We start from the raw sequence: 121,896 nt of genomic DNA on the forward strand, positions 1-121,896 counted from the left end.
CTCTCTCCCTCTGAAATCAATACAATATATTTTAAATAAATAAATCATATATACAAGTTTCTAAGTCTGTGGCCTGCATTTTGTTTTGTTTTTTGTTTGTTTTTTAAATATATTTTATTGATTTTTCACAGAGAGGAAGAGAGAGGGAGAGTTAGAAACATCGATGAGAGAGAATCATCAATCAGCTGCCTCTTGCACACCCCCTACTGGGGATGTGCCTGCAACCAAGGTACATGCCCTTGACCGGAATCCAACCCGGGACCTTTCAGTCCGCATTTTGAAAGAGGCATGCATTTGCCATAAGGCCTGGCAAATGTCATAAAAACCTTCTAACCATTAATTCCTGATATATCAAAAAAGAAAAGAGAAATTCTAAAGTAGAAAATATCTGTACATCCTATATATGTTTTAAGGGCAGAAGGTAGAGAGTGAATTGTTCTTAATAGAAATTAATCAGTTAAACACAGATGCCTGGATAGTTACTAGAACCAAACAATCTAAAACCACTTACGAGAAAAAGAGCCAACTTTTTTCAAATCTTTTTTTAAAGATATATTTTTAATATATATTTTTATTGATTTCAGAAAGGAAGGGAGAGGGAGAGAGAAATAGAAACATCAATGATGATAGAGAATCATCAACTGGCTGCCTCCTGCAAGCTCCCCACGGGGGACCGAATCCATTATCTGGGCATGTACTCTAACCAGGAATTAAACCATGACCTCCTGGTTCATAGGCTGACGCTAAACCACTGAGCCACGCTGTCCAGGCTAAGATACAATTTTATTAGGTCAAATTTAACTTTATAGTAAAACACAGCGAACTAATCAAGTAAAAGCAAAGAACTGAAATACCTGGGAGTCATATATTGAATTCAGCTAGTAATATGTTGTTGCTTTACAATACACACAACCCTATAAGCATGATGCTAGGGTGTACACAAAAAAATACAATATGCAAGGACCAGGAAATGGTATACAAAATATCCAGTTTTGATAATTGTCTTAATTTTCAAAAACAAAACAAAACAAAACAAACAAACAAAAAACAGGTAGAAAAACCGATAGCAATAACCCTAGAAGGTAAGTTAGGAGGTCTGAATTCTCCAGTGATAGCTCTGACATTTAAGCAAGTCTCTTTAACGACTCTGGGCCTCAATTTCCTCACCTTTAAAATGAAGATGTACAGGGTCTAAAATACCTTCCAAGTCTAAATGTAAATGAGAGTGGGTTAAAACATTTTTCTCAAATAAAAAGAATACTGGCCAGATGTTATTTCTTTCTAAGAACCCCACTCCCACGTCCATTCCAAATGAACTTAGAATAGGAAAGGAAGCATTTACATTTAAAAGCATCTTGACTGTTAAGGTCATGGATGATAGAATGATGATAACATCGACAGGGACCTGTCATAGATAAGTGAACCTAAAGGCAATGAAGTAGACCATATTATATTTTAAGGTGCCTTTCAGCAACATTATTTAAATTATATGTATTCTTCTTAAGAGAAATACTTAAAATGCCTCCCATGTATTTCGTAAGAAGCGTCTATACAGTTTACTTGTGATAACTAGACATTTCAACATATGTACACAGAAACTTTTGGTTCATAAGGTTATTTGAATGTAAGAAATTACAATTTTTATTTTATAAAGAGAATGGTAAAAGAAAAGAAAAAAAAGAAAAAAAAGAACTGCAGCTGATTCCAATGAACAACCCAAATCAAAGTCTGGGAGGTAAAACTAATAGCAAACTCATTTATCCTCTTTACATACCAAATTTGCCACTGAGTGCCACATTTAACAGAATGTCAATTTCTTCTGGAGCTAAACCATTCTTCCAAGCCATACTTTCCACAGTTTTCAAGTGTTTTTCCAAGGTGTTATCTTTACTCCGTGAAGTTTTAAAGGGACCTGGAAAAAGGAACCATATTAAATAGTGGGGCCTTTAAAATTCAGTCTCTAGCCTCAACAATTACAATCTGGGATACTTTACAGGAATAGCTTTATGCATAAATTATCTTCCTAAAAGCCCTTCAAAGCTTTTCAAACTCTAGAATATTTTTTTTTCAAGGCAAATATCTTTACTCTTGCAGAAGGGTGTGCACACACATAGTATGGGAGCACACACACATTGAGCAGGCATCTGCTAGGGCTTTTGTTCCTGTCCCTTACTCTTGATTGGAAGAGTTTAGGCACCCAGTATTGCATGATCAGCTAATTTAAAGGAAGCGGTTGACCTTTGCCATTTCAAAATGGCAGCCTCCAGAGGAGCTGCAAGCCATGGAGCCCAAATGGTGGCTGCCTAAACTCCCTTCTTTGACAGAAAAGATTACTTGGTTATTCTCACAATTCCTCCTTTTCTTATTTAACTCTTTTCTTCAAACAGGGCTAACATTCATTGACTTTCATGCTCTGCAGTGTCTAGGAGAAGATTATTTTTCTGTTTGGTCAATGAGGTTTCGATTAACCTTTAGATAAGACCACTCATACATGAGAGATGATATAATATCCCACCACTGTCATTCCCTTCTAGTCTGTGAACCATTGCTAAATTGGAGAAAGAATCCTCAATTTAAGAATTCTCAGCTAACTCATTAGCTAAAGCTGTCAATCCCTGTGGGGCCTCAATGATGGTTCCGATTGGCTGTGCTGTCAGATGAATGTATACCACTGACCCCCAACATTATACATATTAAGGCCAACCCATTCTCCCAGGTCATCCTGCTGGTGGCATCTAGTTGTTCAGCTATCCCTTTAACTGCATCTCGAGTATAGTTAACAAGCTTTTGCTGGTTATAGTAAATATAATTTATCCAATCCACATTCTTGTTTACAGTGAACCACCAGAACAGGTCAGATTCTAACCCTGCAGCAATCTGATTAGCCTTCAACTCATTTGGCATTCCTCATGGGATCTGTGTATAAATGGAGAGCCCCTTGAACTCTCTCTTTTTCCTAATCTGTCAGTCCATTGAGAAAGGTTTACAATATGCCAAAGTGAAAGGGATAGCCAATTTTATCAGAGTGCAAGGTCCACTCCAGTTGCTGGGCAAGGCCACAAGTCAGGGTCCCCCATACCACCACCAAACATCATCATGATTGGCTTCTGAGGATACTCAGCCATTTATGCATCCAGATTAATTTCCCATAAACTCCAAGTACTGTTCCCCCCACACCTTAAGAGGCAGAGGTATAGTTTACATTGGAGAATGGGGGCCAGATGGTTTTGAGGGACCCTTGCTCTTTACCTCAACAAGGAGAGAGGAGAGAGTCTTACAGGAAGCGTTTCCCCAGGCGGTTTCCTCCTGACACAGGGCAAGCACACATTCCATCCAGTTACTGTCTAAGGTCCATCTGAATGAAAATGGGACCACTTGGCCTCTAGCCTTCCTGCCATGCAAGTATAACAGAATATTTAATCCATTCCCCCCAGGCATTCGCTCCCTTATATCCTACTTCTATTTGCATCGTGGTGGTAGTGGTCTAGGGGATCGAACTCTAAGATATTTAACAGCAATAGCACCTTCAGTGAGGAAAACTAAATCATGCCTTGGCATCTCTGCTCTAAACTAAGTAAAAGCACTGATTTTAGACTATAAGTTGTTCCAGTACTAGGGTATGATTTCCAAACTTTGAAATCACCTTAGGAGCCTTTACAAAATTCCAATTCCCAGGTTGCATCTCATACCAATAAAATCAATTGTCTTAAGAGTTGATGCCAAGTATCAGTGTGTTTTAAAATTTTTCGGGTGATTCCAATGTGCAGCAGTTTGGAAACCGCTCTGCCAGGAACGTGCTTTGCTGTTGTATACCTAGTACCTAGCATACCGGTATGTAGTAAGAGCTCAATAAATATCTATTAAGCAGCGAAAAGCATTAATGAGCAAAAATATGCTCTCCTTTAAAATTTCACAGCAAAGAAGTCTAGAATATTTGATAGAAATAGGACTTTCATAAGGAAAACCATCTGTCTTACCTTTCTCAAAGTATCTTACTGCTATTTGCAGAGCATCTTCTGCTTGCTCATCACCTTGTTCAGAATCTTCCACTGGACTGTTTTGTCCATGTTTTGAGATGCTCTTTGGGTTGCTTAGGTCCTCGTTCAGTTTCCAAGCCAAGAGATTAGTCTGATAACTATTATTATGTTGTGAAGTTCTTGATGTCTGAGAATTCTTAATTCTCTTTTGAGTTGACATTACTGCACATGTTCTATACAGAAACAAGTGTCATTACCATTAACCAACCAACGCGTCCCATTCTACTCCACAAAGACAAGGACCACATCTGAATGTATTCTAAACATTTAGTATATAGTACCTAACATACAACAAGTACACCATAAAAAAAACTGACAAAAATCTGGACAACAAAATTTATAGGTTAGCTTTCTCAGAAAGCCTTTGACCTAAGAAGGAATAGAGAAAGACAACTCTCCAAGTTAGCACTGACCAGCTGAACTGGCCTTCCTGAAGAAAAATAAAACAGTAAGAGTACAGGCAACAGCCAAAACCTGTTTGGCTCAGTGGATATAGCATCAGCCTGCGGACTGAAAGGTCCCAAGTTTGATTCTGGTCAAGGGCATGTACCTTGGTTGCGGGCACATCCCCAGTGGTGTGCAGTAGGCAGCTGATCGATGTTTCTCTCTCATCGATGTTTCTAACTCTCTATCTCTCTTCCTTCCTCTCTGTAAAAATCAATAAATATATTTTTTTAAATTATTTTAAAAAAAGGGTATGGGCAACATAGCAATTCTCTTAAAATGGCTTTATCAAATAAGTGTGTCCAAAATTAAGCCATCTCATGAACTCAATATTACTTTCTCCAATCACTCCTATTTTTCTCCACCTCTCCTTAATGTTATTTTCATCTTTTATGTTCCCTACTTTATCAGTGCTATGTTAAAATTGCAGTTCAAAATTCAAACTGGTGTGCAAACTAAGAATTGTCAGAATAGAAAAATTCCCCATTAATTAACTCACTTATTCAACATCATCTATATTCCAAGCACAGTTCTAGCTACCAGGGATAAGATAAGGTAATAGTCAAGGTCTCTGTTCTCATGAAACTCATGGGGGTGGGGAGAAGTGTGAGAGTCGATAAGTATATAGCTAATAGTGAACATAATACACAGTGATGTGATAGAAATGAGGTAGCAATGAGAAACTACTTTGGAATAAGTGTTCACAGAAAGCCTCCCTGATTGACCTTTAAACTGACTTTTGTATGCCAAAAAGGATCCAGCTATGAGAAGATGTGCCAGAAGAGTATTTCATGGAAAAGCAAGACTAAGACTTGCTAAGACCTTGAAGCAAAAACGTTATCTGTTAGGAAAACAGTAGCAACTCCAGTGAGGGGGAGGGTGTTAGTGAGATCAAAGAGGCAGAGGGTTGTGGGAGGTGAGGTCAGAAAGGCAGCCAGGAACTACCATACTGGGACTTGTATGCTAGAGTAAGGAGTTTGGATTTTAAGTGGCAGCTATCTGGGTAGGGAGGAGTGTTAGAGAGGGAAGTAATATCATATGATTTATGTTTTAAGGCCACATTAGCTGCAGTATGAAGAACAGAATGCTAGAGGTCAAGGAGTGGAAACAGAGCAATTAAAAGGGTTTTGCAGCACAGTATCCCATTGTGTAGATATACCAGTTTTTTAATCCACTCATCTGATGATGGGCACTTAGGCTGTTTCCAAATCTTAGCTCTGGTGAATTGTGCTGCTATGAACACAGGGGTGCATATATCCTTTCTGATTGGTGTTTCTGGTTTCTTGGGATACAGTCCTAGAAGAGGGTACTGGGTCAAATGGGAGTTCCATTTTTAACTTTTGAGGAAACTCCATACTGTTCTCCACAGTGGCTGCACCAGTCTGCTTTCCCACCAGCAGTGCAGCTATAAAAAAGAAGGAACTTTTACCATTTGCAACAACATGGATGGAAGTGGAGAGCATTATGCTAAGCAAAATAAGCCAGTGGGAGAAAGAAAAATATCATACGCTCTCACTCCTATGTGGGATATAATGATCAACATAATTTGATGAACAAGAACAGATCCAGAGACAAATGGTGGGGGAGAGGGGGGAGAGAGCAACCAAAGGACTTGTATACATACATATTAGCATAACCAATGGACACAGACAATGAGGCGGTGGTGGCTTGCCCAGGGTGGGAATGGCTTGGGGGGGTCAACTGGGGAAAAAGGAGACATATGTAAAACTTTAGACAATAAAAAAGGGTCTTGCAGAGGTCCTGAAGAGATATAACTGTAGCCTGAACTAGGTCTAATGTACAGCGGCGAAAAAGGTAGAAAATGATTGTTTGTGATTTATGTTGGAGGCAGGCTGGGCAAGGCCATGATGTAGGGAGAAGGAAAGAGAGGAACCCAGAAGACTTCTAAATTTTTGGCTTCAAATGACTAAAACTAAAGGAATGGTCAGAATGACACTCAATCCCACCTCCCTAAAACAGATGAGGCCGGAGCGGGAGAGCAGTATGTGTGTCTAATCCTGTGGGAGATTCCATATTGCGAGTTGTTTCCTATATTCCTACCACAGAAAGGCAAGCGAACAGCTTTTCAGACCCACCCGGTTGAGGTAGCTTCCCCAGGCGCCCCCCAGCTCCTCCGCTTCCCGGGCTCCGGGAAAGCCCGCCCCCAGCCACACCTTGCAGGGTCGTCCTGCTCCGAAGTCAAGGAGCTTCTCTTCGATCTCGGAGTTGCCCCTTCACGCGGCATTAAAAACACCTTACCTAACACATTTCTCGGTCCCAGAACCTCCGGAGTTCAAACATCCCCCTCAGGATTCAAACTAGCGGGCCCCGCCCGGCGCGCACTCTTCCGCGCAGGCGCAGGAGGCGATCGGGCAACGGGCCGTGTGGTGCTGAAATCTGATTGGTTGGTTTCAGCACAGCGCGCGCGCGCGCGCCGACGCGGCTGTGACGCAGACGCAGACGCGACCCGATCCGGGGATGTCGCTGGCCCCGCCCGCCAGGCCCAGGGAACTTGTGGTGAGTGGGCCGTTGAGGCTGGAGCAAACTGACTGGCTGGCGTTTCAGCTGTCCTAACAACGTTCACATTCTTTATTTTGCGTAAAACCGATCAGCGTCTGAATTCTTGAACTTAACAAGATTAATTCTAGCGATGGTTTTGCCCAGATTGACTCCAAACGTCGGGATTTGGCGGGAAAATATGAAACTGCAAACTGCAGTAAGGACTGACTCTCCTATGCTGGGCAAGAGACAGGTTAAAGGGTCTGTGACCTCTAAAGCTGTCACTTTCTCTGTGAAACTAGGAGGTGGAAAGGGGGGTAAAAAAAAAAAAAAAAGGCTGAATCTACCCTCCTTGTACCGAGGATAGGTACCCATACCTTCCAGGGTTTGTTAAAAACGTGTCCTGGGCTAGATGTGGCACCTTGCACATAACCAGCCAGGTCTACGCATAAAAATTCCTAACTTTGAGGAGTGATGGACCTTAAAGAAATTGGCTAAAATAGCAACAAGGGCTTAGTGTGAGACCTGAGCTTAGTCCCTAGTTTAATCTCTTACTAGAGTAGGAATCAGAGAGGAAAGATACCAATTTAACAGCTCTCGCTGATTTTTTTGAAGTCAAAACGTATCTATAAACTGTAGGTAAAACTGTAGGAGGAAACTTGGCTATTTTAGGGAGAAATGGAGAATCAAAAGTTAAGTTGATGTATTAGGGAGATTACAGCAGAAATGACTGTTGACCACATTTTATATTTGTATGGCTTTTCAGAGCACTTTAACTCATTAATAATGCATGAGAAATGAGAGTTCATTATTTTCATGGTAGCTGTTCTTCCTTTTCTACTAAAACTGAACATTCCTCAAGAGTCATTTTAATCATTTCATAGACTCAGTTGTAAATTGGAAGGGATTTTAAGCTTTCAATCCCCTTTCTTTTTTATAGGTGATGAAACTGGGGCCTTGAGTGAGGAAATAACTTGGCTAATGTGACAAGTTGTGGCACTGGAACTTGTGCCACATTGTGGACACATATAGTGAGAGAAACTAGTTCACCTTTATTTAATATACCTGCAATTTTCTCTGAAACCATTCTTCCACCTTCCCCTGGCATCACCTAATGAAGCAGAATTCCCCACACCTGGAAATTGCATTGAGTTCCTAAATCTATAGCTTTCTATCACAGAGGTTTGTTAAAATATTTATTAAGGGGTTTGTTAAGAGGTTTATTCTGTCTTCATTAGACTGGGTTAGTAGAGGAAGGAACCTAAATGAGATTGGAAAGTTGGTAATCTCATTAATATATTAATATATTCTCTTTCTTCTCCCTTATCCAGGCAAAAAAAGAGCCCAAATCTCTTGATATGACCATTTACAGACTTCCATCATTTGTCTCAACAGTTTCCTCCAAATTTCAATTTTTTTATTTTGAAAGAATGAGAGAAATAAGACAGAGAAGTATCAATTAGTAAGAACAATGACATTGAAGAAATACAATAATTTACTCCACACACACAAAACACCCCCACCCCTTCTTCCATCCCTGGCACAATATCAAAACCATCAAAGCACATCTAACAAGAAGAAACACCAGTATGTAATGAAGAAAGCAAATTTTCATACTGCTGGATCCAAGTAACCCTTATCAAATGTCCTTCCCTCAGCTAAACTCCACCCACTGGAATAATAAAGAACTGTAGAGGTGACAACATTGGGGGTAACTTAGATCTCTGCTTACACTAGCAAAGTTCAGTGAAAATTCAACAGGAGTAGTGAATCTATTTGTCAGGGGAACACTGGGTACAACTCTTCAGTCAAATTTCACATGATTTAAGAGAACAATTTGAGATCCGCAGACTTCTAACAGTACAAATCACTGCTCCCTAAGCCACAGCAGTGGAGAAGCTGCCAAATCCTGATTAGCTGCTGAGGATAATGGAAGCGAGGCAGCTTTGGGCTTAAGAAAATTAACAAAAACACACGTTTACTGCTTCAGTTTCAAACTGTGAGCTTAGTAGGTTGGGCTTGGACAAAAGCAAGGTGAAACTTAAAATTTCATCATTTGAAGAACTAGATTATCTATTGACTGCATATATATTCCTTATTTTAATTAAATCAATATGAAGTATTAAAACTTAAACAACTGTTAAAAGTAGAGGCTAATTAATTTTACATATAACTCAGTGCCTTAAATTGAAGGACCTTTTTCTTAAAGTGGTAGGTTTAAGTTTTCAGTTTAATCTATCAAGGGATTCCTCCATCCCATTTATTTTATATCAAAAGTAGGTTCTCTTTATAGGAGGTTTATTTTATTCTGTCTTCCATTAGACTGGATTTGTAAAGGGAAGGATACCTATGCAGGATTAGTTCAAGATCAGAGCCTTCTCCTCCACGTGTGCATGCAGATACATAGTAAATATATTTTCCCACACATACAGTCTCACAGTCACATGCTTGCTAGAGTCCATCTCATAAAAACACTTCAGTAGTTAGCCGTATACATGTACATGCAGCAAGATGTGAGAGTTGCCCCAGAGTGATTAAAGATGGTGCACATATGTCTGTCTATGTGGGAGGTCATTTTAGGGTATAGGTGTACACAAACCAACAGGGCCATTAACTTGTAGATTATATTTTCCCTTCCCTCCAAGATAAATAAAGCAAATGAAAAACACACACTGACATCTTCCTGGGTGTCATGGAGGCAACTGCCTGGAAGGTCCACTTTTTGCACTTTCACTTTCCTAAGACAACTTCACTTTGGCCTGAGGGGCCTTCTCATATAAGGAGGGCTGCTCCTCTGCTTTCCCCGCATTTCCTACGTTTCCTTGGGGTGAGAACTTCTTCTCAGAAGACCGGTCTTCAGGCTTTCGGGCAATCAGCAGACGGCAGGTGAGTAGGATTCCGAACACCAGGGCATGGGCATAGCGTTTGAGAGGATCACCGACTAGCTGATGGAAGAAGAGCACAACCAACACCAGCAAAAGCAGGAAGAAGTTGGCCACATCTTTGGGACGTCCAGGCACAAGGGTCATGACAATGCCACAGGCCACCTCAAGCGCACCAATGCTTTTACGGAGGAGGATGGAATTGATCCCCATTTTCTTCAGCAGAGGAAGTGCTCTGACATAGGTCTTGTAAGCACGTTTCTAAAGTGGAATACCATAAGGAAATCACCGCATTAACTATGAAGTTAATACAAGCAAGGTCCTCCTTCCCCACCATTCCCTTTCCACACCAGCCAAGGGTATCCCGTTTTTCTTACTGTTGCCCAAAACAAAAGCCTTGTAATTAAGAAGAAAAGCAAGCAATCTGCTGAGATCCCTGTAATTTAAATGATTTAAACTGTAGTAACAGCATGGAAGGTAAGAGATTTTGGCTTTATAGTTTAATTTTTTTCCTAATTATAAATAATAAACAACATTAAGAATTTAAAAGAAATTTCATCAGGCCCATAAAAACTTGTACAGATTAGCCACATCCACAAGTGCCCACCTTGTCCAAACCCAGATGTATATGAATATTAACAAAAACGAAACAAGGCAAGGCACCGTATGGGAAAGCCTCTCTAATTTGGACTTCCCTAATTTGAAATCCATGATAATCAGAAACTTCAGCTGAGTTGGAGTTTATATGTGACCTTGGTTAAAAAAAAAAAAGTGTATGTGTGCTAAAGCAAATAGAAAATTGAAATATATGTAAATGTCAGCCCCTTGTGTATCTTTAAAATATAAGACAGATATTATTCTCATGGTCATTGAGATAAATCCCCAGGCCTTTACAAGACACTCCTTTGATTAACTTGGTTCAACTTCATTAATTTTAATTCAACAAATATTTATTGAACACCTACTATGGATTATTCGATGGAGATATACAGATGAATAAGACAGGGTCAAGAAGCTCTTGGTCTAGTAGGGGGAAAGAGATACATAAAGAGCATTATAAAGCAGCACGGTTAGTGGGAATATAACAGAGGTCTGCACAATGTCTAATAGTGGCCCAAAAGGAGACATCATAGGAGAGAGGAGGTAGTCACTGGATATAATCATATTTTTCACTATTCATAGTGGCCTGATCCTCAGAGTAAATTGATGAGATTTTATTGTGTCTTATTGGGTTGGCCCACTGCTTTGTTTTCATTAAGTATCCATTAGTTCATTCAATATTTACTGTCTCCTTATGCTAGGCACTGGACTAGGTGTCTGGATAGAGATATCAATTATTCAAAGGCCCTGCCTTCCTGAAGCTTGAGTTTATAAGACAAAGAATAGTTATGCAAATACATAAGTGCAATAACGTATTACGGGTGAGATCGGTTGATGTGGCTCAGTGGTTGAGCATCAACCCATAAACCCAAAGGTCATTGGTTTGATTCCCACTCAGGGAACATGCCTAGGTTGCAGGCTCGATCCCCAGTAGGGGAAATGCAGGAGGCACACGATCTCATCAATGTTTCTATCTCTCTGCCTTCCTCTCCCTCTCTCTAAAAATCAATGAAAATATTTTTAAAGTATTATGGGTGCTGAATAAAATTATGTAAGTGGGTACAGTGGAGGTACATCTAAAGAATGGTCAAATCTTCCTAAATGAGAAAAGCTAGAGTAGGAACTTAAAAGAACAATTGTTTGCAAGATCAATAAAGAAAGTATATTGCAGGCAGGGGAAGCTGGATGAGCAAAGGCCCTGAAAAACAGACTGGTATATTGTGCATACTTCCCCAGTTCAGCATAGGTTGGGGGAGGGAGGGGAGACATGAAATTGGAGAGTTAGATATGAATCAGATACATATGTTGTGTTATGGAGCTAGACTATATCCTGTAATCCAAGGGGAGCAATATAATTTGCTTGTAAGGAAACCATGTAGGAAGCAAGGAAACCACATAAAGATCTGGACTAGAGTAATGACAGTAAGGATTGCGGGAAGGGAACAGAGTCAAGGATATTTTGGATGCAAGATCGTTCAGTAAGAATTTGATGTCTTACTGGATGTGGACACTGAGGGAAAGAGAACACAATTCTCTGGTCTCTGGCTTGGGTGCCTGAGGTCAAGAAGGAGTAAAGAATTCAATTTGGGTTTTTCTGAGATGAAGTATCTCTAAGACATCTAAGTGGAGATGTTTGGTAGGCAGTCAGTAAGAGAGGTCTGCAGTAAAAATACAGAATGGATAATCATCAGTATGTCCAGGTAGAATGTGTACAGTGGAAAAAGTTGTGTGACACACATTTAAGAAATGGGGAGAAGAAAAGTGTCCACAAAGTAAACAGAAGAAAGTATGGTCAGAAAAGTATGAGGAAAACTAGCAGAGACAGGGTCATGGGGGTCAAGAGGAGTTTTAAGAAGAGACTAGTCAAATGAACATTCAGAAGTAGAATTGTTGGATGATGTGGCAGTTCTATTTTAATTTTTTTATTAGCCTCCATATTGTTTTCCATAGTGGCTGAACCAATTTACAATCCCACCAACAGTGAATAAGGGTCCCCTATTCTCCACCCTTACCAGCAAAATAAAAACACTAATTTGAAAGGGTATATGCACCCCTAAGTTCATTTATAATAGCCAAGCTATGAAAGCAACCTACGTGTCCATCAATAAAGGGACAAGATGTCACATTCTCTCTCTCTCTCTCTCTCTCTCTCTCTCTCTCTCTCTCTCTCTCTCTCTCTCTCTCTCTCTCATTACTCAGCAATATGAAAGAATGAAATCTTATCATTTGAGATAGTGTGCTTTTTTGCTAGAGGCTATTATGCTAAGTGAAATAAGTAAGTAAGATAGAGAAAGACAAATACCATATGATTTCACTTTTATGTGGAACAGAAACAGACTCATGGATTTGAAGAACAAACTGAAGGTTGCCAGGGTGGAGGATGTGGAAGGATGGATGAAAAAGGTGAAGGGGAATAAGAGATACAAACTTACAGTTAAAAAATAAATAAGTCTTGGGAATAAAGAACAGGGAATATAGGCAATAATATTGTTAATAACTTTGTACAGTGACAGATGGTTTCTACACTTATTGTGCTGATAAAAGGTATAAAATGTAGAATCACTATGTTGTACACCTAAAATTAATATAATTTTGTATGCCAATAATACTTTTAATAATTTAAAAATTAAAATAGAAAAAGGAAGATGTTAGTCAAAAGCACCAGATGCAAGACAAGTATTGTAAGAATTGGGCAGAAAGCCAATTTGACCTCTCAGAAGCATCTGGCACTTAGAATAGTGTTCACACTCTCTAGGTTTTGAACAAATGTTAAGTCATTTCTCTCACTTCTGGACGAGTGAATGCAACATTATTTCATGAGTTAATTACCATGAGTAGTACAAGATAACCCCCTATGAGGACTGTTAAAAGACAGATGTTATAATTTAAAAAACATGGATTTGGATTCAAACAGGCTTTGGTTCAAATCCCATCCCTGCCTCTTTCTAGTTGAGTGTCCATAGGCAAATTATTTGAGCTCTCTGAGTCTCATCTTCCTTAATAGGGCTGTGACTAAGGTTAAGTAAGTGAGGCTATTTGCCTTGAATACAAAATTTAAGAGAGTAGCAAAAATACTAATTGATTAAGGTAAATAATATCCATAACAAACAAAATGTCAAAATTTTAAATAAAGGTGGGATCCAACTCTACATTTGCACAACCCTGACTCACTCACCTCTTCCTAATCCCATTCCTGTAGATCCCATCTTTATTTACAATTTCACTTTATTGGAGTCCCTACCGTGCTCCTGAGCATATAAGAAAATACAAAATGTCAGTCAGTCTTCCTTCCTCTTTCCATTTTAGTTTAAATTGGGGATTTTCAGAGAGAAATTATGAGAGGGGTTTTCCAGTAGGCAGAGTAAAACCCTGGGCTGAATTGAGCCAGATCCACAAGGAACAGAGCAGAGCTGAGAGTTAGGTTACCTGGTGGTGAGGAAAAACCTTCCAATTGTCCCTTTATTAATTTAGATACCTGCCCACTCTCTCCCCCTCTATTCTGGTGACTGCAATAGGGGGACATTAGAAAAAGAAATCTAGACCCAATAGGTTTGCTTAACACTTTTAAGTAAAGACAATTTCTATTAGTTACACAAAGCTCCCCAAGAGGCAATTCCTACATCCTGAGGGTAAGCTTCTGGAATGATGAACACAGTAGCAAAGAAGAGTTTCTTACCATCATTTTAGAATCAAAACCTCCCCAATGCTGGCTGAGTGGCTTCTGCAAAGTGCTCCTTTTTTGGTTAGGGCTAACCACCCATTATTATTTAATAATAGATTCTGATCTATACTATAGTGGAATCTATCCTAGGGCCAAATTCTGGGCCTTTAAATCATGTCCCTGTGACTTCAGTGATCTTTTTTATCTCTATTTGGTATAACTCCATATTACTTTTTCAGTGATTTATCTAACCTCTTAAACTGCAACTATGAATATTTTTATGCAGCTGTTGCCTCTATTTCCTCCTTACTCAAGAACAAACTGTATTTGGATAAGTTATGTCATCAAATCATTAGTTCAAATCTTTGAATAGGTACAGACAGCATCTATTCTCCAAGACTCAAGACAGGGAATACTTAATTTGTTAGAAATAGAACTAAGCTTAGATAGGGTCTTGATATCATAGGAAGCCTTTTATTCTTTTTTCTGTATAATAGGATGGTGACATCAAAAGATTGCCAGTCCCATCAATGTTTAGTCCAGGCCACCTTAATTCTAATCTACACTAATAAAAGAGAAAATGCAAATTGACCATACCTTCACTATATCCACCAGCCAATCAAGAGTGAGTATGCAAATTAACACAACAAAGATAGAGGATTAATTTGCATACACAGGCGCTGAGCAGCCAGGGGCGTTCCACACTGCCTCAGCCACTCCGGGCCTCTGGGCAGCATGGGAAGGCAGAAAGGCAGCTCTGGCCTGAGTGAAGCAATGCCGGCAGCGAGGGGAAGGAAGGCCCATTCTTGCACGAACCTTTGTGCATCAGGCCTCTAGTATTAATAAAGAGGGTTGTTGTAAGAATAAAGAGGGTTGACTCACTGACTCTCCCAAAAGACACTTGCAATTCACCTTGTTAGGTACATTTCCTTTCCATTACAATGACCCAGACACTTTAATCACAAGTTTCCGATTAGGGAAAGGAGTCAGGAAAGAGAATATTTCAACTCCCTTAATCAAAGGCAATCATCCAGCAATATTCTTGGGCCAGGATTCTTAAGATAAGTTAAATTACAATTTCCCTTTTGTCCCTAGACTTCTTGGAGAAAATTGCTAAGTACTTTTTTAGAATGTCATTTCATTTATTTAGATCTTTAATTTCTTTCCTCTTTTTCTTTCTTTTTTGCTCTTTTTTTTCTCTTTTTTAGTACCTCAGTTTCCCATTTTGTAAATTAAATGAACATTTTGGAGATTTAGTCAAAGAATCATAGCATCAACCAAGGGCCATAGGTACACAATAATGAACTATACCATTAGAAATCCATAAATTTGCAAACCACAGTAATTATTTTAATAATAATAGTGTTGAATCAAGCAGATCCATTCTTGTCATATGGAGTGAGATGATTCAGATATGAATCAAAAGCATATGGAGTCTTCCTTTAGTCATATCTTTTTTGTCATTTATTCACAATATTTCAGGGTCCATGATCTCATATTAATGACATTAAATATGAACAGCTAAAAAATGTCTAATAATATTCATCTTTAATTACAATTAACAACAGATCCAAGCCAGATACTAGGATAAAATAGTAATATGGAGCAAGTGTTTTGGTCCACTTTAGTTCACCAATGCCAATTAAGTAAAAGAAAAAATAATTTGGCCGATATACTGCATTATCACGTTTATATAATGGTCAAAAGCAGGTAAAACTAATTTATATTGTTAGAAGTCAGTATATCAATTGCCCTTGGAGAGGTAATAATGATAAGGGGTATTGGGGGGCGGTTTCTGAGGTGCTGGTTATATTCTGTCTCTTGATGTGGGTGCTGGTTATACAGGAGTAAAAAATTCCTTGCACTTAATGTGCACATTTTATTATGTATGTTATACTTCAATAAAATATACAGGGAAGAAACTATATGAAAGCAGAAGAGGATACTGACAAAAATACTTGTCAAAGCCCATACTATATACAACACAAAGAGTGAACCTAATGTAGACTGTAGACATTAGTTAATCATTATGTTTACAGGCAGTCCTCAGGTTATGTTGGACTCGATGTATGTTTATGTTGCCATCTCCCATTTATAGTATTTATTAAAAAAAATTCTGTTATTTTGACATATGTACATATGTGCTTTATGATTTTTGTTATTTATTTACCACAAGTAAAGGTCAGGTCTTGTTATCTTTCTTTTAAATTTTTTTACTGTTTCACTTCATTGCTGCTGTGTGAATGTGAATACGAAGGTGCTTATGTAGGTAGGTTCCTACTTACAGCGAAAATTGTGTTACGTCGCACCATAGGAACAGATCTCCGATGTAACCCGAGGACCTACTGTAGATATTGGCTCATCAATGGTAACAAATGTAGTACACTAATACAAGATGCTAATAATAGGGAAAATAGGGGGGGTATATGGGAACTCTGTACTTTCTGCTCAATTTTTCTGTAACCTACAACTGCCCTCCCCAAAATAAAGTTCATTAATTAAAAAAAAAAAAAAAAAAAAAAAACCTCAGTCTGGTTGCTATCTTACACCATAATGCCTATATAAATGCTGTAAAATTTACTGACTCAAGTATGATTTACCTAAATCCTTGTAGGATAAAATGCCACATGTGGATCACAGATCATTTCTTAAATGCAATAAAAAGCCATCATATGTTTAATTGCCAAATATCCACATGAAGGATAAACATTTTAAGCACTACATAATATATATACATATATATATATATATATTAAGCACTACTATATATATAACCACTTCATAGGATGCTCACCTAGAGAGGAAGCTGGGAACCCTAGTCCTACTAACAAAGGTGGATCCCTCCCTGATTGCATTTTAGGGCAAAAGAGTCTGATTTCTACTCTCAATCAAAAGTCACCCTGACGCCAAAACAGGTTTGGCTCAATGGATAGAGCATCAGCCTGCGGACTGAAAGGTCCCGGGTTCGATTCCAGTCAAGGGCATGTACCTTGGTTGCGGGCACATCCCCAGTGGGGGGTGTGCAGGAGGCAGCTGATCGATGATTCTCCCTCATCGATGTTTCTAACTCTCTATTCCTCTCTCTTCCTCTCTGTAAAAAAAAATAAAAAAATAAAAAATAAATTTAAAAAAATTCAATAAAATATATATTAAAAAAAAAAGTCACCCTGAAACAAGCACAATTGTTGGCCACTGAGAGGTTACAAGCTCCCTGGCATAAGCTCCAATATAGTTTAGCTTGGGATGGCTAGCTGTGGAACTAAGCAAAGTCATTTTGCAGCTCAGGGTCACCTTCCTCTCTGAGGGAATAAACATACTGTGCCACTTCAGAGAGCAGTCACATCAGTTAATTACTGTCTTATTGCTTTGTTAGAAAGCAATTAATGGTAGTGTTTGGAAGCATAAAAGATTACCTATGGACATTAAATAAACTGCCCAAATATATCTGGAGTGTTTCCCCAGGGTAACACAAACAGGAGGGCACTTACCTATAGATAAGTAAATAACTCAAATCAACAAACCTTCCCTATGAGTGGATGCAAAGAAGCAGAGACTTGCCCTGTCTTTCTGAAGGCCAAAATCCATTGGCTTTCCTGTGACAGGAATTTTGGAACCTCTGCTATAAGGAGCTGAATGTACAGCAAGTCAACCATTCATATTTTCCTCATCCCTGCACAGCCAGCTACTTAGCAGCATTTGTGAGTGCTCTCTTCAATTTCAAGTGAATTAATAAAGGCATTTAGTCAAAGGAGTGGTTGGTCATGTTAAATTCACATGGGATTTAGAATACTCTAAAATGGCAATTTCCTAAATCTGGAGAAGATATAGGACAACACACACAACATGGGCTATTCCAGAAAGGCACCCGGAAATTCTGCATGGGATCCATTGTGCATTACCCATCAGCAAGTGTGGAGTTTTCAATATTAGCTAATTGCTTAACGCCTATTCACCAGGGCAAATGAAAATAACATCTTGTTCTTCTAAATGTCTGATTTTAATCCCTCAATTTGGAAATCCCTCAATTGAGGAATTCACTGCATAAAATAGAATCAATTATCAATATCACCTCACTCAGAACATTTTTGGAACACCTATCATATACAAAAACTATACCAATGCTTCTATATGTAATCTCAGTTAATATTTATAATAACCTTCTGAGGTAGATATATTATCCTCATTTTATAGATCAGGAAATTGAGACACTAACTCAGGATTCAAAGTATATGACTCAAAGACTATACTCTTTCCACTAATTTCTCCTGGCTTCCCTGGTAGAGACAGAAAAGAATTTCATAGTCATTTGTCTGTTTGGTTTTTAGCAGTGATTCTTCAGAGAGGTGGTAACACCTAAGCATTGCACTATTGGTGTTAGAACAATAAAAAGAAGTTGGCAGCCGAAACCGGTTTGGCTCAGTGGTAGAGCGTGGGTCTGCAGACTGAAAGGTCCCAGGTTTGATTCAGGTCAGGGGCATGTACGTTGGTTGCGGTCACATCCCCGGTAAGGGGTGTGCAAGAGGCAGCTGGTCGATGTTTCTCTCTAATCGACATTTCTAGCTCTCTATCTCTCTCCCTTCCTCTCTGTAAAAATCAATAAAATATATTAAAAAAAAAAAAGTTGGCAGAAAAGAAAAAAAATTGAGTTTGAAAAATAGGTTTCAAAGTAAAATGAAACCCCAAGGTATGAATTGGAACAGTTGAATTCATACAGAAAAAGGAGAGAGAATGTGCCAAATTATTTCAAGAATCTGTTGTAGCCGAAACCGGTTTGGCTCAGTGGATAGAGCTTCGGCCTGCAGACTGAAAGGTCCCGTGTTTGATTTCGGTCAAGGGCATGTAACTTGGTTATGGGCACATCCCCAGTAGGGGTTGTGCAAGAGGCAGCTGATCGATGATTCTTTTTTTTTTTTTTTTTTTTTTTTAAAGCTTACATTTTTTTAAAAAAATATATTTTATTGATTTTGTACAGAGAGGAAGGGAGAAAGATAGAGAGCCAGAAACATCGATGAGAGAGAGTCATCGATCAGCTGCCTCTTGCACACCCCCTACTGGGGATATGCCCGCAACCAAGGTAAATGCCCTTGACGGGAATCGAACCTGGGACCCTTCAGTCCCCAAGCCGACGCTCTATCCATTGAGCCAAACCGGTCCCGACCGATGATTCTTTCTCATCAATGTTTCTAACTCTCTATCCCTCTCTCTTCCTCTCTGTAAAAAAAATCAATAAAATATATGTTTTTTAAAAAGAAGAATTTGTTGTAAATTCTGACATCCAAAATAGCAGTTATAACCATTTAGTGACTCCTCTATTGAAAGTACTGAATCATGGAATCTGCTCCAACAATAACTTACCCTATGATCTTGGATTAGTTATCCATCAATAAAATAAGAATAAATAATAATAATGAAAATAATAAATAATAAAACACTTCACAGAGTTGTCTTAAAGAACAAATAATATTAAAACAACAACAGCAACAATATTTTGAGGTTTTATCAATAAAGGCCACCAGTGTCAATAAAAGACTAATTCCATTGATGCAGAGGAATCATTTCTAAATTGGAAACAGAAAATCCCAGATAATTATCTCAGCTGATCTAGTGTTGGGGTCCTGAGAGGCTGTAACCCCCTTCTAAGAATCAGGAAATAGCTCTTAAACTATATAATTGAGAATCAAGAAGAGAAATCTGAAGGATGGTGACCAGCCAAGACAGTGCTACAGTGATTCATTCATTCATCCATCCATTTAAGAAATGTAAATTAAGCACCTTCTTTGTACTATAACTGAATTTTCCCCATTTCCTATGGGTTCGAGAATAAAGCTGTGTCAGTCCAGGCACTATTCAGTAGGCCCTACCTCAGATAGCCATTTCCAGCTTGAGGCCCAGTGGTCTATACAGGAGGGGACTCTGGAAAAGGACAATCTAAAAATCCCCCTCAAGCTTAATACTACTGTGAAGTCTATCTCCCTGCTAGATATAGTTCTTCCATTCGCTCCAGATACTCCTGAGCACAGAAGCACAGAATTGTGTGTAAACACGTACACACACACACACACACACACACACACACACACACTGGTTCTCTACGCTGTTTTAGATTATATCTATTTGAATATGTTCCTTTGTAAGATAAGAAATCTTCACATTTGTTTCTTCTGCCTTTCATTAGATGGCAATAGACAGCCCACTCCCTAGGAAGAAACCTACTGTAAACCCATTTGTGGCTGCTTCTCCTCATGAGCTCCTGCTAAGCTGGTAGAAAGCTTCCCGGTGACTCCATTTTAGTTGGATTGCCTGCAGAACCTAGCGCTGTATGTAGAGTGCAACTTAGGGGATGGGGGCTGGAAAGCAGCTGAGCAGGGTCTGGGGGACAGAGAATATACTGAAGAAGGGTACTGTGTCCCCAAGGAAAAGGGAAAGCTTAAAATACCTAAGGTGCCACAAAAAACATATAAATATATGCAAAGTAAAGAAAACAGAGCATATTCATTTATTTGTAATCTAACACTACACTACTACTGCCAAGACAAAAATGTAGTGGCATTCCCCCTCCACCCAGTCCCTCTGCCTTTGGTGGCTTCTGATACCTCATCTCTCCTCTGCAGGCTGCCTTGGATATTCTTTTTGACCTGATTTTAATTCAATCTGGTCAAACATGTTGGAGGAGGGGAAGGAAGAGGGAGAAACTTATTAGAATTTGCCACTGGAGCTAGACCTAGGCCCTTGAGTACCAGCTACCCTCCCCATCACAGGGTGATCCTGTGGTGAGGGAGACATGGAAAGCACCAGTTCTATCCCTGAGACAGAAGCCAGAGCTACCTGCAAACATTAGTTGAACATATACAATTTATTTGCCAGTCTCGAGTTGAGGGGCCCTGGAAGGTTCCACAATGGGCTCCAGGATTGTTATGTATTCCTACCAAGCTGTGGGGCTATTCCTCCTTTCCACAGCCCTAAAGAGGAGTCCCTCTTATCTCTCTTCTCTCTCTTCTTATTCCTTCTTTAAGCTCCTTTCCTTCTTGACCTTGAGAACCCAGAAACGGGCTCCCTCTTATTACTGGCAGTCTGGCAACAAGAGAAAGTGAAAACCAGATTCTTTTCAGCTGAGGCTGGGAAACAAAGAGTCAAAGTGACAGGGGTGAGTCCAGAAACTGAAAGTGCTGGAAACATCCCCTGCCATCTCCTCGTTTTCTAAGGCAGAAGAGCAAGTCCTCTTCATGCCAACTGGGGAGCCCAGCCCCCAGGTTGCAGAGGCGATGCTTTGGCCAGTCACCTTCTGTTATTCCAACTCTGCAGAGGGGAAAACCTTCAGAGGGCCTGGCTCTGGGCATCCATGGGAGGCAAGGTGGGGATTAAGGACTATTGCAGAATAGAAAAGGCAGACTACAGATTGTGCAGATTAGCCCACAAACATAACAAAATAAAACAAAACATCCAGCTCTCCCCTGAGAGAAGGTGAAGAAGCAAGCTCTTGGTGACCTTTATTTGGACCAAGATGCTTTGTCTCAAGGATACAGACACACGCCCAGACTGTTAGGGGAATACTATCAGTTCTCTGCAAGAGATGAAGAATACCTTTCCCCGCCCCTAAAATTTTGTCTTAGTAGCCCATTCTCCCCCTGCCCTTTCCCTTCTTCCCTTTTGTTCTTCCCGAAGATAAACTCTCCAGCTGGCTAAACTCTTAGCTTCAAGGGAAGGAATCAGACTTGCAGACTGGCTGTCCGACTTTGGGTGTGCTGGAAGAAGAGAAGGGTTCTGCCGGTGACAGGTGTTAGGCAGGTCTCAGCCTTCTGGATTGCTTGGGGTTGAGGGGTGCTCACTGGGTAACCCCTCCCCCAACAGGCATTCAGTGGCTGAAGAGCAGTTGCTCTCGGCATAGCCCACAAATGAAATTGCTGCTGTCCAGCTGCTACTTCCGAGCTGCAAAGTTGTTGGGAAGAGGGGAGGGTCCGGGTGGGTGGGGGTTAAGGGGATGAGACTGTGGACTAGGAAGAAAAGAAAGGGAGAGGAATTCACTATCCCTTGGGGGTGCGTTCCTCATCACCCATTTGCTTCACTTACCATCTCATTGTAGGCATCCTTGCTGAGCCTGGGGGTCAACTTGATAGTCCCCATAAAAACAAAGAAGAGTCCCAGGGCCACTGAGAGGGCCACGACAGTTACGGTTCTGGGGGATGCCATGAAGTCACCAAGACAGGTCCCAACTAATCCTCTGCTTTGCGCACCGCACCGCGTGTGTCTAAAGCGCTGGCAGTTAACAGAGAAAACAAGAGGGACGCTGCAGAGGCTGCAGGCAGCTAGAATGACAAAGGGAGAGGAGGGAGCTAGAGAGAAAAACTGAGATCCAGATTCTACCTCTCTCACTACAACAATTGCTGGGTCCTAATGCCCTACGTCAGCTCCTCACTGGCCTAAAGCACACTCTCAAAGTTAAAAGAAGCCCTAAACTGAGATGGAAATTTCAAGTCTTACATGCGGAAAAAGTATGTTAGGCTTCAAGCTCAGTTCCTGAGCTGCCTCTAGAATGAGGATTAAGAATGACCTCATTCCTACCACTTCCCACCAGGTGCATGTTTCATCTCTGTAGTCCTCTGTTATTCTTTATTCCAACCTCTCTCATTTTCTCCCGTTTCCTTTCAATCAAATCATCGGTCCTCAGAGTTGCTGTTTTCTGTAGTTGGTAACACTCAAGGATAAAACTGAAAAGTTGTCAGATTTGATTGCTGCCAAAGACTCTCTTTATCTTCCTCTAAAACCTTTCATGGCTCCCATTGCCCATTGGTTTAACTCCAGAGTTTTAAGCTTTTCATTCAAGACCCTTGGCTTATCTTCCAATAGCTCCCACTGCCAAGTGCCACCCCTCTTCTCCTCTCTACTCATGGTCCATACAACCTGAGCTTTCCAACCTCCATTACATTCCCTTTCACTACTTTCCCACTCTTCACTAACGTTCAATCTTTTCTTCAATGTTACCTCATCCATAAAGACTTCCCTGATCTATTCTCAGCAGGATTTTATTTCTTTCTCCTGTGATTTCTAAAATAACATATATATATATATATATATATATAGATAGATAGATAGATAGATATAGATAGATATAGATATAGATATAGATATAGATATAGATATAGATATAGATATAGATATAGATATAGATATAGATATAGATATAGATATAGATATAGATATAGATATACAATAGATATAGATATAGATATATAGGCTGTTTGCTGTTTATTTATTGAAAATGCTAGATACTACCCTTTAATTGTATTAACTAAGTTATCTTTACAGCAATATCATGAGTTAGGTATGAGCTCCCATTTTATGTATGAAATGTTGAAGGATAAGGAAGTTAAGTAAGCAACTTGCCCAAGAGTATATGCTAGTAAATGAAGAGCCAGAATTCCATCCTAGGCAGTCATTTCCAGAGCCTGAGTTCTTAACCATTACTCTACTACCTCTTTGTATAATAATTTACATAATCAGTATGGCACTTACTTGATATTGCTTAACACTGTAATTACACACACACACACACACACACACACATACACACCTATTTGATAGGCAGTTTTCATTAAGAGAGAGAGAACAGTCTGGAGTCAGTCTCAGAAGGTCCAGGGATTAAATCCCAAGTCTGCCACTAACTTTGTGGCAGATAAGTTGCATAACTTATTTAGCCTCCATTTCAAAAAATATATTTTTATTGATTTCATAGAGGAAGAAGAGGGAGAGAGAGAGAGAAACATCAGTGATGAGAGACAATCATTGGTTGGCTGCTTCCTGCACACCCCACACTGGGGATTGAGCCTGAAACTCAGTCATGTGCCCTGACCGGGAATTGAACTGTGATCTCCTGATTCATAGGTCAACACTCAACCACTGAGTGTTGGGCAATTTCCACATTTATAAAATACTAGAGGCCCGGTATATGGATTTGGGCACTGGTGGGATCCCTCGACTTGGCCTGCACTCTCTCACAATCTGAGATCCCTCAGGGGATGTCAGAGAGCTAGTTTCAGCGAGATCCCCACAGGCCAGGCCAACAGACCCCATCAGTGCACAAATCTGTGCACCAGGCCTCTAGTATGCATATAGGATCTTTGGTTAATCTCTTCCTCCCTATCCCCTTCCCTCTGAGATTCATCAGTCTGTTCCATGTTTCCATGCCTGTGGTTTTCACTCCTTCGTTGAGCATCTGCTCCTCCCTCCTCACAGTGATCATTTGATCATTGTGCATCATAGCTATGTGCTGGTTGGCTGGTCAACTGATTGGCCTGTTGCTTAGGCTTTTATATACCAATATATAGATGGAAGAAAATTCTGCCTCAAAGGCTTTTTGTAAAAATTTCATATGTGTAAGTCAATTGCCTAGCAAGTGTCTAACATGTGATTCCTTGATGGATGTAGTTCTCCTCTTGCTTCTTCTGCCTTTCAAATCCACTTCACAATTAGTTTAGATTACAAGCATTTAATAGGTAGGGATAACTTATATATATCCCCCATAGTACCTAGAGCAACACCTTTTGTGCTTCACATCTTAATAAACCTTTGTTGGAAAAATTGATGAATTTAAATGCAAATATATCTGGAAGTGGTAACACTTTAATATTTTTTTATGGATTTCAGAGAGAGGAAGGAAGAGGGAGAGAGGGATAGAAACATCAATGATGAGAGAGAATCATTGATGGGTTGCCTCCTGCATGCCCCTTACCAGGGGATTGAACCCAAAACCCAGGCATGTGCTCTGGCCTGGTATCTAACCATGACCTTCTAGTTCACGAGTCAGTGCTCAACCACTGAGCTGCATCATCCGGGCAACACTTTAATCTTTAGCAATCATTTATATCTTATGATGGAAGAATTTCAGACTCTTTTCTTATTCAAATTCAACCTATGAATTACTGAGTGCCTACAATGTGCATACTGTAGGAATACACTGATAAATGAGTTATAAACCTAATTCCCAATGGGCTTGTTGTATAGTAGAGAATAGGGTTTATTAAAGAGGAGAGAATTTCTTTGTACATACAGGAAAGACTGGAAAGAATAAACCAAAATGAAATGTCCTACATTGAATATGTCAGTAAAATGGGCACTTAATGCCCTAGCTGGTTTTGCTCAGTGGATAGAGCATTGGCCTATCATTGATGTTTCTCTCTCTCTTTCCCTTTGAAATCAATAAAGAAATTTTTAAAAATGGCCACTTAAGGAAGCCCATTCATATAGTTAAGCAACTGATTAAAATATATATATACTGCCCTAACCGGTTTGGCTCAGTGGATAGAGCATTGGCCTGCAGAATCAAGGGTCCCAGATTCGATTCCTGTCAGGGACATGTGCCTTGGTTGTGGGCACATATCCAGTGGGGAGTGTGCAGGAGGCAGCTGATTAATCTTACTCTCTCATCGATGTTTCTGACTCTCTGTCTTTCTCCTGTCCTCTCTGTAAAAACATCAATAAAATATATTAATATTTTTAGTATACATATATACTATTTTCCCTTTCAAATTATATGATAATGGAAATAATACTATTCATTATAAAAATGTATAAAACACTAAATTATAAGTAATATAAGGAAAAATAATTCATGACTACAATGTGGAGAGATAAACATTGTTAATATTTGGACAATATTTTAATGGGCTTTCTAAAGTACCTCTCTATGTACAAAATAGATATAAATAAGTTTTTCAAAATTCGATCCTACTATAGAGTCAGTTTTATACCCTTTTTTTGTAACTTGTTAGCATTTTTGCATATCTAAGACTGTCTTTAAATCAGTCTTTTTAAAAAATGATTTCATAATACTTCAGCATCATTTAAATATACTATAATTTATTTAACTATTCTCTTATTGCTAGATATTGATGTTGTTTCAAAGACTGTTGCTTGTACACATGAAGATAAAAATTTTATTGTATATGAATTCCTGAATTTTCCTTAGGATTAATTTCTAGAAGTTGAATGGGTCCAAATTACAAACTTTTATTACATGTAATTTATGTATATAAAGAGCTACATTTACTTATTACTTAGAGAATGCCAGACACTATGCTCAGTGCCTTGCAAATATTGTGAGATTATTATTGTCAATTCTCTCCATTTTATGAATGAGGAAACGGATCAAGGAGTGAGGCAGTTCCCTGAGTTCAGATCAGGGTTACCACCTTTGGGGTATTCAACTTAAACCTGTGTTGTTTCTCAGTATGCTGCTGCTGTTCCTTTAGTTCATTTAAGAGGTATGAATGTTTAAAAGACTCTTGATATATATTATTAATGTGATTTCCAGAAAAGAAATTTACCCTCCCATCAGCAGTACAGAAGTGTGTACACTTTACCACATCAGATCTGCATTGAGAATTTCAGTTTTTCATCTTCACCAATTTCATTCATTTAAAAATTTGTATTTCATAAAATATTAGTGTGTTAAAATATTTTTCAGATATTTATTAGTTATATGTATATCTTCTGTTTATGTCCTTTTCCATTTTTGTATTGGTGGTTCTGATTGATTGATTCATAAGAGCTCTTTATAGCATACTAACATCAATCATGTTTTTAATATTTTTCCATTCGTGTTTGCCAATAAATTTGATGGAGTCAACTCTAGCAATGCTTTTAGGATTTTCCCATTGTTTTTATGCTTAGAAAGGTTTTCCCAGTCTCAGGATTAAACATTTGCCTATATTTCCTTAAAGCTGTCTTACGTGGGTTTTTTTGTTTTGTTTTGTTTTTTACATTTAATACTGATAATTAATTCAGTCCTTCCTCATTGGTTTGTGATGCTTCGGTTATTGTATATCAGGTTCTAGATCAGTCCCAAGGCTTTCTTTTCTGTCCAACTGTTTTCTTTTTTGATTCTTGTTACAGCACTAATATGCTTTAGACATTGTAACTTATGTATACATTTTACTATCTTGTCTCATATACATTTTACTAGCCAAGACTCCCATCATTATTATTCTTTTTCAATGATTATTTGCTATTCTCTCCTATTTATTCTTTTAGGTGAATTTTAGATCACTTTATCAAGGTAAAATAACTTTGAATTTTGACTAGCTTGAATTAAACATGTAATTTTTAAAAGTTGCTCACTTACAAAATACAGCTTTCCCATCCAGAAATATGGTATCAGTGTCCATTTATTCAAATCTTGGTTGCTGAGAGGTATACAAATATCCTTGTTTTTTCTTTGTATAGTCTATTCATTTTTTAAAAGTTATCCCTAGCCAAAACCTGTTTAGCTCATTGGATAGAGCGTCGGCTTGGGGACTGAAGGGACCAGGGTTCAATTCCGGTCAAGGGCATGTACCTTGGTTGCAGGCATATCCCCAGTAGGGGGTGTGCAAGAGGCAACTGATCGATGACTCTCTCATCGATGTTTCTAACTCTCTATCTCTCTCCCTTCCTCTCTGTACAAAATCAATAAAATATATTTTAAAAAATAATAAAAGTTATCCCTAGAGATTTTATGCTATTTTAAAAATCATGGATGGATTTTATTTTACCTATTATATCTCTCACTGGTTGCTGCTGGCTTACAGGAAAATTATTGACTGGTATTCAGCCACTTTGCTGAACTCTTTTCTGAACTCTCTTGTTAAATCTATGAGTGTTTCAATTGATTCCCTTGGGTGTTCTCTGTATAGACAACTGAATCAGCTGCAAATAATGATGATTTTGTCTTCTTTCCAATAGTTATATCACATTTCTTTTTTCACATTTACTTTGCTAGCTTCTAACATGGGGTTGGCCTGGGGCAAGAGTACAAAATGGAGACCCACTTACCATACTGTCAAGGAACCATGAATTGGAACACAAAGAGAAGCAAGAAAGCCAATGCTTGTTACTACTGGGAAACAATAGTATGGAAGAATTTATCAGTATTGAGAGAGAAAGAACTTGACAAATTAATTTTCTCTTACTAAGCACTTCTCAAGTTCTCCCTACACATCAAAGCAGTGTCTGACCTCAGCACCCGCATAACTCACAAACCTTCATGGCCTTTTGTTTCAAGTACGTAGGGCAAGAGATATGAAGTATTCTCCTTGCGATTGAAAGATGTTAAACATGAGAGCAGAGGTTTAGGATTTTGTGTTGTGTTGTGGATCTGAGTGACACAGGTGTACATGTCTTTTTAATAACTTTTTTTTTTTTTTTTTGCTTATGGGTCCAAGAGCAGAAGCCCCTCTTACGTGGGGATTAAGAATTATTCTGGAGCCCTAGCCAGTTTTGTTCCATGAATAGAGCATTATACTGCAGACCAAAGGGTCCCAGGTTCGATTGCAGTCAAGGGCACATACCTTGGTTGCAGGATCCTCCTGGCCTGAGCCCTGGTCAGGGTGCACACAGGAGGCAAACAATCAATGTGCTTCTCTCACATATATATATCTCTGTCTTTCCCTCTCTCCCACCTCTAAAAATCAATGAAAAAATGATACTGGTTACTCAGGACACTACTAAGCATTTTTAAATGGCAACAGCCTAGCTTTGTCTTTGACTTTAGTAAAAGAGCAATTTCACCCAATAAAGTTCCCTACATCAAGTGAGTGACAGAGAGGTCAGTCACTTGCCCACCCCTTCCCTCACCTATCTTTTTTCTATCTGTCCCTGTTGAGATTCCTTCGCTTAGTCCTGTTTTTCCTCCTCATCTCAAGACCACAAGATTCGTCCTGAGTAAATTCCACATATGAGTGAAATCATACGGTACATGTCATTTCCACACTGAACTGACAAGCAAAATAGAGACAGACTCATAGATAGAAAGCAGGCAGACAATTCTGGTGGTGGTGGTGGTGTTGGGGTGTGTGGAGGGATTGAGCAAAAAAGGAAAAAAAGAGAAAGAACTCATGGACAGAGACAACAGTGTGGTGATTGCAGGGGGTAGAGAGATGTAGGTAAAGGTAGAAGAAGGTATAGGGGGTATAAATGGTAATGAAAATAAATAAATTTTTTTAAAAAATATTTTCCCCAGGTAAAGGTAAACCATTGGTGCTTTGGGGTCTTCAGGGCTCACCCCTGGATCCTGCAGCTCCTTGCATCCAACCTATCCCTGTGTGGGTGGTGTGCGCATGTGTGAGGGGGGTGAGAAGTGGTGTGGTCACTGGTGCTATTGATGCTTCCGTTTGTAGCCACTAGGCTCAGACCACATGCTGGGACCATCCCAAGATGACCGAATTATACCAAACCCTGGGTAAGAATTCAGGGATCCTGTATAGGGTGGATATTCAGCTGTCTTTGCTCTATAAGAACAGAAGGGAATCCCTTTCAATAAGCAGGTGGGGATGGAAGTGAGTTACTTGTCCTTTCTCCAGCAGCCTCCTTTCATCCCCTCTGTACCTCCCTCAAGTGGAGGCTCTGCATTCACCCTGGACCATTTTATTATCACATTAAAGAATTATGCTTAAAGACATAAACCAGATCTGTTTTGAAAGGCATTTCCCAGGTGTAATGAATGTGACTCTTACGTGCCTTATCTTTGGCTACTAACAGACTCACATGAGGTTGCAATTTTATCTTTATTTGGTTCTGGAGGTAATATAGAATACTAGATTTTTAAACTTGACTTGAAACTGTACTGAGATCTAATACCTGGCCCCTACGAAGAGATAGCCCTCTTTGATGTCTCTTAGGGGCTGATAAATTCTGTTCTTTTTTTTCCTTTTTTTAACTTTGGTATATCAGGATGATGCTCTAACCCAATGGTGGGCAAACTCATTAATCAACAGAGCCAAATATTAACAGTACAACGACAGAAATTTCTTTTGAGAGCCAAATTTTTTAAACTTAAACTTCTTCTAACACCACTTCTTCAAAATAGACTCGCCCAGGCTGTGGTATTTTGTGGAAGAGCCACATTCAAAGGGCCAAAAAGCCGCATGTGGCTTGTGAGCCACAGTTTGCCGACCATGAATCTAACCAATTGGATTACCGGGCCAGGGCAGAAATTCTGTTCTTGATACATCTCTCTTCTCAAATCCTTTCTACCACTTAGATATTTGTAGGTTTTTGCTTCAACTGTAAAGGTTTCTGAGAGGTTTCTGTACTAGGTGTCACAACTCAAATGCCACCAGAGGGTAAAGAGTTAATATAAATTTGTAAATCCTGTAAGGTAATAGGCAACAGATATTAAGGGTTGTTTGTTTGTTTGTTTTGTATTGTGACCCCTGAATACTCTAGAAATTCTTGGTACCAGCTAATGAGGCCACCAGTTACAGTGCAGACCATATTGCATTCTTCAGTGGTTGTCAAAACGTGGTCTGAGAATCCCAAGTGGTCTATTATTTCCTTGAGGTACTTTGTGGGTTGGTCTCTTAGAGTAATAGTGTTACTTGGTTTTTGGTTTGCTTTTACTTGTTGTCTTATCCAAAGATACACCATTTTTCACATTTGTTATGGGACAGGTTTGCAAGGTAGATGTTCTGTAGAGTCACTTACCTTATCATAGTGGTCCTAACTGAAAGATTGTGAGATCTATGTAGGCTCAAGTGGGTTGCCTTAATTTTATCACTAGCTACCATCTAGTGAGTGATCATTTTGGTGCTAAGCATTGTACAATTATAATGTTATGGGACAGGTTTGCAAGGTAGATGTTCTGTAGAGTCACTTACCTTATCATAGTGGTCCTAACTGAAAGATTGTGAGATCTATGTAGGCTCAAGTAGGATGCCTTAATTTTATCACTAGCTACCATCTAGTGAGTGATCATTTTGGTGCTAGGCATTGTACAATTACAATGCAATACATACACCAGCCCATTCAATCCTCAAAGACAGCACTATCATACAAGTCCAATGGGTTCTATTGTTACGCTTATTTTTACCCATGGAAAATTGAGGCTCTGAGAGGGTAGGCCATTTACCAGAGGGTAGGTCATCTTCTCATCAGTGACTCAGAGCTAGAAATTGAGTCTGCACAACAGCAGAGTCTATTTTCTTGTACCGTTATTGATTCTTAACCTTGCCTGACAGAATCACCTGCAAATTTGTTTTTAATGCATTTAAGTAGGGCCCATCTACAGAGATTCTGATTTAATTGGTCTGGGGTAGGGTGCCCAGCACTTGTATTTTTAAAAAGCTTTCCAGGTGATTCTAATGTGCAGCCACACTAATGAACACGCAATCTACTTTGTTGCCTCAAAACTCAGCGGCCTCAGGGAAGTACAAAGCACCTAGTGGGAAATGAGTGAAAAGTGAGAGAAACAAGTTTATGGTAGGGTGAATGTTATGCTCTACTTATGCCTCTCTGTCTGCTGAAGGCAACATATGTTCTTTATAAGGTAAGTGTGAACAACAAGCTCTGAGGAGAGTTTGCCCCGCAATGGCTCGTTCCTCAGCTTCACAGATAGTGCTAATTCAGTCCCTACATGACATCAGACTGAATGTGTCAGTTATATCATAATTCCAACTGACAAGCAACTATACTCGGCAAATACTGTTCTACTTTAATGCTTTGAGTTGCTTCTAAAAGAAAACCAACATCATATTGTATATGCATCAGCTTTTTATAGCTGTCGGGACTAGGTTGGAATCTGAACCTAACCCAGATACATCTCTTTCTAGATATATTATGTTCTGTGAGCACTGCCTATGTGCTGTGTTCTCTCCCATGGTGGAATTTCTAGTCAGTTGTCTGGTCTTCCTGGAGAAACAGAGGCAGCGACTGAAACCCAAACGTCAGAACTTTGCCAGGATCCCTGAGCACTGAACCATGAGGAGAGAGCAAGCCTGCTTCGTTTCATTGTACCTGTAGTCTTTTTTGCCCTTGACTGGAGGCCATGGAGTACGGAGTGAAGGTTCTCTACTCCAGAAACATCAGCATCACCTAGAAACTTGTTAGAAATGCCAATTCTCAGGCCCTGCCCCAGACCCACTAAATCAGAAACTCAGGAGATAGGACCCAGCAGTCTGTTTTAACAAGCTCTCCAGGGAATTTTTATGCACATTGGAATTTGAGAACTGCTGGTTAAAAATAGAAAGGTTAAAAGAGGAGACACAGGAACCAGACAGCCAAATTCTAGTTCTGATTCCACTACCTACTTGGGCAAACTACTGATCACTCTCTAAGTCTCAGTTACCTCATCTGTAAAACTCAACTACCAATTTTCTTATCTATAAAAAGAGGTAGTGACATGGGATAATGCACATAGATCACTGAGCACAGCACAAAGTACAGAGTAAGGATTCAATAAATGTTGAATCTCTATTATTATCATAAGGACAGTTATGGATAATCACTTTCATTTCCAATGTGATTGAATTCCTTTGGAAAATATCCTAATTACTATAAGAATAAAAACCAAAATGCATCTTAAAACTCAATCTACCAGTTTCTTCACAGAATTGTTGAACATAAAGGGGGGCACTTTAAAAGCAATCTAGTCATACCATTTCATTCAACCTAACATTTGCTTTTAAAAGAAATAACAGGTGCATAGCATCAGGAAAGAAAGATAAATGGGTAAGGATGGTGATTTGGAGAGGAGCTAAATTTTAGCCCCTCCGTTGTTATAGAATTTGGGCCCCTGATGCTGAGTCAAGGCATGAAGTTGAAGCCCATGTACTGTTAGCATTCTGGTGTGCAGCAGGACATGGGATAGATGTCTCCATGTTATTTATCTATATCTAGCTCTGAGGGATGAGCAGTCATAATCAGAATGCTATTGAAATTGAATTACAAATTTCAGCACTATAAAAAGCAAAGGGTTGTGATCTTATTAAGTGAGAAATAGAACATCAGTACCAGCCATGTACATCTGAGGTCGTAAATATCTTGTTACCCTAGAAACCAGAACATAAAGATAGCTAGGTACTTTGGTGATGGTTTCCAGGGTAATTCATCCCAATTACAACATTAGAGTTTTTCTATTATGTTAACTCATTCTCTACATGCCCACTGGACCTTTCACTATCATCACCCTCTCACAAAAGACTCCCTTTATGATTTCCCTATTTTTTGGCACCTAAAATTTTCCTAAGAACTATTGTCAAAACCTTTGATAAAAATGAACAAAAAACAAACAACAAAAAACCCTTGATGTTTATCATGAACCGAAAGGCCCCAAAAGTAATATGCATCTCCAAACCTAAGAGATACATTTCCTGATTAAGACACATAAATCAGGAAATGATAGACACTTTAATTGAAAAATATTTTTAAAGCTCACAGTGGATGAAACTAGCCATCTTTAACTCTTCCTCCAAGCAACTTCTTGTAAATACAATTTGTAGATATTCTGCCAATGAAATTAAGATGCTTCCCAATATCTCACCTGGGAGCTTCCAACTTAGAATGTAATTCATGTAAAATGAGCTGTTACCTTGGCAACTGTAGCATGTAATGAGGATAGGAGGCAGGTAATATTGTAATGATAGAAGATTCTGGTAACTAGCTAGAGACAGTGGGAAAAAAAAAAACATGGGAGAGTCAGTATTTGTCCAGCACTGTTCAAATAACTGGAACACTGGTCGAGTAGATGTGTCACAAATAACCCAGTCAAAGAGCCCTCAAAACCATTCAGCTCCATGTGTTCAAATTGCAAGTGACCTTCTGATTGCCAGTTTGGTTTCTCAGGTACATTGATAGCTGATAGGTATAACCCCAGAAAGGAGATAAGAATATTTCAGTCACTAAAAACTTTTCCACTGGCATCTGGCTTGTAAGCCAGTCTCCTATAAATCCTCTGTGTATCTTAGTCCCTAAGAGTCTAAATCACTTCCACAGGAATTGATCAAATCTAGTTCTAAGTTTTACAGTCTGAACTAAGGGGTTTTCACTAAGATTCATCAACTCACATTTTCCTCTGATCTTTTACTTTTTCTTATTATCAACGTAATGCCTGTCCATTGAAGAAAAGTTGGAAAGTATAGAAATGGAAAAGAAGTTAAAAAATGAATCACCCTCAAGCTCACTATCTAGACTCTAGATTATAGAGTAAACAGTATCTAGATTAAACAGTCTGTATATTTTAATGCATTTTTTATTTGCAAACTTCAGATTATACTGAATGCACAATTCTTTATTTTACCTTTTTTACTTAAGGTTGCCTTCTTCACATATTACCATGTTATTAAAAACTTTCAAAAACACAATTTAAGTTACATTTTTATTGAAGAATAACATACGTACAGAAAAGTATACATATCCAAAGAGTACAACTCAATAAATTTTCACAAAGTGAGCACACATGTATCAATATAACCAGCATCCAGAATATTACCAGCTCTCAAAAGCCCACTAATGCCCTCTGCCAATCACCCCACCCCCTAAAGGTAATGATGGCCCTGGCCGATGTGACTCAGATGGTTGGGCATTGTCCCATTCACCAAAAAGTTGCTGGTTAGATTCACAGTCAGGACACATGCCCAGGTGCAGGCTTGATCCCTGGTAGGGGGCTGCCTAAGCAGATTGATGTTTCCCTCTCACACTGATGTTTCTCTTTCTCTTTTCTTCTCCCTTCCTCTCTCTAAAAATTAATAAAAACATTTAAAAAAATAATGGAAAATAGGGTGGTGAAGACCTGGCGGAGGCGGAGGGGCTGGGTGGACAGGGTTAAAGGGGGAAGGGAATGAGAGACATCTATAATACAATAAAAATATATTTAAAAAATAAAGGTAATGGTGACGTCCTGACTTCTAACACTATACCATGAATGTAATTTTTAGTGGCTCTGCAATAATTTATGGATAGACGTATTTTATGTAACCACTAGAGGCCCAATGCATGAAATTCATGCACTGGGGGAGGGGTCCCTCAGTCCAGCCTTCCCCCTCTCACTATCCAGGAGCCCTCAGGGGATGTCCTACTGATGGCTTAGAATATGATCTTCCTTCCTTCCTTCCTTCCTTCCTTCCTTCCTTCCTTCCTTTCTCCTTTCCTTCCTCCTTTCCTTCCTTCCTTTCTCCTTTCCTTCCTCCTTTCCTTCCTTCCTTCCTTCCTTCCTTCCTCCTTTCCTTCCTTCCTTCCTTTCCTTCCTTCTTCCTTCCTTCCTTCCTTCCTTCTTCCTTCCTTCCTTCCTTCTTCCTTCCTTCCTTCCTTCCTCCTTTCCTTCCTCCTTTCCTTCCTCCCTTCCTTCCTTCCTTCCTTCCTTCCTTCCTTCCTTCCTTCCTTCCTTCCTTCCTTCCTTCTCTCACCTGAGGATATTTTTTTCATTGATTTTTAGAGAGCGTGGAAGAGAGAGGGAAAGACAGAGAGAAACATCAGTGTGAGAGGGACACTGATTGGTTGCCTCCTGCATGAGCCCTGACCTGGGCCCTGGCCAGGGTGGAGCCTGTAACCTAGGTACATGCCCTTGATCAGAATCAAACCTGGACCCTGCAGTTGGCAGGCCAAGGCTCTATCCACTGAGCCAAACCTCAGGGCAGGATATGACATTTCTTAGCCCCTCCATCAGTGAACCTTCTTTTTTCCTCCAGGAGTGAGGTGGAAAAAACCTAGATCACCTTCTTGGATTCTTATTAGCTAGTTACCAAGAACATTGTGTATGGCATACAGGTAGCTTAGCCAATGAACTATAAGAAAAGGTGTTTATTTTGCAGCTCATTTGCAGAGGTAGGACTGCTGGAGTGTTGTCTCCCAGCGAGGGTGGGTCCCCCTGTGTTTTGTGTCTCTGCTCCAGGCCCATCTGGTGAACAGCTTCCTCCAGAATCGGTTGTGACTGTTATAGCATCCCAGCTAATTTGGATATTACACACACACACACACACACACACACACACACACACACACACACACCGTATTTTCTGGCATATAAGATGACCCCCGCCGAAGCTGGTTTGGCTCAGTGGTAGAGCGTCGGTCTGCAGACTGAAGGGTCCCAGGTTCGATTCCGGTCAAGGGCATGTACATTGGTTGCGGGCACATCCCTGGTGGGGGGAGATCAGGAGGCAACTGGTCGATGTTTCTCTCTCATCGACGTTTCTAGCTCTCTATCTCTGTCCCTTCCTCTCTGTAAAAGATCAATAAAAAATAAAAAAATATAAAAGATGACCCCCTAATTTTACAGTTAAAACATAGGTTTTGGCCTATATTCACTGTATAAGACTATCCCCCACTTCAAAGAAAAGACTTACTTTGCCGTCAAGATCTGCAGGTAATTTTTGTGCAATTTTGGTCTTTTGCCCCTGATTTTCAGTTGACTGTTGCATTTCAAAAGTCATCTTATACGCCGGAAAATACGGTGTGTGTGTGTGTGTGTGTGTGTGTGTGTGTGTGTGTGAATTCCTTATTTATTTAATGTTGGATATTAAAGATGCTTTTTATTTTTTAAAATCTCCTTATCATTTTAAGCATTACATATGTCTCCTTTTCCCCCTATTGATAGCTCCCCAGTTGTTCCCACAGCACATGCCCTCACCCTTCTACTACCTGTGTCCATTGGTTACACTTACATGCATGCATACAAGTCCTTTGGTTGATCTCTTAGCCCCCTTCCCATTCTCTTAGCCCCCTTCTCGTCCTCCCCTGCCTTCCCTCTGAGTTTTCACAATGTGTTTGATGCTTCTAAGTCTCTGGATCTATTTTTGTTCATCAGTTTATGTTGTTCATTATGTTCCACAAATGAGTGAGATCATGTGATATGTATCTTTCTCCAACTGGCTTATTTTGTTTGGCATAATGCTTTCCATGGCCATCCATGCTGTTGCAAATGGTAAGTGTGCTTCCTTTTTCACAGCAGCATAGTATTCAATTTTGTAGATGTACCACTGTTTTTTAATCCACTCATCTGCTGATGGGCACTTAGGCTGTTTCCAAACCTTAGTTATGGTAGATTGCACTGATAGGAACATAGGGGTGCTTATATCCTTTCTGATTTGTATTTCTGATTTCTTGGGATATATTCCTAGAAGTGGGATCACTGGGTCAAATGGGAGTCCCTTTTTTAATTTTTTTAATAAGTTTTTATTGTTCCTATTATTACAAATGTTTCTTCCCGCCCCCCCACCACCACCATTGCTCTCCTTCACCAGGTTCCCACCCCACCCTCTGCCCTTTCCCCACTTCCCATTGTCCTCATCCATAGGTGCACAGTTTATGTTCAGTCTCTTCCCACGCCCCCCTCTCCCCTTTTCCCCAAGAATTGTCAGTTCACTCCCCTTCCATACCTCTGATTCTATTATATTCAACAGTTAATATTGTTCATCAGATTTTTTTAAATTTCCTTGGTTTTTAGATTCACTTGTTTATAGTTACGTATTTGTTGTTCATAATTTTTATCTTTATTTACTTTCTCTTCTGAAAGAACTTCCTTCAGCAATTCATATAATTCTGGTTTGGTGTTGATGAACTCCTTTAGCTTTTTTTTTATTATTATTAGTGAAGCTATTTATCTGACCTTCGATTCTGAGTGATAGCTTTGCTGGATAGATTATCTTTGGCTGTGAATTCTTACTATTCATCACCTTGAATATTTCTTGCCATTCCCGTCTGGCCTACATGATTTCTGTTGAGAAATCAGCTGACAATCGTATGGGTGCTCCTTTATAGGTAACTACCTTCTTTGCTTTTGCTGCTTTTAATATTCTCTCTTTGTCTTTTGCTCTTCGAATTTTAATTATGATGTGTCTTGGTGTGGTCCTCTTTGGATTCCTTTTGTTTGGGGTTCTGTGCGCTTCCTGGACTTGTAAGTCTAATTCTTTCACCAGGTGGGGGAAGTTTTCTGTCACTATTTCTTTCAGTATGTTTTCGATATCTTGCTCTCTCTCATCTTCTGGGACCCCCATAATTCTGATGTTGGTTCGCTTGAAGTTGTCCCAGAGGTTTCTTACATTATCTTCAATTTTCTGAATTCTCTTGCCTTCTAGCTTCTGTGGATGAGTGTCTTCTGGTTCTTTATGTTCCAAATCTTTGACTTGATTCTTGCGATCTTCCATTCTGTTTTTAGGACTCTGTATAATATTTTTTATTTCAGACAATGTATTCTTTATTTCTTGTTGATCCCTTATCATTTCTTCTTGATCCCTTATCATTTCTTGTTGACTCCTTATTAATTCTAGTTGATCTCTTTTCATATCCTCATAGGTCTTATCCATCTTTTCTAGGAAATTCTTGAAAAACCTTATAAGCGTAGATTTGAACTCTATATCCAGTCGCTTTTTGTCCTTCATTTCTTTCGTTTGTGATCTATTTCATTGTCGCATTTCGCAGTTACAGATGGGACGGGATTTCAGGGTGGAACCTACCACCTTGGCTTCTGTCAGCCCCGCTCTATGCGGCTCCTGTGTCTCAGGGTCCTTCAGTACTCGCTGCAAAGCGCCTCTGAGAGATAGGTGCCCTCGATTTTCGCCTGCTGCCAAACAGTCTATGCTCTCCCCCAATGAGCCTGGTATTGGGGTTCAGTTCAGTTGGAAGTGGAGTTGAAGGTGGCGTTCAGAGCAGACTGGAGCCCCAGTCTCCTTCCCCCCAGGGCAATCCCGCGGCACAGCCAACCATCCCTTCTCTGCGCGCAATGTGCACGCCGCCGAGACCTCCTTTCGCCGCTTCTCCGGGGTTCCGCCTTACAGCCCAGCTCCCTAGGGATGAGCCTGGGTCCCCGGGGTCTGGCCTAGAACTGGGGTTCAGAGCAGTCAGAACTGGGTCCCAACACAGTCAGAGTTTTATCTCCTTCCCGCTAGGGAACGCCAGCCAGGCACTTGGCCTCCCTCCTCTCCGGCTCCAACCTCTCTGCGCGCTGCGTGTCTCAGTACCTTGGGCTTTTACAGCTCCTCCACGCTTCCTTCTGGTTTTCTCCTTGCTTCTCGTTGTACAATTTCCAGTCAGTCGACTTTCCTGTAGTTCTGGATAATGTCCATTTTATATTTTAATTGTATTTTATTGAAATTGTTGTGTGCGGCTGCGGCTAGGTGTTTACCTGGGCGCAGCCATCTTCCCTTTTTTAATTTTTTGAGGAAACTCCATACTGTCTTCCAGAGTGGCTGCATCAGTCTACATTCTCACCAGCAGTGAAGAAGGGTTTCTTTTTCTCCACATCTTTACCGGCATTTGTCTTTTGTTGATTTGTTGATGATAGTCATTCTGACAGGTGTGAGGTGGTACCTCATTGTTTTGATTTGCATCTCTCAGATGATTAGTGACTTTGAGCATGTTTTCATATGTCTATTGGCCTTTGCATCTCCACTTTCAAAAAGTGTCTATTTAGGTCCTTTGCCTATTTTTTGATTGGGTTTTTTATCTTCCTTTTGTTAAGATGTATGAATTCCCTATACATTTTGCAGATTAAAACCTTATCGGATATAATGTTGGCAAATATGTTCTCCTATGCAGTGGGCTTTCTTGTTTCTTTCTTTCTTTCTTCTTTTTTAAAAAAAATATATTTTATTGATTTTTTACAGAGAGGAAGGGAGAGAGATAGAGAGCTAGAAACGTCGATGAGAAACATCGACCAGCTGCCTCTTGCACACACCCCCACCGGGGTGCCTGCAACCAATGTACATGCCATTGGGTGCCCGCAACCAATGTACATGCCATTGACCAGAATCGAACTCGGGACCTTTCAGTTCGCAGACCGAAGCTCTACCGCTAAGCCAAACGGTTTTGGCTTTCTTGTTGTTTTGTTGATGCTTTCTTTGCTGTGCAGAAGCTTTTTATTTTGATGTAGTCTCATATTTATTTTCTTCTTAGTTTCAATTGTCCTAGGAGCTGTATTGGTAAAGATATTCCTAGGACATATGTCTGATATTTTGCTACCTACAGATTCATGTAATATTTTTATGGTTTCCCATCTTACCTTTAAGTCTTTTATTAATTTTGAGTTTATTTTTGTGTATGATGTAAGTTGGAGGTCTGGTTTCATTTTTTGCATGTATCTGTCCAATTTTCCCAACAACATTTATTGAAGAGACTATCTTGACTCCATTGTATGTTCTTGCCTCCTTTGTCAAATACTAATTGAGCATAATGGCTCAGGTCTATTTCTGGGTTCTCTGTTCTGTTCCCTTGGTCTATTATGTCTATTTTTGTGCAAGTATCAGGCAGTTTAGAGAACAGTGACTTTGTAATATAGTTTGCTATCTGGTATTGTGATCCCTTTAACTTTGTTCTTCTTTCTAAGTATTGCTGTGGCTATTTGGGGTCTTTTTAAATTATTAGTCTATGTGAATTTTTGGAGAGGTTGTCCTAGGTCTGTGAAATATGCCGTTGGCATTTTAATGTGGATTGTGTTGAATCTATAGATTGCTTTGGGTAATATGGACATTTTAATGATGTTGATTCTATCAATCCATGAACACAGTATATTCTCCCATTTGTTTATGTCTTCCTCTATCTCTTTTTTTTTTTACATCTGTAGTTTTCTAAGTACAGGTATTTTAAATCCTTAGTTAAATTTAGTCCTAGGTATCTTAATTTTTTTGTTGCAATGGTAAATGTTTTTTTTTATTTGCTTGTTCTGTGAGTTCATTATTGGTGTATAAAAATGCCATAGATTTCTGGATGTTAATTTGTATCCTGCTATATTGCCAAATTCATTTATTAAGTCTAGTAGTTTTTTATGGAGTCTTTAGGGCTTTCTATATACAATATCATGTCATCTGTGAATAAGGACAGTTTTACTTCTTATTTTCCTATTTGGATGCCTTTTCTTGTCTAATCGCAATGGCTAATACTTCCAGTACTATGTCAAACAGGAGTGGTGAGAGTGAGCATCCCTGTCTTGTTCCTGTTCTTAGTGAAAATGATTTTGGTATTTTGCCCATTGAGTGTGATGTTGGCTATACGTTTGTTATACAAGGCTTTATATATTGTGGTATGACCTCTTTATTCCCACTTTGCTGAGAGTTTTTATCAAGAGAGTTGTCAGATTTTGTCAATGGTTTATTTGCATGAATTGATATGATTATGTGATTTTTGTCTTTGTTTATGTGATGTATCACGTTTGTTGATTTGCTGATATTGTACCAGCTTTGAATCCCAGGAATAAATCCTACTTGGTTATGGTGTATGACCTTTCTAATGTAATGCTGGATCCAATTTGCTAGAATTTTGTTGAGGATTTTAGCATCTGTGTTAATCAAGGATATTGGCCTGTCTTTCTCTTTTTTTTTTTTTTTTTTTGTGGTGTCTTTATCTGGTTTTGGGATTAGGGTAATGCTGGCTGCATAGAAAGAGCTTCAAGTGTACTTTCCTCTTGAAATTTTTGGAATAGTCTGAGGATAGGTTTTAGTTCTTTCTTGAATTTTTGGTAAAACTCCCCTGTTAAGCTGTTTGGACCAGGGCTTTTTTTTTTGCTGGAAGTTTTTTTTATTACTGCTTCGGTTTCTTCTATTTATTTATTTAGTCATTTATTTAAAGATTTCTTTATTAATTAAGGTATCACATATTTGTCCTCATCTTCCCATTCCCATCCCCAACCCCTTCCCACTCATAACCCCACACAATGTTGTTCTTGACCACTGATTAGACTTATATGTATACACACAAGTCCTTTGGTTGATCTCTCCCTTTTATCCCCACTCTACCTCTGAGGTCCAATAGTCTGGTCCATGCCTCCTTGTCTCTGGGTCTGTTCTTTTTCATCAGTCTATGTTGTCCATCATTTCCACTAGATGAGTGAGATCATGTTCTCCTGGAAATACACTTATAAGAACCAAAAATGAGACAGGCAATAATGGTTATGCTGAAAGGTAAATGAATCAGTCTGCAGTGAGTTTCTTTCTGAGCCAACAGTTCTTTTGAGACCCATTTTCAATGTCAAACAGTTCCTTATGTGTATATGTCAGCAATTATATTTCAGTTCTGGATGGTGGACAGATGTTAGTAATGCAGGTCCGACCCTCTCTGATTCGGTCCCAGGCAACCTGCAGTGACACACAGCTGCTGACTGCTATTATGGCAAGGTGACTTCAGCGTCTTCCATTTCTGGACTGCTTCTTTTCTGTTTTCATGGCTGGAGTAATCCTGTCAATTCCTCTCTGTTGCCAGAATCCACATGGTCTCAGAGTTGTTTTCTGAAAATATACAAACATATTCTCAACTAAAAGTTAATGAAAGAATATTTTCTATAAATTTGACTTGGAATCCTTTTTCATTTTTGCCCTAATGATTTTCCTCTGGCTTGTTTTGACATTATGTGTGTTTTTCATGGGTGTCTTGTTGTTAGCATTACAATTAATTTTCTAAAGTACAAATTTTCTAGATGTAATTTACTTACAGGATATTTTTCCTTACATGATATTCTCCTACTTTCCCCTTTATTTGATTTAAATATTAGCAAGCTTTTGAAATTTTTACAATGTAGTCTTGATAGCTTTTAATTTTTTGCACTATAATATGACTGCTTTAGGTTCATTACATGTTATGCAATTTTATCATGAGATGAATTACCAATAAAAATTTTAGTTAAGACTTTATGAACAGCTTTTTGTCTGGTAAATTAATTATTCTAGGGTATTTGCTTATTTCAATTAGCCAATTTAAATTAGCCTGAAAACTTGTCTACTATTTTACTGTCAAATTTATTACTATAAAACAATCTTATTTTACCCTGTAAATATTAGTGGAAAGGATTATTTGTCTTCTTGAGTAGGCCCTGAGCATTCCTGGTGGTAGGCTGGATTTAGATATCAAAAACCCACTTCTCCACACCATGGGTACAAGACAACTCAAACAAGTCCTGTTGTAGTGAGAGGGTAGCTGCTGTCAGCCAAGCTACTTGGGTCCTGATTTGAGCTGGGCATGGGAAGTTAAGGAGCCATGGGTGCAGGAGACTTCCCTCAGCAGGGATGAGGGTTCAGGCCCCTGCAAAGATGGGGGTAAGGGTCTGAGCCCCACCTCAGTTGACCCCCAAGTTCTCTCCTGAAGGCCTCTCTTCAACTGTGCCTGCTCTTAGGTTGTTTCTTCCCTGAGGAATCTTATCAATCTCTGGCTAACCAGCCATCCTCTGGGGACACTGCTTCAATTTCATAAGTAGCCATAGTCCCATTTATATATATATTTTTATTCTTCCTGATTAAGTTGTGGAAAATTGTATTTTTCTAGCATTATGTTCATTTCATCTAGGTTGTCCAGTTTGTTGAAGTAAGTTGTTCATAGTATTTTTTAAAATAATTCTTTGTATGTCTGTGGGTTCAGTTGTTACTTCGCCTCTTTCATTTCTGATTTTGTTTTTGTTTAGTCCTCTGTCTTTGTTTCTTGGTGAACCTAGGTAGAGGTTCATCAATCTTGTAATCTTGTTTATCCTTTGAAAGAACCAACCCTTGCTTTTATTGATCTTTGTATTGTGTTATTTTCCCCTCTATGTGCTTTATTTCTGCTTTCTTTATTATTTCCTTCTTTCTGCTTACTTTGAGCTTTTCTTGTTTTTTCTCTTTATAATTCTTTAAGCTGTAGGGTTAGATAATTTATTACTAGGTTTTTGTTTGTTTGGTTTTGTGTGTGTGTGTGTGTGTGTGTGTGTTTATGTAGACAATATCATGTCATCTGCAAATAAGGATAACTTTACTTCTTCTTTTCCAATTTGGATGCCTTTTATTTCCTCTTCTTGTCTAATTGCAGTGGGTATTACTTCCAGTACTATGTCAAACAGGAGTGGTGAGAGTGGGCATCCCTATCTTGTTCCTGTTCTTAGAGGGAATGGTTTTAGTTTTTGCCCATTGAGTATGATGTTGGCTGTGGGTTAATCATATATAGCTTTTATTATGTTGAGGTATGATCCTTGTACTCCCACCTTGTTGAGAGTTTTTATCAGGAAAGGGTGTTGGATTTTATCAAATGCTTTTTCTGCATCAATTTATATGACTATATTATTTTTATCTTTCAGTTTGTTTATGTGATGTATCACATTTATTGATTTGCGGATATTGTACCATCCTTGCATTCCCAGAATAAATCCTACTTGGTCGTGGTGTATGATCTTTGTGATATTCTGCTGGAGCCAATTTGCTAGAATTTTGTTGAGGATTTTGGCATCTAAGTTCATGAGGGATATTGGCCTGTAATTCTCTTTCATTGAGTTGTCTTTATCTGGTTTTGGTATTAGGGTGATGCTGGTTTCATAGAAGGAGTTTGGAAATGTTCCTTCCTCTTGAATTTTTTGGAATAGTCTGAGGAGGATAGGTTTTAGTTCTTCCTTGAATGTTTTTAAAAACTCTCCTTTGAAGCCATCTGGCCTTGGGCTTTTGTTTGCTGGAAGCTTTTTGATGACTGTTTCAATTTCTTCCCAAGTCACTAGTCTATTGAGGTTTTTAGATTCTTCCTGATTGAGTTATGGAAGTTTGTATTTTTCTAGGAATATGTCCATTTCCTCCAGCTTGTCCAGTTTGTTGGAATAGAGTTGTTCGTAGTATTTTGTAACAATCTTTGTATTTCGGTGGGGTCTGTTGTTATTTCACCTCTTTCATTTCTGATTTTGTTTATTTGGGTCCTCTCTCTTTGTTTCTTGGTTAGCCTGGCTAGAGGTTCATCAATCTTGTTTATCCTTTCAAAGAACCAGCTCTTGGTTTTGTTGATCTTATGTATTGTTTCTTTGGTCTCTATGTCATTTATCTCTGCTCTGATTTTTATTATTTCCTTGCTTCTGCTTACACTGGGCTTTTCTTGTTGCTCTTTTTCTAACTCTTTGAGTTGAAGAGTTAGATAATTTGTTACCATTTTTTCCTTGTTTTTTGCAATAGGCTTGTAGAGATATGAACTTTCCTCTCAAATGTGCTTTTGCTGTGTCCCATAGATTTAGGATTGTTGAGTTTTCATTGCCATTTGTTGCCATGATGTTTTAATTTCTTCCTTGATTTCTCTGGTAACCCAGTCCTTGTTTAATAGCATGCTGTTTTGTCTCCATGTGTTTTATTTCTTTGGATTACTTTTATTGTAGTTAATTTCCAGTTTTATGCCACTATGATCTGAGAAGATGCTTGATATGATTTCTATCTTCTTGAATTTGAAGAAACTTTGCCTATGTCCCAACATGTGGTCTATCTTTGAGAATGTCCCATGTGCACTTGAGAAGAATGGATATTCTGTGGCTTTGGGGTGGAATGTTCTAAAGATGTTGATTAATTCCATCTGGTCTAGCGAGTCATTTATAATAGGATTGATATTTCCTTGCTGATTTTTTGTTTAGATGATTTGTCCAAAGGTGACAGTGGGGTATTCAAATCTCCTACTATGATCGTATTGATATTAATCTCTCCCTTAATGTCCTCCAGCAGTTTTTTTTTTTAAATATATTTGGGTGCTCCTGTATCGGGTACATACATGTTTACCAGGGTTATTTCTTCTTGTTGGATTGCTCCCTTTATTATGAAGTGGCCTTATCTCTTGTTATGTCCTTCACTTTGAGGTCTAATTTGTCAGATATAAGTATTGCTACCCCAGCTTTTTTTTCATTTCCATTCGCCTGGAAAACCTTTTTCCACCCTTTACCCTCAGTCTGTGTACATCTTTTTTTCTGAAGTGGGTTTCTTTAGACAACAGATATGTGGGTCTTGTTTTCTTATCCAATCCGTTACCCTATGTCTTTTGATTGGAGCATTTAATCCATTTACATTTACAGTTATTATTGATAGGTATTTATTTGACGCCATTTTTATTCTATACCCCTGTGTTCCTTCTTTGCTTCCTATTTCTTTATTTTTACAGTAGACCCTTTAGCATTTCTTGCATTGCTGGTTTGGTGGAGATAAATTCCTTCAGTCTTTTTTTTGTTTGTGAAGGTCCTGATTTCACCTTCAATTTTCATTGATAGCCTTGCTGGGTACAGTATTCTTGGATTGAGACCCTTCCTTTGCATGACTGTATATTTCATCCCATTCCCTTCTGGCCTGATGAGTTTCTATGGAGAAATCAGTTTCTAGTCTGATGGGGGTTCCTTTATATGTAACTTTCTGTCTCTCTCTGGCTGCTTTTAAGATTGTTATTTTGTCGTTGGTGTTTGCCAGTTTAATTATAATGTGCCTTGGGGTCGGTCTTCTGGGGTTCATTTTGCTTGGGACTCTGTGAGCATCTTGGATTTGTGTGGGGTTTTTTCTTCTCTATCTCAGGAAAATTTTCTGTCATTATTTCTTGAAATACATTTTCCATGTCTTCCTCAGTTTCCTTTCCTTCTGGAACCCCTATTATTCTAATATTGTTTTGTTTTGTGTTGTCCCAAAGTTCCCTTAGGTGCTCCTCCTGCTTTTTAATTTTTTTTTCTAGAAGCTGCTCTAATTGGGTATTTTTTTCCATCTTGTCTTCTAGCTCACTGATGCGGTCCTCTGCTTCTTCTAGTCTGCTCTTGATGCTTTCTATTTAGCTCTTCATAGTAGTGATGTCATTTTTCATTTCTTCTTGATTCATCTTCATTTCCTCTTGGTTCTTCTTCATTTCCTCTTGGGTCTTACTCATATTGTCAAATTTTCTTCCATTATTTTTAGCCATCTTATGATCATTACTCTGAATTCTTGCTCTGGTAGGTTGCTTGCCTCTAACTTGTTTACTTCCTTTTCTGGTGATGCCTGCTTTTCTTTCATTTGTGGGCTGTTGCTTTGTCTCCCCATGGTCTTTCTTTTCAGGATGTCTGGTTATGTAGATCTCTCTCCTGCGTTGATTTAAAGGCACAAAATACAACACCATCAGTTACAACACACAAGGCACTGAACAGAAATGTATTTGTGATATTAATAACCTCCAATAAAGGTGACCACTAGGGAAAGGCAAATTAGGGAATAGGAGAGAAAGAGGAAGAGTAAAAAGAGAAGAGGGAGGGAGCAAAAGAAAAAGATAGGAAAAAACTCTCTCTATATATATAAAAAAGGAGTGTCGAAATGAAATTGGGAGACATGGAGAAGAAAGAGAGAGAGAGAGAAAGAGAGAGAGAGAGAGAGAGAGAGAGAGAGAGAGAGAGAAGAAAGAGACTTAAAGATAAATGGGGAATAAACTATATGGGAAGAGAATTTCAATGGAACAAGCACTAACCCCAGCAAATGCTGGAAGCAGTACCTGGAGAAGAATACAATCTACAACACCCCCTAATTTCCAGCACAGGAAGGGAAAACAGGAGTAAAAAAAAAAATTAAAACCAATCAAATAAAAAAAATACCAAGCAATAGCAACAACAAAAGAATAAGCAAAATACTCTCACTTAAAAGCATAAAAATACAATATAATCAACATTCCCCCAAACAGCATCAAAAGTACAGTGAGGAAAACAATTTTTTTTTGCTAGTTAATACAGCTCAGAGAGGGGTGTGTATGCACTTGACAGGGGATTGGAAATTAGATATATAAGTAGGGTCGAAATTTTAGCAGGGGGGGGGAGACAGAAAGAGTAAGGAAAATCTAAAGCAGGAAAGGGTTAAGATGAACAGGATAGCAAAAGGGGGAAGGTTAGAAAGAGTGATGGTGTAAAGATCGTGTTGAGATAGGGTTAAACAATGTTAAAGGAGAAATGAAAATAAAATGAAGAACACTAATTCCTATGTAAAATAAAGAGAAAATAAAATGGCACTTTAAAAAAATAAAATAGCAGTAGTAATAATGCTGATTGAACCTAAAAATACAATAATTAAAAAGTTAAAATCAAGTGAGGAAAAAAGGAAAAAAATCGTTTCTTAACTAAAAGATGCAAAAAATGAAAATAAAATAAAAAATAAAAGATTTAGCAAAAAAAAAAAAGTGTGCAGTTGTGAATGCCATTCACTTCTTCTGTTATTCTGTTTGGCACGCCTGTTTCAGACAGTATTGCAGTTCCCTGCATTCTGCTGCACCTTTGTGTTGTAAACTAGTCCTTGATTTTAAGATGCTGATTCCTTAGTTTCTTGGTTTTTGATCAAATAAAACTAGTAATAAACACAGTCAATTTGTACTCCAGCCCCTAGGTGGCAGTGTTCCTGGATTGATGTTCCCATCTTTTTGGCTGCTCTAGCCTTCTTTTTCTATGGCACTCAATACAGTTTTTTGGTGTTTTGTTTTTTGTTTTTTGTTTGTTTGTTTGTTTGTTTTGCCTCGGAGCTGAATCTTGGATGATTTCTCCCCACTCTGCTTCTCAGCTTCCAGAAAAGCAGTTTCCCCCTGCTGTCTCTTAGGGCCAGCCAATCTGGGTAATCTCTCCTTTGTAATCAGAAGCAAAGGGTTGCAGGGGAACCAGCCTAGGTGCACAATGGGCCAATTTGCGTGCACTTACAAACAGACTGCCTTCCAACTCCTTTGTTCTCCCTCAGTGTCAGATCAGAATGGGTTGCTCCCTAGAGAACCCCACTATTAGCAACCTTGGGGAACCCCTTCACTCTCTTAAATCACACCAGACCAAACAGCGGGGGGCTTTTGTGGACACAGATTTCCAGGGTCCCAGTGCGCGCTTTTGCCTCTGCCGCCACAAAGGCCACAGCTTCTGTGGCTGTCACTTTCGCTGTTGGGACACAGACACCCCACGTTATCCCCGGCAAAATCCAACCTTTCTGTGGAATCAGCGTGTTCGCACTGGTTGGGGCCCCCACAGTTGTGGTTTTTTCAGGTCTCAGGTAAGATCCCCAGTTGCAGTACTGATGTGGTTGTGAGAGGCAGCACATACAAGTGTTTACCTTCCCACCATCTGCCAGGAAGTCCAAAAAATATTTTCTATTCCTTTACTTTCAGTCTGTGTGAGTCCCTTGTTCTGAGGTGGGTCTCTTGTAGATGGTATATATATGGGTCATGTTTTCTTATCTATTCAGCCACTTGGTGTTTAAGGTTATATTGATAAGTACTTGTTTGTAGCCATTTTTATTCTTTACCTTGTGTTCCTTCTTACCTTTCTATTTCTTCTTTTTTTTACAACAGTCCCTTTAGTATTGCTTGCATTGCTGCCTTTGTATTAAACTTCTTTAGTCTTTTATTGTATGTGAAGCTCCTGATTTTACCTTCAATTTTTTAAAATATATTTTATTTAAAAAATATATTTTTAAATTTCACAGAGAGGAAGAGAGAGGGGTAGAGAGTTAGAAACATCGATGAGAGAAAATCATTAATCAGCTCTTGCACACCCCATACTGGGGATGTGCCTGCAACCACAGTACATGCCCTTGACCGGAATCGAACCCGGGACCTTTCAGTCTGCAGGCCAACGCTTTATCCACTGAGCCAAACCGGTCCCAGCTTTACCTTCAATTTTTAATGATAGCCTTGCTCTGAATTCAGTCCCTTGCTTTGCATCACTTTGTATACTTCATTTCATTCCCTTCTGGCCTGATAATGTTTCTGTTGAGAAATCATTTGATAATCTAATGGGAGATCACTTGTAGATAACTCTGTATCTCTCTTGCAGCGTTTAAGATTTTCTCTTTGTCGTTAACATTTGCCATTGTAATTATGACATACATTGGTGTGGGTCTTTTGGGATTTGTCTTGCTTGGTACTCTCTGTATTTGTGTAATGTTTGGGTTGATCTTATTTGGGACCTTCTATGCTTGTGTGATTTTTTTCTTTCCCCAAATAAGGGAAGTTTTCTGTCATTATTTCTTCAAATAAGTTTTCTAATCCTTGTTCCTCTTTTTTTCTCTTTTTCTTTTCATAATTTTCTTTCTCTTGCTCCTCTTCTTGTCCTTCTGGCACCCCAATTATATGGATGTTACTTCTTTTCATGTCATCCCAAAGCTCACTTCTGCTTCCTAGTTTTTTTCTCCAATTGCTGCTTAGATTGACTGTTTTGTTTTTTTTTTCCTACCCTGTCATCTAACTCACTAATTCAGTCCTGTTTCTTCTAGCCTACTGTTAAAACCTCCCATTGTGAGTGTTTTTATTTTTTATTTTATTATAGCTATATCATTTTACATTTACATTTGATTCTTACTTATGTTGGTAATTTTTTCATCCAGCCAGTTTAGGAACTTTATGATTCTTACTCTAAATTCTTTCTCTGACATATTGCTCGCCTCCATTTCATTTAGTCATTTTCTGGCTCTTCCTCCTTTTCTTTCCTTGGGGAGGGTTGTTTCTTTGTGTCCCCATTGTTGTTGTCTCTTTCTGGCCCTGGGCACTCTGCTTAAGGTTTGAGAGGTTGAAGACTCTATCAGGCCAACGGTTCAGAAATTGTTAGCTCAGAGGTTGGATCTGCCTTGAGTCTCACATCTTTATTTTTTCTCCTCTGGTTTGTATCCCTTATCCATAGATCTGGTCCCTCAGTTGTCCCCTTGAGATGCTCGGGATTGTGGATGTACATGCACAGTTTCTCTGGTGTGCAACTCTCTGTCAGAACCCAGCATCTTCTGGTATGCAATTCACTGTGGGGCCCTGGCACCCATTGCAGGATGGTGTCCTAGTTCCCTTTGGCAGCACACTTGCAGCACAGTGCTGTGGCCCCTGGCTGGGCACACCAGATTGTCCAACAGCACTCCCATGTGGCCTGGAGTGAGGCACATGCTGGGTTGCTCTGGGTCGCCCCTCTTGGGGCCCTGAGTGAAGCAGGAACAGGTTTCTCTGGGTCACAAAATCTGTGCTCTCCTGTGGCCTGGAGTGGGGCATGGGCTGGGCTGCTCTGGGTCACTCTGGCAGCAGGTCCCAGGGCTTGGAGTGGACTAAGCACCAGATGGCTCTGGGTCAGGATGGCAGCATGATTCTGGGGCCCAGGGCAGGGGCAGGGCACATTGGTCCCCTGGCTTGCACTCACTATTGGGTCCTGGTGCCAGATCCTGGGATGCTGGGTCCCGCAGGCTATTGAGGAGGCCTTGTGTGGGAGATCACTCTGGTGAGTGCTCACTGCCAATGTCTGGGCACCTGCCAGGAGGTACTGTGCTATTCAGTGTCAGGGCACGGTGCTGGTTCCACATAGGTTATGGCTGGCAAGCAGCATTCTCTAGGTTTCCTCTGCCCATCCTTATTTTTTTTTAATCAATCTTTATTGTTCATATTATTACAAAGGTTCCTCATTTCTTCCCCCCTCCACCAGGTTCCCACCCCACCCTCCGCCCCCTCCCTATCCCCCATTGTCCTCATCCATAGGTGCACAGTTTATGTTCAGTCTCTTCCTCCCTCCCTTTCCTGATAGTAAATCTCTTTTCAGATAGTAAATCAGTTACTTAGCATTTTCTCATATCAATAATACCTCCACATGCCCAATGATACACTTCACACAAAAGACATTTCCAAATAGGTCAACCAGCCTCATCCAGGCCCCACACAAGGCACTCACAGATCAACACCCCAGCGCTATACTAACTCAACATATCCAGATCTAAGCCTTCATCACTTGATTCAGCAGACCCTCAAGTTCCTGCAAAAGTTTCCAGCCATGTCTGAGAGGCAGCCGTGGAGCGGGGGCAGGCGAGGAGCGAGCTGTTCCAGGCCTGGCTGCTCCGGGCCTGGCCTCTGTTGCTCTGGTTCGTTCCACAACCAGCTGCTCCGGGTCTGGTTACTGCCGCTTCCGACCTAGTTGCTCTGGACTTGGCTGCTGCTGCTCTGGGCCTGGCCGCACCCGACCCGGCTGCTCCGGGCCTGGCCGCTCCCAGCCTGGCAGCTGCTGCTCCGGGCCTGGCCGCACCCGACCTGGCTGCTCCGGGCCTGGCAGCTGCTGCTCCGGGCCTGGCCGCTCCCAGCCTGGCAGCTGCTGCTCCGGGCCTAGCCACTCCCAGCCTGGCAGCTGCTGCTCCGGGCCTAGCCACTCCCAGCCTGGCAGATGCTGCTCCGGGCCTGGCCGCACCCGACCTGGCTGCTCCGGGCCTGGCCGCTCCCAGCCTGGCAGCTGCTGCTCCGGGCCTGGCCGCACCCGGTCCAGCTGCTCCGGGTCTGGCTGCTCCCAGCCTGGCAGCTGCTGCTCCGGGCCTGGCTGCACCCGACCCGGCTGCTCTGGGCCCGGCTGCCCCGGGCTCGGCCACTCCGAGCCTGGCCGCTCCTGGCCTGGATGCTCCGGGCTTGGCTACTGCTGTTCTGGGCCTGGCTGCTCCCAACCTGGCTGCTCTGGGCCCGGCTTCTCCAGGCCCGGCCACTCCAGGTTTGGGTGCTCCTGGACTGGCCACCCTGGGCTTGGCTGCCTCTGCCTCAGGCCTGGCTGCCACTGCCCCAGGTCTGGACGCACCAGTGCTGGCTGTTGATGCTCTGGTTCTGGCTGCTGCTGCTCTGGGGCCTGGCCATTGCTGCTCCGGGCCCGGCTGCCACTGCCTTGTGCCTGACCACTCTAGGCCTGGCTGCTGCTGTTCCAACATTCTGTCCTTTTTTTTTTTTTTAATGCATTTATGTTGCAATTTTGGCTGGTGAGTTGAGTTCTGACTTAGTCTTTGATTTTTCAAGATCTTCTTTGTATTCTTTCTTACGTAATTTTACTATCTTTTGCTCTCACTTGATTTCTTCACATTGAGAACTTCTTTGGTTTCTTCCTCCTTGTCCTGGGAGCTCAGCAGGTTGGCCTGTGGCACCCTTTTGTTCTCCACAGGCTCCTGCGCTGCTTCAGCCTATTGCCGGGGTTGGCGCCGCCCAGGAAGCAGCCCCCAGCCTTGGCTCCGTTGCCCGCGCTCAGTGGTCGAAGGCTCAGAGGCAACCCCCCCCCCCGGGGGCCCCATCGCCGGGCTCCTTGGAGTCTAGGATCAGAGTCAACAGACTGTCCTCTGCGCGCAGTGTGTGTGACTCTGGGGGCTCCGCTTTTCGCTGCTCCCCTGGGATTCCGCTTCACAGCCCCGTCTCCCCCTGCCTGAGCCTGGGTCCCCAGGGTCTGGCCTAGGACTGGGGTTCAGAGCAGTCAAAACTGGGGCCCAACACGGCTGGAGCTCCTGTTTCCTTCCCTCCAGGGCAATCCCGCATCAGAGTCAACATTCCTTCCCTTGTAAGCAATGTGCGCGACTCCGGGGGCTCGGCCTTTCGCTGCTCTCCCAGGACTCCACCTCACAGCCCCGTCTCCCTCTGCTTGAGCTTGGGTCCCCAGGGATTGGCCTAGAACTGGGGTTCAGAGCAGTCCGGACTGAGGCTCAGCGCAGCCGGAGGCTTTGTTTCTTCCCGCTAGGGTAATCCAGCATCAGAGTCAACATTCAGTCCTCTGCGCACAATGTGCGTGTGACTCCGCGGGCCCTGCTTTTCGCTGCTCCCCTGGGATTCCGCCTCACAGCCCCGTCTCCCCCTGCCGGAGCCTGGGTCCCCAGGGTCTGGCCCATAACTGGGGCTCAGTGCTGCCGGTTCAGGGGTTTAGCCCAGGCTGGGGGTTTTATTTCCTTCCCGCTAGGGAACACCAGGCAGCACCCAGCCCTCTCCTCCTCTCCAGCTGCGACCTCTCTGTGCGCGCGTGCGTGCGGGCGCGCAGCATGTCTCTGTACCTTAGGCTTTTTTTCAGCTCCTCTGATTTTCCTTCTGGTTTTCTCTTTCCTTCTTGTTGTAGAATTTTCAGTCAGTCGACTACCTGTAGCTCTGGGCAATGTCCACTCTGCATTTTAGCTGTATTCCATTGAAATTGTTGTGTGCTGCTGCGGTTAGATGTCTACCCGAGCAGCCATTTTGGATCCTCCTCTGCCCTTCCTTATTGAAAATTGTCTCCTCAGCTGTGTCTAATTTGTTAATTCTTGGTGGATGTTTTCTGATTTAGTTGCTTTTCCAGCCTGGCCCCAGGAGGAGGTACACAATACTTCTGCCTATTCAGCCACCACAGTTCTCTTAAAAATCTTAAAGATGCTTTTTATTTTTAACCCTGAAACTATTTGGGCATATTTCTTTATCCACATCTCTACTTCATTAGAATAGATTCCTAGAGATTTCTGGGACAAATGTTATGAGAAATTTAAAGGCTTTTGATTCTAATTGCTTTCTGAGAAGGGTGTATCAATTCACAATCCTGCCAGCAATGTGTGAGAGTGCCTGCGTCACTGTTATATACTTTAAGGAATATCAGTGCTTTTTTATTTTTTAGTTTTTTTTTTATCAGTGCTTTTAAATTTTCACCAGTTTGATATGTAAAATATTATATGCTTGATATAATTTTCATCTTCTGTTCTTACCAGTGAGGTAGAACAAAGCACTTTACCTTATATTTCTTGTTATTTTAATTTTTATTTTTGAGAGTACGTTTTTTAAAGCTGGAGTCAGTGAAACAAGGAAGGGCCTATGATAAAAGAAGCAACAGGAGAGAGCCTAGGCGAGGCTGCATTGGCTCACTGGAAAATCAGAAAAAAGATTGCCTTGGATATAGGGGGTTAGCCCAGGACAAGCTGCTACTGCCTATTGCTCCCCTGGTTGTAAGTCTCATGGGGACCTTTAGAATTTAGGAGAAATATAATTTACTCAAAAAGGAGATTTGAGTGGGTGTGTCCCAAGGACTGTGTGCCTACCCTATATTTATTTTCCTGGAAATTATCTCTTGGTGCCTTTGCCAAGGTCCTTATTGAGGTCTTGTTCATCATATCAGTGTATATAAGCTCTTTATATACTAAAGATAATGACCCTTTGCCATATCTGTATATCTTGTTCTGTTTGTTTGTTGTTTATTATTTAATTTGTTAATTACATTTTGTCATATAGAAGTGTTTAAGGTTTATGTATTAAAATCTACCTACATGATAGGGTTTTTTTTTAACCTCTTTTCATTTTAGAAAGTCCTCTTCCATCCACATTTCAGCATAATCATCTACATTTTATTTTAGGGCTTTTATGATTTGAGTTCTTTTACCTTCAACTGATTTATCTGGAATTTCAGTTGATGCATTGTGGAGGCTGAAATTTGAATGAGTATCAACTGGGGTGCCTGTTAAAAACCCAGATATTTCTGAGCCTTACACCCTGAGATTTGGATTCTGTAGGTGTGAGATGGGGTTCAAGAACCCTCATTTGTTTTAATCACCCAGCCAATTACATTGCAGAAAAGCCCCCATCACATTTTGATTAATTCTTGTAGATGCTGTGTGGCTGGCCTTACTACAGAGAATTAGCTCCTTCCATCTGGATGACTGCAGTAGTTTTCCTCAGCTTCCAGGTAACTGTACTTTAAAATCTGTTCTACGCACAGCTACTAGGATTCTCTTCCAGAAACATCTCATGAAAAACTCTTCATAAGCTTCCAATTGTTAAGGAACTAAACCAAAACCCTCAGCTCAGCACTCCAGGACCTTCATTATCTACCTGGAACTATTCGTCTGATCAGCTGGATCTCCAATTATTCCAGAACCACTCTCTCATCCATCCAGACCTGCCTTCTCATGGGGCTTGGGACACATATTGCTCATTTTCATGCTTCTGCCCCCACCTCTTTTCAGGTTATTCAAACGTATGCATTTAACTCACTTCTCGCATTCTCTTCCTTCTCTGACTATTATACTAAGAAGATCACTGCTTTCCTAGAATTATCAAAAACCCATTGTTGCATATTCTCCCTTTGTGAATCTTATCTTTCCATCAGCCCCCACAATTGAGAGGGCATGGTCTGTGTGTCTATGCCTCTTATACAGTCTTAGTTGGAAGGGAAGCACATCTGAGGAAAGTAGTGGAACCAAACTAGCCATAACTGCCAAGTAATTTTTAAAAAATATATTTTATTGATTTTTTTTTTAACAGAGAGAAAGGGAGAGGGCTAGAGTTAGAAACATCGATGAGAGAGAAACATCAATCAGGGGCCTTCTGCACACCCGCTACAGAAGATGTGCCCACAACTAAGGTACATGCCCTTGACTGGAATTGAATCTGGGGCCCTTCAGTCCGCAGGCAGACACTCTATCTACTGAGCCAAACCGGTTAGAGCCCAAGTGATTTTAATACACATTATTTCTGAGAGCTAATGTATAGCCCTCAGAAATGTTTTCCTTGAACAAAAATGAACATGTTTTTTAAAAATATTTTTTATTGATTTCAGAGAGGAAGGGAGAGGGGGAGAGAGATAGAAACATCAATGATGAGAGATAATCACTGATCAGCTGCCTCCTGCATGCTCCCCACTGGGGATGGAGCCCATAATCTGGGCATGTGCCCAGGACCCTTCAGTTCGAAGGCTGATGCTCTATCCACTGAGCTAAACTGGCTAGGGCAAAAATGAGCATGTTCAACAAATTTTTAGAGTCCTCATTCTGTTGTGATTTGATTTGCTGATAAAGTTAATCAAAGGTTATCTTGGTTTCAGTTCTTATTTAATTTTTTAAAGCAGTTTAACATTTCAGTTCTTATTTAATTTAATAATATTGCTTTAACACCTAGTGTTACTGTTGTAATTAGCTAGTTAATAATAGGAAGAAGCAAAGAGAAGGCCAGACATTATAAGAACAGTCATCTGGGCAACTTCGCCAGGAAGCAGCAATTTCACATTCCCCTGGGAACCACTGGTCTATTCCCTGCATATTACTGGGGTAAGGGGAAGATGGGTGAAAGTGCAGTGAAGTTGGAGTGATATAGGGAAGATACTTGCCTGTCAGTCTGCCCTGGAATAAAGATAATTGGCCAAGTGGATCAAGCCACTACAAGCTGGCAAAATAGGATTAAAATCCCCAGACAAAGGAATTCTTTTTATCTTGTTCCTCCGGCTTTGCCCCTGATTCCTTGCACTCACCCTGTTCCATCCATAGCCATGTGGCCCTAGAGCCCACATGGTCCTGGCCATGCAGGACCCACTTGCAATGGACTACAGCTGGGAACACAAACAAAGCTAGCCTTATGCTGGTCTGGTCTGTGCAAATATGGAGTGGGAATGGCTTTAATCCTAGCTCTGCTAAAGACACAGCTGGATCTTTTCTTTGACAGGAAAGAAGGAGATGGACCTTGGAAACTCAGGGGTTTAATTTCACGCAAATAAATACCACTCATTCTCCTGTGTGAGTCTCAGAAAATTACTTTTCTGGTGACATTGCAAGAAGCTCACTTCTACTGATAGTAGACAGGTACACAGAGCACGCCCCACCAATATCACTCTGATATATCCATTTATTCACTTGTCACTGGTTGAAGAGTCTAACATTTCCTATAATATGGGATATTTCTTTCCCCTCTTACAAATGTAATGGTTTCTCTTTTATAAAAATGTGCTTTATCAGATTAAATGAATATAAAAGGGTTAATAGCTAAATGATTACATCATAGCTTCCTTAATATCTGTTCTCTCTTTACCCCTCAGGGTGTGCCTTCTCCAATGACATACCTGTTTTAAATAAGTTTGCTTGGATGCCCAGAACAAGTGGGCAGGAAGGGTGAGTGAAGACAAGTCCTTTCCCTTTCAGTAGACAAGGTGGGATTCAGTTCAATCAATCAGTTATTTATTGAGCTCCTACTGGGCACCTATCCTGTGCAAGGCACAACAAAGGAATCAAAGATGAGAAATGTTAAAGGAGCAGAAGGGCAAGGGGAGAAGAAAGGGGAAGAAGGGGCAAGGAAAGGAGTACAGCTGGCTATCGCCATAAGCGGGGACTTGAAGAGAAAGGGAAAAGGTTATTTGAGGTGCTAGTCTGTTTAATTTATTGCTGTACTCACTAGGGCTAATGCATTGCCTAGCACATAACAGGCATGTTATGCTCTGAATAAATAAATAAATGAAATGTTGACTATCAACATTTAAGTGCTTTCCATTTAAGCCCAATTACTATCAGGCATAACAATTAAGTATAATTAAAGATAGGTTCACTTGCTGTAAATTTTATTCCATTAAAGCAACATTTTTTACAGCACATACATGTGTGCATCTTTCAGTGTTCTCTCTCTTACTCATTTGGTTGGGCTTGTGACTCCTCAAAAAATTAGAGGACTCATTGAATGTAGTCTAGGAACTGGTAAATGAACTAGTTGTCTCTGGCCTCCCGAGTTCTGCAGTTGAAGAAAAAAAATTATTTCCCTGAAGTTTTAGTACTTACAGCCTTGACTGGGATCCACTTAAGAAACCATATTTATCTTGTCATAACATAATACTTTTAGGATGTATTATAAAATAGAGGGAGAAGGAATGCCTGGAAAAGTCTGTGGTCCAAAATAGGGCTGATTTAAAAAAAATTATTGAGAGAGAGGAAGAGAGAGAGAGAGAGAAAGAGAGATGGAGATTGATTTTTTTTTAATTCCATTTATTTTATGAATTCTTAACCAGGGATCAAACCTGCAACCTGGCATATCCGGACCATGCTCTAACCAACTTTTATAAAAGGCAGCCGGACCAGAGTTGAGCTGCCTTTTATAAAAAGCTGCGATTTGAGAAAATCCCTTTCCTCTCCTAATCTTTCCACCCATTTTGGATGGAAAGCAATTCCATTCAAAGTACAAGCAATTCTACCATCATAAATCTATTCTTTCAGTCGAAAGAGTTAAGCCACAAGCACTCAAGAGAAGGTCAACACTATTAACACTGCAGTGCGAATTTCTTTGTGATTTCCGAGGCTTATCCAGATTCATACATGGGACAGTGCAAAGAGCAGGTGTTGGGCTGGATCGCGGGGAGGGGAGAAGAGCTTGGAAAGGAAGGCGCCGGGCGATGGCGCGGGATGTGCTTTGGAAGGAGGGTTCCAGAGGAGCGCCCCCTGCAGGGTGAGGGCGGCGGCAGCCTCAGACACCGGGCGGAGCTCCGCGTCCCGTGCCCGCCCCACAGCTGCGCCTGCGCCTGCGCCTGGCGCACCCGGAAGTGACTCTTCCCAGCGGCAGCGGTCCAGGCCACTCGCAGGTTTTTTTATTTGACACCTCAGGCCTTTAAGCGGATTTATTGGTTAGAAGGTAAGGGGGATAAGTGGAGAGCCCAGAAAATCCGATTTAATTCTTACTGTACTGAAAACTGCTGACTGCGCCAAATTGCCCTCCGGCCGGGAACTGAGGAGGCAGGCGGAGCTGGGGACTGGGACTGACAGGACTCGATGCTGCCCCCGCCAGGTCGCATCTAGCCTGAGTCCCCTCGTGCTCTGATGTCTTCCCCAAACCCTCCACTCTGTCCTTCCAGACCTCCTCACTCCCTGCAGCCAGCCTAAGTACAGTGGCAGTTTTTCCTAGTGAACCCTTTCAATAGATGTGGAGGGCAGAATTTTCGCAAAGAAAAGGGGCTGGAGGAGCTGGTGAGAGGGTCTGGTGGGTCAGTTCCCCGTTACTCATGGGTTGCTGTCAAGATCAAGCAATAAACCCATCTGTCTGACTTAGCCAGGAACCATGCCTGGAGCCAGACCAACTGAAGGAAGGGTGGACAGAGAGTGTAAGCAGGACTTTGCCTGTGGGTGAACGTTTTGCCTCAAGGAGATCCTTGGCCCAATTCAAATCTACCTATCACATAGTCTCTGGTTTGAACTTGGAGCATTTCAAGTAGGTTAGCCATTCCAGCCCTAGAGTTAGCCTACCTTCATATCTAGCAGCTCTGGGCCCTGGGTCCCTTTCACTTCCTGAGGCAGTTGTCACACTTAAAAATAATCCAATTATTTATTTAAAACAGGAAAAACTACAAAAATAGTCTTTTCTGTGAACAAATGCCCCCTCTGACAGGAAAAAAAGAAAACAACTCACCTTGAGTAGTGTTACTCTGCTGCCTTGAAAAATATATTTCACCACAGAATTTGCTAACTCTGATGAAAGATTCTTTGCTGTGAGAAATGGCTGGTTGATACTCTAAAATAGTAGGATCCTATTTTAGACAATACCTGATAATTTGGAGGAAGAAACCTAGATTGACAAGGGGCCTTCTGCTGGGGTACAGGGCAAGGAGAGCACAGTCTCCTAATGGCAGTTACCAGTTAGAGGATCCTCCCATTCCCCCCAAAAGTTTACAAGTGTAAATGTAGCTGTCTCCAAATTCCTCAGCTCCCCTGTCCCTTTGCCAACTTCCTTCATTCTTCCCTGCCAGCTGGAGAGGCAGGGCCCCTTTCTTGGACCAGCACCACTCCCCCGCCTATGGTCTGGGCCTCCTCATGCCTTCCCCCCAACCATTCTTTATTCTCTGTCTCCTGCCTTTTCACTCATGTCCTCTCAATGGATTTTGATTTTTTTTTTTAATATTAAGTACATTTGTCTTACCCTGGAAAAATGTCTATCACAGTTCACAGACTTTTTATATAATAGTATTAGCGGGTGGTCCAGGGCAGGCCTTAAGCTCACCATGCTCCAGAAAATTAGGAAAGGGTTTTTGCATGTTGCTTTTAAGTTTCCCACATACTTATCCTCACACCACTAGCATAGATTATTACATCTCTCCAGTTTTGCAGGTTGGACACTTTGAGACACAAGGAAGTCTGGTAACATGCTTCAAATCAGAGTGTAAGGAAGGGCAGTGAACACTCTGTGTTAAGCAGTTCTTGTTTAATTCACACCACAATCCTGAAAGGTAGGTGTTATCATTTATATATTTATAGAATGTGACACTGAGATTCATAGTGCTTAAGTAACTTGCACAAAGTCACAGATCTAGTGAGAAGCAGAGCTAGGAATAGAATATGGCTTCAAAGTCCATGTTCTTTAAAAAAATTTTTTTATTGATTTCAGAGAGGAAGGGAGAGAGAGAGCGCGATAGAAACATCAATGATGAGAGAGAATCATTGATTGGCTGCCTTCCCCAATCCCCGTACTGGAGATCGAGCCTGAAACCTAGCATGTGCTTTGACAGGGAGTCCAGCCGTGACCTGCTAGTTCATAGGTTGACGTTTAACCACTGAGCCACACTGCTGGGCCAAAGTCCATATTCTTCAGGACTTGCCTCTTCCTGGGAGTTAGGTGGAGTATGCTATGAATAACACCTGAACCCTGGGCCAGCTTAAATTTATTCTGTTAGAAATTACTCCCAAATGCTTTCATATTATGACAATTACTTTTGTTGTTGTTAATCTTTACCCGAGGATATTTTTCTACTGATTTTTAGAGAGAGTGGAAGGGAGGGGGAGAGACATACAGAGGAAACATCAATGTGAGAGAGACACATCAATTGGTTGCCTCCCACAAGCATCCCAACCAGGGCTAGGGATCGAGTCTGCAACTGAGGTATGTGCCCTTGACCTGAATCGAACCTGGGACACTTCAGTCTGCAGGCCAATGCTCTAGCCACTGAACCAAACTGGCTAGGGCGGCAATTAATTTTTTGTACTTTGTAAACATACAAAATGGTGTATGGGTGACATATTACAGCACCTATGTCAGCATCCTCTAAGTTACCTAGTGATCATGACATACAAATTTCACAGTAATAGAGGGAGCCATGGGAGAACTTTATTTGATAAATCTATTACATATATTGGGCTTTTAAATAGATAGCATTATGAATTAAGGTATGATTTACATTGGGATGAAGTCTGAGGTAGAGAGCAAGGGCAAATAGGCAGTTTCACAGCAGATCAGTAAGGTGTCTGGTCAGGTCCATTCATATGTCCTGGATACTCAAAAAAATTACACAGTAATGAACGATCGAGCAATACAAAACAAAAAGGCAACAACAAATTCTTGTGTTGGAGGAAGAGGGATTCTTTCCTTTTTCTAAAGTGCCCTCCCCCAGTTCTGACAAATTTAAAAAAAAAATTCTCACTTGAGGACAAGCTGAGAGAGAGACACACAGAGAGAGAGAGAGAGAGAGAGAGAGAGAGAGAGAGAGAGAAAGAAAGAAACATTTATGTGAGAGAAATATCGATCAGTTGCCTCTCATACGTTCCCCAACCAGGGACCAAACCCACAATCTAGGTATGTGCCCTGACCAGGCATCAAACCAGCAATTCTTTGGTTCACAGGTACATAGGATGATGTTCAACCAACTGAGCCACTCCAGCTGTGCACCCTCCCCCTGTTCTAGCTCTTCCAGTTACTCCCACTATCCCTCCCCCTGCTGCTCTCATTTAATATTGCTACTGTCATTCAGTCCCATAGTATCTTTAACCATTATCCTATATAATAAAAGGGTAATATGCAAATCGAACCAAAAAGCAGAATGACTGGGAAAAACTGGTCTCTATGACGTGCACTGACCACCAGGAGGCAGACACTGCAGTAGCTGCCCCTTGGTGGTCAGTGTGCTCCCACAGGGGGAGCTCTGTTGCCTCCTCCACAGTGCTAAGGATATCCCACTGCAGCTTAGATTTGCTTCCTGCAAGGAGCAGGCCTAAGCTGTCAGTCAGACATCCCCTGAGGGTTCCTGGCCTGCCAGAGGGATGTCTGACTGCTAGCTTAGGCCCAATCCCCCAGGGAATGGGCCTAAGTTAGCAGGTAGTCATCTCCCAAGGTCTCTCTGGCTGAGGGGTCTCCCCCCCCCCCTCCGAGTGCATGAATTTTTGTGCACTGGGCCTCTAATGATAGTTATAATAAACATGTACTAAATTTTTGCTAGATACTGGACAGTGTGCTCAGAGCTTTACAAACATTTCCATTAATCTTTTGCTGAGTATTTTTTATTAATTATCCCTTATTTAACTTTTTTAAAAATATATTTTATTTATTTATTTTTACAGAGAGGAAGGGAGAGAGATAAAGAGCTAGAAACGTCGATGAGGGAGAAACATCGACCAGCTGCCTCTTGCACACCCCCTACCGGGGATGTGCCTGCAACCAACATACATGCCCTTGACCGGAATTGAACCTGGGACCTTTCAGTCTGCAGACCGTCACTCTACCGCTGAGCCAAACCAGTTTCGGCCCCTTATTTAACTCTTATAACCACTATATGAGATAGTTACTATTGTTATCTCCATTTTATAGATGAAAAAAGGAAGATCAGAGGGAATGAGTAACTTGTCAAAGGCCACTTAGCTAGTAAGTGGATGAGCCAGATGACTGTCCATCTCTGCTTGACTTTAGGATCTGCACACCTAAGATCTCAAACCTCATATGTCCCTATTGCCTGCCACTTCCAATTGTCATATTTTCCTTCTTTCTTTGGCCTCAGACTTACTGTATATGCCAGTGCCTTCCTGAAAGACAGTGGCCTCCAAGCTCCACATTCTTGTGATTCTGAGTCACCAGCATCTCTTCTTGCTCTCCAACTATTGCCTTTCTCCCAGGTTTAGTCATTGGCTTTTTGCTAGTCCCTTGAAAGCACTTTAAAAAAAGTTTATTTCAGAGAGGAAGGGAGAGGGAGAGAGGGATAGAAACATCAATAAGAATTATTGGTTGCTGCCTCCTGCATGTCCCCTACTAGGGATCGAGCCCACTACCTGGGCCTGTGCCCTGACTGGAAATCAAATGATGACCTCCTGGTTTATCGGTTGATGCTCAACCACTGATCCACACTGGCTGGGCTTGAAAGCTCTTTTTACTAGAGGCCTGGTGCACAAAATTCATGCATGGATAAGGTCCATCGGCAATCAGGGCCGATCAGGGCCTTCCTTCTCCAACCTGCCAGCTGCTGGCTGGCGCCTTCATTCTGCGCCGCCCCCTAGTGGCCAGCACACATCGTAGGGAGTGGTCAATTGAATTCCTGAGAAGATAATTTGCATAATAGCCTTTTATTATATAGGATTATTTTTTAATCCTCACCCAAGGATATTTTTCCATTGATTTTTAAAGGGAATGTCAGAGAGAAGGAAAGACAGAGAAAAATATCAACGTGAGAGAAACACATCTACTGGTTGCCTCCTACATGCACCTTGACCAGGACCCAGGCAAGAAGGAGCCTGCAACAGAGGCACGTGCCCTTGAACCCAACCTGGGACCCTACAGTCCACAGGCCAATGCTCTATCCATTGAGTCACATCAGCTAGGGTTAAAAGCTCTTTTTTTTTTTTTTTTTTAAGTTACAGCTTGTATTCTTTATAGCACTTGACAAAATCTCTAGCCCCGACTTCTCTCCTGACATGTAGTACTGCTTCTCTGCTTGTTAGACATTTCCATTTGGTGGCTTCCCTACCATTTTAAACACATGCTTCAAACATGAATTTGCTTTTTATTAACTTCCCTATTTTATCTTTATTTCTCTATATAAAGCCTCCATCAACTCACTATTTTTTTTCATAATAAAGTCTGCATTTTATTTAATCATTAAAGTTCTTCTAGAGCCAAAGTCTCACTTTGATGTAACTTTTTAGTCTTTTTTAAAAAATATATTTTACTGATTTTCTTACAGAGAGGAAGGGAGAGAGATAGTTAGAAAGATCAATGACAGAGAAACATAGATCAGCTGCCTCTTGTACACCCCCCACCGGGGATGTGCCCGCAACCAATGTACATGCCCTTGGCCAGAATCGAACCTGGGAACCTTCAGTCCGCAGACCGACACTCTACTGCTGAGCCAAACAGGTTTTGGCAACTTTTTAGTCTTATTTCCTAAAATGAACTATAATTTTAGTCAGATCAGTTAAGTCACTGTCCTCCAGGTACCTGCTTCACCTTCCTGCTGTCTCTTAAGACCTGGTGCAAGGCCTCTTTGCTTCTGGGAAGCCTTTCCTTAGCAATTATTAGGAACCAAGAATATGGTGTTAATTATTATATTTTCCTGGGTTTGAATTGATCTCCTCAATTAGATTATAACCTTTATAACTCCTTCAGTATCTAGTGTGACACACCGCCTTGCATATAGTAAATACTTTTTGTAAATATTAGTTAACTAGAGGCCCGGGGGTCAATAGGGCAGGCTGGCCGGGGCTGGGTGGGTGGGGGGAGGATCTGATCAGGTGGGGTGTGATGGAGGGGGGAACATAGGGAGAGTGGCCGCAGGCAATTGACAGGCTGGCCCTGCCCCCTGTTCGAACTCTGGTTGAACTGGTCAAGGGGACAATTTTCATATTACCCTTTTATTACAATATATAGGATTGTTGGTTGTTGGGTAGGAGTGTAGAATATGGAGAGAGACTAGTCATAGAAGTGTATCCAAAGAGTTCAACTCTTTTCTGGAGAACAAAGACTATATTTTCCACATCTTATTATTTTGGGAGCTTAAGCCAGTGCCTAGCCATCAGTAATTCAGTTCTGCTCAGCAGATCTGCTTTTACAAAGTGTCGATTCTGTGTTGATGCTGAGTTTCTGTAAGGATTTGTAAATGAATGAAACAGTTTGGAAGTTGTGCCTTTATTTCCTAGCTTCTGTTTATTCACCATTTATGCAAGTGAATCTCAATGTTTCTGTTGTTGGCAGGTATTAAGAGAAGAGTCCCAATGCACAAACCTAGATGCTTCCTCTCCAGGATGGGTTTCTTCTCCAAATCAGGACTGCTCTACTGGTGTCCTGGGAAACCTCCGTATTGGTCACAGCTTTTATGGGGCTCAGCATGCAAGGGAACCTTCACCAAGAGTTGTAAAAGGGGACAGAAAAGTCAGAAGAAACCAAGCCATATTGGGACAATAGATAGTTCCTGGGAGGAAAGGTAAGACTAAGGCTGATGTTCCTTACTCTTAGCAAGTCTGAATCTCTGAGCCTACTGAAATTCTGTGTTCCTGATGTAACTAATGTGGGATGGCAAGGATTCGAAGGGGTGCCTCAGGTAGGATAACCAAGGTGAACTTGAAAACATCTGAGGAATATTGTGGGAAATACTTTGGGATTGCAGAAAATATTCTCCTTGTCTTTGAGTGTGGTTTTCACAGAAAGGAGATATTAAACACTGACCTTGTCTCTAAAAGGTCCAGGGCAGGTATACTGAAAACCAGAGACCCAGAAAGCTATTAGATGGACTAGAAATGAATAGTTCCATTACAGCCATGCATTCACATAGCTATTTTATTTTATGCAACAAATGGATTTTCTAAATCAAATTATATTTTAAAAAGCATTAAGGAGATGGGATAATTAAAGGAACGTAACAGTGAAGACTTTTTTAATATGAATAATTACCTCCTGATAAATCTTGATTTTTCTCATATTAGGTTTGCATATTTGTTTTGCTTTTAGTAGACAGCACCAAAATGGGCTCTTCTGCCAGACTTATCTCCCCAGGGGCATGAGAGTTAAGTCTTTTGAATAATATGAAAAATTCCAGAGAAAATGGTGGCAGGAAGTACTTATGCATAATGTAGGTACTTAGTATATCTATATATATAAAAGGCTAATATGTTAAGTGTCCGACCGTCCAATTGGTTGCAATGAAGGGCACTGACCATCAGGGGGCAGACGCTCAATGCAGGACTGCTGAGCTGAAGTGTCTTGGCAGTGGCGGTTCTTGGGTGACATACCCTGAAACCAGAGAAGGAGAGATATATCCTTGCTGGACTGCACAATTTCACCTTTGACCATAGTTTATGTTGTTGCTGGGGCATTGTCGTCCTGAATCTGATTTATTGCAAACTTGTGTTTGCATTCCACACCTTGTATGATAGCAACTTTGCAGAGTCCCTTCTCACACTCCAGGACCCCTTGGGGGATGTTGGAGAGCCAGTTTCAGCCCAAACCCCATAGGCCAGGCCAAGGGACCCCACCTGCCAGAGGGACCCTACTCTCTCTGCAGATGCCCTTCAAGCCATGGTGCCATCCCAAGTGTGCTGGTCAGGGAGGGAATGTGGGAAGTTGGCTTCAGGGCGTGTCCAGCCTGGCTCGCCCAGTCCCGCCCCACTGGCCACCTTCTAATTAATTTCCTTTCAATGTGCATGAATCCATGCACCAGGTCACTAGTATTTATATACTGAGCTAAGTACCTGAATTATTTTATTCAAGGCTGGCTGATGTTGTGACACCACTCTGGAGGCTGAGCTATGAAGAACAGCTCAAGGTTGGTACCCAGCTTAAGTCTTCACTCCTCTGTTCCATCAGGTGAATGGTGTTAGACTTGTAAGAAGCTTGGCCAGACAGGCCTAGCCAGTCAACCTAAGGAGTCCTTAAACTCAGTATGCTAACAACTCTGAAATTTTAACTTTAGGCCAGTTATGTCTTCTGAACTCTAAAGCCATATATAAATGTCTGTTTCCATCATTGCTTGCTTTTTTGTTGTTCTTACAGCTTTAGCTACATGTGGCTGTGACTATTTAAATTTAAGCACATTCAGTTTTGCTATAATGCTTGTTTTTAAAATGGAAATTTCTTCCAACGGATTGATATTTTAGGAAACAATTTGAACATAATACAAATTTCATGTTTGTTTAGGAGTGATTTGGTCTAGGAGAAACAGATGAAAGAAGGAAACTGTACCCAGGTGAACTGAGTTGCATGAGAATCCATAAAATGAACACATACACACCTCAGACATCTGCTGCTCTCTCAGTTCCATGAGTGTGTTATGAGCCACACCCATTTACATCTGCTGTGAGAAATTTCCATCCCATTCACATGACCCTCCTTTCACCACCTCATGATAACTCACAAGTGGACAGCTACATCTATAAGCAAACTTCAGGTCTTTGTCAGGGCAAAGTGCCGTCCTTATTGTAGTATTTTTGCATTTTATAACCATTTCACAAGTAAAAATATACCGTATTTTTCGGACCATAAGACGCACCAGTTTTTAGAGAAGGGAAATGAAGAAAAAAAAGATTCTGAAACAAATAGTGTCCTAAAATATTTTATGTGCATTAAAACCCAACATCACAGTCATAAACACATGTAATCAACCCTGTAAAGTAAACAGCAGCATTTAGAACCATTTTAGAGCCGGGCAAGCACACAGAGACCACACAGAGCCGGGCAAGTAAAAAAACTTTTTTTTTTTTTAAAGTATATGTGTAGGCTATATTTGGACCATAAGATGCAGGGACTATTTCCCCCCACTTCTGGGGGAAAAAAAGTGCGTCTTATGGTCCGAAAAATACGGTACTAGTCTTTTTATTAGGTTCCTATATTTTCTATGTGTATTACTGATAAAGTTTGGGAATGTGTTCACCCAACCATATTTTTCCCCTGAGCCCTGTGATTTCTTTTGCATGATTTTGCATATGGTGTAAGAATGCTTATTTCATATTAGAGCAGAGCTGACTATCTTAAGTTAATTAAAATTAAGTAAGGCAAAAAAAAAAATGGTTAGAAATTTAGTTCCTCAGTCATATGAGTCACATTTCAGGTGCTCGTGGCTAGTGGCTGCCATATTACATAAAACATAATACCAAAATAGAATGTTTCCATTAATACAGTAAGTTCTACTGGAAGTTCAAATAAAACAATGAGCTTACACAAGTGGTCACGCTTGACCTTTCCCCAATACCTTATTAGGTCTGATGCTTTTCCATCATTCTGGATTCCTTATCTGCTGAGATCATGACCCAAGTATCTATAAGGATAACCTTCTTTTATCCTATTTGTTTTCCATTTTTTGAGGTGATACTGCAAAAAGTCTTTTTTTCTCAATTTTTTTCTTTTATTGTTTAAAGCACATGTGTCAAACACAAGGCCCGCGGGCCAAATCCGTCCCGCCAGGCCTTGCAATGTGGCCCGCACCGCGCTGTCATCACTGCACTCCGCTACGTTTCCATCACAATGACAGTTTATGACTGTTCAGTAAACCATTCGGCCCGCGATTTAGGCTGGATTTTAGATTTTGGCCCCTTCTCTGATTGAGTTCGACACCCCTAGTTTAAAGTATTACAAAGAGTAGTACATATGTCTCCTTTTCCCCCCAATTGACCTTCCCCTAGCTTCCTGGCACATGCTCAGTGTCTTTTGTCCATTGGTTGTGCTTATATGCATGCATACAAGTCCTTTGGTTGATCTCTTACCCGCCCAACAACCCTGCCCAGCCTTCCTGCTGTCGTTTGACAGACTGTTTGATGCTTCTCTGCCTCTATCTATTTTTGTTCATCAGTTTATAATGTTCTTTATTATCCGTAAATGAGTAAGATCATGTGGTATTTTTCTTTCACTGACTGACTTATTTCACTTAGCATAATGCTCTCCAGTTCTATCCATGCTGTTGCAAATAGCAAGAATTCCTTCTTTTTTATTTTTATTATTTTTTTTTACATTTGTGAAAATTGACTTTTTCTTTTCTTTTTTTAAAAAAATCTTTATTGTTCATATTATTACAAATGTTCCTCATTCCCCCGCCCGCCCCCTGCTCCATTGCTCTCCTCCACCAGGTTCCCACCCCACCCTCTGCCCTTTCCCTACCCCCCATTGTCCTCATCCATAGGTGCACAGTTTATGTTCAGTCTCTTCCACACTCCCCTCTCCCCTTTTCCCTGAGAATCGTCAGTTCGCTCCCCTTCCATACCTCTGATTCTATTATATTCACCCATTAATATTGTTCATCAGATTTTTTTAAATTCCTTTGGTTTTTAGATTCACTTGTTGATAGTTACGTATTTGTTGTTCATAGTTGTTAATCTTTATTTACTTCTCTTCCGAAAGAACCCCCTTCAGCAATTCATATAATTCTGGTTTGGCGGTGATGAACTCCTTTAGCTTATTTATTTATTTTTACTAGTGAAGCTCTTTATCTGACCTTCGATTCTGAGTGATAGCTTTGCTGGGTAGATTATTTTTTGGCTGTAGGTTCTTGCTATTCATCACTTTGAATATTTCTTGCCATTCCATCTGGCCTGCATGGTTTCTGTTGAGAAATCAGCTGACAATCGTATGGGTGCTCCTTTATAAGTAACTACCTGCTTTGCTCTTGCTGCTTTTAATATTCTCTCTTTGTCTTTTGCTCTTGTAATTTTAATTATGATGTGTCTTGGTGTGGTCTTCCTTGGATTCTTTTTGTTTGTTTGGGGTTCTGTGCGCTTCCTGAACTTGTAAGTCTAATTCTTTCACCAGGTGGGGGAAGTTTTCTGTCACTATTTCTTTCAGTATGTTTTCAATATCTTGCTCTCTCTCATCTTCTGGGACCCCCATAATTCTGATGTTGGTTCACTTGAAGTTGTCCCAGAGGTTTCTTACATTATCTTCAACTTTCTGGATTCTCTTGTCTTAATTCCTTCTTTTTTTATAGCAGCATAGTATTCCATTGTGTAGATGTACCACAGCTTTCTTTCTTTCTTTTTCTTTTTTTTAAAATATATTTTATTGATTTTTTTACAGAGAGGAAGGTTGAGAGATAGAGAGCTAGAAATGTTGATGAGAGAGAAACATCGACCAGCTGCCTCCTGCACACCCCCTACTGGGGATGTGCCCACAACCAATGTACATGCCCTTGACTGGAATCGAACCCGGGACCTTCAGTCCGCAGACCGATGCTCTACCGCTGAGCCAAATCGGTTTTGGCTGTACCACAGTTTTCTAATCCACTTATCTCCTGATGGGCATTTAGACTGTTTTCAAATCTTAGCTATGGTGAATTGTGCTCCTATGAACATAGGAATGCATATATCCTTTCTGATTGGTGTTTCTGTTTCCTTGGGATATATTCCTAGAAGTGGTTTTACTGGGTCAAATGGCAGTTTCACTTTTAATTTTTGAGGAAATGTCATACTGTTTTCCACAGGATTGTATCAGTCTGCACTCCTACCAACAGTGATGAGGGTTCCTTTTTCTCCGCATCCTCTCCAGCATTCATCATTTGTTGATTTGTTGATGATAGCCATTCTGACAGGTGTGAGGTGGCACCTCATTGTTCTTTTGATTTGCATCTCTTAGATGATTAGTGACTTTGAGCATGTTTTCATATGTCTTTTGGCTTTCTGAATGTCCTCTTTTGAAAAGTGTCTATTTAGGTCATTTGCCCATTTTTTTGATTGGGTTGTTTATCTTCCTTTTGTTAAATTGTATGAGTTCCCTGCAAATGTTGGAAATTAAACCCTTATTAGAGATAACATTGGCAAATATGTTTTCCCATGCAGTGGGCATTCTTATTGTTTTGTTGATGGTTTATTTTCTCCTTACTTTCCATTGCCCTAGGAGCTGTATCATTAAATATATTGCTACAACAAATGTCTGCTATTTTGCTGTCTATGGCTCCTTCTAAGATTTTTATGGTTTCTCATCTTATGTTTAAGTCCTTTATCCATTTGAAGTTTTATTTTATTTTATTTATTTATTTTTAAAATATATTTTTTATTGATTTTATACAGAGCGGAAGGGAGAGGGATAGAAATATAGAAACACTGATGAGAGAGAAACATCGTCCAGTTGCCTCCTGCACATCCCTCACTGAGGATGTGCCCGCAACAAATGTACATGCCTTTGACCAGAATTGACCTGGGACCTTTCAGTCTGCCGACAACTCTCTATCCACTGAGCCAAACCGGTTTTGGCTGGAGTTTTATTTTTGTGTATGGTGTAAGTTGGTGGTCTAGTTTCATTTTTTTGCAAGTATCTCTCCAGTTTTCCCAACACCATTTATTTATTTTATTTATTTATTTGTTTATTTATTTAAAATTATTTTATTATTTATCTGTTTGTTTTCAGCATCTTTTTTTAAAAAAAATCCTCACCTGAGGGTATTTTCCCATTGATTTTTTAGAGAGAGTGGAAGAGAGAGGGAAAGACAGAGAGAAACATTGATCAGCTGCCTCCCAAACTCTCCCTGGAGCCTGCAACCAAGGCACATGCGCCTGACTGGAATCAAACCCAGTACCCTTCAGTTTGCTGGCCTATGCTCCATCTACTGAGGCAAACTGGCCAGGATCCCAATACCATTTATTGAAGAGGCTGTCTTGACTCCATTGTATTGTTTTGGCTCCTTTGTCAAATATTAATTGCACAAAATGGTTTGTGTTGATTTCTGGGTTCTCTGTTCTGTTCCACTGGTCTATATGTCTGTTCTTTTTATTTTTTAATTTTTTTAATTTTCTTTTTATTAAATTATTATTTGTGTACATATTTAACCATTGGCCCTCCCCATACATATTCACCCTCCCCAGAGTTTTGTGTCCATTGGTTGTACTTATATGCATGTATACAAGTCTTTCGGTTGATCTCTTATCTCCCCCAGATCTCCCTCCCCTCCCTGCTGTAAATTGACAGTCTGCTTGTTGCTTTACTGTCTCTATATCTATCTTTTGGTTCATCAGTTTATAATGGTCTTTATTATCCATAAATGAGTGAGGTCATGTGGTGTTTCTCTTTCATTGACTGGCTTATTTCACTCAGCATGATGTTCTCCAATTCCATCCAGGTTGCTGCAAATGATGAGAATTCCTTCTTTTTTATGGCAGCATGGTATTCCATTGTGTAGATATACCATAGTTTTTTGATCCATTCATCTGCTGACGGGCACCAAGGCTGTTTCCAAATTCTAGCTATTGTAGATTCTGCTGCTATGAGCATAGGGGTGCATATATCCTTTCTGATTTGTGTTTCTAGTTTCTTGGGATATATTCCTAGGAGTGGTATTTCTGGATCAATTGGTAGTTCCATTTTCAGTTTCTTGAGGAAACTCCATACTGTTCTCCACAGTGGTTGCACCAGTCTGCATTCCCACTAGCAGTGCACGAGGGTTCCTTTTTCTCCGCAACCTCCCCAACACTTGTCGTTTGTTGATTTGTTGATGTTGGCCATTCTGACAGGTGTGAGATGGTACCGCATTGTTGTTTTGATTTGCATCTCTTGGATAATTAGTGACTTTGAGCATGTTTTCATGTGCCTCTTGGCCTTCCTTCTGTCTTTTTTTGAAAATATTCTATTTAGGTCCATTACCCATTTTTTAATTGGATCCTTCATTTTCCTTTTATTTAGTTGTATAAGCTGCTTGTAGATGTTGGAAATAAAACCTTTATCAGTGATATCATTTGCAAATATGTTCTCCCATACAGTGGTCTTTCTTGTTGTTTTGTTGATGGTTCCTTTTGCTGTAAAAGAGCTTTTTATTTTGATGTAGTCCCATTTGTTTATTTTCTCTTTAGCTTCCATTGTCCTAAGGGCAGTATCAGTGAAGAAGTTCTTTTGGCATATGTCTGAGATTTTGCTACCTGTGGATGCCTCTAGTATTTTTATGGTTTCCCGTCTTACATTTAAGTCCTGTATTCATTTTGAGTTTATTTTTGTGTATGGTCTAAGTTGGTGATCTAGTTTCATTCTTTTGCATGTATCTGTCCAATTTTCCCAACACCATTTATTGAAGAGACTGTCTTGACTCCATTATATGATCATGACTCCTTTTTCAAATATTAATTGAGCATAGTGATTTGGGTTGATATCTGGGTTCTCGATTCTATTCCATTGATCTATATGTCTGTTCTTGTGCCAGTACCAGGCTGTTTTGAGAACAGTGGCTTTGTAATACAGCTTGAAGTCTGGTATTGAGATCCCTCCTACTTTACTCTTCTTTCTCAGGATTGCTGTGGCCATTCGGGGTCTTTTATTGTTCCAAATGAACTTTTGGAGAGTTCTTTCTAGGTCAGTGAAATATGCCGTTGATATTTTAATGGGGAGTGCATTGAACCTATAAATTGCTTTGGGAAGTATGGACATTTTGATGATGTTGATTCTACCAATCCATGAACATGGTATGTTCTTCCATCTGTTTACATCTTCCTTTATCCCTTTTTTCAGTGTTGTGTAGTTTTCCGCATATAGGTCCTTTACTTCCTTAGTTAAGTTTATTCCTAGGTATCTTAATTTTTTTGGTGCGATGGTAAATGGAATTGCTTTTTTCGTCTCTGTTTCTGTAAGTTCACTGTTGGTGTATAGAAATGCCATAAATTTCTTGGTGTTAATTTTGTATTCTGCTACATTGCCAAATTTATTTATTAAGTCAATTAGTTTTTTAATGGAGTCTTTTGTTTTTTTTATGTACAATATCTTGTCATCTGCAAATAAGGATAACTTTACTTCTTCTTTTCAAATTTGGATGCCTTTTATTTTCTCATATTGTCTAATTGCAATGGCTAGTACTTCCAGTACTATGTCAAACAGGAGTGGCGAGAGTGGGCATCCCTGTCTTGTTCCTGTTCTTAGAGGGCATGGTTTTAGTTTTTGCCCATTGAGTATGATGTTGGCTGTGGGTTAATCATATATAGCTTTTATTATGTTGAGGTATGATCCTTGTACTCCCACCTTGTTGAGAGTTTTTTTTTTTTTTTTTTTTTTTAATCAGGAAAGGGTGTTGGATTTTATCAAATGCTTTTTCTGCATCAATTGATATGACTATATGATTTTTATCTTTCAATTTGTTTATGTGATGTATCACGTTTATTGATTTGCAGATATTGAACCATCCTTGCATTCCTGTAATAAATCCTACTTGGTCATGTTGTATGATCTTTGTGATGTTCTGCTGGAGCCGATTTGCTAGAATTTTGTTGAGGATTTTGGCATCTATGTTCATGAGAGATATTGGCCTGTAATTCTCTTTCATTGAGTTGTCTTTATCTGGTTTTGGTATTAGGGTGATGCTGGCTTCATAGAAGGAGTTTGGAAGTGTTTCTTCCTCTTGAATTTTTTGGAATAGTCTGAGGAGGATAGGTTTTAGTTCTTCCTTGAATGTTTGGTAAAACTCTCCTTTGAAGCCATCTGGCCTTGGGCTTTTGTTTGCTGGAAGCTTTTTGATGACTGTTTCAATTTCTTCCCAAGTCACTGGTCTATTGAGATTTTTAGATTCTTCCTGATTGAGTTTTGACAGGTTGTATTTTTTTCTAGGAATATGTCCATTTCCTCCAGGTTGTTCAGTTTATTTCAGTAGAGTTCTTAGTAGTATTTTGTAACAATCCTTTGTATTTTGGCGGAGTCTGTTGTTATTTCACCTCTTTCGTTTCTGATTTTGTTTATTTGGGTCCTCTCTCTTTGTTTCTTGGTTAGCCTGGCACAGAGGTTCATCAATCTTGTTTATCCTTTCAAAGAACCAGCTCTTGTTTTTGTTGATCTTATGTATTGTTTCTTTGGTCTCTATGTCGTTTATCTCCACTCTGATTTTTGTTTTTTCCTTCCTTCTGCTTACACTGGGCTTTTCTTGTTGCTCTTTTTCTAACTCTTTGAGTTGTAGAGTTAGATAATTTGTTATCATTTTTTCTTGTTTTTTGCAATAGGCTTGTAGGGAAATGAACTTCCCTCTTAAAACTGCTTTTGCAGTGTCCCATAGATTTAGGATTGTTGTGTTTTCATAGTCATTTGTTGCCAGGATATTTTTAATTTCTTCCTTGATTTCTCTGGTAACCCAGTCCTTGTTTCATTGCATGCTGTTTAGTCTCCATGTGTTTGATTTCTTTGGATTATTTTTATTGTAGTTAATTCCAGTTTTATGCCACTATGATCTGATAAGATGCTTGATATGATTTCTATCTTCTTGAATTTGAAGAGACTTTGCCTATGTCCCAACATGTGGTCTATCTTTGAAAATGACCCATGTGCACTTGAGAAGAATGGATATTCTGTGGCTTTGGGGTGGAATCTTCTGAAGATGTTGATTAATTCTATCTGGTCTAGTGAGTCATTTAGGATTGATATTTCTTTGCTGATTTTTTGTTTAGGTGATTTGTCCAAAGGTGGCAGTGGTGTATTAAAATCTCCTACTATGATTGTATTGCTATTAATCTCTCCTTTAATGTCCTCCAGCAGTTTTTTTTTTTAATGTATTTGGGTGCTCCTGTATTAGGTGTATATATGTTTACCAGGGTTATTTATTCTTGTTGGATTGCTCCCTTTAGTATTTTGAAGTGGCATTCATTATCTTTTGTTATTTCCTTCACTTTGAGGTCTAATTTGTCAGATATAAGTATTGCTACCCCAGCTTTTTTTTCATTTCTATTTGCCTGGAAAACCTTTTTCCATCCCTTCACCCTCAGTCCGTGTGCATCTCTTTTTCTGAAGTGGGTTTCTTTAGACAACAGATATGTGGGTCTTGTTTTCTTATCCAATCCGTTACCCTATGTCTTTTGATTGGAGCATTTAATCCATTTACATTTACAGTTATTATTGATAGGTACTTATTTGATGCCATTTTTATTCTATACCCCTGTGTTCCTTCTTTGCTTTCTATTTCTTTAATTTTACAGTATACCCTTTAGCATTTCTTGCATTGCTGGTATGGAGGAGATAAAGTCCCTTAGTCTGTTTTTGTCTGTGAAGCTCCTGATTTCACCTTCAATTTTGATTGATAGCCTTGCTGGGTACAGTATTCTTGGATTCAGACCCTTCCTTTGCATGACTTTGTATATTTCATCTCATTCCCTTCTGGTCTGATGAGTTTCTGTGGAGAAATCAGTTGCTAGTCTGATGGGTTTCCTTTATATGTAACTTTCTTTCTCTGGCTGCTTTTAAAATTCTTTTTTGGCATTGGTGTTTGCTAGTTTAATTATAATGTGCCTTGTGGTCGGTCTTCTGGGGTTCATTTTGCTTGGGACTCTGCGCGCATCTTGGATTTGTGTGGATTGTTTTTTCTCTATCTCAGGAAAGTTTTCTGTCATTATTTCTTGAAATACATTTTCCATGTCTTCCTCATTTTTTATTTTCTTCTAGAACCCATATTATTCTAATATTGTTTTGTTTTGTGTTGTCCCAAAGTTCCCTTAGGCTCTCCTCCTGCTTTTTAATTTTTTTCCCCAGAAGCTGCTCTAATCGGGTATTTTTTTCCATCTTGTCTTCTAGCTCACTTATGCAGTCCTCTGCTTCTTCTAGTCTGCTCTTGATGCTTACATTGAGTTCTTTACAGTAGCGATGTCATTTTTCATTTCTTCTTGGTTCTTCTTCATTTCTTCTTGGTTCTTACTCATTTTGTCAAATTTGTCTTCCATTCTTTTTAGCCATCTTATGATCGTTACTCTGAATTCTTGCTCTGGTAGGTTGCTTGCCTCTAACTCATTTACTTCCTTTTCTGGTGATGCCTGCTTTTCTTTCATTTGTGGGGACTGTTTCTTTGTCTCCCCATGATCTCTCTTTTTAGGATGTCTGGTTGTGTAGTTCTCTCTCTCCTGCTTTGATTTAAAGGCACAAAATACAACACAACCAGGTACAACATACAAGGCACTGAATAGAAATGTGTTTCCGATAGTAATAACCTCCAATAAAGGTGACTAGAACCCAGGTAACAAAAACATACAATCAAACAAAAAGAATAGGAAAATCAATCTTATAAAAAAAAAAAAAGCATACAACTTCAATATTGTTAACATTCAACATACAACTACAAAGAGATAGAAAGTCTTTTTTTTTTTTTTTTTTTTTTTTTTTTTTTTAGGGCAGCAATGAGGGAGGTGTGAATGAGATTGGAGCAGGGGGTTGGAAATTAGATATACACAAGTAGGGTGAAATTTTAGGAGGGTGTAAATAGAAAGAATGGGGAAAATCTAGAGCAGGAAAGGGTTAAGATAAACAGGGCACCAAAGGAAAAGGTTAGGAGGAGAGTGAAGGCATAAAGGTAGGGTTGAGATAGAATAAAGCATTGGAGAAGGAAAGATAAATATAGTCTGTAGAACAGTAATCCCGAAAGAATAAAAAATAATAAAATAAAAAATAAAAATATTAAAAATAAACAGAAGAAAATAAGATTAAAAAGGTAAAATAGTAGTAGTAATAATGTTAATTATATATACAATGTAATAATTAAAAAGGGTAAAATCAGGTGAGGGAAAAGAAAAAAAATAGTTTCTTGGGTAAAATAATGAAAACAAAAATAAAAAAACAAAAATTAAAAAATTAAAAAATTAAAAAAAACTTTAATAAAATTTGCAGTAATGAAGGTCATTCGCTTCTTCTATTGTTGTAATCCAGTCCTGATTTTTAAGCAGTTCTTGCTTTGATTTTATTACACTAGGGTCAATTTGTGAATTAGCCTCTGAGTGGCAGTGTTTCTAGGTTGACTTCCCAGGCTCTAAAGCCTCTCTAGCATTTTTTTTCCCCCTTCTCTGTGGCACTGATCTATGGAGGAGTGGAGGGGGCAAGTCCGAGCCAACTGTAATCTCCTGTAATTCTCCGATATCCCTCTGAGTCAGATCCAAATGTGCTGCTCTTTAGATATCTCCCCTTTTAGTAGCCCCGTCCACTTTCACGGGTGACACCTGCCCAACAGCCAGGGGCTTCTACTTGTAATCACTGCCCCTGTCCTCCAGTTTCCGCGCACCCTGTGTGCGCAGGCTTTTGTCTTCTCCGTGAGCACTCACTCACCCTCTCCCCGCGAAGTCTGACCTTTTCGCTGTGCAGTGGGGCACTCCTGTGAGTCCAAGTGTTCGCGCTGCCTGGGGTCAGTGTTCTGGGGGTCACAGCTACTTGGTGGTTGCTGCGGCTGTGGATATTCAGGCCTCTGACAAGATCCAATCTTCCTCTCAAGATGGCGAGATTTCCCTGTCCAAGCCGTTAGGTAGCTCCGGGAAGGGACCTAGCCCCATGTGGGTGCTTCCCTGTGAGGGGCACCCTTGTCAGCGGCCCCCCAGCAGTTTCTTCTGGTGTTCAGCTGTCTCTTGGCTTGCTGATAAACACTCACATCACAAGACCGTCAGCTGCTCTCTCTTTCTGCTTCAGGACAGGGCTCAGAATCCGCCTATCTATTCTTCCACCATTTTGTCTGTCTATATGTCTGTTCTTGTGCCAGTACCAGGCAGTTTTGAGAACAATGGCTTTGTAGTATAGCTTGATATTGTATTGTGATCCCTCCAACATTGTTCTTTCTCAAGATTGCTGTAGCTATTCAGGGTCTTTTTTTATTCCAGACTAGAGGCCTGGTGCATGAATTTGTACACTAGTCGGGTCCCTTAGCCTGGCCTGTGGGATTGGACCAAAACCAGCTCTCAGACATCCCTTGACGGGTCCTGTATTGCGAGAGGGTGCAGCCCAGGCCGAGGGACCACACCGGTGCACGATCAGGGCCGGGGAGGGATGCGGGAGTTTAGCCAGCTAGTGAAGGACTGTGGGAGGGCTCCAGGGAGTGTCCAGCCCATGGAGGGCTCCAGGGTGTGTCCAGTCCATCTCATTCAGTCCCATTCAGCTGGATCCCAGGAGCAAGATAACCTACCAGATGAAGCATCTGCCCCCTGGTGGTCAATGCATGTCATAGTGACTGATCTACCAATCAACTGTCTGGCCCCTGGTGGTCAGTGAACATCATAGGGAGCGTTTGAGCAGTCTTAGTATATCAATAGCATATTATACTTTGGTTGGTTGAATGGACAAAAGGACACTTAGCATATTGGGCTTTTATTATATAGGATGAATTTTTGGAGAATTTGTTCTAGGTCTTTGAAGTATGCTGTTGGTATTTTAATGGGGAATGCATTGAATTTATAGATTGTTTTGGGTAGTATGGACATGTTAATGATCTTGATTCTACCAATCCATGAACATGGTATATTCTTCCATTTGTTTATGTCACTGAAGAACTCTGACCCCAAGACATGTGGCTGCTGTGGGTTGGTGGGAGCCACGTTTGCCCAAGAACAGAGTCATAGGCACTTAATGTGGTCTCCTGTGCACACCTAGAATCAGGGATCCCGCCTGTGCTGTGCTTATACAGAGACCCTGCTGGCATGTGCTGAAAATCAGAGCCCCGTAGCGTGTGTCAGGAGTCAGAGACTCCCCGTGCCTGTGCTGAGAGTTGAGTATCAGAGTCTCTGTTCTTGGTGCAGTCTCTCGCTGAGAATCAGGGTCTCTGTGTGCACATGTGCCAACAATTATAGTCACTGGCTCTTAGTGTGAATGCACTGGGAATCAGGGATCCCAGGCACACACGATGAGAAATAGTCAAGTCACTGGTGCTCATTGCTGCCTCTCTTGCTGAAAATCAGGGTCCCTGGTCTGATTGGGGAAAGGGTTGCACAGTCACACTGTGTCAGCAGGAGATCCACTCCTGCCCTGTAGGAAACAGCCTTCTGTGTGTGATTGCCCTGAATCAAAGTCAGGTGGCTCTGCCGTCCTGTATTGGCCTGGGGTCTGATCCTGCGGGTGTACACTGTGGGAAACAAACTCCCTGTGTCCATGTATCCAGGCTCAAATTCAGCTCAGCCTCCCTGCGTGGGCCCGGGGTCTGGCCACGGGAAACAAACTTCCTGTGTCTGCACACCCAGGCTCAAATTCAGTGCAGCCTTCCTGTGTGGGTGTGGGGTTTGGTCTTGGGAAACAAACTCCCCAAGATCACGCTCCCTGGCTCAAATTTAGCGCAGCCTCCCTGTGTGGGCGCCGGGTCTGGCTTTGGGAAATAAACTTCCTGTGTCCACACACTCAGGTTCAAATTCAGGTAGAGCCTTTGCTACTGTGTGTGTGCAGGAGGCCTGTTTGAGCGGAGAGGGTCTGACAGTTCCTATGCCACTGCTGAGGGGCTGGCAAGGAAGGGGATTGGCTCTGTGACTCAGAAATCTGCGGCTGGGGTGCCTGGAGTCTTGGTGTCTGTGGGTCTGCAGCTGTGGTCAGAGGTCTTTTACCGAGTGGCTGTAGGGTCCTGGTTTGAGGCCAGATTGGGTAGTGGCAAGGTTAGGATCCTAGTCTCAAGCAGTTCTGTTCTTCAATATGGCATGGTCTCTGTGCCTGCTCTGGCCACCCGTGGAGTGTTTGCGGTGGCAGCTGGGTTTTGCCATCTAAGACTGCCCATTTGACAGCCCCTTGGAAGATCTGCAGGATCTAACTGTCCCTAGCTGATACATACACACACCACACACACCCACACACTCCTCTATTGCTCCCTCACAGTCACACACTTTCCCTGCCTACCTTCTTGCTGGTCGCCATCTTGGCTCTCCAAAAGTGTTTTGTTTTATTGCTTATATTCTTTTGTAGGTGAAATTTGAAGCTCAGAAGAAAATTTTACGAAGACTAGAGTCTTACCTCCAAAAGTTCAACGGAGTCAAAGTGACAACAGCTGCACCCAAATCAGAGGGACTCTGTTTTCTTCTCCATCCTATTATACCCTCTGTAAGCACACACCTCCTGGTCAGTTGCTGGGGACCAGATCTTCTGCTAAGTGATTAGCATGAACTATTGTTTTGTTTTCTGTTTACAGTCATTCTGGGGTTGTAGGCACTGTCATTTTACAGATGAAGACATTGACAGATTAAGTAATTCACTCAAGGATACATATCTAGATGTGGCAGAACTAAGATTCACACTCAGGCATATCTGATGCAAAACCCACTTTCTAAACCACTACACTACTACCTCCTTGGGAAAATTCCAACTTTGGAAACCTAAAGAGGCCCGAGAGGCAAATTTAATTTATGGCAGAGGTTAGCAAACTATGGACCTTTTCCCATGTCTGTTGTATTGCTTGATTTTTGTAAATAAGGTTTTATTGGAACAGCTGACCTTTTTTAAAAAAATATATTTTATTGATTTTGTACAGAGAGGAAGGGAGAGAGAGAGAGCTAGAAACATCAATGAGAGAGTGTCATCGATCAGCTGCCTCCTGCACACCCCCCACCGAGGACATGCCCGCAACCCAGGTACATGCCCTTGACCAGAACCGAACCTGGGACCCTTCAGTCCCCAAGCCGACACTCTATCCATTGAGCCAAACTGGTCTCGGCTGAACTTCTCATTTATAAATTGTCTATGGCTGTTTTCACACTATAATGGCAGAGTTGAGTAGTTGTGATGGGAATCATGGCCTGCAAAGTCTAAAATTATTTACTATCTGGCTCTTCAATGCAAAAGTTTGCTGACTCCTGCTTTATGGCTAGGCTGGAACTCCTTTTTACTATGAAGTTTCTATAGAGGGTCTTGATCTCAGTCATGGACTATCCAAGCAAGCATCACTTAGTTGTCCTTATCCAGAGAACATTGTTTGATTCCCTGTATTGTTGCCCTCCTTGGTCTCATTTGACCCATTTTCCCTTTTCTGCTCTTCTGCCTCCTCTAGCCTGTCATCGATGGCTACCGAAATAAGTCCACTTTTTCTGTGAACCGAGGTCCAGATGGAAATCCGAAGACTGTGGGATACTACCTTGGAACTTGGAGAGGTCAGTCAATGGCCATGACTAGTAGACATAACAAACCAAGGACTGAGAGGAAGGGAATGGTACAGATAACAGTGTCAGTGAAAGTGTAGAGGAGTAGGAAATGCAGTGGTCTTAAAGGACTAGATCAAATTGGAAGTCTTTGATGCCAAATTTGATCACAAGGTTAATTTTGGATATTTTTTTGTGGGTAGTCATTATAATAATAGGAATCACAACCCTCATTCTTTCTCCCTCTAAAAGGAATATGCTTGAAACCTAGTATGTACTTAGTAAATGTTAATATTGCACCATGCCAGCACAGCCAAGGGTTTGGTGAGCCTGAGTGAGAGTTGGTGAAGGATGAAGAAAAAGACAGGCAAAGAGAATAAGCTGGGTCTTGCTGAGGCCACAGAACAGATCTAGACTGCAAAGCTGGTGCTTTATTTATAGTCAGAGGTAAACAAGGTAATTTACAATGTTCTTGTAAGTTTCCCTTGTTTTGGCAGCACTTGCTGGGCCTCCCACAGCCCATTAGCTATCCAGGAAAGATCTAGGGAGCAGTAGCAAGATCAAGCTTAATTATGCCTAGAGGACTGTGCCCTCCAAGCTGGGACTTGTTTGTAACTTTGGTCAGTCCAAGGCTTAACCCTAGAACCGCTCCCTCCATCTCGCCCTTCTTTTAATTTTAAGCTACTAATAATGGAAGTAAAACTTAAACATCAAGAACAAAGTTCTGATTATTAAAACATTAACAAAACAATGCCAATGCAAAACCTAGTAACAAAACAATGCAAATGCAAAACCCAGACATGGCTATTAATAAAACAGTGCTGCCGAAACCGGTTTGGCTCAGTGGATAGAGCATTGGTCTGCGGACTGAAGGGTCAAAGGTTCGATTCTGGTCAAGGGCATGTACATTTGGTTGCGGGCACATTCCCAGTAGGAGGTGTGCAGGAGGCAACTGGTCGATGATTCTCTCTCATTGATGTTTCTAGCTATCTATCCCTCTCCCTTCCTCTCTGTGAAAAATCAATAAAATATATTTTAAAAAATAAATAAATAAAAAATAAAACTGCCAATGCAACATAACAATAATAGAGAAATCAAACTACAGTAACATTTTTCTACTAAATGAAAGTTTCTTTTGTGGATTGACTCAAGAGTCCTTGGACTTGGCTGTGAAAGAGTTTGCAGAAGACTGGCAGCTAACGAATGCTAGCATGGCCAGAAACATGGTTGAGGGAGTAGCTTCCACTTCTCGCTTTTCTGCCATCTGCTGGGCCTCAGTTAACTTCTTCAGCTGACCCCATGTTGGCACCTCGGTCTCTTGCATAGCCTTCGTCATCTTCCTTTTCCGCTTTGCTGTCATCGGGGCAACTTTTAGTCTTTTGAACGATGGGACAAGGAGCCTCTTTGGGCCCATTGTGGTGACGTACATAACACTCTGGCACCCAAATTGGCTGTGCTGCTCCTTCTGGAAAGATACAAACGCAACCTCTTCCCCACATCATTACTGGATCTGGTCCAAACCATTGTCCAATTTGTGCATCCTTCCATCGGGCTAACCCTGCAAATGCTATTGTACAGGAGGTCCGATGCTTTTCGGCTGCTGTATGACCCTCTGTGTCGCAATTCAAAAAATTTAAAGTATAAAGAACATGACTGAGTTTGTTTTGAGGTGACACATAACATCCGTCTCCCCTTTCTGTTTTAATAATTGGATTTTAAGAGTACTATTTGCTCTTTCCACTATTGCTTGGCCTTGAGGGTTGTAAGGGATACCAGTTTTATGACAAATTTGATATTGCTGACAAAAATGTTGAAAAGCAGAACTAGTGTATGCGGGTCCATCGTCTGTCTTTAGCTCTAAGGGAGGACCTAGTACCGCAAAGGCAGCTAGGCAATGATTAATTACATGCTTGGCACTCCCTCCTGTTTGGGGAGTGGCAAAGATAGAGCGGGAACAGGTGTCTACATTGACATGCACCCATCTATGCTTACCAAATTCCTGTATGAGGGTGACTTCCATTTGCGAAATTTGATTAGGTTTAAGACCCCTAGGATTAACCCCCAATGATTGTACAGGGCAATGAATTACACACTGAGAGCATTCCTTAACAATTTGACGAGCTTGTCCCAAGAAATACAGAATTGTTTGTGTAAGGCAGCAGCATTTTGATGATGCAAAGCATCAGGGAGACCTGAATGAGATTGGATATGACCAGATTCACAAGCCGCAAATGTTGCCCCGCCTCTAGCTTAATTAAGAATGCAGGTGGCTACAGGCTTTTTGTAATTTTAAATTCTGCTGTTGGATTATAAGAAATATGTAGTTACTTCATTTTTCTCTTCTTAGAGGCCAAAACCTTCATAACATTTAAAGTATATTTATTAATTTTTATTTGATAAGGCTTTTCATGCAATTTCTAGTATATTAGGTCTGTTAAATTTAAAAAGATTTCCTTTAAAGAAGAGAGAATAAATTACTCCAGGCCCTTGGAGCTATCCAAGAATCATCTTTGTTAAAGCCTTGAAATTTTAACATTGAAAAAAACCATCAAACAAATGTTTATATATGATTTCTACATTATAATACTTCTTATAATTATCTTAAGATATCAATTAGATCTTAAACTAGTTTTTGCATAGAAAAATTTTGGTTGGGATCACAGAATTCCTTTTTTAATTAGACCAATAATAAGCAACTAAGTTTGAATTCCTAATTATTAGAGAAAACACATTTTATTTTCTCAAAAATAAGTTCTTATACTTTAGGCACTTAATTACCACAACTATATAATTTCTCCCAATTTAATTTGCACTTTGAACGTTTAAGCTGGCAAGTCAAATATACTTAGCATTTCCTAGATTAATAACATTTACATAATCAATTAGTAACTTCAATTCTGTCCTCCAGGTTTTTTATGAGGCAAATTTAAACTTTACTTTTTATTTGCCAGTAGCTCTGGAAAACCAGGTTTGGTTTATCCGAATGTAAATTACCACATTTTTCAAAGATGGTTCCTGGCAGGAAACTAGATTACTTGTGTGCTGCTACTGCTCTCTCATCAGCATTATCATCGTCATTATTTTGTGCTACTTTCTGTACTGGGAAGCAGTATCCTCCTTATTGAAATGTCTTTTATATTCACAGCCCCTTATCCCTGAAAACTAGAGCTTTCTCTGACAAATTGACCTTAAAAGAATAAATAGGGGAGGTGTTGGTGAAGAAAATCATAATGGCATATTTCTAAGACTTAATTCCATTATCCATTCCCAGATTCCCTTCTTGAACTTTGTATTGGCCCATTTTCAATAAATCCACTTGAAACACCATGATTTTATGTTAGTCACACTGTCTAATATCCATATGTCTTAAACTACAGTTTGTTAGGGCAGGCACTTGGCTCCCCCCACCACCTGTGCACAGAATTAAATGAGCATATGGCGTTATTGTTCTATTTTTTAGTAACAGGAAAAAAAATTCCACTGTATTTTATTTCCATTTTAAATTCTAAACAGAAAGTAGATGTTGTCATATAGCATGAAATAAAATATTGCATACTAGCTTCATTAAGAATGAGGTTCTTAATGGCTAGACTGGGAAACAGGTTTTCTCTAAAAAATGGCTTTGAGCTTGAAGTAGGTACTGTGCTTCTCCATATCTGTATATGCCTCTTTGAAGAAGGGAATTTGAGTTGCCAGACATTTTCTTTTAAATAATATTTTAGGTGAAAAAAACATATAAATGAAATTATTTTCCTTTCTGTAGACAGAAACATCGTCTGTGTGCGGTCTAACCATCTGAAAAACATCCCTGAGAAACACAGTCAAGTGGCCCAGGTAATAAGGAATTAGAGCTGGTTGGAGATGACCCAGGGATTTGCAGTCTGGAATAGCAGCCTCTCTGACATTTTAATAATAGAGCTGCTTCAGGGAGATGAGGCTCTGTTCTGAAAGCATACTTCTTAATGTGTAGAGAACATTGCTAGTGTTTCATTAAAGGAGGGTGGAAAGGAGGAGAGAAAACTGCATCAAATGTCAGACATCTGAGGAATTTTAATAGGAAATTCTTAGGAAAGAGAAGTATTGCTGAGGGCAGTATAGCAAGTTGCAGGTATCTGAAATATTTGAAAGGCTAGTATTTTCAGCAGAACAGAATTGAGAACTATGATTAAGAGATGTGGGGGTGGTGGTAAGGCGTTTCCATCAGGGGGGTGGCCTCTGAAATATTTGTATGTCCTTTTGTCATACACCCACTATTTACTGAGTGCCTATTATGTGTTGGGCACTGTGCTGGGTACTGGGGATCAAATGGACATGGTGCCTGCCCTCATGGAACTTAAAGCAAAAGTCCTACTCGTGATGACTAAACATAACTCCCAGCTAACATTCTTATTACCTGACTAGAGGCCCGGTGCACGAAATGTATGCATGGGGCAGGGGGGTATCCCTCAGCCCGGCCTGTTTCCTCTTGCAACCTGGGACCTCTCCTTCCTAACTTGCCTGCTTGCTCCTTACCTCTTGTTTCACCACTCCTTACTGCCCGCCTGCCCACTTCTTATTGCTTGGCTCGCTGTTCCTTAGTGCTGCCACAGAGGAAGGAGAGGCTCCCATCACCACACCACCACCACTGCTACACTCGCCAGCTGTGAGCCTGGCTTCTAGCTGAGCAGTGCTCCCACTGGGAGCGCACTGACCACCAGGGGGCAGGTTCTGCATTAAGCATCTGCCCCCTGGTGGTCAGTGCATGTCATAGTGACCAGTTGTTCCGCTGTAATGGTCGCTGGGCTTTTCTATATTTAGATAATTCTTATCAGCACCCAGCCTCTTAATAATTCAGGTTTCTGACACTTGAGTAATGCCTTCTGACAGAACACAACATGGCTTCCAAGATTTCCCTGCTAGGACACAGCTCCCTTGGTAAGATAGCCTTTAGAAATCTTCCTGCATGACCCTTGTCAGCTTGTTCTCCGATTCTCTTTAAGAATTATTGTAAACTCTTAACCTCTCCTCAAATTTCCTATCCCATTGCCTTTACCCTTGCACTTGGCAGAGGAGCATTCTTGTTTTTTTTCCCCTGGAAAATTAAGGCCATGGACAGTGTGGCTCAGTTGTTTGGGCATTGTCCTATGCACCAGGAGGTTGCCAGTTTGATTCCCTATTAAGGTATTGTGGGCTCGATCCCTAGTAGGGGTCATGCAGAAGGCAGCTGATCCATGTTGTTCTTTCACATTGATGTTTCTCTATATCCCTCTCCCTTCCTCTGTCTCTAAAAACCAATAAACTATTCTTAAGATAAATAAAATAAAAAATTAAGATTAAACTTATTTAAAAAAAAGAAAAGAAAATTAAGGGATGATAATGATAACTCCCTTAGCTGCTTCTCCTACCATCCACCAACTTTGCTGAAATTTTATCCCTCCTCCCTTCCCATCAGTGAAAGGCTATTGGTCCTTTCCCTATCTGATGCTCTCCTTCCTTGAAACACCAACATGAAATCATCTTCTCCTTTCTTAAGATCTTGCACCTTCATAATGTGCCTTCTTTCTCCTGTTTCATTATCTCCTTCCCCTCACCTCTATCTGCTCCTTTCTTTTAGTTCATAGACATGTTCAATATATATAATCTTTTCTTAATATGATGGTTCTTACTTCTGCCCCCAACACTCCCTGGAAATTGATCTCACCAAAGTCATCAGTGACCTCCATTTTGCCAAATCCAATGAAAACTTTCTAATCCTAACTTGCTCAGCTTTTCTCTGCCATTGGCACTACTTATTATTCTCACTTCCCTCCTGGAAGCACTGTTTTTGTTTGGTTTCTATGATAACATTTTCTGATGACTTTCCTCCTATCTCACTGGCTACTTCTTAGTTTTTCTCATGGAATCTTTTCCTCTTCTCCTTTCCCACTATAAGTTGGTGTCCCTTGGGCTCTGTCAACCTTCTTTTTTAATATATTGATGGGTGATGGTACCCAACTATAGCTGATGACTGGAATGACCACGGTAAATTGATAAGTTCTAAACTTATACAGTTGACCCTTGAATAATGTGGGGATCAGGGGCACTGACCAGCCTTGCAGTTGAAAATCTATGTATAAGTTTTGACTTCCCCAAAGTTAACTACTAATAGCCTACAGTTGACCAGAAGTCTTACTAATAACATAGTTATATATAGTATTATTATATACTGTATTATTATAATAAAGTAAACTAGAGAAAAGAAAAGGTTATTTTTAAAAAGCATAAGGTTTGTCTGTGAGGTTTTTTTTTTTTTCAAATTGTTGCAAATCTCCCCAAATTTTCCAATATATTTATTGCGAAAAACCTGAATATAAATGGACCAACACAGTTCAAACCTGTGTGGTTTAAGGGTCAATTGTATTGGCATTCCTGCTCCCTCTTGAGCTTTAGGAGGCTGCTGAACGTCCTCACCTAGCTGGCCTGCAGTGTTCTTCAAATCAGCATTGCTTTAGATCAAAGTTTCTCAACTTCCACAGTATTGGCATTTTGGGTTGGATAATTTTATTCTTGTTAATCCTCACCTGAGAATATTTTTTTCATTGATTTTTAGAGAGAGTAGAAGGCAGTGGGAGAGACAGAGAGAGAAACATTGATTGATTGCCTCCCACATGTGCATTGACTGGGGCCAGGGATCAAGCCTGCAACTGAGGTACGTGCCCTTGACTGGAATCGAACCTGCGACCCTTCAGTCAGAGGGTCAACATTCTATCCATTGAGTCAAATAAGCTAGGGTGGTTGGATAATTTTTTGTTGTGTGGGGCTGTAGGATGTTTAGCAGTATCCCTGACTTCTACCCATTACATGCTGTTAGTTGTGATAACCAAAAATGTTTCCAGATGTATTTTGGGGGACACAGTCACCTGTAGGTGAGAACCAGTATCCCTAAACTAAAGTTATATTCTTCCCTTTCCAGATGTGCTTCTTTTATTCTCACTTTATTAAATGGTAGCACCATGACTAGAAACATGTGTCAAGTCTCTTCTGTTCTATTATTATTTTTTGGCTTCTCTGTTCTAAACCCATTTCCTCCTCAGCCACATTTAATCATTCTCTAAGTCCTATAAGTTTTCCTTTCTAAAAATACTTTGACTTCATCCTCTTCTCTGTTTCCACTGCCATCATAACCATCACCACTCTAGTCCAAGCTACTATCCTCTCTTGCCTCCAAATTGGCTCCACTAATTCCAACCCTCTGCCTCCATGTCTCCACACTGCAGCCAGAGCCATCCTTAAAATGCAAGTGAGATCATACCATTCTCTTTCTTAAAATTCTGCAGCAGTTGCCCAATAGCTTTTGAAAAAATTAAATTGTTTATTTTATTTTAGAGAGAGGGGAGGAAGGGAGGGAGAAAGGGAGGGAGGGATGAAGAGAGGGAAGAAGAGGGAGAGAGGAGAGAGAGAGAGAGAGAGAGAGAGAGAGAGAGAGAGACAGACAGACACACACAGACAGACAGACATTGGTGTGAGAGAGAAATCTTATTCCTGCCTGAGGCTTTCCTCTTTCTAGAATGCCGTCAGTTTTCTTTGCCCGGTTTTTACTTATGCTCTAGCATTCAAAGCATCAGATTCTGTAGAAAATCTTATTTGACTCCTCATTCTCATTAGGGATTACTCTCTTTTGCACTCCTGTATCTCATTGCATATCTCCTGTTATAGCACTTGTTATACCATATTGCATTGTCATGTACTGGTGCTTCCCACAATGGATGTGGAGGTAGTAGCTGTGTATTATTTAACTTTGTAGCCTAGCAGTTAACACAGATTCAAACACATAATAGATGCTTATCAGTGAATGATTATAATTTGGTGAATGATTATCTCTTTGCAATATTTACCCAAGTTTCTAGCCCTTCCAGATTTTGTTGGGTAAATTTTTACCCTCCACATCTATCCAGTCGAATCCCTCTTCCCTGCAGAATTTGTTTTGGACCTAGGATCCAACCTAGTAGATACTTAAATACAGGCCAGATTCCCATTGAAATAATAACAGTATCAGATAGACAGACAGACAGACAGCATATGCTGTGCTGTTCTCAATTTGTTTGTACCTTCGTTTCCCTTCCCCTATTACTGGTCATGTCATTCCATTCCATTAAGATCACAGAGTTACCCTAGTCTGCCCCAGTTTGAGGTTTAAATATGTACTCTAGGCTTAACTCAGAATGTGAGTTTTATGGGAGCTGTCAGAGTACCAAGAATTAGAAAGTGGTCTTAAATATTATCAAAGAAATACAAGTACATAGTTTAAAATGTCAAATAATACTAATAGGTTAGAAAGGAAAAATGGTGCTCCTCTGTCCCACCCCTCTTACTCTTGAGTCTTGCTCCTGAGAAACAAAAGCCATTATTGTAGCTATGTCTTCTGGTGTTCATATTTCTAAATTGTACATTATTCTATTCTAATTTATCATGATTTGTCAAATTTACAGATTATATGTTGACTTCCAGTTATGACATGTAAGAATTTATCTCTCTTACTTTGTTTCTCCTATCTCCTAAACTACCTGTCTTCTATTTTTATAGCACAATTTTTGTTGAATTAATATTTAGTGTTTATATTGTTATGACTATGTAGATATTCACTCCTGAGCCAACTAGGTATATTAACATTTTGTTTTTCTTTATTGTACAAATTTTTCCTTAATTTTATATAATGGAAAATTAAAAATATATCAAAGTAGAGAATGGTATAATGAACCAAATATACCCATTACCAGCTTCAACAATTTATCAATATGTGTCCAATCTTATTTTCTCTACACTCTCATCTACTTTCTACCTTTGGATTCCTTTGAGGCAAATTCCAGACATCCTATATAACAAAGAGGTAATATGCAAATTGACCGTCACTCCAATACACAAGATGGCCAGCCCATGTGGTCAAAGATGGCCACCCTCATATGGACACAAGATGGCTGCCACAAGATGACCGGCAGGGGAGGGCAGTTGTGGGCAATCAGGCCGGCTGGGGAGGGCAATTGGGGGGTACCCAGGCCTGCAGGGGAGGGAAGTTGAGGGCAACCAGGCCAGCAGGGGAAGGCAGTTAGGGGCAGTTGGGCCAGCAGGGGAGATCAGTTGCGGGTGACCAGGTCATCAGGGGAGGGCAGTTGGGGATGACCAAGCCTGTAGAGAAAGGCAGTTAGGGGCAATCGGGCCAGCAGGGGAGGGCAGTTGGGGGTGACCAGGCCTACAGGGGAGGGCAGTTGGGGGCAGCTAGGCCTTCAGAGGAGGGCAGTTAGAGGCAACCAGGCCTGCAGGGGAGAGCAGTTAGGGGCAACCAGGTTTTTAGGGGAGGGCCTTTGGGGGTGACCAGGCCGGCAAGGGAGGGCAGTTAGGGGTAACCAGGCTGGCAGGGGAGCAGTTAGGCATCAATCAGGCTGGCAGAGGAGTGGTTAGGGGGTGATCAGGCTGGCAGGCAGAAGTGGTTAGGGGCAATCAGGAAGGCAGGCAGATGAACGGTTGGGAGCCAGTAGTCCTGGATTGTGAGAGGGATGTCCCAGATTGGAGAGGGTGCAGGCTGGGCTGAGGGACACCACACCCTTCTCCCCACCCCTTGCATGAATTTCACTCACCAATCCTCTAGTTATATTATAAAAAACTAGAGGCAGGGTGCATGAAATTTGCACAGAGGGTTGTCCTTCAGCCCAGCCTGCACCCTCTCCAATCTGGGATCCCTTTCACAGTCCAGGACTACTGGCTCCCAACTGCTTGCCCCCAACTGCCCCCTCCTCCTAGCCATCTTGTGGCAGCCATCTTGTGTCCACATGGGGGCAGCCATCTTGTGTTTTGGAGTGATGGTCAATTTGCATATTACTCTTTTATTAGATAGGATGTAAACACTGTACTTGAGTGTGAATTCTAAAAGAAAGGACTTAATTTTTAAATGTAACCCCATAGTAGAAATAAATATTTATCCCATAATATCATCAAACATCCAGTAAATGTTCAGATTTCATGTTGATTTATCTCATAAATGGTTTGATTTTATCTCATAAATGGTTTGATTTTTATAGTTGGTTTTTTCAAATCAGTAGACAGATTGTGTTTAATATGTCCCTTCAGTCTCTCTTAATTTGTGAGTAATCCCTCTTTATTTTTTGTCTTTGTAATTTATTTTTGAAGAAACTGTTTTATATTCCTCATTCTGGATTTTGCTGATTGAATCCCCATGATGTCACTTTTTACCCTGTCTCCTGTGTTTCGTATAAACTGGTGGATCTGGTGTGTTGATTAGATTTAGGTTGTTGTTTTTTTGTGTGATTGTTTTTGTGAATATGTGTCTCATGGGCTCTCTTTTGGTGATGTTAAGATTGAAGAGTGGATTCAGGTGTCATCAGCCTGTTCACAATCATTAAAAAGTTCCCTCAAACTTGTCACTTACTGGTTTTAGCAGTTATTAATAATCACTGTCTAGATCCATTATTTCATGAGGGTTTGCAATGCATTGATATTCTGAGTCTATCATGCCCTATTCATTTGTTTTGGTATCATTATGAACTCCTGGACTATTAATATAATTGATGTTTCAGTCTACGCAGGTACTATTTTTTGGTACTCAAATTGTTCTATCTTTGGCCATTTGGAACCTCTTTAAGTTGCCTCAGAGCCCTAGATGGCTCTGGTAGTTCTGGAATGATAATTCTAGCCCATCTAAGACTATTTTCTGCCTTAGACTTGCAGTCATCCATTTCTTTGAGGAATTCTTATCTCTTTTAGTGGAAAATTATATTTGAAGCTCAAAGTATGGGTGCTAGGGGGTGCTCATTTATATTGGGTTGGTCATATTTCAAAGACCTTTGTAGTAAACAGAGTTAGGGAATATTTATTTTATTTTATTTTATTTTATTGATTTTGTACAGAGAGGAAGGGAGAGAGATAGAGAGTTAGAAACATCGATGAGAGAGAGTCATCGATCAGCTGCCTCTTGCACACCCCCTACTGGGGATATGCCCGCAACCAAGGTACATGCCCTTGACTGGAATCGAACCCGGGACCCTTCAGTCTCCAAGCTGACGCTCTATCCATTGAACCAAACCGGTCTTGGTAAGAGTTAGGGAATATTTTTTAAAGAGGAAAATATATCATGAGTTCATAATGATATCAGATTAGTGAAATCAAATTTAGAATGGTAGTTTTTACTTAAAGCCTTTGCTTTTTCTTTTTTCTTTTTTAAAATATATTTTATTGTTTTTTTACAGAGAGGAAGGGAGAGAGATAGAGAGCTAGAAATGTCAATGAGAGAGAAACATAGACCAGCTGCCTCTTGCACACCCCCTTCCGGGGATGTGCCCACAACCAATGTACATACCCTTGACCGGAATCGAACCTGGGACCTTTCAGTTCACAGAGTGATGCTCTAGCACTGAGCCAAACCTGTTTCGGCAAGCCTTTGCTTATATATATATATATTTTTTTAAATGTGTATATTTAAAGAACTTTTTATTGATTTTGAGAGAGAGAGGAAGGGCGATGGATAGAGAGATAGAAACATTGAGGAGAGAGAAACATCTTGCACACCCCCTACTGGGGATCTAGCCTGCAACCAGGGATGTGCCTTGACTGGGAATCCAACCTGCAATATTTCAGTGCATGGGGTGACACCCAGCCAACTGAACCACACCAGCCAGGGCTGCTTTATATTTTTATTTCTTGTATCTCACAATAGAATTTTAGTTCTGACAAGATTACTTCAATTACTTTTTTATTTCATTCATGTATATAATTTCAGAATAACAGTACCAATATTATTACCAGAAAACGATTACTGGAAAGAGCTCAGGGTTTCTGTCCAGTGTCAAATTATTGTGCCTCTTGCAATAATTTTTTTTGTAGTTAAGACACTAATTTGATACTCGATACATAGGTGTTTTGTTTTCATTTTGCTTGTTTTCAAATTGTATGGGTTGATTTTTTTTTCTTTTCCATTTTGATTAAGTTTTGTTTTATAATTTAAAAAATATGTTTACATGGCTCCAAAGACAAATCTGCAAAATAAAGATTCATTTAAAGTGGTCTTCCATCTCTGTAGCCTTTATTGAGTTACAACCCTCCTTCTATGGGTTACAATTGTTATTCATTTTTGCTTATTTTAAGAAACAAAACCATATCTGTATTTCCCCTTTTCTTAGTGGGAAGGTAGCCTAATGTGGACACTGTTCTTCACCTTGTGTGTGTGTTTTTTTAAATTTTATTTTATTGATTTTTACAGAGAGGAAGGGTGAGGGATAGAGAGTTAGAACCATCAATGAGAGAGAAACATCGATTGGCCGCCTCCTGCATGCCCCCCACTAGGGATGTGCCCGCAACCAAGGTACATGCCCTTGACCTGAATCAAACCTCAGGCTGCATCCCCCCTGCCACCTGGTGTTCGGGGCTTGATGGGGACCTCAGGTTGTGGCGCACCCCCCCCCCCCCCCCCCAGGCAGGACTTGATGGGGAACCTCAAGCCACACCCCTTGCCTGGTAGAGTTTGACAGGGGACCTCAGGCCCCGCCCTCCACCCCAGCTTCTGGTCTGTAACCTGAGGCTACGCCTTCCATCTGGCTGAGCTTGACAGAGGACCTGAGACTGTGCTTCCCACCAGGCACTGGGCTGGGGGACCTGAGGCTGCGCCCGCGCCTGGAGAGGTTTGATGGGGTGGGGCCAGCTGGGTCTAGGTCTCACCCAATAAGGGTGGGGCTGGCCAGGTCTGGGTCTCCTGCTTTTTTGAAGTGTGTGCGCTGGTGAGCAGGGACTTGACTCTAGGTCTGCAGCGCACCCCCTACTCTGACAGGAGGCAGATTTTCATTTATATTTTACCAATTTTTTTTCATCTCTGTCACTTCTATTATAGAGAAAGGGCAAATAAGCAATATTAAAATATTTCCTCTATAGAGCGTCTGTCTGAGGACTGAAAGGTCCCAGGTTTGATTCCAGGCAAGGGCATGTACATTGGTTGCAGGCACATCCCTGGTGGGGTGTGCAGGAGGCAGCTGGTCGATGTGTCTCTCTCATCGATGTTTCTAGCTCTCTATCCCTCTCCTTCCTCTCTGTAAAAAAATCAATAAAATATATTTTTAAAATATTTCCTCTAATTAATTCCCACTTAATGTGTATGAATTTTGTGTACCAGACCACTAGTATATAGTATAACCTTAGGTTGTACATACAAATAAAATACCTTTCCTGTTCATTCATGCCTTCTTTCGATAATAATTATTGAGCAACTATTATGTGCCAGATACAACTCTAAGCTTTCCTGAAGCTTACTGTTTGGAAAATGTCCTTTTGTAAGGTGAAAGGGTAGGGATCATGTTTCATACATTACTTTATTAGTTTGCTAAGGCTTCCATAACAAAATACTACAAACTAGGTGGCTTAAACAGAAATTTATTTCTTCATAGTTCTAAAGGCAATGTCTGAGATCAAGATGTTGGAAATTTAGCTCAGCCAGTGTGGCTCAGTGGTTGAGAGTCTACCTATGAACCAGGAGGTCTTGGTTCAGTTACTAGTCAGGGCACATGCCTGGGTTGCATTACCTCCAAAGACATTATCTCCAAATGTAGTCACATTCTGAGGTACTGGGAGGACTTCAATGTGTGAATTGGAGGGGAGGATTACAATGCAGTCCATAACAATCACTCAGCATAAATAATCATCTTATAACTTGTTAGTTTTGCCTGTGTAATAATAGTGTTTTCTTCCTAGTACTACGAAGTATTCCTTCGACAGTCCCCATTGGAGCCCTGCCTTCAGTTTCATGAAGGTGGACACTGGCGTGAGCTCATAGTCCGCACCAATAGCCAAGGGCACACAATGGCCATCGTTACTTTCCATCCCCAGGAATTAAGTCAGGTGAGTCTCCCAGGATGATACTGGGCAGCTTCCATAGCAACCCCTACTACTACTATGCTGTCGTTGGCTTTTGGAAGTTTCAAAGCAGGTAACAGAAACTGCACATCACAGATATCCATGTGGGTTGTCAAGAGGGGTTGATAATGCTGGTAGGATTATCAAAACATGGAGACTGAGGCCAGGTTACCAAGTTAATTATCATGTAAGGACCCCTGAGTATTTTTTAGGAACCCTAAGTATTTTCATAAGAATTTTGCCCATGGAAGTTAGTAGGTGCTCTGCTAAATCCAAAAATCAATTCAATAGAGACTAGAGTATAATTAAAATTTCATAACCCAAATAATACTTTACATTTGTAATGCACTTGGAGCTTTCAAGCATTCACACGTTAAAGTATTCCTGTACTTGAGTGATCATCTTAACCCACTTGTGATGTACATGGGAGGAGAGGATTTGTCATCCTTATTTCACAAATGGGCAAAATAGAGGCCTAGAAGTACCCAAGGTTACAGAGCCAGGAAATAGCCATGCTAGGGTTTGAAGTCAAGTCATTAATTCTTGGCCTTTTAAAAAATATATATATTTTATTGATTTTTTACAGAGAGGAAGGGAGAGAGATAGAGACCTAGGAACGTCAATGAGAGATAAACATCGACCAGCTGCCTCTTGCACACCCCCTACTGGGGATGTGCCCGCAACCAATGCACATGCCCCTGACCGGAATCGAACCTGGGACCTTTCAGCCCGCAGACCGACGCTCTACCGCTGAGCCAAACCGGTTTCGGCTAATTCCTGGCCTTTTAACTCTATAGCTCCAACATAGTTGTTTGTGGTATATACTTGTGTTAAGCTAATGCTTAGACTCTCTGTAGTGATATAGGCATTTTAAAATATTCTGAACTCAAATAAAGGAGTTAGTTACCATGCTCATTCTCTTCCTAGCACTTTTCATTCTCCTATCTCTCATGTCTTCTGAGGTGGTGTTTGTGAGTGGTTGGGATGTTTGAGATGGAGAAGTATGAAGGGAATTGAAAGGTTACTGCTTCTTTGGGCTGGGACAAAAGCTTAGTTTAGCTCCTGTTTATAAGAATAACTCATACTTTCTTTAAAGGGGCTCGGAATAGAGAAAGTGTGTATCTATGTTATAGGATTTGTCAAAAGCCAGTAAGGAAAGCGATGCTTCTACTGAGATGTGAAATAACTTATTTTTTGTCCTATAGAACATTGCTTTATGCTAAGTGTTATTTATAATACAATTAGAGAAATGTGCCCTCTTGTGTGACCACTGCAGGGCTGATGATTGTTGAGCCAGGAGAGAAAACTTGTCAGAGAGATGAGTCTTTGCTTGATTCCTGATTTTGTGGTCTGGGCAGGAGGAGCTCTGTGTTCAGAAGGAAACTGTAAAGGAGTTTTTCATCAAAGGTCCAGGAGCAGGCTGTAACTTGACATCACTGTACTTCCAGGAAAGGTAAACCTGGGACAGCCAAACAAGCACGAGGCGGATGGCTTGCCATCATAGTCTGGGTTGGGGATTGCTGAGGCAGGGCTGCTGCTGATGGTGGATCAGGGCTAAATGGTATTGGCCCTTGTACAGCATGCAGGTCCAGGAACCGAGGCCAGACTGTAGATGAGAGAGTGTGTGCATGCTCCTCCATCGCATGAGAGGGGAACTCCTACAGAGCTCAGGGCCATGCCATAGAGCTTGTGCCTCCTAAATGAGATGCTAGGGCCTCCCTCTCCAACCAACCACTAGAGACAAAATGGTCTACAATTTTAAGGTGCTTTTTTCTTTCATTCTTTTCCAGCACCAGGACCCGCTGCAGCCATCAGCAGTCCCCCTTCCAGCTCCTTTTTGGGGAACCCCACATCTTTGAAGAGCTCTTGGGCTTGAAGGTCCGCATCTCTCCAGATGCCTTTTTCCAAATTAACACTGCTGGTGCAGAGATGCTCTATCGGACCATAGGGAAGCTGAGTGGAGTGAATTCTAACACCATCCTCCTTGATATCTGCTGTGGAACTGGCAAGTGGTAGCCCAGGGCCGAATCTACATGCTGCCTAGCTCCCAAACTCCATTCACCCAGCACACTAGGTCCCGGGTGGGGAGGTGATGGTGGTAGTGGTGCAGACATAAACTCATTAGTTTGAAGCCCTAAAATACCCTCCTCTCATTCTCTCTTACTTCCCTAGGTGTGATTGGTCTCTCTCTGGCTAAATATACCTCCCAGGTCCTTGGGATTGAGTTGGTGGAGCAGGCGGTAGAGGACGCCAGGTGGACTGCAGCCTTCAATGGTACACTGCTCACAGTCTGGGGAGAAATGAGCAGCTGCAGTTGTTTCTGTGCTGGAAAACGGTTACTTGGGGGGAAAGGGCATATACTGTATCCATGACCTGTGGGGAGAAAGGGAGGGTGTTCTGGAGTGATCAGAGTTGCGTCCTTATGGTTTTCTGAAAGAGATCCCAATAGCTAAATCTTTTTTTTTTTTTTTCCTATCTAGAGGTGGAGCCTGAGGGAAGAAATAAGCCTAACTGATAGCAGGGGAACTTGTCATAACTTTGGATCATATAGAAGAGCCTCTTGAAATTAGATTCTTGAGGCACCAGAACATAATACAATAGGTTCAAACTATTTTTACCAACAGAACATTTTCTCTGAACAAAATCTTATGCCAAATTGCAATATAGAAAATAGATCCCTTTGTCCCCCACATCACACCTTCATACAACTCTGATGTCTCTGTGTGAAAATCTTCAATAACAGAAGAGCACAAGGGTAAAAGTCAAGGTTCTCTTCTTGAGATAGATACTTATATGATGTGTGAGTCGCACAATTGTAAAATAACACTGTCTAGCCTCTTAAGCTGAAAGGCCTATTGAGATATTGCAAGGGAAAGCACATTGGAAAAATGAAGCAGGTCCAGAAGCATTTCTTTCATTGTTATTCAGAGGTATGCTGGATCCAAAGGAAGATGGCAGAGCCCTGGCTCCTGTACATTTCTATAAAGCTAAAGCTCCCTGTACCCCACTGTTGGGCATGAGTTTTCATTTATGTCATGTGGGTCTCTCTTCTGCAGGCATCACCAACTGTGAATTCTATGCTGGTCAAGCAGAGAAGATTTTGCCACAGCTGCTAAAGTCAAAGGAAAATGGGCAGTTAATTGTTGCTGTGGTAAACCCAGCCCGGGCAGGACTGCGTAAGGATGAATAGCTTTCCTGCTTAGAACTATTTGGATGTTCCCATGATGTTCCCTAGCTTTAGCCCCCTTCACACAGCATGTTAACGGTGCCCCCATTTGACTGGCTCTGAACTCTTTTTCTCTATTCCTCACCAGTTTTGGTGCTGGCCACTTGAGAGTTTGTGATAACCCAGATCATGATAGTTTAATATATATATATACACACACACACACACACACACACACACACACATATACATATATATATATATATATATATATATATTTTTTTTTTTTTTTTAATTTATTGATTTTTCACAGAGAGGAAGAGAGAGGGATAGAGAGTTAGAAACATCGATGAGAGAGAATCATTGATCAGCTGCCTCTTGCACACCCACTTCTGGGGATGTGCCGGGAACCAAGGTACATGCCCTTGACCAGAATCAAACCTGGGACCTTTTAGTCCGCAGGCCGACACTCTATCCACTGAGCCAAACCGGTTTTGGCGATAGTTTAATTCTATTAATAGCAATGTCTTTCTGCCTTCAGATTACCAGGTGGTTCAAGCCATTCGAAACTGCAGGGCCATCCGCACACTAGTTTTTATTTCCTGCAAGCCCTATGGTGAAACCACTAGGAACATCATTGAGTGAGTCTCGACATCTTTTTTAAGTTATTTTTTTCCTGATGATCAAAGTAATTCATGCTTATTTTGAGGAATTAGGAAAATATAGAGAAGTGTTAACAAACAGAAAAAAAGTGTCACTAAGTGTCAATTATAGGGTCCAGTCTTGGGTAAGGCAAGTGAAGCAACTCACTTCTGTGTATAACTTAAAGGATGCCCAAAATCTCAGTAATTGAGATACATTTTTAATGCCATATTTTCAAAAATAAAAATTAGTACACAAATCAATGATGAACAAAATATTAAGATTGTTTAGAAAGGTGATATTTACTCTTCTACTTGTTAAACCTTGCCTCATTCACCTTACACTAATCCTGGCTCTGGTTCCAATAAAACTTTATTGACAAATTAGGCAACCAGCCTTCAGGCCATAGTTTTCTAATTTGATTTTCCAAAATACTGCATAAAAATATTATGTGTCTTGATTACTGAGTTGTTTGTTTGTTTTTGGCATCCTATTAAATTTTGCACCCAAAGTGAATGCCTCTTCCTTCTGGCCCTGGTCAATTATTTTGATTGTTTGAAATGTTTTCTTCTTATAATCTCTCTCTCTTTTTCTCTCTCTCCCTTTCTCCTTCCTCTTTTTATATAAGTAATACAATTTATTTGTAATATTCAAACCACATAGGTGGGTATAAAGTGCATATGATATGATTAGATAAAAAAATGAGATTTAAAGGTAAATGAATTGAAGGGATTAAGCAAATTCAAACGAATGAAAAAATCACCCTCACAAACACATACAATAGTATGGTGATTACCAGAGGGAAGGGATTAGGAGAAGTAGAGGGGATAAATGGTGATGGAAGGAGACTTGCCTTGGGGTGGTGAACACACAGTACAATATACAGATGATGTGTTATAGAATCGTACACCTGAAACCTATATAATTTTATTAACTAATGTCACCCCAATAAATTCAATAAAAATAACTTAAAACTGAAAATAAAAGTAAATGAATTGAGCATTGAAGTCAGTGAGCCAGAAAAAAGAACAATAAACCTAGAGGAAACTGAAGGAATAAATCAACAATGTTAAAAAATATCCATAAATTAATTAACTACAAACCAAATCCTGTGGACTCACAAACAAGTAGGTATTATTGGAAAAATAAAATAAAATAGGTATATAAACCAAATCAAGAATATAAAGAACTAAAACATAAAAATATAGTCTTAAATGAGAAAATGAGCATAACTAGTAATAAGACATTTTAAAAAATGATCAGAAGTACTTTGTACAACTACTTGCAATGCATTTGAAATCCTAGATGGGTGATTTTCTGGGAAAATGCAATGGTTAATACTAATTCCAGAAGATAGAGTAAATCTAAATAGACCAGTAACCATGGAAACAAAATTGGGAAAGTTGTAAAAGAACTTCTACCCCAAATGATAGCATGAAGCCCATTTGTTTTCAGTCTTATTTCCTTGTCTATGTACTCTTACACATTTACTCTTCCATTTGTACTTTATTTTTATTATATTCTTTTTTTAAAAATATATTTTATTGATTTTGTACAGAGAGGAAGGGAGAGAGAGAGAGAGCTAGAAACATCGATGAGAGAGAGTCATCGATCAGCTGCCTCTTGCACACCCCCTACTGGAGATATGCCCGCAACCAAGGTACATGCCCTTGACCGGAATCGAACCCGGGTCCCTTCAGTCCCCAAGCCGACGCTCTATCCATTGAGCCAAACTGGTCTCGGCATTTTTATTATATTCTTTAATTTTAAAAAAAATATATGATAAAGGCAGCATTTCAAATCAATGGGGAAAAGATGGACTATTCAATAAATGACAGTGGACAACTGACAAGCCATGGTGAAAAGAAAAGTTGGATATGTGTCTCACACTGGATACCAGGATACATTATAAAGGAGTTAGAGATTTAAACGTAAAAAGGGAAAACCATAAGTGTACCCTAGGAAATCAAAGCATTTCTTTATTCTTGGAGTGCTGCAGCCCTTTCTAACTATGAATATTCAGAAGCCATATAATAAAAGGTTTTTAAATTTGAAGCACAGAGTATTTTGAATATGTCCAGATTGTTTTTTTCTTTTGTGCCTTGTGATTTTGGTTTTAAGGTATGTTAATAAGTGAAAGTAGCCAGGTGTGCAAAAATTGTTTATGTAATAGTAAATTATCTTTGTGAAAAAAAGGGCAAAGGATGAAGATAGTAGAGATTTGCATTTGTTTATATATGCATAGAGAAACTGAAGTTATATAAGAAACTGATGATAGTAGTTATCTCTAGTGGGGGAAAACTGCAGAGATGGGAGTCACAGGTGGGAAGGAGACTTTACAGTATATTTTTTATGTTATTTAACTTTCAAATAAAATGAAAATATTTACTGTGCAAAACAGGTTTTAAAATCCAATGATTAAGAGTAAACCTAGGATTCTGCTAACATTCATATTGCATAAAACAATAAACATAGCTTCAAAAAGGCAAGAAATATTTATTTTGAAAAGCCAGTAGATGCATATGGTAGAAAAAATTCAGTGAGTCTCTTTTTTACTTCTGACCCCTTGTCCTTCAGATATCACCACTCATACCAGTTTCTTGTATAGTCTACCAGATATTCTGTGACCTTACAAGTGTTTGTATGTGTGTGTATACACATACATGTATGTGTACCTACCATCCTTATCTGTTCAAAAAATAGAAACAGACTGTTAACACCGTCTGCACCATGCTTTTCAGTTAACAAAAGATTTTGGCATTTTTTCTACAGTGATGTAGACTCTGTATCAATACTTATAGGTCTACTTGATTTTTAAAATAGGCTATATAGTTTTTTTCCCTCAAAAAGTCCAAAACACATATGAAATTTTACTGAAAACAATAAAATACAGAAACACCAGATTCTCAATTTAAAGTAAAATTGACAGCATTTTCCATAACTTTCCTAGTACTGCACCATTCTTATCACTATTAAAAAATGAAACCAAGTTCCAGATCTGAAATAATTAATGAACTTGCTTGTAAACATTCTTCTCACAAATATGTCATTTAACCAGTCCCTTACTAATGAATTTTAAGGTTGTTTGTTCTCTATTTTTTACCACCCTTTTTCAGTGAATATTCTTGTACATATATATCTTTGCACATATGTGGAATATTATGTTTATGTGATGAATAAGTAAGTGTATGTGATAGTATTATAAGTATTATATTAAATAAATCCATGATGTGGAATTACCAGGTTAAAGGATCTATATACTCTTAACATTTCTATGTGTTTTATTCCCCCCTTTTCATTAAATTTATTGGGGTGACGGTTAATATAATCATGTAGGTTTTAGGTGTGGGCTTCTATGTTACAAGATCTGTATATTGCACTGTGTGCCCACCACTCAAAGTCAAACTTCTCCCATCACTATATATTAGAACCCCATTCACTACCTGTCCCCTTCCTTCTGGCAACCATCACACTGTTGTTTTGTTCATGAGTTTCAGTTTTATATACCACATATGAGTGAAATCATATGGTTCCCAGCTTTTTCTGACTGACATTTCACTGAGCATAATATCCTCAAGGTCCATTGACATTGTTGCAAATGGCAGTATTCCATCCTTTTTTATGGCTGAATAGTATTCCATTATGTATATGTACCACTTCTTTTTATCCAGTCCTCTATCAAAGGACACTTTGTTGTTTCCCTGTCTTGGTCACGGTGAAAAATGCTGCAATGAACATAAGGGAGCATGTACATTGAGTGGCCAGATTATTGTGATCTCTGAATGCACAATAATCTGGCCACTCAGTGTATATCCTATATAATAAAAGGCTAATATGCAAATCGTCCCCTTGACCAGAGTTTTCTGGATATATACCCAGGAGAGAAATTGCCGGGTCATAAGTTGATTCTATAGTAATTGTACCAGTCTACATTCCCACCAGCAATGAATGAGGGTTCCCTTTTTTCCACAACCTTGCCAGCATTTGATATTGCTTGTCTTGTTGCTAATCGCCAATCTAACAGGTGTGAGGTGGTATTTCATTGTAGTTTTGATTTGCATTTCCCTGATTGCCAGTGCAGTCAAACATATTTTCATATATCTCTTGGCTGTTTGTATGTCTTTTTGAGAGAGGTGTCTGTTCAGCTCTTCTGACAATTTTTTTATTGGGTTTTTTATTTGGTGTTGAGTTTTATTAATTCTTTATATATTTTGGAAATTAAACTGTTGTAAGAGCTACTGTTTGCAAATATCGTCGCCCATCTGGTTGGCTGCCTGTTTGTTTTGTTGTCCTTTTCTTTTGCTGTGCAGAAATTCTTCAGTTTGATGTAGTCCCATTCATTTATTTTTGCCTTTACCTCCCTTGCCTTTGGGGTCAAGTCCATAAAATGCTCTCTACCACCCAGGTCCATAAGTTTGGTACCTATGTTTTCTTCTATGTAACTTATTGTTTAGGCTCTTATATGTAAGCCTTTGATCCATTTTGAATTCATTTTTTACTTGGGGACAAACTTTAATCCACTTTTATTCGTTTGCATGTAGCTTTCCAGTTTTTCCAGTACCATTTATTGAAGAGACTCTCTTTACTCCATTGTGTGTTTCTAGCTTCTTTCTTGAAAATAATATGTCCATACACATGTGTCTTATAGCTGGGCTCCCTATTCTGTTTCATTGATCTATGTATCTATTTCTCTGCCAATACTATGCTGTTTTGATTATCATAGCTCTGTAGTATATTTTAAAGTTAGATAGTGTGATACCTCCAACTTCGTTCTTTTTTCTCTGGATTGCTTTGGCTGTTTGGGGTCTTTTGTAGTTCCATACAAATCCGATGATTGCTCCTTCTATTTCTTTAAAAAATGACATTGGCATTTTGATGAGGATTGCATTAAACCTGTATATTGCTTTGGGTAATATGTCTATTTTAACTATGTTGATTCTTCTAATCCATAAATGTGATATTTTTTCATTTTGTTGAATCTTTTTTCTTTTTAAAAAATATATTTTTATTGATTTCAGAGAGGAAGGGATAGGGAAAAAGAGATAGAAACATCAATGATGAGAGAGAATCACTGATCAGCTATCTCCTGAATACCCCCCACTGCGGATCTAGCCTACAATCATGGGCATGTGTCCTGACCAGGAATCGAACCATGACTTCCTGGTTCATAGGTCGACACTCAAGCACTGATTCACTGGTTTGGCTTTTTCAATCTTTCTTTTTAAAATTATTTATTTATTTATTTTAATAAATTTTTATTGTTGAAAGTATTATATATGTCCCCTATTTGCCCCTTTCATCCCCTCCAGCCTGCCCCCACTCCCCACCCCCACCCGCTGCCACAGGCCCTTACTGCCCATTGTCTTCGTCCATGGGTTGTGCATATATGCATACAAGTTCCTTGATTGATTACCTCCCACCCACCTACCATCCCCCGTCTTCCCTCTGAGATCGCACACTCTGTTCCATTCTTCCATGTCTCTGGATTCACTCCGTTCTTCAGTTTATTTTGTTACTTAGATTCCACATATGAGTGCTATCATGTGATACTTGTCTTTCTCTGACTGACTTATTTCACTTAGCATAATACTCTCTAGGTCCCTCCATGCTGTCTCAAAAGGTAAGATACTATTCTTTTTCACGATAGCATAGTATTCCATGGTATAAATATACAATAGCTTTTTATCCACTCATCTAATGAAGGGCACTTGGATTGTTTCCAGATCTTAGCTATTATAAATTGTGCTGCCAAAAACATAGGGGTGCATACATTCTTTCTAATTTGTATTTCGGGTTTCTTAGGATATATTCCTAGAAGTGGGATCACTGGGTCAAATGGCAGTTCCGTATTCAACTTTTTGACGAAACTCCAGAGTGTTTCCCATAATGGCTGCACCAGTATACAAGAGGTCTCTTTTCTCCACATCCTTGCCAGCACTTGTCATTTGTTGATTTGTTGATGATAGCCATTCTGACAGGTGTGAGGTGATACCTCATTGTTGTTTTGATTTGCATCTCTCTGATAATCAGTGACTTTGAACATTTTTCATGTCTCTTGGCCAGCTGTATGTCCACTTTGTGGAGGCCAGATGTGGCGGGGGGCCAGATATGGCAGGGATCTCCCTTTTCCGTGTCCAACACAGAAAGAGAGATGAATGAACTGGTTCTAAGTGGAGGTGGCCAGAGATTGAGAAAATAAAAGAAATAAAAATAGAAAGAAGATGCAGAGATAGATTTATAAAGCTCAGAGCTGGGTGCGACGCTGCCACTCTGATGGAGGGATAGGATCCTGAGTCCACATACCAGGAAGTACCCCCCAGATACCAGGAAGTATCACCAAAACTTAGGATCAAAGGAGCTTGTTTGCATTCTTGAGTAGGCCCTAGCATTCCTGGTGCTTGACTGGATTTACATATCTAAGCCTGCTCCAGACACCTGGACAAAGGTAAGAAGTCGGTACTGATACCACTCTCTGCCTTCTTGGGGAGGGTGTGTCCTAGACCAGACAGGGCCCTGACAGTCACCTTGGACTCAGGTGACAACAATTAAAGAAATGTCCATGTGCCTTCCCAGGCGCTGTCTACACACTGGAGAGGTGTCTATCTAGGTCCTTTGCCCATTTTTTTATCGCTTGTTTGTTTTCCTTTTGTTAAGTTGTATGAGTTCCTTATATATTTTGGATATTAACCCTTTGTTAGATGTATCATTCCCAAATATGTTCTCCCATACAGTGGGCTCTCTTTTCATTTTGGTGATGGCTTATCTTGCTGTGCGCAAGATTTTTATATACCATTTGTTTATTTGTTTATTTGTTTATTTGTTTATTTGTTTATTTGTTTATTTGTTTATTTTAGTTTCCTTTGCCCTAGGACAGTGGTCGGCAAACTCATTAGTCAACAGAGCCAAATGTCAACAGTACAATTGAAATTTCTTTTGAGCGCCAATTTTTTTTATTAAATTATTATCTGTGTACATATTTTAACATTGCCCCCCCCCATCATACCCTCCCTCCCCAGAGTTTTGTGTCCATTGGTTGTAATTATATGCATGCATACAAGTCCTTCGGTTGATCTCTTATCTCCCTCAGATCTCCCTACCCTCCCCGCTGTAATTTGACAGTCTGCTTGTTGCTTTACTGTCTTTATATCTGTCTTTTGGTTCATCAGTTTATAATGTTCTTTAATATCCATAAATGAGTGAGGTCATGTGGTATTTCTGTTTCATTGACTGGCTTATTTCACTCAGCATTATGTTCTCCAATTCTATCCAATTTTGCAAATGATGAGAATTCCTTCTTTTTTATGGCAGCATAGTATTCCATTGTGTAGATATACCATGGTTTTTTGATCCAATCATCTGCTGATGGGCACCTAGGCTATTTCCAAATTCTAGCTATTGTAGATTGTAAGAGCCAAATTTTTTAAACTTAAACTTCTTCAAAATAGACTCACTCAGGCTGTGGTATTTTGTGAAGAGTCACACTCAAGGGGCCAAAGAGCCACATGTGGCTCACGAGCCGCAGTTTGCCGACCATGGCCCTAGGAGATGTATCTGTAAACATATTGCTATGAGAAATGTTCGAGATTTTGCTGCCTCTGATTCCTTCTAGGATTTTTATGGTTTCACGACTTATATTTAAGTCCTTTGTCCATTTTGATTGTATTCTTGTGCCTGATGTAACTTCATGGTCTAGTTTCATTTTTTTGCATATAACTGTCCAATTTTACCAACACTATTTATTGAAGAAACTGTCTTGATTCCATTGTATGTTCTTGCCTCCTTTGTCAAATATTAATTGTACAAAATGGCTTAGATCAATTTCTGGAGTCTTTTCTGTTCCATTGATCTATATGCTTATTCTTGTGCCAGTACCAGGCTGTTTTGATTGCCATGGCTTTGTAATGTAACTTGAAATCTGGTATTGTGATTACTCCAACTTTGTTCTTCTTTCCCAAGATTGCTGTGGCTATTTGGGGTCTTTTTTTAGTTCTGTATAAACTGTTGGAGTATTTGTTCTAGATCTGTGAAATATCCTGTTGGTATTTTAATAGGGGTTGTATTGAATTTATATATTGCCTTGGGTAGTATGGACATTTTAATGATGTTGATTCTACCAATACATGAATATGGTATATTATTCCACTTGTTCATATCTTCTTTTATATCTTTTTTCAATGTCCTATAGATTTATGAGTACAGATCTTTTGCCTCCTTGGTTAAGTGTATTTCTAAGTATTTTAACCTTTTTCTTGTAAATGGGATTGCTTGTTTATTTTCTCTTTCTGAGAATTCATTATTGCTGTATAAAAACATCCATTGATTTTTTGCCTGCTGATTTTCTATTCTGCTACATTTCCAAATTCATTTATTAAATCTAGTAGTTTTTTGGTGGAGTCTCTAGGATTTTATATATACACTAGAGGACCAGTGCACAAAATTTGTGCACGGAGGGGGTTGTCCCTCAGCCCAGCCTGCACCCTCTCCAATCTGGGACCCCTTGAGGGATGTCTAACTGCCTGTTTAAGTCCAATCCCACTGAGATGGCAGTCAGACATCTCTCTCACAATCTAGGACTGCAGGCTCCCAATGGCTCACCTGCCTGCCTTCCTGATTGCCCCTAACTGCTTCGACCTGCCAGACTGATCACCCCTTAACCACTCTCCTGCCAGCCTGATTGATGCCTAACTGCTCCTATGCCAGCTTGTTTGTCCCTAACTGCCCTCCCCTGCAGGCCTGGTCCCCTCCAACTGCTTTCCACTTCAGGCCTGGGTCCCCCCAACTGCCCTTCCCTGCAGGCCTGGTCACCACCAACTTCCCTCCTCTGCTGGGCTGGTCACCCCTAACTGCCCTCCCCTGCAGGCTTGATCACCCCAACTGCCCTCTCTTGCAGTCCTGGTCCCTCCCAACTGCCCTCCCCTGCTGGCCATCTTGTGGTGGCCATCTTGGGTCCACATGGAGGCAGGATCTTTGACCATATGAAGGCAGCCATCTTGTGTGTTGGAGTCATGGACAATCTGCATGTTACTCTTTTATTAGATAGGATAGAGGCCTGGTGCATGGGTGGGGGCCAGCTGGTTTGCCCTGAATGGTGTCCTGGATCAGGGTGGGAGTTCCCTTGGGAAATGGGGTGGCCTGGGCAAGGGCCTGTGGTGGTTTGCAGGGCAGCCATGCCCCCCCCCCCCCCCCAGCAACTGGTATCTGGAATTTATTTACATTCTACAATTGAAACTTTGTAGCCTGGAGTGGAGCCAAGCCTTCTGCTTGCTCTGTGGCAACAGCCATTTCTATTGGGATTTATGTATCTTCTATAATTGAAACTTTGTAGCCTGGAGTGGAGGCCAAGGTAGGCCAGGCTTCAGAAGCTTGGCTTCCTCCATCACTGGGGCAACCCTAGCCTCCTGCTCTTTCCAGCTCTGTGGCTGCTGCCATTTCTGTTTAGATTTATTTATCTATCATTGAAACTTGTAGCCCTGAGTGGAGGCTTAGGCCGGCAAGGGCAGGCTGAAAGCTTGGCTTCCTCTATTGCCTGGGAAACCCAAGCCTCCCTCCTGCTCTCTGTGGCCACAACCATCTTGGTTGGGTTTATTTGTATATTTGATCCTGATTACCTTGTGGGCATGGTTTATGGGTATAGCAGATGTACGTTCAATTTGCATATTACTCTTTTATTAGATATTACAATCATGTCATCTGTGAATGGATTTTTACTTCCTCCTTTCCAATTTGGATGCCTTTTATTTTGTTTTCTTGTGTAATCGCTGTGACTAGGACTTCCAGTACTATTTTGGATAAGAGTGGTGAAAGCGGACATCCCTGACTTGTTCCTTTTCTCAGGGAAAATGGTTTTAGTTTTTGTCCATTGAATATGATGTTCCCTGTAGGTTTGTCATATATGGCCTTTATTATGTTGAGGCATGCTCCTTTTATTCCCACTTTGCTGAGAGTTTTTATTTAATTTTATCAAAAATGGATGTTGGATTTTGTCAAATTTGTTTTCTGCATTATTGATATGATCATGTGACTTTTGTCTTTCAATTTGTTTATGTGATATATCACATTTATTTATTTGTGAAAATTTTACCAGCCTTGCATCTCTGGAATAAATCCCTCTTGATCATGGTGTAAGATCTTTTTAATATATTGCTGGATCCTACTTGCTAATATTTTGTTGAAGATTTTAGCATCTATGTTCATCTGGGATATTGGCCTATAATTCTTTTTCTTTGTAGTGTCATTCTCTGGTTTTGGGATTAGGGTAATGATGGCCTCATAAGAAGAGCTTGGAAGTGTTCCTTCCTCTTGGAATTTTTGGAATAGTTTGAGGAGTACAGGTGTGTGTTCTTCTTTGTGTGATTGGTAAAACTCCCCTGTGAAGTCATCCAGACTAGGCTGTTGTTTGCTGGGAGTTTTTTTTAAAATTTTTTTTATTACTGCTTCTATTTCATCAGTTCTTATTGGCCTATTCAGATTTTCTGATTTTACCAGATTGAATTTTGGGAGATTGTATTTTTCTAGGAATTTGTCAATTTCCCCCACATTTTACAGTTTGTTGGCATACAGTTGTTCATAGTATTTCCTTACAAACCTTTGTGTTGGTGTTTTTCGTGTGTGTGTGTGTGTGTGTGTTTTCTTTCTTCCTTACAATCCTTTGTATTTCTGTGGTATTAGTAGTTACTTCTCCACTTTCTTTTCTGATTTTATTTCTTTGGGTCCTCTCTCTTTTGTTTATTGTTGAGTCTGGCTAAGGGTTTATCAATTTTGTTTATCCTTTCAAAGAACCAGCTCTTGGTTTCATTGATGTGTTTTTTTGGTATTTTTTAAATCTCAATGTCATTTATTTCTGCTCTAATCTTTATTATTTCCTTCCTTCCACTTATTCTGGGCCTTTCTTGTTGTTCTCTTTTTAGTTATTTAAGTTGTATGGTTAGTTTATTATTGATTTTTCTTGTTTTTTGAGGTAGGCTTGCAGTGGTATGAACTTCCCTCTCAGGACTGCTTTTGCTGTGTTCCAGAGATTTTGTGTTGTTGTGTGTTCATTTTCATTTGTTTCCAGGAAGTATTTTTAATTTCTTGATCTGGTTGGTAACCCATTCATTGTTTAATCACATGCCTCCATGTGTTTGAATATTTTGGGGTGTTTTTACTGTAGTTGATTCTTTTTTTTAAATATATTTATTGATTTTTTACAGAGAGGAAGAAAGAGGGGTAGAAAGTTAAAAACATTGATGAGAGAGAATCACTGATCAGCTGCCTCTTGCACACCCCCGACTGGGAATGTGCCCGCAACCAAGATACATGCCCTTAACCGGAATAGAACCCGGGACCTTTCAGTCCGCAGGCTGACGCTCTATCTACTGAGCCAAACCAGTTTCGGCTGTAGTTGATTCCAATTTCATTCTACTGTGATCTGAGAAGATGCTTGATATTATTTCAGTCTTCTTGAATTTGTAGAGACTTGTGTCCTGACATGTGATCTATCTTTGTGAATGATCCATGTACACTTGAGAAGAATGAATATTCTTCAGTGTTGGGGTGAAATGTTCTATAAATGTCAATTAAATCCATCAGATCCAGTGTGTCCTTTGGAGTTACTGTTTTCTTGTTAAGTTTTTGTCTGAAAGATCTATCTAGTGAAGTAATTGGGGTGTTAAAGTCCCTGATTATGACTGTTGTTGTTGTTGATCTCTCCCTTAAAGTACTCTAGAAGTTTTTAAAAAACATATATTTTGGTTTTCCTATATTGGGTGCATATATGTTTACCAGGGTCATATCCCCTTGTTGAATCGAGCCCGTTAGTATTATATTATGTAGCGACCTTTGTTGTCTCTTTTGATGTCCTTCATTTTGAAGTGTATTTTGTTGGATAGGAGTGTTGTTACTCCAGCTTTTATTTTTCCATTTAAAGGGAATTTTTACCCCCATTCCTTCATTCTTATCCTGGGTGTGTCTGTTGTTCTGAGGTGGGTCTCCTGTAGATAGCATATAGTTGGGTCATGTTTTTGTATCCATTCAGCTATCCTATACCTTTTTATTAGAGCATTTAAGTCTTGCTGGATATAGTAATCTTGGTTTCAGATCCTTGCTTTCCATTACTTTGAGTACTTCATGCCATTCCCTTCTAGCCTATAGAGTTTCTGATGAGAAATCAGGTGTCAGCCTTATTGGAGCTCCTTTGTAGGTAACACTTTGCTTTTTTCTTGCTGTCTTTAAGATTCTCTTTGTCTTTAATTTTTGGCATTTTAATTATGATGTGCCTGGGTGTGGGCCTGTTTGAGTTCTTCTTGCTTGGGATTCTCTTTTCCTCATGGACTTGTGTGACTTTTTCTTTCACCAGGTTAGGGAACTTTCCTGCCATTATTTCTTAAAACACGTTCTCTATCCGTTTGTCCCTTTCTGCTGCTTCTGGCTCACCTGCTACTCTAATATTGTTATGTTTCACATTGTTCCATAGTTCTTTTAAGCTGTTCTGTTTTTTAATTGTTTTTTTTTTTCTTTTTGGTTCTCTGAGTCCAGCCCTGTCTTCTAATTCACCTATTCGATCCTCATTGTCCCCTAATCTGCTGTGTATTCCTTCCAATATGTTCTTTATTAGTGCTATGTCATTCTTTATTTCTGTTTTCATAGTTATTATATCTTTTATCATGCAGTTGAGCATCTTTACTATCATTATTCTGAACTCTATCAGAAAAAATTCTAATCTCCATTTCATTTATCTCTTCTGGAGAATTCTTTTGTTCTTTCATTTGTAGGTTGTTTCTTTGTCTCCTCATTTTGGCTGCCTTTTTGGGTTTGTGACTATGTATTAGGTAGATCTGCTATGCCTTTCAGTCTCATGTCAAATCTGTTTCTGACTAATCAGGCAAAGATTCAAAGGCTCCAGAGACTGCCTCCATCTACAGACTGATGGGATTTCCCTCAGATAATGGTTCACAGGTGTGGCAAGATTTTTTTGTTTTTGTTTTTCAATGGGGTGGGTCAGTTCCTTTTGCCCAGAGGTTAATTGTTATTCTCAGTCTCTTAATGGACCTGAGAGTGGGGCCGGTTTTTTCCTATAGAGTGGATCAACTGTCTTACCCCCTGGCAAGGTCGCCTGTATAGCCAGTGTCAACATGAGAAAGATGACCTCTGAAGAATGAGGAAATGTCTCAGAACAGGAAACTGGGGGTATTATCTTCTGAGCTGTAACTGCTGTGCCCCCATTCCTGGTTTTTGCACCCACAGCTTCAGTCCGCTCTGCCCTCCCTCTGCCATAGCACAAGGTGGGTGGCTCCACATGGAATTTTTACATTGGCCCTTTAAGGGAGTGCCTGAATTTCCAACCTTCTCTTCCTGGCAGACGGCAACATTATAAAGTATCCATCTTTGTCTCTTGTTATCTTCATTTTCTTGAAATCTATTTTGTCAGATGTAAGCATGGCTACACCTGCTTTTCTGTGGATGTTATTTGCTTGGAGAATCATTTTCCTCCCTTTTACTTTGAATCTACCTATGTCTTTGCACCTTAGTTGTATCTCTTGTAGTCAGCATAAGTTGTTGTTGTTGTTGTTTTTCAATCCAATCTGCTACTCTGTGCCTCTTTATTGGTGATTTCAGACCATTTACATTTAGGTTAATTATTGATGTATGAGGATTTCCTATAGCCATTTTATCTTTTGTTTCCTGCTAGCTCTGTGCCTCCATTGGTTCTTTTCCTTTATGTTTCTATTGCTTTTGTTTGGTGGTATTCCATATTTCTTTCTTCTGTTTCTTACTTTTATAAGCTACGTGTCCTGGTTTGGGGAATTTTTGTGTATGGTTACCATTAGCTTTTTAAAAATAAACTTGCATATATACAGGTGTTTTTTTTTTTTCCATTTGAATGCATGTGATTTTCATCCTCCTTTGCCAGTTCAGAGCATTACCCCTCCCCTTCTTTGCTTTTGTTGTCACAAAATATTCCTGTTTGTGCTATATGTTTTTTGGTGATATTACTCTTAGTGTTGTAACCTTATGTTGTTTGTTTCAGGTAGAATAACTCCCTTGAGTATTTCCTGCAATGGAGGTTTTTTGGTGATAAAATCCTTCAACGTCTGTATATCTGGGGATGTCTTTATTTCTTCTTCATATTTCAAGGATAATTTTGCTGGATATATTTGTGGCTGATAATTTCTCTGTTTCAGATATTTGAATATTTGGTTCCACTCTTTTCTGGCTTATAGAGTTTCTGCTAAGAAGTTGGGTGGGTTTTTCTTTGTAGGTTACTTCCTTTTTTTTTTCTTGGCTGCTTTTTTCTTTGTCATTAATTTTTGATAGTTTTAATACAAAGTGCCTTACATATGGCCTCTTTGGATTAAGGTAACTAGGTGTTCTGTTTGCTTCTTGAATTCAAGGATCTAGTTCTTTCCATAGTTTGAGAAGCTCTCATCCACTATTTGTTTGAATAAACTTTCAGTCCCCTTCTCTGTCTCTTCCTCTTCTGGAATGCCTATTATTCTAATGTTCCTTTTTCTGATGGAGTCAGATGGTTCTCTTGAGCTCTTTCATGTTTCTTTATGCCCAGGTCTCTCTCTTCTTTCTGCATCATTTCTAGATTTCTATCTTTGTTATCACTAATTCTTTCCTCCATCAGGTTGGCTCTCTTTTCTGTACTCAGTAGTTCCACTCTTTTAAAAATTAAAAAATATTTTAAAAATATGTTTTTATTGATTTTTAGATAAAGAGAAAGGGAGAGGGAGCTAGAAACATGAATGATGAGAGAGAATCAATTATTGGCTGCCTCCTGCATGCCTCCTACTGGGGATCGAGCCCACAACCCACGTATGGGCCCTGACTAGGAATTGAACCCAGGACCTCTTAGTCCATGGGACAGTGCTCAGTGCACTGAGCCATACCAGCCAGGCCTCAGTAGTTAACTCTTAATCACCTTAATTGCATGCTTCATTTAGTATATGATTTCTGATTGGTATTTTTTTAAATCTTTATGGTAAAGTACTTGTTTTGTTTATTGATTGGCCTTCTTTTTTAAAAATTATATTTTTATCAATTTCTGAGAGGGAGGGAGAGGGAATGAGAGATAACATCAATGATGAGAGATAATCATTTATTGGCTGTCTCCTGCATGCCTTATACTGGGGATCAAGCCTGCAACCCAGGCATTTCACCTGACTAGGAATCAAATTGTGTACACACTCACGCCTGCCAGGCTGATTTGTTTTCTGAATGCATTGAATTGCCTGTCTGTATTTCCTTGCATATTTTTAGAACTGCAAACTTGAAATCTGTCATTTATATCACATATTTCTATGTGTTCAAGCTTGCTTTCTGGTGATTTTTATTTTATTTGTGATCATCCTCATTACTATGATTATTTATGGTATCTGCTGTTCTCCTTTGCCTAGGCATGAACACTGAGTGGCCAGATTATTATGATCTCTGAACGCATAATAATCTGGCCACTCAGTGTATATCCTATATAATAAAAGGCTAACATGCAAATTGTCCCCTCTACCAGGAGTTCAACCAGCAGGCAGGCCAGCCAACTGCCCATGTCCCCTCTCACTGGCCAGGTTGGTCTGACCCCACCCATGCACAAATTCATGCACTGGGTCTCTAATATGTATACATACACACACACACACACACACACACACACACACACACTGAGTGGCCAGATTATTATGCATTCAGAGATCATAATAAATAATCTGGGCACTCTGTGTATATCTATCTGTCTATATCAATGGTCTTATATATAGCAGCTTTCTCTGAAGAGGTTTTTTTACTGTTTCCCAGTAGATGGCGCTGAATCATAAGATTTATTTATTTATTTATTTATTTATTTATTTATTTATTTATTTTACCTCTGTACTCTGTTTCAAACTTGACCTCCTAGGATTCTGTAAGACAGTACAGCTGTGCCCTAACCGGTTAGGCTCAGTGGATAAAGCATTGGCCTTTGCACTGAAAGGTCCCAAGTTTGATTCTGGTCAAGGGCATGAACCTTGGTTGGGGACACATCCCCAGTAGGAGGTGTGCAAGAGGCAGCTGATTGATGTTTTCTCTCATCGATGTTCCTAACTCTCTATCCTCCCATCCTCTCTGTAAAAAAATCAATGAAATATATATATTTTTAAAAAAGACAGTACATCTGCATCGTTTGGAGGTGGGGTTTGTTTTGCCTTCACCATAATGGTGACCCTTGACTTCTGTAAGGTCCTACCCCAAGCACTGGGGATCAGACATAGAGGGAAACAGTGGATCTACTGCAATAACTCTTGATTTACAGATAATATGCTCCTCAACCCAACTCCAAGGGCAATGGAAGGTGTTTTGGGAGTGCAAGCGGTGGCAGGGCTCTGCGGTTCCATTTCATGGTCTGAAACCACCTCCTGGTTCACAGTGGAGAGTTGCACAGCAGAACCTTGTGCTTTGTCAGGCATTTTCTGGCTCAGACACTTAGCTCAGCTTGTCCTGCTGGGTACCCCCCAGGTACCCCCACCCCATCTCTCTGTTCCTCCTAGCCAAAGGAAGCACCTGCTACTACCAGTTTTCTCTCCTCTCCAGGGCTTCATCTATAGGCCATTTGCGCTTTCCTCCCTTGTCCTCTTCCCACTTATTCCGTTTCCTACCTTTAAATGTTTCAATGCACAGGTCTCCCAGGTGTCTGTATTGAGCAGGGATTTCTTTGTTGAATTATAGTTGGATAACTAGTTGAAATTTCAAGGGGAGAGGCCAAGAGGATCTTTCATGTCACTATTCCTCTTCTGTATGTTTTCTAACAGAGCTGTAGTAGAATCAACTTATCAAAAATAACTTTTTGGGATTGTGATTAGAAGAATATTGAATTAATTAATTTAGGGAGAATTACAATCTTTACAGTATTTTTTTTTGTCTAGGTATGTGGTATGTTTCTTCAGTTACTCAAGTCTTATGTAATTTCAAAGATACACACACACCCACACACACACACAGACACACACACATTTTTTCCAACATAGATCCTTTTTCTTAAGGTTAAGAGAAGATAATGTAAAGTTTTTATTGCTATTATGGATGGGACCTTTATGGTTAATGAATTGTAATCTAAATATCTGTGTTTTCTGATGGTCTTGGGTGACCCTGCTAGTGGTTAGATCATCATTATGACTAGAATCAAGTCTAACCGCTGCTATAGAGCTTAAGACCATCGGAAAACACAGATATTTGCATTACGATTCATTAACAGTAGCAAAATTACAGTCATGAAGTAGCAACAAAAGTAATTTTATGGTTGGGGGTCACCACAACATGAGGAACTGTATTAAAGGATCACAGCATTAGAAAGATTGAAAACCACTGATTAAGCTATTGAGTGTTAATAACTCTTCTGTTTTGTTGGTTTGAGTGTAAATTGGTACAACCTTTTTTGGAACAACTTAATGGGATATGTTGTAGGGCCTTAAAAACATATAGCCCCTCAACCTAGCAGTTCCATTAAATAACTAAAAATGTATGCGAAGATATAACTAGAGTATTTATGAAGTGACTTTTTGAAATAGCCAAAAGTTAGAAACAGCTTAAATTTCCAATAACAAGGAACTAGATAACTAGACTGTGTTCAGTTTACTTAAGGAAATTACAGTGGGTAGCCAAAAAAGTGAGGTAGCTTTACACGTAATAATATAGTGAAAAAATGCTCATGATGGCCCTGGCCCGGTAACTCACTTGGTTGGAGCATCGTCCCATACACTAAAAGATTGCTGGTTCAATTTCCAGTCAGGGCACATACCTGGGTTGGGGTTCGATCCTGGTTGGGGCGCATATGAGAGGCAAGTAATTGATGTTTCTCTCACACATTGATGCTTCTCTCTCTCTTCCTCTCTCTCTAAACAATAAAAACATATCCTCAGGTGAGGACTTTTTTAAAGATGATCATGATGTATTATTATCTGAAGAAACTGGTTGTAAAGGAATATGTACAGTATTATACAGTGTGACTCCATTTTAAGAAACCAGGTTAAGTATCCATTGTTGGAAAGGTATATTTTGCAAAGTTAACAGTGTTTATCCTCTCTGGTGAATTTATAGGTGACTTGCTGTTTTCAGTTTTTGCTTGACTTCCTTTGAAGTAAGGTGAAACATTTCAATAGAATAATTTAACTCAGTCATATTTATTAATTACCTATTTGTGCAAATAATACAGAAAAGTATATGACCTAGGTCCCTTGCTCCATTCACCATTTAACCCCGAGTCTGTGTCACATACTGGGAACATAGAGATGAATAATAAGCAGTTTTTGCCTCATTTCAAAAAGATTAGACTCCAGTGAGGAAGATGGCTTAAAAAAACAGGTAGTTACATTAAATATGATAGATACTATTATAGAAAAAAGCACAAAGAACTGTGGGAACACAGAGGCAGAGCTTAAAATGTAAGAAATTGTGTTACTGGAAGTTCTCCTTGGTTTCTAGGAACTGATCTTATTTCCATCTTGTTCTACAGGCTGTGTTGTCCCCCAAACTCTGATAAGAAGCTTCTTGGCAAGCCTTTTGTCCTGAGACAAGCTGTGCCTGTGGATCTGTTCCCCCACACCCTACACTGTGAGCTGGTGTTCCTCTTTACTCGATAAGCAGCCTCCTACAAGATGGGCTCTTCATTAAGGCTGAAATTTCATTAACTTCCAGGTTTGGCATATTGTTACATTGCAGACCCTGAGAGGGTTCCTGGGGAAAACAATCTTTGGATCATGAGTAGGAAGAATATACATGAGCCCGATTTATTACCTTCGTTTTCAGCTTCCCTTGTTTCCACGTGTGTTTGTTTGCTGTGACCACTCCTTGGCCCTGGATCTGGACTGTTCCTGCTGTTGTCAGCCTGTCCTGGCTCCGTTGGCCTGAAACTTTCTGTGGTGTGGCAACAACTGAGTTTTTCTCAGCATCTCATAATAATGTCACATTGTCTCAGGTCTCTGTATTTGCCCAGAGATTTTATTAGATATGTTCTGTGTTCTTGAGTTACCAAGGATTATGACTAGAATCAAGTCTAACATTTTTCAAAAAGCAGAGTAAGTTATAAAGTGATTGCAGAGTGACTGCATGAACTTCAGTCCTTTGGGTTTTCTATGCTTTGAGGCTTCTAGAATACCCTTTTTAAAATGTGGTTAATCTTAGGAGCAATAGCACCAATTAGTTCTCACCTGTGGAGGGAGAACTGGTGTAATAGAGATCCCAAGGGAAAGGAGATCTTCAGAGAAGAGATTGACTACCTACAATTGTGCTGCGTAGTATAGAGACAGAAAGTTCCAGAACCCCTTTAATGATCTAGTATATACTATAATAAACTGGATATTTAAAATGACATTCTCTGGTGCCTGATTTCTTTATTAAACTCTGGAGTTGTTCTTGGACACTTGCCCAACAATTTAGATTTTTTTGCAGCCCTAGGATGTGTAAGTTATTAAACATTGTTTGATTTACAAAATGATATAAGGCCAATCACTGTTTTTAATTTTTATCAATCCTAAATACTTCTGGAAAAGCCTCCTTCTCAGAAAAAAAAAAAAAGAAGGCTATTAAAGCTAATATATAAATATCCATTTATATATACAAGAAAAATAATTAAAATGATAAGGAATGTTGATATATGATAGCTATATGTTTTATTTCCATTTCTCTATATTTTGTTTTATGTATTGATAATTGGGTTATATTATTTTATAACTGAAAAATATTTAAATGTAAAGCGACTTATTTTTGCATCCTTTCTTCTCCATATCTCTAAATGGCAATCCCATCTTTCTGATTTCTGTATCCAAATGCCTATAAGGTAGATTCCACCTGGCTATATTTTAGGTCCTCCAAACTCAACATATCTCATGTTGAATGTTTCACATCTTTCCCAACCTGGAAGAATATACCAATCTACTCAGTCACTCAAGTCCGAAGTCTTGGAATTCCGAGTCCTTTTTTCTCTACCTCCTGCCCAACATCCAGTGAATCACCGAGTCTCCATCCACCAGGTTACCATCATCTCTCACCAGATTGTTACTGACAGTGCCATCTTCCCAACCGCTGCTGCTTTCTCCACTCTTGCTCCCATCCATTTCATCCTCTATGACCAGAGTGAGTTTTCTAAAATGCCCATCTCATTGTGTTTCTCCAATGCTTAAAATCTGTCTGTCATTGGCATTTTGTTGCTTTTTAAATAAATCTGAGCCCTAGCCAGATTTTCTCAATTGTTAGAGTGTCAGTCTGCAGAATGAAGGGTTGCGGGTTCCATTCCCAGTAAAAGTCATGTGCCTTGGTTGCAGGTTTGATCCCTGGCCCCGGTTGGGATGCATGCAGGAAGCAACTAATTGATGTGTCTCTCTCATATTGATGTCTCTCTATCTCTGTCTCTATCTCTACCTACTTTCCTTTCTCCCATCCTCCCCCCATCACTTCCACTCTCTCTAATAACCAATAGGAAATTTTTTAAAAAAAATATATTTCTATTGATTTTTTACAGAGAGGAAGAGAGAGGGATAGAGAGTTAGAAACATCGATGAGAGAATCATCGATCAGCTGCCTCTTGCACACCCCCTACTGGGGATGTGCCCGCAACGAAGGTAGATGCCCTTGACTGGAATCGAACCTGGGACCTTTCAGTCAGTAGGCTGACTCTCTATCCACTGAGTCAAACCGGTTTCAGCGGAAAAATATTTTTGATGCAGCCTCAAATCCTCTTTATAATTTGGGTAGCCTCATTTCTATACACATTGAATTTCTTTCCCTGAAAAGGACAACTTTCACATTCTGGTCCTTTTCACATTCTATTTCCTCAACTTGGAATATGCTTTTTCTTACATCTTCTGGCTAATTCTAGTCATCTTTCTGTTTTTAATTTAGATATTCACCAAGGGATATCAACTGAATAAATGTAGGATTGACTGTATTTAATCAGCTTCCTGATAATTCTGTTAATTATACTTTGTACATCAGATGGTTTTAGAATCATGCTCCTGTCATTTTTTGTGGCTGTCAACAGTGTCATTTTTTTATTGATTCAAGACAGGAAGGGAGAGGAAAAGAGAGATAGAGGCATTAATGATGAGAGAGAATCATTGATCGGCTGTCTTTTACATGGCCCCTACTGGGGATGGAGCCCCCAATTGGGGCATGTGCCCCTGACCGGAATTGAACCTAGGACCCTTTAGTCCGCAGGCCAACACTCCATCCACTGAGCCAAACCAGCCAGGGTAACAGTGTCATTTTTATGTGGGTATTTCTATATGAATTATTAAACTCTTAGCTAGTTGATACAGGCAAGTGTTCTAAATATTCCTTGTTTTTCTCTATTTTTAAAAATAAAACAACTCATTTACACATCAATATAAAATCCAAATAGTATTAAACTACTCATTTAAGCTTCAAAAAAGTTCATGTTGAATTATAATGTTTCACACCTAAAACTTATAATGGTATAAACCAATGTTATATCAGTTAAAAACATAGCAAATGCCCAGCTGGCATGGCTCAGTGGTTGATCATCAACTTATGAACCAGGAGGTCACAGTTTGATTCTCTGTCAGGGCATATGCCCAGGTTGCGAGTTCAATCCCCCATGTACAGTGTGCAGGAGGCAGCTGATCAATGATTCTCTCTCATCATTGATGTTTCTGTCTCTCTCTCCTTCCTTCTCTGAAATAAAAAATATCCTACCTAATAAAAGAATAATATGCAAATTAATCATTACTCCACTACACCCACCAGCCATGCCCACCAGCCAATCAGAGCGAGTATGCAGATAAACCCAACCAAGATGGTTACAGCCACAGAGAGCAGGAGGGAGGCTTGGGTTTCCGAGGCAATGGAGGAAGCCAAGCTTTCCACCTGCCCTTGCTGCCCTAAGCCTCCACTCAAGGCTACAAAGTTTCAATTATAGAAGGTAAGAAAATCCAAATAGAAATGGCGGCAGCCACGGAGCTGGAAAGAGCAGAAGGCTAGGGTTGCCCCGGCAATGGAGGAAACAAAGCTTTCCGCACACCCTGGCCAGCCCAGGCCTCCACTCCAGACTACAAAGTTTCAGTTATAGAAGATTCATAAATTCCAACAGAAATGGCTGCCGGCCATGGAGCTAGCAGGAGGCTTGGCTCCGCTCCAGGCTACAAAGTTTCAATTGTTGAATGTAAATAAATTCCAGATACCAGGGCCTCTGGGTCGCCAGGGGGTGTGGCTGGCCTGCAAACCACCACAGGCCCCTCGTCCAGGCCACCACATATCCAAAGGGAACCCCCAACTTAATCCGGGACACCTTTCAGGGCAAACCAGCTGGCCCCCACCCATGCACCAGGCCTCTATCCTATCTAATAAAAGAGTAATATGCAGATTGACCATCACTCCAACACAATAGCTGCCCCCATGTGGTCAAAGATCCTGCCCTTATGTGGACACAAGATGGCCACCACAAGATGGCCAGCAGGAGAGGGCAGTTGGGAGGCAACAGGCCTGTAAGGGAGGGCAGTTGAGAGGGACCAGGCCTGCAAAGGAGGACAGTTGAAGGTGATCAACCCTGCAGGGGAGGGCAGTTAGAGGGGACCAGGCCAGCAGAGGAGGGAAGTTGAGGGCAAACAGGCTGGCTGGGGAGCAGTTACACATCAACCAGGCTGGCATGGGAGTCATTAGGAGGTGATCAGGCTGGCAGGCAGAAGCAGTTAGGGGCAATGAGGAAGGCAGGCAGGCAAGGAGCCAGCAGTACTGGTAAGATCAGGCTGAAACGGGCAGTGGACATGGGTGCAGG

At 40.3% G+C, this 121,896-nt stretch overlaps 3 protein-coding genes and 1 long non-coding RNA gene across 9 annotated transcripts in view; 2 read left to right on the forward strand and 2 right to left on the reverse strand.

Moving 5' to 3' along the window:
• The window catches only part of CENPI (centromere protein I), a 73,031-nt gene extending 66,176 nt beyond the window's left edge, over window positions 1–6,855 (reverse strand). Inside the window, exons 1-3 of one of the 3 annotated variants that reach the window (XM_036440002.1) lie at window positions 6,741–6,855; window positions 3,978–4,210; window positions 1,775–1,912 (exon numbers count right to left, since the gene is read on the reverse strand). In XM_036440002.1, coding sequence (XP_036295895.1) covers window positions 1,775–1,912; window positions 3,978–4,197 — 358 coding nt within the window. In that variant the 5' untranslated portion in view covers window positions 4,198–4,210; window positions 6,741–6,855. Of the gene's footprint in view, window positions 1–1,774; window positions 1,913–3,249; window positions 3,392–3,977; window positions 4,211–6,655 lie in introns of those variants that run through there. The other 2 variants (XM_045582422.1, XM_045582423.1) reach the window with 2 other exon arrangements.
• Window positions 6,856–8,375: 1,520 nt separating this feature from the next.
• TMEM35A (transmembrane protein 35A) lies at window positions 8,376–22,469 on the reverse strand. Its single transcript, XM_036440006.1, has 2 exons — window positions 22,191–22,469; window positions 8,376–10,123 (listed from the first exon to the last, which is right to left on the reverse strand). Exons 1-2 carry the CDS (start codon window positions 22,308–22,310, stop codon window positions 9,719–9,721), a joined length of 525 nt encoding a protein of 174 aa, XP_036295899.1. The 5' UTR covers window positions 22,311–22,469; the 3' UTR covers window positions 8,376–9,718.
• A 36,084-nt stretch (window positions 22,470–58,553) lies between these two features.
• On the forward strand, window positions 58,554–118,476 carry TRMT2B (tRNA methyltransferase 2 homolog B). 4 transcript variants are annotated; one of them, XM_045582426.1, is made up of 14 exons: window positions 58,560–58,661; window positions 59,076–59,234; window positions 64,965–65,193; window positions 66,477–66,531; window positions 80,322–80,456; window positions 81,400–81,499; window positions 85,251–85,321; window positions 95,192–95,338; window positions 96,712–96,806; window positions 97,144–97,358; window positions 97,526–97,627; window positions 98,410–98,529; window positions 99,061–99,160; window positions 117,622–118,476. In XM_045582426.1, exons 3-14 carry the CDS (start codon window positions 64,985–64,987, stop codon window positions 117,746–117,748), a joined length of 1,476 nt encoding a protein of 491 aa, XP_045438382.1. In that variant the 5' UTR covers window positions 58,560–58,661; window positions 59,076–59,234; window positions 64,965–64,984; the 3' UTR covers window positions 117,749–118,476. The 4 variants fall into 4 exon arrangements, with proteins under 4 accessions (XP_045438381.1, XP_045438382.1, XP_045438380.1 ...); XM_045582424.1 differs by lacking the exon at window positions 59,076–59,234 and adding an exon at window positions 62,595–62,648; XM_045582425.1 differs by lacking the exon at window positions 59,076–59,234 and having other exon boundaries at window positions 58,554–58,661.
• LOC118720050 lies at window positions 103,241–112,858 on the forward strand. The gene is made up of 3 exons (XR_004988344.2): window positions 103,241–103,275; window positions 108,796–108,804; window positions 112,567–112,858. It is a non-coding gene; the product is annotated as an uncharacterized LOC118720050 (long non-coding RNA).
• Window positions 118,477–121,896: the final 3,420 nt, after the last annotated feature.

This window comes from Pipistrellus kuhlii, unplaced genomic scaffold (genome assembly GCF_014108245.1).
Source record: "Pipistrellus kuhlii isolate mPipKuh1 unplaced genomic scaffold, mPipKuh1.p scaffold_m20_p_16, whole genome shotgun sequence".
Classification (NCBI taxonomy): Eukaryota; Metazoa; Chordata; class Mammalia; order Chiroptera; family Vespertilionidae; genus Pipistrellus; species Pipistrellus kuhlii.

What these genes read in the sequence shown, in the direction of transcription:
- TRMT2B (XM_045582425.1), top strand. Translation starts at nt 64,985, where the DNA reads ATGCACAAACCTAGATGCTTCCTCTCCAGGATGGGTTTCTTCTCCAAA. An exon ending in GCTATGAAGAACAGCTCAAG is followed by an intron (nt 66,532 to 80,321) that starts GTTGGTACCCAG and finishes ATTCTTTTGTAG; the next exon opens with GTGAAATTTGAAGCTCAGAA. An exon ending in ACCACTAGGAACATCATTGA is followed by an intron (nt 99,161 to 117,621) that starts GTGAGTCTCGAC and finishes CTTGTTCTACAG; the next exon opens with GCTGTGTTGTCCCCCAAACT.
- TMEM35A (XM_036440006.1), bottom strand. Translation starts at nt 22,310, where the DNA reads ATGGCATCCCCCAGAACCGTAACTGTCGTGGCCCTCTCAGTGGCCCTG. An exon ending in AGGATGCCTACAATGAGATG is followed by an intron (nt 10,124 to 22,190) that starts GTAAGTGAAGCA and finishes ATTCCACTTTAG; the next exon opens with AAACGTGCTTACAAGACCTA.